This window comes from Zalophus californianus, chromosome 4 (genome assembly GCF_009762305.2).
Source record: "Zalophus californianus isolate mZalCal1 chromosome 4, mZalCal1.pri.v2, whole genome shotgun sequence".
Taxonomy (NCBI): domain Eukaryota; kingdom Metazoa; phylum Chordata; class Mammalia; order Carnivora; family Otariidae; genus Zalophus; species Zalophus californianus.
This window is the reverse complement of record NC_045598.1, coordinates 30,698,775-30,821,158: the sequence shown is the minus strand read 5'-3', so window position 1 is coordinate 30,821,158 and position 122,384 is coordinate 30,698,775. Positions and strand designations below refer to the sequence as shown.

The window sequence follows — 122,384 nt, the reverse complement described above, 5'->3', positions numbered from 1 at the left end:
CATGGGATCCAAGGACACATTGAACAACTGAGCCCCACTGAGGAGCAGGTAGGATGCAGGTGGGCATCGGGAAGAGCTGCCATCAGGGACTCCACACGACCAGCACTGTGTCTGCCCCTTTCTCTTCTCTGCCTGCTGACTTTGCTTTTTTCTCCACGCCAACAAGTTTTTCCTCACATGGTCACTGGAAGCTTCCACACCTCACATCTTAGAGCTTTGCTCCCCGGCAAAGGACACCTGACTCGCAAGCTTAACAATCCCAAGGAAGGAGGAAGGACTGCTAGTAGAGCTGAATTCTGTTCTTACCACGGGATTAAGAAGGAGAGTCGGTCACCTAAGAATATAGCTACTCCCCATTGAAATATATGACTAGTGGGGCTCCTGGCTAGCTCAGTCGGTAAAGTACACGACTCTTGATCTCAGGGTTGTAAGTTTGAGCCCCATGTCGGGAGTAGAGATTTCTTAAAAATCTTAAAAAACAGACAAACAAACAAAAAAACTATGATTAGAAAGAATGGGGCTGGGGGAAAAACAGTTTTTAAGAAAAGGGTGGGTGTGGGATTGATGCTGATAGACCAAACAATAGGTGTCCCCCAACTGAGACCCAGGGCAAGCAAGTGGCATATTAGGAGATGCCCAGGTCTGAATATAGTCTTGGCACACACTAACTACTGAGTACTTCCCACACAAAAGGAAGGCCCTATCTGTGCAAGGCCCCAGGACAATGCATTCTCAGGTGTGAGGCTGGATCAGCCTCTGAGTCACCAGACATGGGGTGAAGCGAGACTTACGGAAAACCATTTAGACCTATGCCTTCTGCCTGAGCTTCCTTGTTACTATCAGGGGATTGAGGGATAAAGACCTTTATGTAACTTATTTTTGTGAATTCAGAAATGCCTCTGTGTCCTCCTAGATGTGCATAATGAGGTAGTGTCGCATGAAAACAGTGGTTTCTTGACAGCAGACGGAAGGGCCAGCCTACCCTCTCCAGCCTTCCACAGAATCTTCACATGCTTTTAGAAACTACCTTCTTGATACTGACACTCATGGCTTTCAATTGTTTTAAATGTCAGCAGGTAAAGGGTGCACAGAATTCAGTAGTCATTTGGTTCAGTTGTTTTCAAACTAGCTTTGGCTATGGATCCTTTTTCTCCCCCCAAGTAAAACCTTACCAAAACTCCTAACACATAACATAGATTGAAGCAGAGTGGCTTGGGGTCTTGGTGGGTCACAGGGGCCTCTGGACCCTCTGATTCAAGTCTCTTCACACTTTGAAAATCACTGATCTAGATTAGCCATTTTATTTTGCAGATGGAGAAATTAAGGCCCAGAAAGGTTAAGTGGGTCACCCACAAGAGCACCAATGGTGGCAGAGCCGACTGGTGCCCTGGTCTCCTAGCTCAGGAGTCAGGCTCTTTCTACCATATCATGCTGCTTTTAGCTATTTTGAAAGAGCACTCCAACCAAGTAGTTGTGTTTTACTTCAGGTGCACGATACTTTGTTCAGGTGCAGGAACTGGACTAACACGAAGGCAAGTAGGGGACTTTGGGAGCCTAATCTAATAAACAGATAAGAGCTTTATAATTAGGAACTTCTGTTTGTTATTTTATTCAGCAGACTTAATGAGTGCTTACTATTCACCTTTCCAGGTGCTAGAGATGTATCAGTGAACAAGACAATTCCTGTCTTCAGAGAGATCGAGTCTTCCATGCTGTTTCAAGGGATGTGATAAATACTGTTATAGAGATGTTCAGGAAACATGAATGACCGTACCTGACCCAGTTCAGACGCATCTGGGAAGGCTTTCTGAGGAAATGGCATCTAAGAAAACACCAGAAAAAGTAACGGGAGTGAGCCAGGTAGGGGAGTGTAGGAAAAAAAAGCTGGAGGATTCTGCAGGAACCAGGTCATAGAAGAGCCTGCAAACCTTCAACCCGAAGATAACAACATCACATGTACTTACAGGAGAGATGATTCTGGTGCAATTCGGAGAATGAATTGGCTGGAGACAGCCAAGAGGCAGGGGGATGGTAAAGTAGAGCAGGTAGAACTCACAGGACTTGATGGTTGGTTAAATATGGGTGGTGAAGGAGAGGGAAGGGGTCAGGAGGAAGGCTTTCTCATCCGAGCAATTGATTGTTGGTGGTTCCTTTGGCCAAGATGGAGAGCACCGGAGGAAGAACAGGATTGGGCCCAGGGCAGAGGATGAGTTCACTTTGGGACTTGAGATAGAAGTGTCTGCGGAGAAGCCTAATGGAAAATTGTGAGGAACTGGATATTCAGGTTGAGCACAGTGAGCACTCTGGGCTGGAGATAGAGATCTCGAAGTCGTCAGGTTTGGTGGTATTTGAAGCTGTGGAAGATGAGGTCACTGGGTCTGTAGTGAGAAGAGAAAGGTCTAGAACAGAGCTTGCGGAATAGTGACAATTGGAAAAGGGGAGCTTGTATCAGAAATGGAGGTGTAGTGAGAGAGCAGGGGAGAAACCAGGAAGCTGGGGTCGCAGAGGCCGAGTGGAAAGAGCTTTGAGAGTGGAGCAGTCAGCAGGGAAGAATGTGTAGAGAAGCCATGTCTGATAAGGAATAAGACGCATTCAGTGGCTTTTAGTGATGAGGACATTGTGGTAACCTTGGTAAGAGAAGGCCCAGCCCATGGTTAGAACGTGGAAGCCACATCTCCGTGGTTTGAAGTGAATGGGAGGAGAGTGGCCGGCGATAGTGAGGGTTGTCGGCTCCTTAAGTAATGAATGAAAGGAGAGAGGGTGGCTGCTAGTGGTTTAGGGTTGAAGGAACTTGTTTTCCTTTTGCATGCTTAGGATCTCAGGATAGTGAGTTCGAACCCCATACTGGGTGTAGACATTACTTAAAAAAAAAAAAGGATCTTAAGTAAGTAAGTAAATAAATAAATAAAATAGATTTGGGGGAATGTCTATACCAATACAACAGAGCTCCTTCTTGATGCTCCTGCAGCTGGAGGTGACCCACTCGGCCAGTTCATCTGGGACTTTCCTGGTGTTATCATTGAAAGCCCCATGTCCTGGGAAACCCCCTCAGTCTGGGCAAACCAGGATGCTCCATAAGGATAAACCAGAAATATTCTGTAGTTGCCCAGAGCATGCTCTATCATTTCTCTGAAGATTTAGAGGAGCTACCTACCTTCAAAGAAGACCTATTGCAAGGAACAGAAGAAAAGGTAGGAAGGTAGGCAGTACCTGATTGATATTCCAGTCAACTTCAAAAAGTACACCATGAACTTAGAAACTGCAATCCTGCAAATGGAATAATCTGAGATAAAGAGGGAGGAGGAGATTACAACTGTGGCTCTTGAATTAAAAACTGAATGGAAGCATGCCAGCTTGAGCACAGTAGGTCTACTAAATACAGGAAATGGACTTCAGATGATCTCCTAGAGCACAGATGAAACCGATGAAGGTCGGAAAATAAAAGACGAGATCCGGAGGGCAGAACAATGAAAGGGATTTTAAGAATTCAAATGAATGTAAAAGTTAAAAAAAATTTTCAATTTAAAAATTTAAAAATAAATTAAAAATATTTCAAAAATAAATAAAAATTTAGGGTGCCTGGGTGGCTCAGTTGGTTAAGCGACTGCCTTCGGCTCAGGTCATGATCCTGGAGTCCCGGGATCGAGTCCCGCATCGGGCTTCCTGCTCAGCAGGGAGTCTGCTTCTCCCTCTGACCCTCTTCCCTCTCATGCTTTCTATCTCTCATTCTCTCTCTCTCTCTCAAATAAATAAATAAAATCTTTAAAAATAAATAAATAAATAAAAATTTAAAAAAGAATTCAAATGAATGGACTCATGATTAATAATGAATAAAATAAATGAAAAGGCATTGAGTGCTTATTCTGTGACAAGCACTTTGTAAGCCATTCACATGTGTGAACACTTATTGCTCAACACCATGGGTACTATTATCCTCCCCATTTTGCATATGGGGAGACCGGTGCACAAGTAGGTTCAACACTTGCGCAAGTTGGGACGCCTGGGTGGCTCAGTCGTTTAAGTGTCTGCCTTCAGCTCAGGTCATGATCCCAGGGTCCTGGGATCGAGCCCCACATCGGGCTCCCTGCTCAGCGGGAAGCCTGCTTCTCCCTCTCCCGCTCCCCCTGCTTGTGTTCCTGCTCTTGCTATCTCTCTCTGTCAAATAAATAAAATCTTTAAAAACAACAACAACAAAAAACACTTGTGCCAATTTACACGGGTAGGAAGTGAGGGAGCTGGTAAATCCAGGCAGTCCAGCTTCAAAGCCTTCACTCTATAAAGTGTTGAGCCGCCAGGCCTACAAGGCCAAACGAAGTGATTTAGGGGTTTTTTGGTGTTTCCTCTGAGTGCCAGCCGAGTTCTGCTGCTGGGAAAATATCAAAGACCAAGACAGTAGATCCCTGCTCAAATAGAGCTTGCATTCTACTACACTACACTAGTAAACAAACAATTAAGAGAATGTCAGTAAGTGTTAAGTCCTATGAAGAAAAAACTGAAAAACAAGGTAGAGAGTCACTAATTATGTGTGTGTTGAGTAGGTGTTACTACTTTAGGTGGGATGACCAGGAAGATCCTCGGAAGAGATGACATCACCTGAGTTGAGGATGATGTGGAGTCAGCCTTGGAGCAAGAGGTAACAGCAAGTGCAAAGGTCCTGAGTTGGGATTGCATTTAGCATATTCGAAGACCAGCAAGAAGGCCATTGTACCTGTAGCAGAGTGAATGAGAGGGACATGTGTAAAAGAGAAATAACCAGGGGCTAGATCAGGTAAGGCCTGATGGGCCACAGTAAAGATTTGAGATTTTATTCTAATTGCAACTGAAGGAATTGAAGAGGGTTTTCTGTTGTTATGTTTTAGGTTTTGGATTTTGTTTTGTTTTGTCTGTTTTTAGCAGGGGAAGAATATAGCCTGATGTGCGTGTTAAAAGATTAGTCTAGCTGCTATGCGAAGAATAGACTGTAAGGTGATAAAGATGTGGAATGAGGAAGCAGGAAAAAGTTTAACGGATGTTCTGGCTGGAAGCAGGGCCTAGAGCTCAGGAGTTTTTGGTACGTTAATGGTTAATGCTAGCTGTCTCTCTGCCCTGGGGCATCCCCTCCCCAGTTTATCTAATCACAGTCCCTTACTGAGAGATGAGGATCCTCCCGTGGAAAAAAAAGATCAGAGACCCAAATACCCTTAGCGGGCAGCAATAGCCCAGTGGAGGACCCAAGCCTGGGCCAATCAGACTCCTGAGAATTTCAAACTGCAACTCCGTCTTTGCTGGGTACCCTTAAACATGGACATGTAATTTTTTGGCACACGCACAAAATAAATATTTGTTGTATGAATAGGTGCATGGCCAAAAAGATCTGCAGAGGAGAAAGGATGCAGGTGTACGAGGGGAGAGAAGTTCCTGCTGACTCACTCCCTGGTTCCCAGTTTGGTTCCTGGTTTCTCATCCTCCTGAGGCCTAAGGTGCTTCCTTGGGTTCCTGGGGACCTTGTTTACTTAATAAAATGGAGGTTTTATTTTTGCCTTTGTGGATTTCTTTTATGTGCAACTCAAGGAACCCCAGTCCAGGGTGAGCACGTCGTTAAAGCTCCTGTCCTTCATGGCCACATCGGTCACATTTGTGGCTAGCACACACCCCTGTATCTCAGGGCCTCACCCACTCAGGGTTTGGTTGCCTATTTCTGTTTTTTCTAGTTTCATGGGCCTGTAATACTATCTTAAGTTAATTGAATTTGCTTTTATTTTATTCACTGGTAAGACTCAACATTTTCCTGAGATAACTTCATATTCATATTGTTTGCATATTAAGGTCTCTCTGACTGGACGCCAGTGTTACAGTTAATGTAGTTATTCAGTTATTCAGATGCTAAATGTGTATCTGGTTGGCCTACGTGGTTTCCCTTTCCTTTTTATAGTCTACGGAGGATAAGATACAAATTAATCCATTCACCAAGAAGCCTCTGAATTCCCACTATATAGGTATATACGCAAGATGAGTATGTCAGGGTCCCCCCCCCCCCGCCCTTCTTTTGCCCACCCCCTAGAAGTTGGTTTCCCTGGCCCTCCTCTCTCTCAGGCCACAAGCCCTCCCTGAATGATCTCATCTGCTCCCAGGCCTTAGCTCACACCCGTTCTGCAGGATGAGCAGGCTTTTTCTTTTTTTAACTGATAACGTGATTTCTACCCCATGCACTTTGTATTCAGTGTTTGAATGTTTAGTTTGACCCATGGAAAACTCCACTGAGATATTTGTCACTGTCGGAAACACGTTGGTGCTGTCCACAGGTGTACCTTGAGTTAAACTGGCTTATCCACTAAACTGCATCTTCAAGTGGACAATGGGACAGGGGGGCGCTCACCCAGAAGCAACTCAGCAGAGCGGACCTGCTTGGACCTTTGCCCCGTGGCTGCCCTGCAAGGCCCTGGCGGCCATGAGGACACACGGGGCACCTCTTTGGAAGAGTCTGTTTGACTTCTCCTATCTGGAGTCAGTTTGCCACGCAGTCCAAACTGGGGTGTGAGGAGGATGTGAGGACAGGTGTGTCAGTGGTCAACAACTGCATTTAGGAGAGACTTTCTTCTTCTTCTTCTTCTTCGTCGTCGTCGTCGTCTTCTTTTTTGTCAGAGAGAGAGAGCGAGAGAGCACAAGCAGGGGGAGCGGCAGGCAGGCTGTCAAGCAGGGAGCCTGACTCCGGACTTGATCCCAGGAGCCTGCGGAGCAAAAGGCAGATGCTTAATCGACTGAGCCACCCAGGCATCTCTAGGAGTGACTTTCAACCCCACAGCACAGGGTATGAGCTGGAAAAGGAAACCCACGTCTGTGGCTGCAAGGGTCTCCCTAAAAGTGTCAGACCAAAGCCTGTGCACACAGGTGGCTGTTAGCTCTGTCCGAGGCTCCAGACCTTTCTCCTGGACGTCTCCCCAGGCATCCCATGGCACTTTAAACATACATTCCAGACTGAACATGCCACCGTTCTTCCACTATTCCCCAAACTGCCCTTTCCTTGCTAGTCTCAATTCTGACTGTAACGCTCTCGCCACCAGCCCCATTACCCAAGCCAAGATCCTGGCTGTCATCCTCCACCCTTTCTGTGACCCTTCCCTTTCCTTCTTTTGGAACTGTGGAGCAATGCAGCAGGGCCCCCAGTGACCACTGAGCTTAATGCAAACAGGCTCCTAAAGTGACCCACCTCTAAATAGACATAGACCCTCACTGACCAGTTACGAGCAGGCATAGTTCCTAAGATCCCCCAAAAGGGAAAAATTCCGTATGTCCTCATACACCTTATAACTGCGGCCCCTCGCCACCGCCTCAGGGTGAACAGTCTCTCCTCTGCCGGCCTGTCCACTGCTTCCTTGTGTATTCAACACACTTCTCTTCTGTTCTGCGTTGGGTGAATTCTGTCACCATCTGTGAAGCTGGCCTCCACCGGATCAGGGCACCCCACATTTGGTGGCCCCCCATCCAACTGGGACACCCCACAGTAATTACCTGGTCACCAGGTTTTATCCTCTGTATTTATTTCCTACTGCTGATAAAATAAATAACTACAAACTTACTGGCTTAAAACAACACAAATTTATTATCTGACGGTTTGAAATGAGTTTTATGAGGCTAAAATCAAGGTGTCAGCCGGGCTGGTTCCTTCTGGAGCTTCTAAAGGAAAATCCGTTCCTTGTCTCAGCCTCTAGAGGCCACCCGCATTCCTGGGCTCACCACCTCAGTCTCTCCCTTCCTCTCACTTGCCTTCTTCCCACTCCTCTGATCTCTCCTTCTCTAACAGGGACCCTTGAGATCGACATAGGGCCCATCCAGATAACCAAGATAATCCCAATAAGGTGACATTCACAGGTTCCAGGCATTAGGATGTGGATGTCTTACACACCATCCTTACCCACCCAACATTCCTGGAACCCATGGGTTCCAACTGTCGCTCTTCAGAGCACATTGTCTCTCATCTAGGTTGTTAAAACCACCTCCTAGTCGATGGGCTCTTGATGCATGACCCAAATTGTGCAGTGGGTTCTTTGCTTCTGGTCCTGCCCCCCTCCAATCCATTATGCTTTTCTCTTTTTTCTTATTAAAGATTTTATTCATCCATTTGATAGAGAGACACAGCGAGAGAGGGAACACAAGCAGGGGGAGTGGAGGAGGGAGAAGCAGGCTTCCCGCGGAGCAGGGAGCCCAACGCGGGGCTCGATCCCAGGACCTTGGGATCATGACCTGAGCCGAAGGCAGACGCTTAATGACTGAGCCACCCAGACGCCCCTATGCTTTTTTTTTTTTTAAGACTGACTTTATTTGAGAGAGAGAGAGAAAGAGCACGTGAGCGGGGCAGGGGGGAGGAGCGTAGGGAGGGGGACAAGTAGACGCCACGCTGAGTGGGGAACCTGATGTGGGCCTCGATCTCACGATCCTGAGATCATGACCTGAGCCAAAATCAAGAATCAGATGCTCAACTGACTAAGCCACCCAGGCGTCCCTAATCCATTATGCTTCTAATTGCGTCTCGTTTGTCTCTCTCTTAGTTAAAAGTTTCTACGGACTCCCCTTTACTCTCAGGATAAAGTCACAGCTCCTGAGATGGCATACGAGGTCTTCTGTGGCCTTTCTTCGGCTCACTCTTTCAGCCAAATCTCCTACAAACCATTACAAAGCTACTTGGAACTTCTCAAGACAGAACAGTGTGGATTACAGAGCTTCTGAAGCCATCCTCCTCAGCTGTGAATCCCAGCTCTACCACTTGCCAAATATGAATTCTTCTGCCAGTAACATAATAGCTCTGGGCCTCAGTCTCATCTTTTTAAAACTTTGACCCTCAAAGATTATTGTGATGATTAAATTGATTACATTAATTAAATTTCTTAAAGTAATTCTTAGAAGGGCACCTGACTGGCTCTGTTGGAAGAGCATCCAACTCTTGATCTTGGGGTTGTGAGTTCGAGCCCCATGTTGGGTGTGGAGATTAATTTAAAATAAAATATATATATTTTGGGGGGGTGAGATTTTATTTATCTATTTAGAGAGCACACAAGCAGGGGGAGGGGCAGAGGGAGAGAGAATCCTCAAGCGGACTCCCTGCTGAGCACAGAGCCAGATGTGGGGATCTGACATGGAGCTTGATCCCACGACCCTAAGATCGTGACCTGAGTCAAAATCAAGAGTTGCACGCTCAACCAACTGAGCCACCCAGGTGTCCCTAAAATAAAATCTTAAAAAAAAATAATAAAGTACTTATTAGAACAGTGCTTGGCACAGTTTCCTCCATCATTCCATGTTCTCAGCCCTATTGACGCTGTCTGGAATGCTCTGCCCAGGACCCTCTTTCCCTGGAAGTTCTTACCCATCCCTTCAAGGCTCCCCTCAGTATCAGCTCCTGGGTGCAGGCCTTCCTGCTGTCTCCTCCCACCACATGTTGGCACTCTGGGAACTCTGTGACCTGAACCAGAGGCCCTATCACGTATTTACAATCATTTCATGACGTGTAAGAGGGAACATCCTGAAATACTAATATTTGTGTTTTTCTTTTCCACACTTCCTCGTATGTGACCCTCCCAGTCAGTCAGAGGCCGTCTTCAAGAATTAGTCCTTATAACAAGAAGGCAAGGAGAAAGGAAAAGATGATGTTTAGTTTTTCAACTTCCAAAGTACGGTTCGATGTGGACACCCACATGAGCAGTTTTGAAAGCCAAGCAGTGGGCTTTATGGAGAGGAGAGATTTTGAGAACCCAGAGGCGTGGTCCTGAAGGCAGCAGGGTGTCCTGGGTGCGCCTTTGTTGTGGACTAAACCAGCGAAGTGCCTGGCCCATCCTGCTCACGGGAAGGCTGGGGAGGGGTCACCTAGGTAGCGAATGGGGACAGGAGTTGAACTTGGAGATCAGAGAGGAGCAGAGTCCACACCAACTGACTGCCCAGCGGCAGAGCCAGGTGGCGTGGTGGCGGCCGAGCCCACATGGTACCCGACTGTGGCCCCATCCTTGGCCCCCTGGATCAGCACTGCCGTCACCTGTGCTGAGGGGCCACAGTCACTGTTCTGCTCCTCACTTGCTGGTGAAGTCCTTCTCTTGTCAGCCGCCTGCAGTTGCCCTTGAGTCACTCAGCAGAAATGGGGCCCACCCGTGCCATGCCCCACGTGTGAGCCATTTGTGGGCCCCACTTTTCATAACAGCTCAGGAACCTTGTAAGCCTCATAAAACAAAAAGCAAAATCTCCCTCCTTCTCTCTCTCTCTCTCTCTGTTTTTAGTAAGCTCTGTACCCAATGTTGGGCTCGAGCTCACGACTGCAAGATCTAGAGTTGCATACTCTACCGACCGGTCAGCTAGGTGCCCAGAAAGGTAGGATCTTGACACTGAGTATCAGTGGTGTGGGAAAGAGAGTCCCCAGCACCTGAACTTGGGAGGAGCTGGACAATGAGGCTGACCTGTTTCATGTGACTCTATGCCTCTGGGGCATAGACCAAGCCTCCCAGAAGGCAGCAAGCTTTGTTGGATTCCTCTCTCTGTCCCTAACACATGGCTGGTGCTTGGTAGATTTTTCTTTTTAAAGATTTTATTTGGGGCGTCTGGGTGGCTCAGTCGGTGAAGCGTCTGCCTTCCGCTCAGGTCATGCTTCTTCCTCTCCCTCTGTGATCTGTCTTGCTTTCCCTCTCTCTCAAATAAATAAAATAATAAATCTCTCTCAATAAATAAATACATAATAAATTTCTCTCAAATAAATACATAATACATAATATATAAATAAAATCCTTATAAAATAAGGATTTTATTTATTTGAGAGAGAGAGAGAACGTGCTCAAGAGAGCATGAGCAGGGGGAGAGGGAGAAGCAGGCTCCCCGCTGAGCAGGGAGCCTGACCGGGGGCTCGATCCCAGGACCCTGGGATCCCCGACCTAAGTGGAAGGCAGATGCTTAACCGACTGAGCCACCCAGGCACACCTTGGTAGATATTTATTACATTGAAAGAATGAATGAAAATCACTGTGTGGTGAGAAAGACAGATACATAAACAAATAATTATAATACAACCTAAGTTCTGCGACAAAGGACTGCAGAAAGCACTGAATGAACAGAAGAGGGAAAGGGTCCAGAGACATAGGGGATTTTCTGGGGCGACAGCAGGACTGGTGCACAGGTCTTGTGACCCTCACTCCAGAGCACCATTGGAGTGGAGAGATGCTCCTAGGAATCTCTGCCCATGGGACCCTTGGGTGGCTCAGTTGGTGAAGCAGCTGCCTTCGGCTCAGGTCATGATCGCAGGGTCCTGGGATGGAGCCCTGAGTCGGGCTCCCTGCTCAGCAGTGAGTCTGCTTCTCCCTCTCCCTCTGTGATCTCTCTCACTTCCCTGCTCTCTCAGATAAATAAATAAATAAATAAATAAATAAATAAATACATATTTGAGAGACAGAGAACGTGAGCAGGCAGTCCCCCTGGCCACAGTTGACGGACTCTTGATACATGACCCAAATAGGGCAATAGGTTCTCCCTCCCATGATTTTGCTATTGGGATTCTGAGATGCTGGTCCATTTCTGCTGGCCCTTGACCTGGAGACTGAGAGCTGGCCATGTTTGGCCATGTGTTCAGAGAAGTGGACAATGATGAGGCTCAGAGAGAGAGGGAGCCAGCTTCCTGGCTGCTCAGTGACTTTTTTTTTTTTTAAAGATCTATTTATTTATTTGAAAGACAGTGAGCAGAGGGAGAGGGAGACAAGGAGACTCCCCGCTGAGCGGGGAGCCTGACATGGGGCTTGATCCCAGGACCCTGAGATCATGACCTGAGCTGAAATCAAGAGTTGGATGCTTAACCGACTGAGCCACCAGGGTGCCCCTGCTCAATGACTTTTAAGATCCTGGTTCTTGTTGCTGCTGAGGCCTGGTTGCCCCCTACCCTTTGGCTCCATTTGATACCTCTGAAAATTTGTATTAAATTCTTCTCTTGCTTAAGCTTGCCTGAGTGGTTTCTGTTGTCTGCAGCCAAAGTGTCTTGACTAACATTATCCTCATTGATGTCACACCATGATCAGAGCAAATACCTGTACAGTGCTTACAGTGCCCCAGACTCTATTCTTAGAGCTTTACATGTCAGAACTTGTTAAATCCTCATAACATTCCTATGAGGTAGGTACAGCAATCACCCTTAGTTTTTAGATGAAGAAACTGAGGCACAGAGAGGTTCCGTAACTTGCCATGGTCATACAGCTGGTAAGTGGTGGGATTCAAATCCAGACTGAGCCTATATCCAACATTGCGGTTTTACCATATTTTGTCAAGCAAGTCTGTATTTTTATGTTTTTAACCTATTGTCCTAGAAGAATGTAGTTCTACATGCCAAACACATGAGAAGCCCTGGCTGAGTCCCTTTTCCTGAAATGAGGCTGGGTGGGCCAGGAGGCCGGCCCCCTCTGTCTGCCCCACCAGTCCTGCCTCTTGCTTGCCGGGCCTGGTGGGGGAAGCGCGGGAAGGAGCGGCCAGGCCAGGGCCAGGGCTTGGCAACAAAGCTGCTTGTGGGGCGGGAGGCCAGAGCCGCGCCCTGGCACCTGGCAGGTGGCCCAGCCTCACCGTTGAGAAAATACCTGGAACAAAGGAGTCCTCCCGCCACGACTGGCCGCCTCTCCTTGTGCCCGCAGCTCCTTGGCTGAGGAATCTGACCTCCAGGCCAGGCCAGGCCAGGTCCTTACATGGCTTCAGGAGGCTACAGTGAGGCTTCAGGGCCCCGCTGGGAACACCTTCCTGGCTGCCCCCTGGTTAGGGGGTGGGCGTTCCAGAGGCTTCCAGGCTGATTCCCACCCAGGGGCTCTGCTGGGCTGCCCGAACTTCCCCTTGGGGCCACCCTCCCCCATGGTGTCCAGGGCAGGTGGCTTCAGAGCGCTGGGCCTGGAATCCCCAACCAGGAGGACAGTCTCATAGCAATGGCTCGTCAGGTGCAGAGTGGACGGATGTGTGTCTCTGCTGAACCAGGGGCCCCGTAAGGGAATTTGGGCATTATCAACAGCAGGCATTTGGGGAGCAGATCTGGACTAGAGGCCTGGGAGAATGAAAAGCAAAGACTGAGACCCTGAGGGTAGTGGTATGGTTCTCCTTGGACAACTCTTTTTTTTTTTTAAGTAATCTCTACACCCACCGTGGGGCTCGAACTCATAGCCCCGAGATGGAGAGTTGCTTGCTCCACCGACTGAGCCAGCCAGGCGCCTCCTACTCCTTGGACTCTTGAGCGAAGCATAGCAGCTCCTCAGAGGTAAGGGCTGGCCTCCTGAAAGGGTGGCCAGCCTATGACCAGTTCCTTCTCCTTCCTTCCCCCCTTCTCATGAGCAAGACCAGAGGGGCATGGATCTGGACAAGAGACCGCCTCACTTCGGCTCTTTCGTTCAAAGAGGAATAGGCCCCGGAGCCCCAGGCCCAACTCCCAGCCCCAGGCCAGCCTTAAGCCTCCCCCCCAACCCTAGGCTGTAGTGACTGCTGTCGTCAGGGCCCCTTCCAGCCCATGTGGTGCCCTATGGTGATTCAGAAAAAGAGACTGTTTCCTGCAGGTGGGCACCACCCTCCACCAGGGCCCCCAGCCATGCTAAGTGGAGCTGGACTTCAGCCCACACTTGCTGTGCATCTCTGTGAGTTGGTGCAGACTCAACCTATGCTGCCATTTGCAGGGCGATCCCCAAACTGTGACCCTGGACCCCTGATTCCCAGGCTAAATCCTATCCTCCTGGCTGGGATCTTCCCTGGGCTGGGCAAAAGGAGGCCATTTCAGAGGTGACTTCTTTTCACTGGTACAAACCCACTTTAGACAATGGGGCAGGGACTCAGGAGGGGTTCCCTAGAAGCAACTCCCAATAACCACGGGCGGGAGGCTTCTTCCCAGGCAGAACCCTCTGGCCTTGGGGTAGCCCCTGGACGAGGAAGCTGTGGGTGTAACCTTGAGGCTAGTCTCAGGGCAGAATGCTGTCCAGTTCATGCTCTGCCCCGCAATGTGTGATTCTGTATGGAAGGTAAACAAGCCCTAGTCAGGCAGAGGTGGCATGGAGCTGCGCCCTCCAGCCTGGCTTTCTGTTCCCCCGGGGCCCACACTCAGTGCCCAGACCCAGGGAGCCTGAAGGCTCTGGGCCCAGGGCATGGCACCCTGCGCCCAGCACAGGACCAGGTTCACAGAGCATCCTACACACTCAGTCAGATGAATGAATGAGTAATAGTCCAAAGAAAGAGGCCTTCCTGAGGCAAGTGTGGGCACCAGGGCCTGGAGTCCCAGGCTCCCCAGCTCTGGACCCTCGCCCTCACTTCCTCTTCTGTAGAACAGGCCTCAGAGACACCTGCTTCCCTTGGTTGCCAGGCGACCTGCTATTCATAATGAAATAGGAACAACAACAGTCATAGAGCCACCTCACCTCTTGAGAACTTCCTCTGGGTGAAGTGCTTTGCATGAATCCTCACAACAGTCCTGTGAGGGAGGCGCTCTCCCCACGTTCCAAGGAACTCGGGAATGACTCCGTGATGATGAGCCTTGCTCAGGAAAAGGCAGCTGTATCCCTTCTGTGTGCCGCCATGGGTGTCTGTGGAGTTCCCAGCTGGGGTCAGAGCCCCGGCCACCGTCCGGAATCCAGGCCACCGTGTCTCCCCCCGGGTGCTGAGGGTCACCTGAGTCTAGGGCAGGGGTCCAAGCTGCTGGGAGGCTGGAGTCTTGGGCTCTGGTGCCACTTCTGCTCCTGATCGGCTCTGCCCCCCTCCCCCCTGGGTGCGTCCCTATCCTTCCCTGGCCTCAGTTTATCCCATTGTAAAGTGAGAAACAGAGGGCAGATCCCTTGATCACCAAGGTCTCTGACCACAAAGGAAGGCTAAGGGAAGTTCAGGAAAACATGGAGCCTGTGTCTGAATTCCTGGCTTCTCTCTGCCCCCTGGTGGACGCCAGCAGCCTAGCGCCCAGGGGAAAAACTTGCTCTGTGACCTCTTCCAAGGAGCCCAGCCCTGGGAGCCCCAGTCCCCATCTGTTAAATGGGGATAATAAGAGTACCTACCTCTTTGGACTGCTGAGAGGCTGCAAAGACATAATACATGAGAAGTGCTTGGGCAGAGGCGAGGGCTGCCAGGGCTGCGGAGGGAGCAGCGGACCAGGGTCCTGGAGCCTGTATGGAAAGTGGGGCCCGGGGCGGGGGTGGGGGTGGGGAGCCGATGAGGGGGAGGCCCTCAGCAGTCCTCCAGGCTACCCGTGGAAACTGAGATCAGTATCAGGGGAAATACATTTCTTAGGGTTATATTGAGCATTCAGTAATTCAACACATTTTTAAAAATATTTTATTTATTTGAGAGAGAGCATGAGCGAGAAAAAGAGCAGGAGAGAGAGAGCTGGAGCAATAAAGAGAGAGAGAGCACAAGCAGGGGGAGGCAGAGGGGCAGAGAGAAGCAGACACCCCCCTGAGCAGAGAGCCCATCGTGGGGCTTGATCCTGGGACCCCAGGATCATGACCTGAGCTGAAGGCAGATGCTTAAACGACTGAGCCACCCAGGCATCCCAACACATTTTTATTCTATTCAATGTTTTGGCTAGGTAATACGTTCACAACATCCAAGAAACCATATATGGAATGATAAGTATTTGATTTTATTAGTTTCTTATGTAGCCTTTTCATGTGAATAAATATAACCAAATGTAAATATGCATTCTTACTCGTTCACATCCCCTTTTTACTCAAAGGAGGGCATCCAGTGTTCTGCATCTTACCTGCTTTACTTAACAGTGTATTTCGCAGCTTAATCAATCCATAGAGAGCCTCCTTGTTCTTTTTTTCTTCAGCTGTCTAGTATTCCATAGTGGGCATCTACCATTGTTTGTTTATTTAGCCAGTTCCTTCCTTATTAAGGGGCACTTGGGTTTTTGCTATCACAAACAAAACTGTAATGAATAATCTTCCCTTTTCAGGGCTGATGATTAGGCAGGGGTATCAAGGGCATGGCTGTCTCAGTTGTTAAAATATTGAAATACTTTCCTAGTGCTTGGTAAATAGTACAATTGCAACTGTAACCATTGATAAACATAATTAAGGTTGTGAATTCTGTTATAAACTCTTAAATTCAAGCTATGGCTGTGGGACGTCAGGGCTCGTTCAGTGGACCACCTGCCATACATTCATCTAGACGGTTAGAAACATGAGGGCGGCGGGACTTCCACCTAAGCCAGAGGAGCCGTGGAACTGCCTGACTGCGGGACCACACTGAGCGTTTGTTACAGGACAGTCTGTATCTTAGAAGAGTCACCGGTTTATCATTGTCCTCTAGTTATGTACCTGCTGGTGCTGCTCTTAAATATTTGTTTCCACGGGGCTTTTCACTGGTTCGTTTTCATTCTTGTTAAGTAGGAGGAATGCAGTGCTTTGATATTTGAAAATTTAAGATTTATAATAAAATATTAGAAATAAACAGAGATGAGAAAATTTGGTGTTCTTAAGATTTCTTTTAACTATTGTAAACATGAATCTTGGGGCGCCTGGGTGGTTCAGTCTTTAAGCATCTGCCTTTGGCTCAGGTCATGGTCCCGGGGTCCTGGGATCAAGTCCTGCATCGGGCTCCCCGCTCCTCTGGGGGGAGCCTGCTTCTCCCTCTGCCTGCCACTCCCCCTGCTTGTGTGCTCCACCTGACAAATAAATAAATAAAATCTTTAAAAAAAAAAAGCTGCCTTCTCCTTTAAAAAAAAAAAAGAAAAAGAATCAGCACAAAATAAGGCAAATAATTTATATTTCTAGAATAAAAAACAAATTTACAGACTTGTACTTCAGGTTGTGATGAACTGGGTAATTTTAATCAATTGTATTCCCGAGAACAACTAGAAACGCTGAACAAAATCACTTAAAAGTCTTACTTTAACAGCTGTGATGGGTTTTCAATGTGTCCGTTTAGTCCTTAATACTCTTTTCAAGAGGTAGAGCCCAGTTCCCCTTCCCTTGCATGTGAATTGGACCTCATGACTCGTTTCTGATGAAGAGAATAAAGTGGACATGACAGTGAGCAGCTGGATCATTAAAGAGATTGTGGTTTCCTCCTTGCTCTCTCTCCTGGATCACTCAGTCTGGGATAAGCCAACTGCCATGTCATGAGGACACCTAGGCATCCGTATGGAGAGGTCTACAAGGTGAAGACACTGAGGCCTCCTGCCAACAAGCAGCACTATCTTGCCAGGTGTGAGTGCATCATCTTGGAAGTGGATCCCCCAGCCCATCAAGCTTTCAGATGAACACAGTCCTCCCAGCTGACAGCTTTACTGCAAACTTATGAAGCCAGAACCACCCAGTGAAGCCACTCCTGGATCCTGACTCTCAGAACCTGTGTAGGATAATAAACATTTATTACTTTCAGATGCTAAGTTTAGTAGTAATTTGTTATTCGGCAATAGATGAATCACATAAAGCCAGTGGAGTGCTCACAAGTTAGTGAGGAACTATCAACCGGGTCAAGACCCTTGGGACTTTATAGGCTCAGAGAGGTGAGCCTTATGTTTGGGGATGAGAGAGGGCAGCCGGGAGGCTCGATAGTACTTCCACAAACTACCAGGGCAGGTGGGACAGGATTTGGAATCGAGGACCATCAAGAAAAGTTCCTTAGTGAACTCTCCTGGCTTTGAGTTATGGCCCTGAGAGGCTAAACTCTAGGAGTAAGTGAGGATGAGTGGGGGGTAGGTAGATCTTCACAAAGAATGCACTGCAGCTCTGTACCATCACAATCCCTGAAATTGTATTAAGATGATCCCAGGTTGCAAGTCCCTCAGGTGCTGGACAGAAGCAAAGTAAGTCCTCTCTGGACTCAACGCTCAGCCTGAAGTGTTTCCACAAAGAACTTTGCAAATACAATGCCCAGCACATTCATGCAACTAGCATATGAACAGTTAACATGAACAAAACAAAGCAAATAGAATCAATAGACAAGAAAAATGAACCCTCAGAGGTTTTAGATATTGGAATTATAGACACAGACATTTAAATAACTTTCTACATTAAAAAATATAAAAGGCGGGGCGCCTGGGTGGCACAGTCGGTTAAGCAACAGACTCTTGGTTTCAGCTCAGGTCCCGATCTTGGGGTCCTGAGATGGAGCCTGTGTAGGGCTCCATGCTGAGTGCGGAGTCTGCTTGGGACTTTCTCTCCCTCTCCTTCTGCCCCTTCCCCTGCACGCTTTCTCTTTCTCTCTCAAACAAATAAATAAATCTTAAAAAAAAAAAAAAAAAGCAAGCTTGAATTTCAGCGGAGAACGGAAAACCATAAAAAGAACCGAAAGGGAGGCACCTGGGTGGCTCAGTCTGTTGAGCGACTTACTCTCGGTTTCAGCTCGGGTTGTGATCTTGGAGTTGGGGGGTTGAGCGTCCCCGTCAGGCTCTGTGCTCAGCGTGGAGTCTGCTTGAGATTCTTTCTCCCTCGCCCTCTGCCCCTCCCCCCCCATACACGTGCTCTCTCTCTCTCTCTCTCTCTCTCTGTAAGTAAATAAAATCTTAAAAAAAGAAAAAAGAACCAAAAGGAAAGTGGTATGGGTTAAGTTGTGTCCTCCAAAAGGATATGTTGAAGTCCTAACCCCTGAGCACCTCAGAATGGGAACTTATTTGGAAATAGGGTCATTGTAGACAGAATTAGTTAAGTTCAGATGAGGTCATACTGGAGTAGCGTGGGCCCCTAGTCCAGTACGACTGGCACTCTTAAACAAGAGGATGTGAAGACACCTGAAGAGAAGGCCATGTGAGGACCAAGGCAGAGATTGGAGTGATGCATGCTACAAGCCAAGACATACCAAGGATTGCCAGCAGTGACCAGAAGTCTCCAGAACTGTGAGCAAGTATATTTCTGTTGTTTTAAGCCACCCAGTTCGTGATACCCTGTTCCTGCAGCCCTACGAAATGAATCCAGAGAGCGTAGAGTTGAAAGATACAATAACTGGAAGCAAAAACTCAGTGGATGAGAATCAGTGAACCAGAAGACTGGTCAGAAACAAGTACCCAGAATGAAGCACAGAGAGACAAACGGATGGAGAACACACACAGGGAGTAAAAAACTCTCGGGGAAGAACTCTAACCTCATAGAGGGCGGCAGGTAGTCAACCTGCCACAAGTGCATAGATGCTGAACATAAACAAAAAGGCCCTGATAGGTGTGAGTGAGACAGGTTATTACTCACAGCACAGCCAAGGGCAGGACAATCAGCAGAGTGGTGTCTGTTCTCTTGCCTCCAAGTCACGGGGGTGACACGATGGAAACAGCACATGAAATGGGTTGTGCCCCAGCCACAGCTAAGGAACCCAGAGCCAAGGGCCTAGCACTTTATTTTTATTTATTTATTTATTATTTTTGTTTAAGTAGGCTCCATGCCTCGTGTGGAGCCCAGTGCAGGGCTTGAACTCATGATCCTGAGATCAAGACCTGAGCTGAGATCAAGAGTTGGCCGCTTAACTGACTGAGCCACCCAGGCGTCCCAAAGGCCTAGCACTTTTTGCAGCAAGCGGCAAACCAGCCCCCTCCTCTGGAGGGTGAAGAGGTGCAGGCAGTCACCTGTGGTCTCCTGGACCTGCCTAGTCACCTTTGTGATAAGCTACAGAGACCGCTCAGTATCAGGTAGTTTAGTTTAGCTCAAGAAGGATATAAGGGGCTCTCGGGGGCCTGTGGTGGCCTGCCTTTCCAACAATCCACCCTGCACCCTACATGTTCATAAGTGAATTCGAATCTTCTCATGACTCTGCCATCCTATCAGAAACTCAGATTAGACATACTGACTGGGCCCGGGGACAAGTCCATTCAGTTTGTCTCATATAAGTCTTGATTAGACTATTAGGGATAGAATCCCAATCAACAGCAGGAGGCAGTATTGACCTCATTCCTACACCTCAGGATCTCTGACTCAGCCAAATGGATGAGTCCCAGGGGGACACCAGTAGGAATTATTTCAGATGACCTTCTAGCTTCCTTTCTTGTGGTGTGGATGGACTGCTATGCTTGAACTGTACTCTTAGTCCAAGTAGAATAGGAGGTGTTGACAACCATCCATGCTCCTCTCTGTTCGTTGAGGATGTAGTATAAAGCCAGATCCTTATCTATTACAGCCAGCAAGAGAGTTTAAACCGGTCTGCTAATCTGGGACTTGTGCCATCTCTTTGGCCATGGTAGCTAAAGTGAAGGGAAGGTTTCTTATCATTGTGTCTGGAGCATGGTCTCTGTGGGGAGACACCAAGACTCATACAGCTATATGGAACCAGGAGTCAGTGTCTGCTCCAGGCAGGACTACCTCTTTACCTGGGAACCGGACAAGGGAAACATGACCCAAGGGGCAGTGTAGTTGTTAATAATTACAGAAGATGATAGGTAAGCCAGAAAGCAACCCCCATCTCTAATGGAAATTCCATGGCCCAGGCTTCCCCCCTCCAAACATATGTCCCTTGGGGTGACATAGTGGGCCAATTTGGAAGCTATACAGGCAATGGGTTGCACCATAGCTGATCCTCTATGACTAGCTATAGTAACTGCTCAATGTCAGGGAATAATGAACCTTGAAGTTTGACATCCTTGGCAAGGACATGCAGATGCTGAGGGCCCATGGCAGACTGCCTTTCCAACAGAGAGAGATTCTGTGAGGTTTAGCCCACACATGCTTGTATTCCACGGGTGGAGAGCAGGAATGGGACAGAAGCAATACTTTGGAGAGAATGGTTAATAGTTTTCCAAAACGGATAAAAATCATCAAGACACAGTTAAACATCAAGCCACATTCAAGAAGCCTTATAAATTCTTTTTTTTTTTAAAGATTTTATTTATTCATGAGAGAGAGAGGCAGAGGGAGAAGCAGGCTCCCAAGGAGCAGGGAGCCCGATGCGGGACCCGATCCCAGGACTCTGGGATCATGACAGGAGCTGAAGGCAGACACTAAACCATCTGAGTCACCCAGGCACTCAAGAAGCCTTATAAATTCTGTACTACTTTGCTGCCATAACAGTAGTACCACAGACTGGGGGGGCTTAAACAACAAGAACTTATTTTCTCACGGCTTTGGAGACTGGAAGTCCAAGCCCAAGGTGTCGGCAGGTTTGGTTTCCCCCGAGGCCTCTCCCCATGGCTCCAAGATGCTATCTTCTGGCTGTGTCCTCACATGGCCTTTTCTGCCCACATGTGAGCATCCTGGGTAGCCCTCTTCTAATAGGCTCATCAGTCATATTGGATGAGAGCCCCAGCCTTATCACCTCATTTGATTTTAATCGCCTCCTTAAAGGCCCTGTCTTCAAATAAGAGTCACACTAGGGGTTAGGACTTTAACATAAGAATTTGTTGGAGCGACACATTCATTGCATAACAACTCCAAACACTATAAAAAGAAATCACTAGGCATCTGGGTGGCTCAATTGGTTAATTGGACTACTCCTGATTTCCACCCGTGATCTCCACTCGGGTCGTGATCTCAGGATCTTGGAGTCAAGCCCCCGTGGGGCTCCAGGCTCAGTTGGGGGTCAGCTTGGGATTCTCTCTCTCCCTCTCCCTCTGCCCCTCCCCTGCGCATGCTCTCTCTCTCCAAAATAAATAAATAAATCTTTGAAAAAAAGAAAAAAGAAAAGAAAACAAAGCATGTGGGGCACTTGGCTGGCTCAGTTGGAAGACCATGCAACTCTTGATCTCGGGGTTGTGAGTTCGAACCCCACATTGGGTGTAGAGATTACCTAAAAATAAAATCTTAAAAAAATAATAAATACAGGGCGCCTGGGTGGCTCAGTCGTTGGGTGTCTGCCTTCGGCTTGGGTCATGATCCCAGGGTCCTGGGATCGAGTCCCACATCGGGCTCCTTGCTCGGCGGGAGGCCTGCTTCTCCCTCTCCCACTCCCCCTGCTTGTGTTCCTGCTCTCACTGTCTCTCTCTGTCAAATAAATAAATAAAAAAATAATAATAAATACAAAGAAAAGCACATTTATGCTCATCAGGGTATAAAGCAGCTGAAAACCAAAACCAAAATCTTTTTTTTTTAAGATTTTATTTATTTGACAGAGAGACTCACAGCGAGAGAAGGGATATATATATATATCTCAAAAGACAAACCAAAAAACAAAACATATATATCTTCCAGAGAGAGAGAGAGAGGGAGACTGGGAATGATAGGCAAATGGATAATCTGAGTGAAGGGTATATAGGTGGTTTCTACAATTTTCACGACTTTTGTGCAAGTTTGAAGTTATTTCAGACTAAAACGTTTATAAAAAAACAAAATGAAAGGATGAGAAAAGATCTATCATGCCAATATCAACCAAAGAAATCTGTTATGGCTAATCAATATCAGAAAAAGAATTTAAGGCAAAAAATAGTAGTGATAAAGAGGAACACTTCATAGTAAAAAATTCAATTCACCAGAAAGATAAATAATTATAAATTTATATTCTCTGATAACATAACCTCAAAATATTTATAGGAAAAATCAGCAGAATGTGAACAAGAAATAGACAAAACTAAAATTAAATTAAAATTACAGTGGAAAATTTTGACATACATCTCAGTAATGGATAGAATAAAGCAGACAAATATAAGAAAAAATTTCCTTTCAAGAGTACAAGTCACACTAGGATGATCAATTTAATGGACATGGCATTGGAAGAGTTTAATGTCAAATCATGGCTCAGACCAGGTTATCATTTAGCTAGTGATGACTGCATTACAAACGATATACCAACAGTTTCTAAAAACCAACATAACGTAGGATTTGGAAATCATTAGAATAATTTGGTGAGTAGATTAGCACCCACAATTTGCATCACTTGTTAGATGCAACTTATATGTTGCATCATGTAAGTAAAATTTAGATAATTTAGATAAATTAGAGAATAAAAAGAAATATTTAAAAATTTAAAATTTATTACATAATTATAAAATTATTGATGTGCATACACATACCTATACATTTTAATGATCATATCTTACGTATTTTTTTTTAAGATTTTGTTTGTTTATTTGACAGAGAGAGAGACAGCGAGAGAGAGGACGCAAGCAGCGGGAGTGGGAGAGGGAGAAGCAGGCTTCCCGTGGAGCAGGGACCCCGATGTGGGACTCGATCCCAGGACCCTGAGATCATGACCTGAGCTGAAGGCAGACGCCCAACCACTGAGCCACCCAGGTGCCCCCCCACTTATGTGTATTTTGAATATCACCTTTATACATATGTCATTTCTTAGTACAGAGATATATCTATACAATAAGTTCTCAGAAGACAGATTGCTGGGTCAGAGTGTAAATGCATTTGAAATTTTGGTTGATGTTGTTAAATTGCCCTCCATAGGGACTGTACTATATTTGCACTCCCATCAGGAAGTTATGAGTGCCTGTTTCCTCACAGCCTCACCATCAGTCTGTGTTGTCAAACTTTTAAATTTTGGGGTGCCTGGGTGGGGAGCCTGCTTCTCTCTCTCCTCCTGCTGCTCCTCCCTACTCGTGTTCTCTCCCTCTCTGTAAAATAAATAAATAAATCTTTAAAAAAACCTTTTTAGCTGTTTGCTGTTTTGATACGTGAGAAATTTTAGCTCTGTATAATTTAAATTTGTACTTTTATTATAATGAGTGAAATTGGCATATTTCAAAATATGTAGTGGTTGTTTTCATTTCTGTTTTGTGAACTGTATGTCGATGAGGACCATGTGAAGCAATTTTTTGTTTGTTTTTACTCTTCAGAGCCATGGGCAGGTGTCAAAGGGTTACTTATTGGGAACAAATATATGTAGATTTGCATTTAATTTAATTTAATTTACTTATTTTTATTTTTTTATTATGTTAATCACCATACATTACACCATTAGTTTTTGATGTAGTGTTCCATGATTCATTGTTTGTGCATAACACCCAGTGCTCCACGCAGAACGTGCCCTCTTTAATACCCATCACCAGGCTAACCCATCCCCCCAACCCCCTCCCCTCTGGAACCCTCAGTTTGTTTTTCAGAGTCCATCGTCTCTCATGGTTCGTCTCCCCCTCTGACTTACTCCCCTTCATTCTTCCCCTCCTGCTATCTTCTTCTTTTTCTTTTTTCTTAACATATGTTGCATTATTTGTTTCAGAAGTACAGATCTGTGATTCAACAATCTTGCACAATTCACAGCGCTCACCATAGCACATACCCTACCCAATGTCTATCACCCAGCCACCCCATCCCTCCCATCCCCCACCACTCCAGCAACACTGTTTGTTTCCTGAGATTAAGAATTCCTCATATCAGTGAGGTCATATGATACATGTCTTTCTCTGATTGACTTATTTCACTCAGCATAACACCCTCCAGTTCCACCCACGTTGTTGCAAATGGCAAGATCTCATTCCTTTTGATGGCTGCATAATATTCCATTGTGTATATATACCACATCTTTTTTATCCATTCATCTGTCGATGGACATCTTGGCTCTTTCCATAGTTTGGCTATTGTGGACATTGCTGCTATAAACATTGGGGTGCACATACCCCTTCAGATCCCTACATTTGTATCTTTGTGGTAAATACCCAGTAGTGCCATTGCTGGATCATATGGTAGCTCTATTTTCAACTGTTTGAGGAACCTCCATAGTGTTTTCCAGAGTGGCCGCACCAGCTTGCATTCCCACCAACAGTGTAGGAGGGAGGGTTCCCCTTTCTCCTCGTCCCCGCCAACATCTGTCGTTTCCTGACTTCTTAATTTTAGCCATTCTGACTGGTGTGAGGTGGTATCTCATTGAGGTTTTGATTTGGATTTCCCTGATAACGAGCGATGTTGAGCACTTTTTCATGTGTCTGTTGGCCATTTGGATGTCTTCTTTGGAAAAATGTCTGTTCATGTCTTCTGCCCATTTCTTGATTGGATTATTTGTTCTTTGGGTGTTGAGTTTGATAAGTTCTTTATAGATTTTGGATACTAGCCCTTTATCTGATATGTCATTTGCAAATATTTTCTCCCATTTTGTCGGTTGTCTTTTGGTTTTCTGGACTGTTTCTTTTGCTGTGCAAAAGCTTTTTATCTTGATGAAATCCCAATAGTTCATTTTTGCCCTTGCTTCCCTTGCCTTTGGCGATGTTTCTAGGAAGAAGTTGCTGTGGCTGAGGTCGAAGAGGTTGCTGCCTGTGTTCTCCTTTAGGATTTTGATGGACTCCTGTCTCACGTTTAGGTCTTTCAACCATTTGGAGTCTATTTTTGTGTGTGGTGTAAGGAAATGGTCCAGTTTCATTCTTCTGCATGTGGCTGCCCATTTTCCCAACACCATTTGTTGAAGAGACTGTCTTTTTTCCATTGGACATTCTTTCCTGCTTTGTCAAAGATTAGTTGACCATAGAGTTGAGGGTCCATTTCTGGGCTCTCTATTCTGTTCCATTGATCTATGGGTCTGTTTTTGTGCCAGTACCATACTGTCTTGATGATGACAGCTTTGTAATAGAGCTGGAAGTCCGGAATTGTGATGCCGCCAGCTTTGCTTTTCTTTTTCAACATTCCTCTGGCTATTCGGGGTCTCTTCTGGTTCCATACAAATTTTAGGATTATTTGTTCCATTTCTTTGAAAAAAGTGGATGGTATTTTGATGGGGATTGCATTGAGTGTGTAGATTGCTCTAGGTAGCATTGACATCTTCACAATGTTTGTTCTTCCGATCCATGAGCATGGAACATTTTTCCATTTCTTTGTGTCTTCTTCAATTTCTTTCCTGAGTATTTTATAGTTTTCTGAGTACAGATCCTTTGCCTCTTTGGTTAAATTTATTCCTAGGTATCTTATGGTTTTGGGTGCAATTGTGAATGCGATCGACTCCTTGATTTGTCTCTCTTCTGTCGTGTTGTTGGTGTATAGGAATGCCACTGATTTCTGTGCATTGATTTTATAGCCTGCTACTTGACTGAATTCCTGTATGAGTTGTAGCAGTTTTGGGGTGGAGTATTTGGGTTTTCCACATAAAGTATCACATCATCTGCAAAGAGTGAGAGTTTGACTTCCTCTTTGCCGATTTGGATGCCTTTGATTTCTTTTTGTTGTCTGATTGCTGTGGCTAGGACTTCTAATACTATGTTGAATAGCAGTGGTGAGAGTGGACATCCCTGCCGCGTTCCTGACCTTAGGGGAAAAGCTCTCAGCTTTTCCCCATTGAGAATGATATTCGCTGTAGGTTTTTCATAGATGGCTTTTATGATATTGAGGTATGTATCCTCTATCCCTATACTCTGAAGAGTTTTGATCAAGAAAGGATGCTGTACTTTGTCAAATGCTTTTTCTGCATCTATTGGGAGGATCATATGATTCTTGTTCTTTCTTTTGTTAATGTATTGTATCACGTTGATTGATTTGCGGATGTTGAACCAACCTTGCAGCCCAGGGATATAATTTATTTTATTTTTAAGTAATCTCTACACCCAACATGGGGCTTGAGCTTACAACCCCAAGATCAAGAGTCACACGCTCCACTGCTCCACTGACTGAGCAAATCCCACAGATTTGCATTTTAAAACAAGCACCTCTGCAACTACCTGCTGATTTTTCTCCCTCCACACTGTCTCACTTCCCTCCAGTGAATAGTGTGAAGTTCCTGAGAGGCCAGCAGGGGTGGACTTCTGAGCACAGAAGGAATGTCCTTGGACAGGAGGGGAGGGAGGGAGGGTCAGGGAGCTGTGTGATAACTTCTGTTTTCTCTCTCGGGGAGAACATTAGGTCATCTGCTGAGAGGGAGGGAGTAGAAGGGAAGATAGAAGACTGAGAACAGTGTATCTAAACAACTGAACCCAGAAGGATTTAGCAACATTGAAGTTGGTGACTGTGAATTTATGGTGTCCCCTATGCCCCGTGGTTTATGCTCTTTAGCGATGCTTGCCACCTGGATGCAGACATGAAGGAGATGGATAGTTGGGCTCATCTAGAGTTTGGGGTTTTGATAGGAGTAGTGGAAGGCAGTGGAGTTCAGGATGTTTGCAAGGAAATGATCGAAATGATGGAACATGACACTGACGTTGGTTGAAGTACAAAAGGAAGGCAGATCAGAGTTGGTGGGTAGGGAGAAGTTGGAGCGTTCTGTGGATCGGAGGCCTTGAAGAGGTCCAAGAAGAGGAGGGGCTTGACTGGTGGAGCAAGCAAGTTGGAAAGACATGAGTCTGGGCTACAGTGATTCTGGGCTTTGCAGGGTGCACAGGGTTGTCCCGGACATCAGGGGTGCTGTGAAGTGCAGAAGGAGGTCACTGGGGTGGAGGAGATAAGGAACGAGAAGCCAGGGGGAGTGGAGTCATGGATGATGGTCCTGTGCCTTTCTCTGTAGGCGGGCACTTCTCAGAGGATCTTGGTGGCACTTGTGTGGGGAGTTCATAGAAGAACAAGATTTCACATTGGGTTTACATTAGAATCTTTTACAGAAACTATTCATTTCAAGCCGTTAGCAGGGAACACAGATGGAGCATTTACAAAAATAGAGCATGTATTTTAAGGTCATAAAGGAAGTCTCCACAAATTCTAAAGGATTAATGTCATATAGTCTATGTTTCTCATGATGCAGTGAAATTACAAATTATAATAGGTTTATATCTTTGAGAACTATTGTATTGACAACTTTTGGTAGAAAAGGAAAGCATAAAGAAATCTGAGAAGTATTTAGCTCTGAGTAATAATGACAAAAACCACATGGCAAAGTTTGTGAGACCCAGCTAAAGCAGTAGTTAGAGGCAAATTTTTATCTTTAAATATGTTTATTGGGAAACAGTACAGGTATAAAACTAAGCCCCCCCAAAAAAATAAAAATAAAAAATAAAACTAAGCCCCCAAGAGACATGAAAACATACATCCACACAAACACTTTTAAGCAAATGTTCATAGCAACAACTGTTTAAAATAGCTCCCAAATAGAAGCAATACAAATGCTCATCAACTGGTGAATGGATAAACAAAATATGGTATGTCCATACAAGGGAATATTATTTGGCAGTAAAAAAAAAGAACAAAGCACTGCTCATGCTACAACATAGATGAATCTCAAAAACATTATGTTAAGTGAGTGAAAGAAAGCAGACACAAAATACTTTGCATTTATGATTGCATTTTTGTGAAGTGTCCAGAAAAAGCAAATCTATAAAAAAAGAAAGTAGATTATTGGTTGCCTAGGGCCGGGAGTGGAATTAGGGATAAACTGCAAATGGGTATGACATTTCTTACTTTTGGCAGTGATGGAAATATTCTAAAATTATATTGTGGTGATGGTTGCACAACTCTATAACTACTAAAGATCATTCAATTGTACACTTAAAACAGGTGAATTTTATGGTGTGGAAATTACACCTCAATCAAGTATTAAAAATAAACAAGGCAAGCATTCAATTTAAGATGGTAAAAAATGAGCAATGAAGCAAACCTCTAAAAACAGGCAGGAAGGGGGCCCCTGGCCAGCTCCTTTGGAGGAGCATGCAACTCTTAATCTCTGGGTTGTGAGTTCGAGCCCCATGTTGGGTGTAGAGATTACTTAAATAAACATTTAAAAAATAAATAAAAACAAAAACAGGAAGGAAGAAAACAATTAAAAAAATCAGAAACCAAGGAAATAAAACAAACAAAAGAAGGAAAAATAAATTTGGTGTTTTGAAAAAAATTTGATAAAATATAAAAGTAAAAAGTATAAAAAATATATAAATGTATATAATAAAATATATGTAAAATAATATCCAGAGGTGGGTTAATTATCACAGTGAGTTCACCTACAGCTTAAGTAAACAACTTCAGTTTCCAATAACAAACAAGTCATAAGCTTGTAGGCATTCTGTTCTTCATCGATGACAGGACTTGCCATCTCAATTGTAGGATCTGGCTTCTGTTGATTGACTAGGCTGTACGCGCCTCTGCCCAAGCACTTCTCATGTATTATGTCTTTGCAGCCTCTCAGCAGTCCAAAGAGGTAGGTGCTCTTATTATCCCCATTTAACAGATGGGGACTGGGGCTCCCAGGGCTGGGCTCCTTGGAAGAGGTCACAGAGCAAGTTTTTCCCCTGGGCGCTAGGCTGCTGGCGTCCACCAGGGGGCAGAGAGAAGCCAGGAATTCAGACACAGGCTCCATGTTTTCCTGAACTTCCCTTAGCCTTCCTTTGTGGTCAGAGACCTTGGTGATCAAGGGATCTGCCCTCTGTTTCTCACTTTACAATGGGATAAACTGAGGCCAGGGAAGGATAGGGACGCACCCAGGGGGGAGGGGGGCAGAGCCGATCAGGAGCAGAAGTGGCACCAGAGCCCAAGACTCCAGCCTCCCAGCAGCTTGGACCCCTGCCCTAGACTCAGGTGACCCTCAGCACCCGGGGGGAGACACGGTGGCCTGGATTCCGGACGGTGGCCGGGGCTCTGACCCCAGCTGGGAACTCCACAGACACCCATGGCGGCACACAGAAGGGATACAGCTGCCTTTTCCTGAGCAAGGCTCATCATCACGGAGTCATTCCCGAGTTCCTTGGAACGTGGGGAGAGCGCCTCCCTCACAGGACTGTTGTGAGGATTCATGCAAAGCACTTCACCCAGAGGAAGTTCTCAAGAGGTGAGGTGGCTCTATGACTGTTGTTGTTCCTATTTCATTATGAATAGCAGGTCGCCTGGCAACCAAGGGAAGCAGGTGTCTCTGAGGCCTGTTCTACAGAAGAGGAAGTGAGGGCGAGGGTCCAGAGCTGGGGATCTGGGGTGAATGAGGGGCAGCTGTCAGGTCATGACCACAGCGCTCTCGGTGGGTACATTCATGATCCCATCCTGCCCACAAGAAGTCAGAGGTTGAGAGGTTAAGTGTCACACGGCTGGTGTGGAACTTTGATAGGATCGCCTGTCGGATTCCAGAGCCTGTGTTCTAAACTGCTTCCTTGGCCTCAACCACTACCCTCTACTGTGGGAGAGTATGATCAGGACAGGCGTTCTGTCATTAGCGTGTGTCTGTGGACCTAGTCCTTGGACTGTAAGATGCCAGAGGTACTCTGTCCCTGCCCCTTGCACTCTGCTTGCAGAGTGTGGTTTGGGTAAAAATGTCTAGATATTACTTTCGGTCACTTTTTAAATTGTGGTAAATATATATATAACATTGGGACCCCTGGGTGGCTCAGTTGGTTAAGTGGCTGCCTTCGGCTCAGGTCACGATCCCAGGGTCCTGGGATTGAGTCCCGCATCAGGCTCCCTGCTCTGCGGGGAGCCTGCTTCTCCCCCTGCTTGTGCTCTCAATCTCTCTCTAAAAAAAAAAAAGTATATATATATATTTAATGTTATATATATACAAATATATATATAAATATATATATATTTAATGTTATATATATATAACATTAAAATTACCATTTTAATGATTTTTAGGCATATAGTTCAGTGGCATTAAGTATGTTCACACTGTTGTGCAATCATCACTACCATCCATCTCCCGAACTTTCTCACCATCCCAAAATGAAACTCTGTGCCTATTAAAAAAATAACTCTTCATCCCTCCCTCTGCCCCCAGGCCCCTCAGAACCACCCTTCTACTTTCTGTCTCTGAATTTAACTACACCAGGTATCTCATTTAAGTGGAATCATACAATCTTTGTCCTTCTTTGTCTGGCTTCTTTCAGGTAGCATAAATATTCTCCAGGTTCATCCATGTTGTAGCATGTGTCAGAGTTTCCTTCCTTTTTAAACTGAATAATATTCCATTGTATGTATATTCCACATTTTGTTTATCCATTCATCTGTTGATGGATATTTGGATTGTTTCCATCTCTAGGCTATTGTGAATAATACTGCTGTGGACATCGGCATACAAATATCTATTCACCTCCCTGCCTTCAATTCTTTGGCGTATATGACCAATAGTGGAACAGCTGGATGTTACGGAAATTGTGTTTAGCTCTTTGAGGAACCACCATACTGTGCCACAGCAGCTGCCCACTTATATTCCCACTGGCAGCACACCTGGGCTCCAATTTCTCCACATCCTCACCAACACTGGTGATTTTCCGTTTTGTTTTGTTTGTTTTATAATGGTTATCTTTGGGTTTTGCTTTTGTTTTGTTTTTTTTTAATAATAAACATCCTAATGGATGTAAAGTATCTCATTGTGGCTTTGATTTGCATTTTCCCAACGATTAGGAATATTGAAATTTTTTTAAGACCCATTTTATTTTATTTATTTTTTAAAGTAAGCACTGCACCCAACATGGGGCTTGAACTGACGACCCTGTGATCAAGAGTTGCACACTCCACCAGCTGAGCCAGCCAGGCACCCCTGAACATCTTTTCATGTGCTTATTGGTCATCTCTATATCTTCTTCGGGTAAATATTTAAGTCCTTTGCCCGTTTCTAAATGGGTTGTCTGTTTTATTGTTGTTGAGATGTAAAAGTTCTTTATATATTCTGGATATTGTTGGATATATGATTTGCAAATATTTTCTCCCATTCTATACGTGGTCTTTTTTTTTAAGATTTTATTTATTTATTTGACAGACAGAGACACAACGAGAGAGGGAACACAAGCAGGGGGAGTGGGAGAGGGGGGAGTGGGAGAGGGAGAAGCAGGCTTCCCGTGGAGCGGGGAGCCCAAAGTGGGACTCCAACCCAGGACCCTGGGATCATGACCCGAGCCAAAGGCAGACACCCAACGACTGAGCCACTCAGGAGCCCCTATCCATGGTCTTCTTGCTCTATCGATAGTGTCCTTTGATGCACAAAAGTTTTAAATTTTGATGAAGTCCAAAAGTGCAATTGATCTATTTTTTCTTTTGTTGCCTGTGCTTTGGGTGTCATCTTGATGACTTTTTACTCTATTTCTTTTCTTTTCTTTTTTTTTAAGATTTTATTTATTTATTTGACAGAGAGAGCACAAGCGGGGGCAGAAAGGCAGGCAGAGGGAGAGGGAGAAGCAGGCTCCCCGCTGAGCAGGGAAAAGCCCCACGTGGGACTCCATCCCAGGACCCCGAGATCATGACCTGAGCGGAAGGCAGCTGCTTAACCCACTGAGCCACCCAGGCGCCCAACTTTTTACTCTATTTCAAACCAGCCCAGCATGGAGGGCCCTCTCTCTCTAGAGTTCAAGCAGTATTCATTCAGCAGTCAGGACTGAGCCAGCCAAAGAAAAGGGATCTCTAAAAACGGTGAGGTTTGTGTGCTTTTCTCAGGCAGCACAAGTTGGAGGAGGCCCTGCTGTTTTCGGGCCAGTTCATGGATGCTTTGCAGGCCTTGGTCGACTGGCTGTACAAGGTGGAGCCGCAGCTGGCCGAGGACCAGCCCGTGGTCCTCGACCTCGTCATGAACCTCATGGACGCCCATAAGGTGAGGGGCGGGAGCTGCGCCGCAGGGAGGCAGAGCCACTGGGTTCTCTGCCTCTGCAGGCCTCCTGCGCATGCTCCTCATCCAGGGGAGAAGGGAAGTCTACGTGAGCCCGTGTCTCTGTTCGTCGGAGAGACCTTGCCTCGCTCTGTGTGTATTGCTGAGATTCTGCATCAGTCACGATGAATGTACCCAAATTGCTTTGATTCAGATTTGGCAATGTGTAAATTTCACCTTGAGAGGTTTCCCCCACCCCACCCCCACCCAATCCCAGTCCTTTCCTCCATTGGGTCACATCCTTCATTTGGGTCACAGATGGGTTTAATTTCAGGGGGAAAGTTCAAACATACCCATTTTCACTGACTCCCCAAATAAATGTGAGAACTTTTTAAGCACTTTGAACCATCCACAGCAGTATTTAGGGTAGCCTGAGCCTGTCATTGTGAGCTGCATAATGTCCTCCTGTTTCAGCAGGATGGATTCTGATGTGGGGGCACTATCTCTGCTAATATTATTTATCTTTTTTTTTTTAAGATTTTATTCACCTATTTGGCAGAGAGAGAGAGAGAAAAAACAGGGGGAGCGACAGGCAGAGGGAGAAGCAGGCTCCCCGCAGAGCGGGGTGCCCAATGCGGGACTCAATCCCAGGGCCCCAGGATCATGACCTGAGCCAAAGGCAGACCCTTAACCGACTGAGCCACCCAGGCGCCCTCTTTATCTTTTTTTCTAAGATTTTATTTTTCTTTAATCGCTACACTGAACATGGGGCTTGAACTCACAACACTGAGATCAAGAGTCGCCAGCCAGGGGGCACCTGGGTGGCTCAGTCATTAAGTGTCTGCCTTGGGCTCAGGTCCTGATCCCAGGGTCCTGGGATCAAGCCTCACATCGGGCTCCCTGCTCCGCGGGAAGCCTGCTTCTCCCTCTCCAACTCCCCCTGCTTGTGTTCCCTCTCTCGCTATGTCTCTGTCAAATAAATAAATAAAATCTTAAAAAAAAAAAGAGTCGCCAGCCAGGCACCCCAATATTCTTTATCTTGAGACTAGTTTTCCTGATATTAATAAGCTACTCGAGCCTTCTCTTTTATTTGCATAATATGTTGTTTTTCCATCCATTTACTTTCAACCTGTATGTTATATTTACAGTGCATCTCCTAGAGACAGCTTGTCCTTTGCTCTTTTGCTTTTTTTTTTCTTCTCCCTTAAGTCATCTGACAATCTTTGACTTATAATTGGAGCATTTAGTCCATTAATAGGAGGTGAGCTGACCCACTGGCTGGAGATTCCCCACAAAGACAGGAACTGTGTCATTATGTTTGTTTGTTCTTGGCATGTAAGCATACCTTGGGAACATGATGAGCTGGCTTTTCCCAGCCTCCTAGATGCAGCCAGCCAGAAAGGTGAGGGAGGCACACTCTGGGCCCCTTAGCAGTCATTTAATGAGGCAGGATAGTGCACTTAGCCCTTGGCAGCCTCTGTGTCTGACACAGCCACGACATAGGAGCTCAGGAGAGGATCTTGTGATAGGATTAAACAGGTCCTCAGATCACAAAATGCAGAGGTTAAATGTGTTGGCAGAACATTGAATAATCTCCATTCCTGTAGTATCTTTCTTATGGAAAACTGTTCTGCTTTTTTTTTTTTTAAGATTTTATTTATTTATTTGACGGCACAGGAGCAGGTGAGCAGAAATGTCTGCAACAGGACAGGTGAAGGGACCACAGGTAGTCCCACATGACTGCAGCAAATGTACGCCACTGGTGACTAGATAAGACTATAAAAAGGAAACACCACCAGGGACCCAGTGATGGAGGCCAGACCACTGAGTGCTGGGCACTTGATCACATGATCACATTGTGCCCTCCCGGTCCCCAAGATGTGGCCTTCAACCCCCCAGCCCCCAAATGTGGCCAAGTGCATTTGGAAGACAATGAATTAAAGCTAAGTAGTTTCTTCACTGCAGGACTTCCCAGAGCTTACTGCCCGTTACAGGAAGCCTACCCAGGGGAAGGGAGAAATGTAGTGTGCAGCCTTTACCAAAGTCCTTTTTGTAGGAACCCCCTCACCAACCTCAGTTTGGATAATCCTGCTGTAAGAAACGAAAGGCCATGGGAGGATTTTGAGCCATTTACAGATATCCCATTTTCATTTAGAAATTCATCCTGGGGAATGAGGAGTGTGGGAGGGATAGGGAATGAGAAACAGGAGACCAGTTGAAAGGAAGCCTGTTAGAGCCCTGCAGGGTGCGGAAGACCCTCCAGAACCGCATAGGAGAAGGGCATGGAAAGGCTCAGGGGATTCAGGAAGCATCAGAAGGTAGAATCAACAGCCTGAACTGCCTTTGGAGGGAGGAACACACATTGGCTCCCAGGTTTCGGGCTTCATCCATGTCTAATCCCTTTTGGATATAACTCCTGGTTTTAGGAGAGGGTCTGTGCAGGGGATACATTTGGAGTTAGGCATGACCGTGTAACAGCAATGGAGTCTCAGGTGGGTGAGCTCATCATCACCAGGTTCAAAGTCCAAGAGGGAGAACTGGACTGTGGACAGAAGCAGGGGAACATCAGTGTTTAAGAATGGGCAGGAAGGAGTAATTGAGGAAGGAAAGAAACAGGAGAGCAGGTGTCCTGGAAGCCAAGGGAGGAGAGTGTTTCAAGAACAGAGCAGTTAGTAATCCCCCGATGTGCAAATTACAACAGCAGAGAGGTGTATTTACTTGTCAGATCAGCAGAGATATATTGATTCATGTGTTTAACAATAATACCTGGTTTTGGCAAGGGTGGAAGAAGATGGGCACCCTCATACGATTTGGGTAACAGACAATATGTAGCAAAAACCTTATAAACCAAGTATGCCCTTTGATCCAAATATTCTATCTCTACAAACTTATCCTAAGGAAATCATCATGGAGGGTGATGAACAAGATTGTTCATAACAGCATTGCATGTAATATTAAAAAAGAAATGTATTATTCAATAACATAGGACTGGTTAAATACATTAGGATAGTCATAAAAAATCATGAAACCAATAAAATACTATATGTGAAATAAATAATAGCATGGTGAAATATTGCAATAAATTATGAAATCAATAAAGCAAGCATGATTATGGTTTTTTTTGTACTAAAAATATACAGATGTATATGAGAAAAAGACATACCACATATTAACCAGTATTTCTCTCGGGAATATGGGTTTGGATGATTTTTGTTCTCCTTTTTACCTCTCTATATTTTCAAAAGTTTCTACAATAAGCAAGTTATTTTTTTAGTACTTTGAATAGTGTAACAATAATATTTTAATAATAACAACAGCTAACATTTACTGACTACTTGCCATAGGCCAGTCACTGTGCTAAGTACTCAATCTACAACCCCACCGTCGTGACCCCATTCACAGGTGAGCAACAGCCTGAGAGGTTCAGAAACTGCCCAAGGTCACAGCGCACCAGGTGGCTGGGGAAAGCCCTTGTTTGACACTACTTTCTCCAAGAGACCTTCCCCACCTCAGTTCCCTTCCAGTTCCTGAGTTCTAGGACTCCACTCACATCCCCACCCCCACGTCCCAGCTCCTTGTCCTCTGCCCTTCCAGAAGGGAAGGCGCTTTGCCAGCCCTCGGTTTCGGAGCCCAGCTTCGGTTCTGCCTTCTGTACAGACTGTTCGCTTGACTATCACCCCTGTTGGGGGTCCAGGCCACGAGGGGGCAGGGACTGGTCGGCTTCATTCCTGGCTCAGGGCAGAGGATGGAGCGGCCCATGGTGGTTGCTGTTGAACTGAGTTGTGGGCTGACACCCTTTGGAATGGCTAAAACCTGATGTTTAGGTTTATGGGAATGTGAGGCCCCTTGTTTAAAGAACACAGCTATCTCTGCTCACCCTAAATGGAGATCAATGATTTCTGCTCTAAGAATCAGCCCGCACTGGGCTGCTTACAGTCTAGCTGGAAGCCCAGTGTTGTACAATACACAACCTGAGGATTACAGGCAGGACCTGAGGCTCCAGATGATGTTGATGTGGACTCCAAGGGGAGTACAGAGGGATGCCCAGAGAAGGACAGTGAAGAGGACAGGAGACTGAGGCCCTGAACAAGCCTGACACGGGGATGCCCCCTTGACTCTGCCCCTGCCTCTCTATGCAGTCACCAAGCCTGGGGGATGCAGCCTCCTCGACTGCTTTCTCGTCCACCCTCCACCCTGTCACCAAAAAGGATCATGGTCATTGTCCACCCGCCCTCATTACTGTACCTGCCTCCCAACTGTGGGCCCTGACTCTAATCTTCGTCCCTCCAGTCTGTATTCGCCCCTGCAGCAGACTCTGTCTCAGGCATTTTCAGTGGCTAAGCTGCAACATCTTTAAGGGGCTTATAAACAGTGTAGAAATTCACCCGTTGGGTAAAAGGCAGACTAAGCATGGGCCTAAGACACCAACAAATGATTGTTTCTTTGTTTATTATTTTATGTACAGTAGGCTCCACACCCAATATGGGGCTTGGACTCAGGACCCTAAGATTAAGAGTCGCATGCTCTACCGACTGAGCCAGCCAGGTGCCCCAACAAGTGACTGTTTAGATTTAAAATTTGATATAAAAGTTCTGATATTTTTTGTTTGTTTTAAGGATTTATTTACTTGAGAGCGAGCGAGAGAGCGAGCATGAATGGGGGTAGAGGCAGAGGGAAGGGGAGAAGCCGACTCTCCCACTGAGCAAGGAGCCTGACTCCTGGATAGATCCCAGGACCCTGGGATCACGACCTGAGCCAAAGGCAGACACTTAACCAACTGAGCCACCCAGGCACCCCAAAGTTCTGATTATTTTTAAAAGATTTTTTTTAAAGATTTTATTTATTTGACAGAGAGAGACACAGCGAGAGAGGGGACACAAGCAGGGGGAGTGGGAGAGGGAGAAGCAGGCTTCCCACGGAGCAGGGAGCCCGATGCGGGGCTCGATCCCAGGACCCTGGGATCAGGAACTGAGCCAAAGGCAGACACTTAACAACTGACCAACCCAGGTGCCCCTAAAAGACTTTTTTTGAAACTCACGAGCTGAGATCAAGAGTCCTACACTCTACCAACTGAGCCAGCTAAGCACTCCAATTTTGATACTTTTTAAAAAGTTTGAAGTGATCATGGAGAATTCTTAATTTTGGTGGACTTCTTAATTTATTTTGAAGTTTAATAGTGAATCCACACTGGGGCCCCATAACGTTATCATCTGTTGTCCAGGGCCCTCATCTAGTCTTCCTGCAAGGTCCTTTGGGTCCATCTTTTGCCAGGCCCTCAGCCTCACCTTCACCCGGGCCATTGCCCCCCAAGCTCTCCAGGTTCCACTGAACAGCTCACCTGCCCGAGCCTAGCTCCACTGTTGTGCGACAGGGGAAGTCCCTTAACCTCTGCGTGCCTCAGTTTCCTCGTCTGTTAAAAGAAGGGGTTGAAATGGCGTCTGCCCTATATGTGCGAGCATTAAAGCGGTGATGCAGGGCACACATGGCACACGCTAAGTGCGGAGTGGTACCTGCACTACGCTCCCTGGAGTCGCACGACACCAGCAGTTTCCTCTGCCTGGCACGCTCTTCTCCCACTGACCTTTCCTGTCATCCCAGGCCCATTCCTTCCAGCCTTCCGAGCTCAGTCTAGGTGTCACTTCCTCCCAGCGCAGCGCCTGAGCCATAAATGAATAAATGCAGCGAGAGGGCGCCCAGGAAGAGCAGAGTGTGCGGAAGGGGGCTGAGTCAATGGAGGGGTTTCCGTGCAGAGCCTTCTCTTGCAAGCCCTTGGGGTTCCTGACAATTAAGATGCACAAAGGGAGCTTCCCGGGCGCTCCGGAAGGGCCGCAGAGCTCCTTGGCCCGGCTGGAGGCGGGTGCGCGTCTCCCGTGCGCGGCGGGATCAGCACCGGGGGCCGCAGGGCTCACAGCGAGAGCTTGCGGTGACGATGCGGTCACGGGAACATCGCGGAGTGTGGGGAGCCCGCCTGGGGCGCGGGCCGGGAGCACACGGGAGCCAGGTGTGTGGGCGCCCGGGAGCAAAGACTGAGCAGGTGTCGGGGAAGGAGAAGACCCCAACAGCGCGTGCAAGGAGACAGCGGGGAAGGCGCCGGGTGGCCAGGGAGGAACTGAGGAGGCGGCGGCTGGCAGGGGAACGCGTCCCACTCCCCGGGCGCGACTGGCACCTGCGGTGCCCCCCTACCTCTAGACCCTACTGAGGCTTTTCAGGTTCCGGAGCGACACAATGCGCACCAGGCGGGACTGCCGCCGGGTCGCTCCGCAGGCGGGACGGAGACTCCAGATCCCCGCCCGGGCGAGAGGGTTCGAGGACGCGCCCCGCGGGAGTGCAGCTCCCCGATTTCCCCGGACAGCGCCGCTACCCTGGGGTCCCCAGGCCGAGGCCCCTCGCTCGCCCGACGACGCCCCCAGTGGCTTGGAGAGGAGCCCAGCACGGCCCCGAAGTTCCGACGGCTGGACGGGGGACCCCTCACCCGACCCGTCCAGCTCCCAAAAGCGGCTCACATCTCCGGGTCGCCAGCACCCGCGACATCAACCGAGATCCCCAGCCCCTTCCCGCGGCGTGGGTTCCGCGGCCTTGGCCCCGCCCCGCGCCCCCATTGGTCGAAGCCGGAGGGGGCGGGGCCCGACGGCGGCGCGCGGGCCCCACGGGCGGCGGAGGCGGGGCGCGCGGCGCAGACGGCTGGTCCCACTGAGGAGACGCCGACGGGAGCTTGCCCGCCGCCCCTGCCTCTGAGCCGGCCTCGGCAGCAGCGGCCTGACGGCACGGCGGCCACAGACAGATTGGCTTCCTGTCCCCGCTCCCCGAAGGAGCTCCTACCGTGAGGCGGCGGAGGCCTTGTCGACGCCGCCGGGAGCCCAGCAGGTGCGGCGCGGGAGGCGCGCCGAGACAGCGCCGCGGCCCCGGCGAGCCCGCCCGAGCCGCCGACCCCGAGCCTCGCCCGCCGCTCGCCGTCGGGGCGGCCCCGGCCCCGGCCCCGGCTCGGCCGCGGAGCAGATGCGCGCCCGCTGAGCGCCCGCCCGGCCCGCCATGGCCGCGCGTCCCGGACCGCTGTGGCTCGTGGGCCTGGCCCTGTGCGCGCTGAGCGGCGGCGGCCCCGGCCCGCGCCCCCCGGCCGGCTGCCCGGCCCGCCGCCTGGGCCCGCGCGAGCGCCGCGACATGCAGCGCGAGATCCTGGCGGTGCTGGGGCTGCCCGGGCGGCCCCGGCCCCGCCCCCGCGCGCCGCCCGCCGCCGCCCGGCTGCCCGCGTCGGCGCCGCTCTTCATGCTGGACCTGTACCACGCCATGGCCGACGACGACGACGAGGACGGCGGCCCCCCGGAGCGGCCCCCGGGCCGCGCCGACCTGGTCATGAGCTTCGTCAACATGGGTGAGTGCGGCCGCCGGGTGGGCGTCCGGGGCCCCGGTGACCGTGCGGCCTCCGCGTGGACGCGCGGGTGCGGACGGGGCCCCGGGACCCAGCACGGGCGACAGGGGCCGGTGCACCAACTTGGCCTGTGTGCGCCGCTGCCGCGAACAGGTGCCCCCTGGTCGTGGCCACGCCCCCACAGAGGGTGGGAAGTGTGGGGCTCAGGGCCACCAAGTCCAAGGACTGTGGGCCTCGTGGGTTGGGGGACCGGCAGGGGCAGAGGCGCGAATGTGAGTCGCAGGGATGTGCGCATTCGTCCCGCTCCCGAACACACCCAAGGGTAGGAATCATCATCTCATGTCGGGTGGACCGGGCAGTGCCAGGAAGACCGTCTGGTCCTGGGGAGACAGATGAGTAAACAGGCCGGGATGCTGTCACAGTGATAAGGGCGGTACTGGAGAGAAGGACAAAGTTCAGTGTGGAAAGCCCCGGTCACATCATCAAAGTGACCGGAGCTGAGAACCCAGGTGTCGTGAGTGCACAGCTGCCTGTTCCCTGGCCAGAGCCCCAGCTCCTGTAGGTGAGGGTGTGGCTGTCAGGGCAGCGGGCGGGGCAGGAGTACACTCTGAGCTCAGTGGGGCAGTCCCTGATCTTGTCACCCTGGGCCTAGCACCTGGGACGTGGCTGGCATGCAGTGAGCGTCCAGACCGGTGGAAGGACCCAGTAGGCCCCTTGGACCCTCGTCGTTCTTCCACACAAAGCCCAGCCTTTCCTTTCTGCGGAATTTTTTTCTCCAAGTCGTGGAGCCATTTGTGGTTAGAGTACTCAAAGATGTCTTTCCCATTACTAAATGCTCTTTAATCTACAGTCGTGAACGTCCCCTATCTGCTTTGCTTTCTGTCTGTGGCCAGTGAGGGCCAGGGGTCTGGGCTGGAGCAGACACCAGACTGGATCTGGGGATTCAAGGACTGCAGCTCAGGCTGAGGTGGAGACAGGACCTTTGCCAAGGCCACCAGCATCCCTTCACCTACAGTCTTACCCCTCCGCACAACCCTGGGAACAGAAATGATACTCATCCCCATCTCCCAGATGAGGACGGTGAAGCTCAGAGAGGCAATGTCATGCCCAGGATAGCACAGCCTCTCCCTAGCCCAACAGGACAGGCTCAGGTTGTTTGGCCCTACATCCAGTCCTCAAGGAGGCGGTATTGCTACTGTCAGGAGGGCAGGCTTTCAGGGTGGAGAGAGCTTCCAGAGGGGTTTAGGCAGAGAAACCCAGGGGATGGAGCAGCAGCAGGTTTTGTGGGGTTTTCAGCCATTTGCTTCCTCTACTAGGGCAGGCAGAGTGGACAGCCAAGGAGACCTCTGTCCCCCACACCCCAGAGCTGGTGGGTGGCTGAGGTGGGGTGTGAGCAGCAGGAAGTGGCTGTTAACCTCTGCTGAGAGCCAGGTCCCAGGCACAGGACTTGGTCAGTGGGTTCTGAATGCCACCTTCCAGGTTAAGGGCAGGGTGGAGACTCAGGACAAAAGAGACCACGTGTGGAACTGAGGCTAGAGCCCTGTCCTCAGGACAAGCTGACCTGGGGCTCAGAACCAAGGGGGGTTGTGGACACAGTCATCCTGAGAATGTCCCTAAGGGCAACATCCATTAGAGTGAGTCACTGCCCAGCCAATGTCCTGCTTCCCCAGTATCACCTTGGTCAAGGCATGCACAGCCTTGGTAGGAGCTATTGTGAATCCAGCAGCACCCTTAGCTCAGACAAGTCTGATTTCTCTCCTGCCTCTGCTGTGTGACCTTAGACAAGTCCCTTGCCGTCTTGGAGTCACAGATCCTTCCTTGTAAAATGGGGCTCGTAGAGATCAATACATCGTCAAGGTTATTGTGTCATTGGTTGATAGATGGGAGGAGCAGAAAGTCAGCCTTCTTGTAGGTGCACCTGGCCTGGTCCCTGCTGACCCCAGTCCCTCCCAGCTGCTGCCCAGCCTTGGCTGGGTGTGTTGGGAATGTCCCACACTTCTTATGTACAACCCAGAAACAGATTTTAAAAGCAAACCAAAAGGTGTCTATATCAATTTCTATTATTTATTTATTTTTAATTTTTTAAAAAGATTTTATTTATTTGTCAGAGAGAGAGAGTGAGCACAAGCGGGGCAAACAGCAGGCAGAGGGAGAAGCAGGCTCCCCGCTGAGCAGGGAGCCCGATGTGGGACTCGATCCTAGGACCCGGGGATCATGACCTGAGCCGAAGGCAGCCGCTTAACCAACTGAGCCACCCAGGCGTCCCTATATCTGTTTTTAGAATAAAAACTAGCACTTGAAGTTCTATAGCCTAGAGAGTCTTTGTTTCATCCATCTAGTAACGAACGTGTGAGCTCTTTTACCAGCCCCCCTTTACATGGGCTCAGAGAGGTTAAATGGCCAGCCCAGGGCCACACAGCACATCCATGACGTCATCCAGGGCCTGTGGATTCCAGATGCCAGCTTCTTCCCACGCTGTCTGTGCGTGTTTCATTAAGATCTAAGGCCTCGGACGCTGTGGGCTTAACAAGCAGATCTTTGTTCAGCGGAAGCCCTGTCTGTGGGCGGGCCCAGCCAGCTGTCAGAAGGGCCTTCTTTATTCTGATGTGCTAATTGCACTAGTAGAACTCTTTCAGTTTGAGTGGTTTTAACTGGTAATTACCTAGGCTGTGGGGGCGGGTCGAACCCCTTCGGGTTAGGCACCTAGCAGGATTCTTTGCTTGTTTGGAGGCCCAGGCCCTTGAACCACCACGAGTCTAATGGTAGAGTTGCTGCGCTATCCGCGCCCACGCCCCAGCTCCGGTACCTGTGTCTCCAGCTCCACCTCTCCTACTGGCCCCATCTGGCTCCCGAGAAGCCAGACCTGGTACCTGCTAGGTCCCTGACCACCCACGGCAGCCTGTGGGACCCAGAGCCCACGGGCCTGTCACAGGTCTCCGGCCTGTGGGTCAGGCCTCTGTGCCCAAGCAGATGCTTAAGGAAGCCCGTGTCATGGCTGACGGTGTCTCTGTACGGAGGCCAGGGCTGTGGTCAGAGCTGGGACCCCTGCCTGGCCTGTCAGTCTCAGACTGTACACTCTTGGCTCCCCTTGGTCAGGACACGAGAATGGGGGCCGGTACCCATGTGGAGCAGACGCGGTCCGTCCTGGGTGTTCCTGTGCTCAGGGAGAGGAGAGCCCTGAGCTGGGAGGCAACACTCACGTTCTTATACCGCCTGGACCCGCCACGGATTCCTTCCTGTCCCGAGTCACCTCCCTTCCCTCCCTGGGCCTCTGTTTTCTCGTCCAGTTCACAGTGACGTATCAGAAAATGAGGGGCCTCCCAGCCCTGACCCCGTGGCCCTGTGTTGGGGACAGCTCCTCACAGCACCACCCCCTGCCCTGGGCTGGAGCGTGGGTCTGACTGGCTGTACCTCGGGCACCTCGGGCCGGTCCAGCCGGTGGTGAGGGAGGAATGAGGCAGGAATGGCCAGCTCTGCATGTTCCTCCTGGTCCTTCTCCACCTTGAGTCAGAGGGACAGCAGGTGCTGTGTTCCCGGTTGAGAAACGGAGGCACAAACAGCCCTGCAGGCAGAGGTCTAGCCAGAAATGCACAGAGCCGTCTTCACTGTTGTCCCGACCCTTCTCTGACCAGACTTACTCCCGAGCCTCGGGCAGCCGAGGACGGGGCTGTTGAGCTGAGGTGTTGGACTGGGGAGCGGCAGGGCTTAGTGGAAATGAGGGACCTGGTGCACGTCCTCCTCAGCCCTGTGACCTTGAAGGGGCAATGCTTGGTCTCCATGACCCCAGGGTCCCTTTCTTTCATTCTTTTTTTTTTCTCTATTTAAAAAAAATTTGTTTTTAAAGAATTTATTTGTCAGAGAGAGTGAGCGAGCACAAGCAGGGAGAGCAGCCGGCAGAGCCGGCAGAGGGAGAAGCAGCCTCCCCGCTGAGCAAGGAGCTGAAGGGCTCCATCCCAGGACCCTGGGATCATGACCTGAGCCGAAGGCAGACGCTCAACGGACTGAGCCACCCAGGTTTCCCTCTTTGGTTCTCTACTCAGGAATTCTTTCATTTTTCATGAATTCGCTCAACAAATAGTCGTGTGGTAGCCGCTCCGTGCCAGGCACAGTTCTAGTCACTGGGATGTGCCAGTGAGCCTAACCAAGTCCCTCCTCGTGGAACCAGCCTTCTGGGGGGAGCAAATAGTAAATGGATAAGCCACAGAGATGGTTGTCGAGTGGTCTAGACGGTGACACCCCCTATCTGGAAGCCAGGAGTGGAAGGACAAGGGGAGGGCAGAGCGGACCTGGGTGGGGGGTTCTGACCTGGGACTCAGACAGAATCTGCATCTTGATGCTGCCGCCTGCTGTGAGTGTGATCTGGGCCTTCCAGGCCACCTCCAGGAGCCACAGTTTCTTCCTCTGTAAAGTGGAGGCACTCAGGGTACCCACCCAGCGGGACTGTTCAGGGACCATGTGAGATGGTTCCAGGTGAGGATCACGTGCCCAGAACCTCCAGGTCTGTGCCTTCATCTGCATCACAGTTATGGTCACATCTATGTTTTGAAAAGAGGAGAGTGAAGCTCAGAGTAGTTCGGTGATTTTCCCAAGGCCACCCAGCAGGTCTGCTCCCTGTCTCCTCTGGTCTTCTATATAGAAGCTGCCTCTCCACCCAGGTGGGGGCCTGGCCCATCATTAGGTGCATTAAGTGTTGCTGAATTGGACTGTCTTGACTGTATGTTGTAAACTGAGAATCTCATTTTAAAAATATCTTTATTTGGGGATTTTATAGAACTCATGAATGTTCATTGTAAAAGATTCATACCATATAGATTCATTGTAGAATTTCATTATAGAAAATCAGACCATATGTTCAGAAACATAATATGGAAGCCCCTTGTAATCCTCTCTCCATTTCAGAAAAAACCAGCATTTTAATCCTTTGGTGTAGTTTCCCCAGCCAGCCCTGACATTTTATCAATACAGATACTAATATTTTATTATTATTGTTATTTTTTAAAAATATTTTATTTATTTATTTGACATAGAGAGACACAGCAAGAGAGGGAACACAAGCAGGGAGAGTGGGAGAAGGAGAAGCAGAGCAGGGAGCCCGATGCAGGGCTCGATCCCAGGACCCTGGGATCACGACCTGAACCGAAGGTTAACAACTGAGCCACCCAGGCGACCTTATAATATTTTTTTTGCAAAATGGGACATAAATGCCCACTGTCTTGCTACTTCATTTTTCATTTAACAGTAAATCCTTTGTCCATCTTAAAATCTATTAATGTGACCATATGCCCAAAGGTGGCATCTCTTACTAAAAATTAATTTAGCTTTATTGATGTATAATTGACATATAAAATTATTAGATATCTACAGTGTACTATGTGGTGACCTGATACATATAGGCATTGTTACAGGATTCTCCCCAGCTAGTTAATTACCACATCCATCACCTCAGATTTCAATTATGCACTACTGTGTTATCAACTCTAGTCCTTATATTTTACATTAGGTCCTCAGACCTTATTCTTCTTATAGCTGAAAGTTTGTACCCTTTTACCAATCTCTTGCTATATCCCCCACCCCCCAGCCCCTGGCACCTATGGCACCTACTTTTCTACTCTCTATCTCTATGATTCTGACTTTTTTTTTTTTTTTTTAAGATTTCACTTAGCATAGCGTGATTTCACCATGCAGTATTTGTCGTTCTCTGTCTGGCTTATTTCACTTTGCATAATGCCCTCAAAGTCCAGCCTGTGTTGTCACAAATGACACAGTTGCCTTCTTTTTCATGACTGAATAATACTCCATCATATGTACATACCGCATCTTTTTTGTCCATGTATCTGTTGATGGACACTTAGGTTGTTTCCATATTGTGGCTGTTGTGAATAATGTGCAGTGAACATGGGAGTGCAGAGATCTCTTCGGGATCCTATTTTTATCTCCTTTGGATCTATTCTCAGAAGTATGCTTGCTGGATCATAGTTTCCAGTTTTTCAAGGAACCTCTATAATGATTTCCACAGTGGCAGTACCAATTTACATTCTTACCAACAGTGGATAAGTGTTCCCTTTTCTCCGCATCCTCACCAACACTTGTTATCTCTTGTCTTCTTGATGATAGCCATTCTAACAGGTGTGAGGTATAGCTTATTGTGGATTTGATTTGCATGTCTCTGATGATGAGTGATGTTGAGCACCTTTTCATCTGTCTGTTGGCCATTTGTATGTCTTCTTTGGAAGAATGTCTGTTAAGTTCCTCTGCCTATTTTTAAAAAATTTATTTATTTGACAGAGAGCGAGAGAGAGAGAGAGCACAAGCAGGGGGAGTGGCAGGCAGAGGGCAAGGGAGAAGCAGGCTCCCCACCAAGTAGGGAGCCGTACGTGGGGCTCCATCCCCTGACTCTGGGATCATGACCTGAGCCAAAGGCAGTTGCTTAACTGACTGAGCCACCCAGGCGCCCCTCTCTGCCCATTTTTAAATTGGATTTTTTTTTTTTTTTTTTTTGCTATTGAGTTGTATGAGTTCCTTATCTATTTTGGATATTAGCTCCTTATCAGATACGTGGTTTGCAAGTATTGTCTTTCATTTCACAGGTCACTTTTGCATTTTGTTGGTTTTCAAAGGTTTCTCTTTCCAAGAGTTGAAGGTGGTTCCCCTTTCTCTAAAACCCTGTCGGTCCACCAGGATGGTGTCCCCTGTGAATCCCTGATAACTGCCTCCTTCCCCACATCCATCTCCTCAGTGTTTTCTTACCCTTCAGGGGCAAATGACTACTACCACCCCCAGCCAGCAGGGGAGGAAATGGAGTCTCAGGGAGTATAAGTGACCAGCCCCGTTCCTGGGTCCCCAGATTCACAGGGGCAGATGTGAAAAGTGGATCACAGCAGTGAGGAGGCTCGGCCCTGCAGCTGGGAGGCCAGAGTGGTGGGTCACTTTGGAGGAGGACACACCGGGTTTCAATCCTGGGCTGCCACTCGAGAGCTGTGAGATGTCGAACAGGTTACTAAGAGTCCCCACAGCTCAGTTTCCTCACCTTTAACATCGGGATAATGTACCTGTGTCGTAGTGCAACACTTAAATAGGTTAAGGCATTTAAACACTTAGCAGATGCCTGGCAGTGCTCAGTAAGAGCGGCCAGCCTTACGTGGGAAGGGCCTGCCATGTTGATCCGCACCCTCCCGGCCCAGCCTGACCACCGACTTCGGGCCCTGCGGCTGAGTGGGAAGGAGTACCGTTTCAGGATCAGGCTGCCTGGGTTCAGATCTCCATTCTGCCGCTTGCTGTTTGTAGTGGCTGCTATGGTGTTCCCCACGTCTTCTCTTCAGGAGTGAGCCGCCTGGAGGGTGGGCTGCTGACCGCCGAGCCCTTCTCTGGGTGCCCATCAGCTAGTGCACAGGAGCTGCTTCTGCCAGGTTAGCCACACTCCTTGGCAGCACCCCACATTTAACAACTGGTTTATGGGGGTATAAACGTCCAGCCCTCTCGTCTCAAGGAGGGACAGCTCTGAACGGCCCCCGGCCCCAGAGCTCCCCCTGCAGGCGGAGTGGGCTGAGGCCTTTGTGGGGTGCAGCACTGTTCAGCTGCACTCGGCCCCGCTCCCTCCATTCCCTACAGAGAGAAGTCCCCACCAAACCTCCGGACTCAGAGACTTGCTCAGGAAACCTGACCTCAGATACTGTTTATATGATTTTTGTGTAAATTATGTAATGCTCTGTGCCTTGGTTTCCTCATCTGTAAAATGGGAGAGATAATAGTTCCTGTCTCATAGGATTGCTGTACTAAATGACTGCTAAAGCAGTGCCTGGTAAATACTCCATAAATGTTAGTTTTGTCTGTTTTTAGCCCAAGGCCAGCTAGTTAGTAACAAGGCCAGCTAGTTAGTAACAAGACCAGAAGTAAAACCTGGTAATTTCCTTCAGCTGCTGGCTCTGTGCCCTGAGCGGCGGCCTTTTATTCTAAGCAGCCAAGGGCTCTGGATACAGTAGGGGTTCTGGGGAAGCCGAAGACCACAAGACCTGGGTATGGAGAAAGGTGGATTGCTGGGTCTGTGGCCATTCCTTAACAAACACTACTAGGAACCCACTGTGTGCTGTTCCCCTTCCTGGTTATCTCGGGGCCTATTCCAAAGTACAGCCCCAGCCCAAGTTCTGCTCGTTATAGTGGGAAAGATAGGCCCAACTCTGAGAACTCAGTGTAAATTATAGCAAAACAGGAGGAATGGCCACTCACCCACTTGACAAACAGGAGGAGGGTGGTTCACTATAGCAGAAGACAGACGGGGTCTTCCTCTCATTTTGTGGGAGACAGACAAGGCCAGAAGAAGAGGAGGAAGGGGCTCCTGGATGGAGGACTGAGAAGCCTTGGCAGGAGGTAGTATTCATGCTGGACCTTGAAGAAGGGTAGAATTTGGTCAGAAGGAGGTGAGAGGAGATGTTTAGGCGGAGGGGAGGCACGAAGGTGATAAAGCTCTCGGCGTGCGTTGGAACTCCGGTGCCTCAAGTGAAAGTCCACTCAAGACACTTTCCCTGCTCTGATTCCTTCTGTGTGTCCCTTCATGCCGGCATTCAAGTTCCTCGAGTCTCGTACTCCATGTCCAGTGTTCGAGTCCAGCTGAACCACACGGTGTTCCCTTGACATGTCCCCAGCGTGGTGAGGCTGTGAATGAGGGGAAAATACACACTTTGGAGTCAGACATACCTAGACTCTCATCCCACCTTGGGTGCTCCTGTGAACTCATGGAAATCAGTTACCTTCCCTGATCATCCGTGTTTTCATCTATAGAATGGGGTGAATAAGGCCTCCTCCACTGAGTTGTTGTGTCCTCCGGCCTGGTTCTCAGTGACCCTGCCTCCTGGTATTCATGCCCTTGTGTAGGTCCCTTCCACACTGTGCCAGTGCTGTTCTGTGTGACCAATAGAACATGACAGTAGTGATGGTATGTCACTTCTGAGATTAGGTTATAAAAGACTACAGCTTCCATCTTGGGTCCTACACCCCGCCACTCTCCACACTCCTGCCAGACTGCTGATTCTGGGGGAAGTCATGCTGTGAATGCCATGAGCTATCCCAGGGAGGGGCCGACATAGTGAGGAACAGAAGCCTGCCACCAACAGCCACATAATTGAGCTTAGAAGTAGATTTGTTCATCCCAGCCAGCAACTTGACTCTCACCTCATGAGGGACCCTGAGCCATACCCACCCCGCTGAGTGCCTAGATTTGTGAGCCTCAGAAATATGTGAAATAATAAATGTTTCTTGTTCTAAGCTGCTACATTGGGGTTACTGTGTTACAAATAGCAATAGATGACTAATAGAGTTAGGTAAGCATTAATAAATGGCATATGTAACATGCCTAGTATGATGCCTGACACAGTTCGGTGCTTAAAAAATGGGAGCTGGCCCATTATTTCCCACCCCTGTACCTTTGCCTCAAATACTCTCTTCCATTTCTGCTTGTCAAAATTCTCCCACCACTCTCAAATATATTTTCTAGAAAAGTGTTCTCTGACCCCTTCTCCCCATGGCACCCTCCATGATTAGAGCCCTCATCCCCCATCCTATGTATTTCTCTTAGGATTTGAGTCACCTTCTGCCTGCCTCATTCAGAGCCATGGCTTGCCCCTCTTTCTCCTGCTCCCCGAGAAACCGTGAACAACCTGCGAACAGGGGCCCCATCTGACTCTTCATGGCATCCCACCTCCCACTGAGCACCCCAGGCCCTGTGTGGCAGGTGCACAGGGCAGACCAGCAAAGTGAAGGGAGGAGGAACACAGCGGGGAGGCAGGGGCTGAGAGCAGGGGCGGAGGCCTGGGCCTGGTCAGCCGGGCCAGAGCAGGGCCTGCCCTCCCTGTCTTTGTGGAGGCCCACCATGGGTAGGCATCTCCCTGGAGGCTTCCCTGGGACCTCCAGTCCTCCCAGGGCCCTGCCTGGAGGAAGGTGGCTTCAGCAGGCATTCTGAAGGGGGGGGGCATTGATAGGAGAACCTCATTAACAGGTGACCCCCCCATCCCAATATCACCACCTAGAGGGAATCTAGGGCCACTCATGTCACATCATCAAGTCTGAAGGTCCACTGAAAGGGCCCTAACCTGACACGTGACCCCTGATAAGTCTTTGCCCCTCTGAGCCTCAGTTTCCCCATCTATTCAGGTTTGCCCTGAAGGCCTTTGTGCTCTGACCAAAGAATGTGCCCACCCCTGCCCACTGATGGGGGCTCCTCCAGTGCTGAGGCCCAGGACAGGGAGGTACACCCAATCCACCTCCTCATGGGAACCCATTCCCCGTGGGAGAGAGGGATGTGTCACTGTGACCACATCTTTCTGGAAAACTCCCACCGTTCAGTTCTTTCCCCGGATTTGCACTGGGGAATCATATCCTTGCTCAATCTCCTTGGATCTATTTTTGGCCTTGACCGACTTGATGTGGTGGAGTGTGCGGGTGTTCCCTTTTAATTTGGGGTCTAAAGCCATCTGAGGCCTGGGCCGGCAATCATGAGTGCAGAGCCATTTATGGAAGCAGCTCTTGAAAAAAGTCAGTAATGAAAACTGACTAAAAATACCTTAGAAATGAAGCCTTGGCCTCCTCTGGGCAGCACTGAGATTTCTGGGTGGGAGGAAGAAGCCCTTCAGATGCAGAATTGGTAGGTGATTGTTTTTGCAGTTCCTCCCTGGGCACGCACCAGCCACGGAGACCTGGGTCTTGCTTTAGGTCTGAAGGGGGCCCCTCATCCTTGTCACTAGCAGGACTAGCGAGATGGGACCAGTGCCTCTGCCTCTGGGATGCTGGGGAGCCTGCCCTCCACCTCAGCAGCCTGGCCGTGAAAGGGGGCCAGTCCCACAGCAAAGTGAAAATGTGAGGGCTTCTAGTGGAGACCCGCTGTGCTGTGGAAGCCATTCCCAGACCAGCAGGCTGCCCCACTGTCCTGGGGAGCTTGGGAAGAACGTGCAGACACATCCCCTCTCTGGGCGCCCAGAACAAAAAGGAGCTCAACGACAGTCCACTGAGAGCCTCCTGCTTCCACCCCTCATGGTGCGGTCCTGCCCTCAGTTGCTCACCATCCAGAAGGGCACACGAACCAGAGATGGGGACCCCCTGGGACAGGAGAAGGGAGAGGCCAGCAGGTAAGAGCTGGACTAAGAGGAAAGTAGCCTTTAGATATGGTGGCATGGGGGCAACTCAGGAGAGGGAGGGCCTCCGGGGGAGGGGAGAGGCGTTTGCAGCCAAAAGGCCCAGGAGGCCATGAGGTTGGGCCTGGCCAGCTCGGGGGGAACTGGAACCAGAGCTTGGGCTCCTCCTGGGGGCCCTATGGGTCTGGGAAAGAGTTTGAGGGCAGACAGAAGATTCTATTCTCTTAACAGCCACTCTGGGTGGCTTACTTTTGGTCAGAAACAAGACAGATTTAGGTCTTCTGAGTGATTCTAAATTTTGTCCAGGGCACAAAAATAGCCAAAGCTTTTGTTGGTGTAGGACTGGTGGACTCAGGGTGTGGCATCTGGAGATTTAGCCTGTGAGTGGTGCAGGGCCTCAGAGACAGAAAGGTAGAATGTGGATGGTGGTCACGGAGGGTGGAGGCCACCACCTCCCCACAGCGGGCCTTTCCCAAACATGGGATCTGGAGGTTGGTTTATCGGACTGGAGGAGAAGGCTGAGAGTCCCATTAGCACACGTTGGTGATTCATGATTGTTTATTTAGTACCGTCTCACTTTAGCCCCTGACACTGGGGCTGGGCCTCGAGGGGTGAGAGTGTTCTTCTTGTTCCGGAAGCCACATTATGGTGATTCAGAAAGTAAATTTGTTTGCTTCTTCCCCAGACAGAAGGTGGTTCAGTGTTTGATCGTTTTTGGCAGCTTTTATAATTATGTAGAAAATAAACATTTAGAAGTGCCTATTAAGCCAGGTGTAGCCTTGTCTGTTACCTATGCCCAGTGAATACTTTGTGTGGGGCCCTTCATATTTTGCCAGTGTATCTTTGGGGTTGTTGTGTTGAAGACTAAATTCATATGTAATTTTGCCAGGGTACTGCAAAAGGATATTGCCAAATTCCTCTCCAACACATTCCTACCAGCGATTTGGGAGAATGTTCTTGTCTGCTCCCACCTATTTCTCAAAGGCCATACTGAGCACCCTATAAAGTACCCTCTCCCCTATTACTTTTCAGCCCCTAACCCTCCATATTCCACTCTCAGTGTAAATGGCATCCCCTGTCTTTCTTGTTTTGTTGGTGGTGGTGTTCATATTGTGTCTCCTCCATTAGACCATAAACTCCATCAGAACAGTCTCATATATAGTAAGAACTTAATATATTTGTTTATAAATTGAACTTGATAAACTAATGAAAATTAAATGAGCAAAGTAATACATTTATTTAGAAAAAGATCATTCCAAATCTCCCCATGGCTTTGAAATTTCTGACATGGTCTTCTGAGGGTATCACATCTTGGCACAATGTAGGGAGATTGCAAGTCAGGCTCCTCCAGAACTCATGTTGAATGGCTACTCCTCCCAGTCCATTGCCTGGCTGTTTACAAAGCCCTTCCATGGCCCTGTGAGGAAGGCTGGACCGCACCCTTACTCCCCAGAAGGAGATGAGGCCGAGGGTAAGTACATACCTGGTTGGTGCAGAGTCTGGCCTGACCACTGCCACAGCTCCCTGTGCTGCCCTGAACTGCCTCTTTGACTGAAGTAGGCTTGGCCTTCACTTGGTTAACAAGGAGGACATAGAGGTGCCAGAAAATACTTTCCCAGAACATCAACTTTTAGAACGTCTTTCTCCTAACTCAGAGCAACAACCACTGAAAAGAGGGCAAATCTTTAGGTTACCTCTTCCCATCCTCCCGAAACTGACTCTCAGATGAAGGAGCTTTCTTTACTCAGTTCCACACTGTAGGAAATATCACTAATTTCTGATGAAAAGCATCACTTTCCTAACAGTGTCTCACTTTCTAGTGCTTGCCTGGAACAGCAGGATGGGTAGTTTCCTGTGCTGAGCTCTACTGGGTGGCTCATCGAGTTCACAAACCCACAGGGGCTAAGCTTGGACCCGGGGTCAGTTCAGGTGCACAGGGCTCTCCTGACCCCACGCACGTGGGCCCCCCAGGTCAGCAAGGGAGGGAGGCCGCAGAGCGTGGTCCTCCCGTGGAGATGGCGGGTTCGTGGGTTGTTCCCTCGGCCCCCAGATCCGACAGGAAATCAGCGGCAGACCTGCAGACAGAGATTGCCCGCGGCCCCACTACCGGCCCGTCAGCCCCACAGCCTTGGGAGCAGATCCGTGTGTGCGGATCCGTGTTCTGTGCTCTGAGCCACTCTTCTTCATGCTCTGGGCCAAACCCTGTCACAGCCACCAGCCTAGACCTATGGCGTCCTGCACATCCGGGATTCTTACACGGCCACGGAACAGAGGTGGTCTGTGCGGCCCCTGAATCCACAGAAATTGTCACCAAAGCTGTGCGTGTGGGAGTGGGAGTGTGTCTGTGGGGAGGAGGGGGACGTGCGTGTCAGTATTCATGGCACGTATCCCTGGGTGCGGGTCCAGAGCCCCCCCCCCCATGCTCTCTGCGCGTGCGCGGGAGGACACGGCTCCCACCCGCGACACTGCCTCCCAAGCAGCCTGGCTCCCGGCTGCGCATGCGCTGCGTGTCCAGCACCTGGTCAGCGCATGGACGTTCTATTTCTCCTCGGCGGTCTGGGGAGGAAAAGCCCACCTCCTCCTGTCAGCGCGTGTGTCCACCGGCCCCGCCCAGCCCAGCTGTTTGCCTGTTCCTCGCTGGACCCGGTCCCCACTGCGAGGACAGGAAGCGCTCCCCACATCCGCCTCCGCCACCAGCCTGGTGACTTGTGGTCACTGAGCCCAGTAGCCAGAGAGAGTTTTTAAAAAGACTCACAAACATGTAATTAAAATCTCAGTGTTGGGTTTTGGGGAAGGTGCTGGGCGGCTCCCGCCCCTGCTTTCCGGAAACACAGATTTGCGGCGTTTGAAAGTGACAGGAGGCTAAAGTGAGACGGTACTAAATATACTGTCCTGGGCGTTTCCGGGCAGCGGGGGAAATGTGGGATTGATTCGCCACCCCAGCCTCCTGCCCAGACAGACCGGCCCGGCCACCGGCCTGCCTCAGCTCCCCCTCCAGCCTGTGCATCATCTTCCCCTCCGCGCCTATCCTCCACCCCCCCAAAACCACATCGCGCCCCTGCTGCCCAGAACCCTGAACCCCACTGGCCAGAGGCACAGCCCGCGCTCCTAGGCCAGAATTCCGCTCTCCAGAGTCAGACCACAGCCAGACTCCCCCCCAGTCCCCCACAGCGGTGATCTGTGGATGCCCCTGCACTGCACACCTGTGCCTCCGAGGTCCCCTCTGCCTAGAATGGCTTCCCTGCCACCTTCTCCCCCCCACCCCCCAGAGGACAGTTTCCCATCCTTCAAGGCCAGTTCAGGTGGCACCTCCCCTGGGAAGCCTGCTCAGATCGCACCCCATCATGGGATCGTCCAGCTTCCCTGGGACCTGACCAGGTGTGACCAGGTGCTGTCACTGCTACCTTGCTCCCTCTTATTCCTTTCCAAGTCTCCCTCTGACCTCCTTCCTCCTCCACTTTGTCCCCAAACAGGACCTGCCATCCTTTCACCTTTTGCTGTCTTTATGGCTGTTGTTTCCCCTGCCTGTGCCATCTGTCCCTCAACCCTAGACCTTTGTTCACGCTGGCCCTTCTTCTGCAGTGTCCTCCCTTGATATGGGGGCACATCCACTCTCACCCCTCGAGGCCCAGCCCCAGTGTCAGCTGCAAACGCTTCCTCTCCCCCAGGATCCTGAGCAGACACATTGGCAGACTCTGGACAGCCCTGGCCTCAGACTGTACTCGGTTCTGTCCCTGCCCACCCCCGTGGCCCGTTTCTGCCTTGGGTCTGATGTCAATCTTCCCAGAGGAGGGACCTGCCCTCTGCCTCATCCTTGGGTCCCAGAGCCAGCAGGGGATGGGTGGGGCAGGCTGGGTTTGGGGCTTGGGGGCCAGAAGCGGAGGCTGCTCTTGCTGACACCACAGTGTGCCGGGCCCTGTGCCGGACACCTCAGCACACGGCCCTGCCGCACCCTCTCAGCACCCAGGAGGCAGAGCCTGGGAGCAAGCCCCTTTGCAGAGGATGGAGCCGTCCCCACCCAGGCTGCCTTGGCCCCCAGCTCCCCCCTGGTTCTGCCCAGAGCATTAGTGACCGGCGGCCCCACTCTGTCTTGTAGTGGAGCGTGACCGCACCCTGGGCCACCAGGAGCCCCACTGGAAGGAGTTCAGCTTCGACCTGGCCCAGATCCCGGAGGGCGAGGCGGTCACGGCCGCTGAGTTCCGGATTTACAAGCTGGCCAGCGCCCATCTGCTCAACAGGACCCTGCACGTCAGCATGTTCCAGGTGGTCAGGGAGCAGTCCAACAGGTGCCTACCCTGCACCCCGCCCCCCCGAGGAAGCCTGGCCGGGGAGGGGACACTTCCCAGAGGACAGAAGGGGAGCTCCCTGGGGAGCACACCCTCAGAGGCAGAAGGATACTTGACCGAGGCCTTGTGTCACTGCGGGGAGAGGCCCAGCATCGGTTCTGCCTCCCTGCCCTGCTGTCCTGGCTGTGGGACCTTGGGCGGGTCACTGAGTTCCCAGGACTCAGTTTCCACATCTGTACTGGGCACAGTAACACCTTTGTACAGTAGATACAGTGAGAGAAGGCACACGGGGCGCCCAGGCCGAGCCAGGCGGGGTAGGTGCCCCACACGTGCTCCCCCAGGCGGGCACTGGAAACAAAGGCAGCTGTGCCGGCCCTCAGTTAATTGTTTTTTCGTGTCCACAGGGAGTCTGACTTGTTCTTTTTGGATCTTCAGACGCTCCGAGCTGGGGACGAGGGCTGGCTGGTGCTGGACGTGACAACGGCCAGTGACCGCTGGTTGTTGAGCCGGAACAAGGACCTGGGGCTCCGCCTCTATGTAGAGACTGAAGACGGTAAGGCTCAGGGTTGCGCAGCAGGCCTTCTCCTGGGGGCTCCTCCACGCTGCTGGCACAGAGCCAGCGACAGTCCCCTCATTTGGCCCTGGAGGCCTGGCCTCTGTCAGCCCAGGGGCTGGAGCAATAACCCCCTACCCACTTTGGGGGCTCAGTGGGGTGCAGAGGGCGAGGTTCCCATAGCGGGAGGCCCCCTACCATGGTGGTCTCCCTCCTCTCCTTTTGCAGAACCAACATTTCAGTCACTAAGAGGGAGTCCGCGTTGTCCCTCCCCAAGAGCAGCTGTGTATGTGGGGTGTTTCCATACTGGGCAGGGCTGAGGGGAGATGGTTACACCCTCAGACTCAGATCAGAGAGGGAGGCCTGGGTTTGAATCCCAGCTCGGCAGCACTCTAACCCAGTGACCTTGGCAGGATATTTACCTTCTAACCCTCAGTGTCCTCCTCTGTAGGAAGAGGATTCACACCTTCGTTCATTCCCCAGGTAGCTGGGGGAGAGCCTCCTTCATGGTAGGCAGTGGGGAGGGAGAGGCCGAAGGTGGGCACAGGATGGGTGGATCTGAGCTACAGCAAGGGGCCGCTGTGGCTGGAGCTGGGCAGGCCAAGGCGAGGTGGCAGAGGAGACTGAGAGCTGCAGGGCACACTCTTGAGTGTGGGTGAACCCGGGCCCGGTGTCGGAGTGTTGAGGGTAGCTCCCTGTAGTGCATAGCAATGGAGGATGTCAGGATCCGAGTCAGGTTTCTAGAAAAGAGCCCTCTGAGCCACCCCTCAAGGAGGGCAACACTCACCCCCGGTGTGACTACACGTAGTGACTTATGCTCCCCAAAATTACAGTGGGGACGGGGTGGGGGAGGTAAGTTCACGGAGGAGAGAGCTGACCGCATGACCTCAGGTGATCAAGGCTCATATGAATGCCCTGTACATGCTGTGGTGGGAAGGACCCTTCATCTCGTCATCTTCCCCCCAAAACCCAGAACCCCATCTAACCATGAGGAAAACATCAGACAAACCCAAATTGAAGGACATGCTACAGAATGCCTGACAAGACTTCTCAAAACTGTCCAGGTCATCAAATACAAAGAAAGTCTGAGATACTGTAACAGCCCAGAGGAGCCTAAGCAGTTGTAGCAACGGGATGTGGGATCCCGGATGGGACCCTGGAGGAGAAAAAGGACATTGGGGAAGACCCGTGCGATCCGAATACATCTGTTTAGTTTATCATCAGACACCAGTGTTGGTTCATTGGTTGTGACAAGTGTCCGGCGCTCACTTCAATGTTAACATTTCCCAGGAAAACTGGCCCTCGGTGTCTGGGAACTCTGTACTGTCCTTGCAGTTTTTCTGTTGTAAATGTCAACTATTGTAAAATAAAAACTTAGCATATGTATCCAACAAAGGCCGTGCCCCTGACATCAGCAGGGACAGTAGTCTGGGGTGGGGGCGAGAGCGAAGTCAGAGAGGCCCGGGAGCCACACAGCCTGCAGGGGAGAGTGGGGAGGTGCTTGTTGATAGCAGCAGAAATGGAGAAAAGTGGGTAGTGGAGGAATCATGGAAAACGTAGATTGAGCCAGTGGCCATTTTTAATAGAATCTTTTTTTTTCCTGCCCAAGTAAAAGTAGAGGAGGGGAGGACTTGAGAGAGCAAGCCAAGAGTCCCTTTTTTGGCCACGATGTTATTGAGAGCCCTGGTTGACGTCCAGATGGAATGTCAGCTTGGACGTGACTGCTGGGGCGCAGGCGTGGGAAGAGCTGACATCTAAGTGGCTTGAGAGCCATGGGACCTGAGCAGGTCACCCGGGCAGGAGGTGTCAGTGGAGAAGGAAGGGGACGACCGAGAACCCCGGGGCCTCCCATATGGAAAAGGCTGCACAGAAGGGTTATGCGGAGGATCTATCCTTCCCACCCACGGGGTTTGGGGCTGGAGACAGTGGCCTTCCCGCCAACCCCTGCACCCAGGGTCGGTCTTCCCCTCAGATGCCACCATGGGGCCTCTGTGGGCACTGCTCCTTCCCCATCCAGTCACAGGGTTTGGGTCCCCTGGGCCGGGTGATGTGGTGCTTTTGGAGCCCCTTGGAGCGTGGAGAGGCCAGGCTGTGGGGGGCCACCTGGTCCCCGCATCACAGACCCGCATGCCCTCCCTGTTCTGGACACGGTGGCTACAGCGGTCTGTCCCCACCGGGTCCGGAACCTGGAGGCAGAACGCACAATGGCAGCCCTCCAGTGGCTGGTGATGGTGCTTGGGCACTGCATCCCTGCCGGCCATTCGGGGCCTGTGCTGGCCGAGGCCCAGGGCAGTGTGCGCAGCCTGGCCACCAACACTCGTGCCTGCGCCAAATTCTACATGGATTCCATGGAGGCTGTGAAAGATATCTCTGACAGGGCCAAGATCATGGTCGGCAGCTTTGGGCTCTGTGGGATTCCAGAGAACCTGATAAAGGCGCTGCTGGAGACACATGTCAAGGACTTGACCGTGGTCAGCAACAACGTGGGGGTGGACAACTTCGGGCTGGACCTTTTACTGGAGACCAAGCAGATCCCCTACATCATTGGCTCCCATGTGGGGGGGAACGTGCTGTGCGGGCACCACTATCTGTCGGGCGAGCTGGAGCCGGAGCTGCCACCCCAGTCCACCCTGGCCGATCACATCCGTGCGGGGGCGCTGGGGTGCCCTCATTCTCCATGCCCACGGCCTGTGGGATCCTGGCGCAGGAGGGAGGCGCCGGCGGCTGATGGCCACGCGCTCATCATGAGCCAGCCCCGAGAAGTGAGGGAGTTTCACGGGGACCACTATCTTCTGGAGCAGGCCAGCTCGGCCCGCTTTGCTTTGGTGAAAGGGTGGAAGGCCAACCGCGCAGGAAACGTCATCTTCAGAAGAAGCACCAGGAATTTCAACGTGCCCATGTGCAAAGCAGCAGAAACCTCAGTGGTGGAGGCGAAGACATTGTGGATGTGGGGACGTTTGCCCCCGAGGACGTCCACATTCCTAACATTGATGTGGACCCCATAATCCAGGGGGAAAAATATGAGAAAAGAATTGAGTGTCTAACCGTGCGGACAGAGGAAGGTGAAAAAGCCAAGTCTGTGGGTGACCTCAAGGCCCGGATCATCACGCGGGCAGCTCTTGAATTTGACGATGGCATGTACACCGATTTGGGCATAGGATCCCCTCTCCTGGCCAGCAACTACGTCAGCGCTGATATAACTGTTCATCTTCACAGTGAAATGGGATCCTGGGCTTGGGTCTGTTTCCATTAAAAGAGGAGGTGGATGCGGATCTCATCAATGCAGACGAGCAGACAGTCACCGTTTTCCCCGGGAGCTGTTTTTTCTCCTGCTATGACTCGTCTGCCATAATTCGAGGGGGACACCCGCACCTCACCATGATGGGAGTCATGCAGGTTTCCCAGTACGGTACCTGGCTAACTGGATGATCCCAGAAAGAAGGTGAAAGGCACGGGGGGAGCCATGGATTTGGGGTCCAGCGTCAAGACCAGAGTGGTGGTCACCATGCAACACTGCACCAAGGACAAGGATCCCAAAATCGTGGAGAAATGCACCATGCCACTGACTGGGAAGCGCTGTGTGGACCGAATCATCCCCAAGAAGGCCGGGTTCGATGACATGCACAAGAGAGGCCTGACACGGATGGAGCTCTGGGACAGCCTGACGGAGGACAACGTCAAAAAGAGCACAGGCAGCCCCCCTTCGCCGTGTCACCGACCCTCAGACCCACGCAGCCCCTGGCAGCCTGAGCGGGGAAGGAAGCCCTGGTCCCAGAGGGTGGGTTTCATTGGAACCCACAGGAGGTGTGATCACCTCTGTCCGAGGTGCTGGCCGCCTGACCAGCTTTCCTACCGCCAGACAGACTATTCTCTCAAGAGGGATATGGCTTTAATTAAAAACCAAAGGAGAATGTAGCCATTTATCTTCTGTGTTCTGTGCGTCCTGAGACCGGTCTGGTACCATCGTCGGGCACACGGACACCCTCCTCACTGTGCTGTTTACATGAAATTCTCTGCAGCTCGGATGAACCCACAGGACAGCTTTCACGGAAGGGCCTTCCCTCGTGAATGAGCCAAGAAATGTGGGAGGAAGACGTGACCACCTCCGTACACCCAAGGCTCCACTTTGCCAGCACCGTGAAAAATATACAAGCCAAACATGCACCGTGACCGGAGGAATGCTGTCTGCATGTGCTTGTCTTCCTGCGGCCCCTCTGACTTTTCCTCTGGGGCCTTCCATCTTGGGGCTAAATTCTGTAGCCTCCCCTCTTCCTCCCTGCACGGCCTCCTTCTCATGGCTAAATAGATGTGTCTGGAAGGACAGCAAGGCTGTCTAGCTGGGCCAGAGCACTGGTAACACAGTGACAGGCAGGGAGATAGGTTCCTCTGTAGATAAACAGTCTCCCGTGTGCTGTCAAAGGTGGCGGCTTGTGGTAGGAAGGGTTCTAGAAACCAAGACGGACTTAATGGGTTTTCTCATCTTCAGACATGGGTTCCTGTGTCTCCCAGGACACTCAGACCCTTTCTGCCTGTCGTGGAGCCCTAGACTGGCCTGTTGTCACTACTCTGTTATAATACAGGAGAGGCTGTGAGGTGTTTCATCCTGAACCCACAGTCTCACAGCCTTAAAAGAACAAAATGAGTTATGTGTGCGTGTCCAAATGTGTGCGTATGTGTGATGGTAAAAACAAAGCCTGACACGGAGCACGACGCACGCTCTCAGTGTAGTGCTCGAGGGGCACACAACCATCAGGAGCACGTGGGCAGGAACTGGAGATTCTAGCTGTGAAGGAAGGCCTTTCAGAGAGGCCTCCTTGGGGCTTCACCCTGAAGGAAGGGCCAGGTCCTGGAACGGAGAGATGGAGACACCACTCCCTGAGGGGGCAGCCTGGGGTTTGGGGGTAAGTGGCCAGGGACCATGACCAGGTTGGGGGTAGAATGGAAGTCATCAAGTGGATGGATAGCGGGGCACCTTCTGGGGCTTCTGGGGAGCGGCCCTGATCGGCCCTGGGTGTCAGTTCCCAGCATGAGGCAGGCAGAGCTTCCAGGAGCAGAGAGTGAGAGGTGCATAAGACCTAGGAAGCAGGAGGAAGGGTGAGTCCCTCCTTCTCACGGGCTGAAGTAACCTAGCCACAGGGACAAAGGCAGACCGGGTCCACAGCTGGACTCTCCGAGGGTTCAGCCAGGCACCCTGATGGTCCTTCAGCGTGGCACCAGGGTCACACCCATGGCCGCAGGCTGAGGTGGGGCTGGGTCTGTGGGGAAGAGTCAGGTGGTGCCCAGAGCAAGAGGAGGCCTGGGGGAGAGGCGGGAGTGATCTTGGCCTGGCCCAGTTGGGTGGGGGTGTGAGTTGGGCCTTGACCACCTGCCCTGGCACAGGATGTGGCAGGTGAGCTGCCAAGACCTCTGGGCACTGATGGAGCAGACTGAGAAGTGGGGTGAGGCTGGAGGTTTCATGGGTCCCCCCTGGCCCAGAGAAGCAGCATGTTCCATCCAGGGCAAAGGGGAGAGGCCACAGTGTGGCCCACATTCTCAAGGCATGGCTGCACGTACCCCATCAGGTGCAAAGGGGACGGCATGCCTGCCAGCACCCCACAGGGTCAGGTATAGAGCCAGGGACCCTGGGCCCCAGAGACGCCCACCTCTGCCTTTCTAGAAAGCAGCCTTCCAGAGCCGGGCAGCCTCGGGCCCCACCCCCTAGACCGCTCGGGCCTTCCCTGCAGCCCCTTCTCTCTGCCCCCGGGAGACCCCAGCAAGATCCTTGATCAGACGGGTGCACAAGGAGAGCGAACAGTGAACACTGCCTCAGGTGACAGATGGCTCTCCCTGGCTCCTCGGTGGACGGTTCTCTCCGGGGAACAGGGGTGGGGCAGCGGCACCCGCAGGGGTGGAGGGCTGCCCAGCCCAGGGTCATGGTGTTGCACTCCAGCGCCCTGTGGACGACAGTCACCCTCCTGCTCCCATCCACTCTGTCCTCCTCGTGGCCTCACTGGCCTTGTCGCTCTGCTCACAGGGCTTGTATGTGGCTCGTGGCTCGGGGTCCTCATGGGTCTGCTGCTTCCTCATGACTGACTTGCTATGACCCAAACTCTCCCGAGTGGCTTCTCTCTGGGCTCCTCCCAGGGTCCGCTCCTACAGCTGACGACCTCCTGTCCCAGCCGGATCGTTCCCCAGTGGAGCCTCCGATGGGTCCAGTGCATTTGTGTGTGGCAGGTGACGTCATAGGTCAGAGTTTAGTCTCTGGATTGACTTGTCTTCAGTCAACTTGGCCCAAGGACACGGGCCTACAGCACAGCTGTTTAAGGGCTGACCTTTACCAGCCAAGCAGGACTGTGGGTGGGACGGGCAGTGCCCTTGACCTGTGGTGTGTCCCAGTGAGTCATAGTAGACCCGCTAACGGAGCAAACATAGGTATTTGTACATGTGGGCGTCTGTATACCGTAAGATAAATGCATGTGTTTCTATACACACGTGTGCGTGCATGCGTCAGGGTGGCCACACTGAGGGGACATGGACACTGAAGGGGAACGGTGGCTCTGTGTGTTACGAAACATAAAATTGAGTTACCAATCCTCTCCGTCGTTTAAGAAAATTCCACAGGAAGAGAACATGAAGGGGTCTGCGGCGTTCTCGTCTTTACAGAGAAAGCTGGGAAATAACCGACGTGTTTAAAGTGAAGCTAATATCTAAGTACCATGCGGTGTTCTCTCAAAGGAATTTTATACATTTGAAATGCTCATAGTGGAGACATTTTAACAGCAGTGAACATGTTTGTATGAAAAAGTTGGAAAAGATACAGACACTTATGGTCACCATTGTGTAAAACTTCAACTGACGTGAAAATATTCCAGAAAAATGAAAATGCTGTGTTGGAGCGTGGAGAGATTTCTGAGTGATGTTTTTTTTCCTCAAATGTCATAGTTGCTATTGTATTACTTTGACAATTAAAAAATCAGGAGGCAGGGAGCCTGGGTGGCTCAGTCAGTTGAACGGCCCACTCTTGGTTTCGGCCCAGGTCATGATCTCAGGCTCATGGGATCGAGCCCTGCGTCGGTCTCTGAGCTCAACGTGGAGTCTGCTTGAGATTCTCTCTCCGTCACCCTCTGCCCTTCACTCCCCTCAAATAAATAAATCTTTAAAAAATCAGGAGGTCATTTGGAAATACAAAGAAGTACAGGAAGTTAGTTTTACTGGTGGACTCGACATTTCCAGGGATCATGAGCGTGTTTCCCAAGACATCCTCATCTTTAAGCAGCTTCGGGGTCAAATCCCATTTTCACGGGCGCTCCTCTTCCTAGCCAGAGGCCCCCATGGGTCCCTGGCCATGGCCTTTTCTCTCTTTTTTGACCCACAAACCTGGAGTTAATGCCTTAAGTAAGAACTTGGGGTCTGGAATTAGACGTGGGCTGAACCCTAGCTCTGGGACTTTGTCCGGATGTCTCTGCCCCACTGCCCCCGGTGTCCTGTTTGTGGGCATCGGGGGACACTTAGGGCCCTACTCTTGGCAGTGGTGGGCAGAACAAGCCCTCGCTACGTCCTGGCGGCTGCTCCCATCCACTGGGGAACGATCCATCAAGTTCCCCAAAAGTTTGGGGGGGGGGTGGGAGAACTCGGGCCTCAGAGCCCTCAGACGGGGGTGGGAACCACCATTCTGTGCGACCCTGACTGTGTGGCTCCGAAGTTTCTCCGTGAAGCGTGTGGTCCAGGTTACTGTGGAGACACACGAGGTCACGAGTGGGAGTCGCTCGAACCTGTAAGGGGCTTCAAGGATGGCAGTGTTCACCATTGTCACGAATGATGACCCTGTGTTGGCAAGGCTCCCTCCCCGTCTCCCTCAGACCATCTCCCTCGGGTCTCCAGATGAGGAGACTGAGGCCCTCCGCCTCCGTGCACCGGGGCCCGCGCAGGCTCTGTCAGAAGGGTCCCCGCTGTCCCCCGTGCCCCAGTGACCGCCCTCTCTCCTCTCTCCGTCCCAGGGCACAGCGTGGATCCTGGCCTGGCCGGTCTGCTGGGGCGACGGGCGCCGCGCTCCAAGCAGCCTTTCCTGGTCACTTTTTTCAGGGCGAGCCCCAGTCCCGTCCGAGCCCCTCGGGCAGCCAGGCCCCTGAAGAGGAGGCCGCCGAAGAAAACCAATGAGCTGCCGCACACGAACAGACTCCCAGGGATCTTTGGTGAGGTCCGGGGCGGGCCTGGGGCTGGGCCCGAGAACAGCTCCGGGGGACAGAACCATCCGGGGCATCTTCAAGCCTGTGCTCACCCTCCAGCACTTTCCTGACACCCTCCTTTGTCTCGTGTGCCCTGAGGACCAGCCACTGCCCTCTCCGTCCCTGCCACCCAGAAGCGCCTTCGCGGCCCTCCCCTGGCTCACCAGGGCTTTTTCCAGAAGCCTCTGTCAACATCAGGTGCCCCTTCCTCGAGGCACTGGTGCCTCTCAGGTCTCCCCTGGGGACTGAGGATCCACAGTTGTTTATGTGAGGGTCTCCCCACCAGACTGAGCCCCTCAGGATCAGGGGTGGGCCTGCCCTGCCCGCCTGCCCTCCATTCCTCCACGGGGAGTCAGCCCTTTGGCCTCCGTGGAGCCACTCAATCCGGTGGAATGGGTGCAGCAGGAGAGGTGGGGTGAGATCAGGAGGTGTCTCTGCAGAAAGGGAGGAGCCACCTGATGGCCCAGGGTCCCATGGCTGTGTACTGGAGCATCGGGGGCCACAGGCTGGAAGTCAGGGGAGGCTGGGCTGAGTGCAGGGTTACTCTGTAGCTATCGGGAGCCACCTGGAGCCATTGACATTTCTCGAGCTGGGTCATGGCACCAGCAGAGCTGTAGGATGGGCTTTATGACACCAGATGCGTTAGTTTCACTTCATTCATTTGTTCAACACATGTGCCCAGTGGGGTGTCCCTGCCCTGGGAGCTCCCTGGGGTAGCTGCCTGAGCAGGAACCCCAGAAAAGACCTGCTTCTGTCCATGCAGATGTTCACGGTGCCAACGGCCGGCACGTTTGCCGGCGGCATGAGCTCTACGTCAGCTTCCAGGACCTCGGCTGGCTGGTAATTTCTGACTCTCCCCCTTCTTCTTAAATAACAGTCCCATCCAGAGGTTCTAAGTGTAGTTCCAGGAGGAGGTAGATTTATGGGTGACTTTCATTTTCTCATGCATCAGGTTCTTCTCTGTTTTTTGAAGGGAGAATGTCTTACTTTTCCTGTGAGAAGGTGCTTTTTGGTAACAACCATGAAAATAGGATAGTCTGAATCCTCAGCCCTAACACATCAGATCTGCAACAGGGAAAGGGAGGCTGGGCGGGCAGTACTCATGCTCATCTGCTGGGCCTGCGACTCTAGGAGACGTGGGCAGTGGGGGCAGGTGGGGAGGACACTGCCCAGTGCCAACTGCCCGTGAGGGGGATAGAGCTGTGCCCGGCCCCCCCTGCTGAGGGTCTCCCGGCGGTGCCCAGCCTCTTGGGGGAGTCTGCCTGGAGGGACCCTGGGGGTGCTGACTGGCCTGGGGTTGGGGGAGGGGGAGGGGCCGCCCTGTGCCATCCTGTGCCATCCTGTGCCGGGTGCTAGATTCAGGGGCTCAGGAGGGGGTGTCTGGATGGGACTCACCTTCTCCCATTACCCCCCCAGGACTGGGTCATTGCCCCCCAAGGCTACTCGGCCTATTACTGTGAGGGAGAGTGTTCCTTCCCGCTGGACTCGTGCATGAACGCCACCAACCACGCCATCCTGCAGTCCCTGGTCAGTACTGCGTCCGTCGGTCCGGGCCCATGGGGATAGGGGCTTGGCACAGCCAGGGGGATGGAAGCCCCTGCTGGGGATCAGGGAGCTCTCTCTGCCCAGAACCTTCCCTGCACGCACGAGCAGTGACGGCCGGCGCTAGTACAGAAACTGGTGCCTGTATGGCTCGCTGGATGTGTAGACTCCTCTGCGCCTGTACCCACATGTACCCGACTTACCCTGACTGCTGGTGCACGCCCCCCTCTGTGCACTGCACAAGCATGTGCAAGGTCTTCACGGACGGTATGTGGGTCCCCAGACTGACAAGACATGCTCGCGGTCAGACACACGGCACACACGTAGCAGACGTGTGTCCCTCCTGGGACCCGTGCGCTCTGAACACACACATACCGTGTGCGCGGGCACGCTTGGCTCCCGGGACACAGATGACTGTGGGGTGAGTGACACGCATGTGCATTCAGCCGCCCGCTGCGTGTGTGCACGGGGCGGGGCGCAGGTGTGCCCAGCTGAGCTGCTGGGCTTCGGTCTCCCCTTCTGTTCACCTCCCTGTTGGCGCTCTTTCCTGGCTCTTTAGCCCTTTGTGCTTTCCCCAGATGGTATCGCTCCCAGTGCTGTGGCTGGGGTACCTTCAAATGCTGAAAAATCGCTTAGTGTTTTAAATGTTTATTGATTCTAGGGTTGAGATTTTTTTCTAGAACATTTAGGTAGAATCTGCCCTTATGTTAATCTAGTAATAGGTTAAGTGATGCCTCTGAACAAGAGTAAACATATCACCAACAGCAGCTTTGACCCTGTGGTAACACTGCCTTTCTCAGATCAAGTGGGATTTGCTGCCCCTAGGAGCCCCTTTCTTGGGAGAAGCTCAGGAGCAATGAGATGCGTGTGCTTCCTCTGGCCCAGGAGGGCATGTGGACTGATGGTCACAGCTGCAGCTCCCACGTCAGGATGGCTGGATGGGCTTGGGCTGCAGGGCAGTACAGGGAGGCCGGGAAGGTGATGCTGGGGTTGGGGCAGGGGCCGGCTTGCAGGGCCTTAGGGTCCCACCTAAGGTGCCAGGTGGGTGGATTGATTTCTAAGGAAACTGAGAAGCTGGTGTAGAGTTTTATCAATAGTAGGTCAATGATCTACTCTAGAAGTATCTGCCTGGCTGCATTGCGCAGATGGACGGGGCCAAGTGAGAGGCTGCTGAGGTCCCCTGACAAGGGGTCGGGGCACCTGGTGGAGGGCGGTGGCCGGCGGCCGGGTTCCTTGTGGGTGTGGTTGCGGGGTGGTAGGAACCCAGGAAGCTGCAGGTGAGGGCCACGTGAGGACAGGGATGGGGAGCCTTGTCTAGGGGCAGAGTTGTTGCCGGGGGATGTGGTGGAACGGGGGAAACAGCAGTTCTGCACCAGCTGCACCGTAAGTTTGAGGCCCAGTTAGACTTCAAGCGGGGCCACCGGTGGTAAACCGAACCGACAGGTCTGAGGTCAGAGGATTGGTCAGGCCGAAGCTCTGTGAGAGAGTGGCATGTGGCCGAGCTTCGAGTCCTGAGAACAGATGAGCTTCTCTGGGGAGACCGCAGACACCGGAGAGGTGGCTACACCTGGGAGGCCAGGGCAGTGATGGGGGTCTTGCGGTGTCCTGGGGGCCAAGAGAAGGAAACGTTTCCCTCTGGGCTCACTCCCCCCAGCCCTTCTCCATGCAGCAGCCAGGGGTCCCACTAAAGCACAACTGAGCACCTTGTTCTCAGCTGAGAAACTTGCCTTGCCTCCCTTCGTTCCTCAGATGAAGGCTGAGACCTTGGCCTGGGACACAGGACCCCTCATGAGCCACCCTGCCGACCTCGCCAGCGTCCCCACTCACCCCAGTGCCCTTATTTCCCTGCGCAGGCTCAGTGCCAGGATGGGCTGACCTTCCCACCTTTCTGCCTTTGCACTTGCTGTTCCCTCCACCTGGAGGGCCTACTCTTTTGCTTCGGGCCCAGCCACCACTGCTCACCTGCACGCCTCATGCCTGTGTCCCTTCCCTGCCAGGGGCAGTCACCATGCTTATGCTCCCAGTGCTGAGGGCCTGTTTGCTGTGCCACCGCCCGTGGGTCCTGTTTGTCTACTGCAATGTCCCCCGTCTCCCCTTCCCTCCCCACTGAGTCTGTGAGAGCAGCGAGCGTGTCTGGGACATTTCTGTGCCCTGTCCTGCCAGGGCTGGCACAAGGCACGTGCCCTAGATAATGTTTATGTTGGAAATGAGAAAAGAACCATCATACCCATTTGGCAGAGGAGAAAATGAGGCCCACAGATGCGTGATTTGATGCACAGCCAGTAAGTGACCCTCCAATTTGGTCTCCCAGGAGCTCAAAGACAAGCTGAATGGAATGGCACATTAACCTCCACAGGTCATTCTGTTTGGTGCCAGATAGGGTAAAAGGCCTTCTTTCTGTCACTCAGCTGACAAAGCTCTCCTGTGGGGGTTGTCTCAGGCTGCACCCCTGTGGTGCCCAACTTCTCCCCAGCATCCCAATGTAGGAAAGGCCCTCCCCGGTTTCCAGCCACATAGAGTCCCATGGCCCGGTACAGGTTAGTGGTGGCCCCGGTTTCTTTTACGTGGGCCCACAAACACCAAGCCCTGCCCCCACACGTGGAGCTGGGGAAGCTGGGGGCAGCGGCACCCACGTCCCCGCCTGGCTGGACATCTGCATGGAGGCCTCAGCCTCCCCCTGGGCCTCTGAGAGGCTGTAGGGCCCCAGCCACCCATTGTCCTTCCAGCAGGCTAGCTCAGAGCTGGGGCAGCAGGGACAAGGCAGGCCCTGGAGGGCAGGGGCCAGGCTGCCAGACAGGTTCCCCCACCAGCCAGCTTCGTCTGGTCCCACTCGGCAGCCTCCAAGAGGGCCAGGAGTCCTGGGCTGCGGGGCGACCTCCACCCCCAGGTACCCAGGTACGGTAGGCTTCCTCTTCTCTCCTGCCTCCCCCCACCTTGGCCTCCTCCATGTTGGGGGCCCAGACCCGGAGTCACGGGTAGTGCAGCCCCTCCTGCCACAGCTCGGGAGAACTATTTTTAGGAGGCTGAGAACAGGCCGCTCCCTCAGGCAGGCTCTTTGCTGGCAGTCAGCGGTTAGGAGGGTCGCAGGTCCCCGCACCTATTCCCTGGCCCGCCGTGGACAGCCCCGTGACTCGGCACCACGCGTGGCCTCTGTGCCCTTGTTCTCGGTCTGCCCAGAACAGGAACTGCCTTAGAGCTTGTTACCAGGGGTGGGAAGTGCTTTGAGGAATAACAGCATCGGACACCCCAAGGGTGGGCCTAGAGTTCTAGGCTTTGTCCGGTTCTGTGAACATTCACCGGCCCACATTTGGGAGGGGAGACAGACCGCAAACGGCCAACGGGGACAAGAGATGAGCAGGGACATCACAGAAGCACAGAGAGGAGCAGAGGGGACCCTGGAGGGCTCCTGGGCACACCGTGTGCTGGGGCGTCCCGTCTGAGCGCAGCGGGTGTGCCCTGAGGGCAGTGGGGTGGGGCAGGGGTGCAGGGGGACGGGGTGGGGTGGGTCTCCGTGGGAGCACCTGCCTGGGCTGCAGGGGGAGGATAGAGCAGGCAGGGGTTCCAGGGGAAGGCCACGTGTTCACGCCTCTGCCCCCCGCCAGGTGCACCTGATGAAGCCAGATGTGGTCCCCAAGGCGTGCTGCGCCCCCACCAAGCTGAGTGCCACCTCCGTGCTCTACTATGACAGCAGCAACAACGTCATCCTGCGGAAGCACCGCAACATGGTGGTCAGGGCCTGCGGCTGCCACTGAGGCCCTGCCCCCGCCGCTGCCAGAGGCAGGAAACCCTCCAACCCAGCCTGACCTCAGCCGGGTTGGCTCTCAGAGATCAATGTATCTATGCTCCTCTCTCCTTCCTGCCAGGGCTGGGTCTTCTCCAGGCCCCTCCGCCCCCTTCCCTGCCTGAGGTTTGTGACAGTCTTTCCTCCAGCCCTCGTGTCTGAGTCATCAAGCAGGTTCTCTCCCAGCCTCCTCCTCCAGAAGCATGTGCTGACCAACATTTTGGGTTTGGAACGAAAGTCCTGTCTGAGGATCTATCCGTGACCATTGCTGGCCCAGGCCTGGGGTAATATGGGGTGAACTGAGAGGCACCTAGGGCCCAAAATGGCTCCCTCGGGCTCTTTGCTGTGCATTCCAGGGCGTGGATATGTGTACACAGGGTCTGGTCTACTTTCAGTTGCCTGCCCCTCCCAGGCATTTTCTGGGCACTTTTGTTAGAATGTGAACTCACACTCGTTGTGTCGTTGTGGATCTGAATTATCAACCTGCTGGTAGGCATGTGGGTCAACTCAAGAACGAGCTGAATGAACAACATGATGTAGGGCCAAGGGCAATGCATCCGTCTCCTTCCATCTTCCCCCCATCTTCCTGCCTTGATCTGCCTCTGCTGTCTGGAGGAGAGGTGCAGGGCATGGACATTTGGCCTTTGTAGAAACAAAAAATTTGGAAGGTTTCACTTGCCTATCTATCTGTCACCATATTGAACCATGAGGAGCTCAGCTCCATGGAAAAGTTATCTTTTTCTTGAGCCTAGCATGGTGGATACATTGGGTGGCCCAGGATGACAGTGCTCAGCAGAGATGACATCTTTTCCCTTTCCCTTTGGCATGGCAAAAATTAATCATCCATCTTGATATTTTTTCCTTCCAAATCTGTATAGAATTTCAAAATAATCCATATTAGAACTCCACGCCGCCACAGCCAAGAGATCAGAGTTGACACGTGAAGTGAAAACTGTTTGCCATCTTCTGCCGTGCTAAGGAGCAACCCACTTCACCCACAGCAGTGCCTCTGTGACCCTGGGCAGCCTGTGGCCGGGGCTAGGGCCTCCCAGCACCCGCTCATGTCCAGAAGTTGTCAGAAACAGGCTGTCATAATCTGCATTGCCCTGTGTGCCCGGGAGCGAGACCTGTGAGCCCGAGACAAGGTCACCTGTCCCTGGGGAGTGACAGGCAGTAATCAGGCTGGCCCCGGGTGAGGAGGGTCCTGGAAACCGCCACAGGCCGCTGGAGCATTTGATTTCTGACTCGCTAAGCCTGTAAGTTACCTGCTGGGGCAGAGTCCTGCTGCCTGAACCCTGAAATACTGTGTCATTCAAAGCACCTTGGGGGCCCGCTCCCCCCATGTGCCCCAGGATGCGCCTCTCAGCAGTCACTCGGCACCCCGAGGAGGGGCCCCGGGACAGCAGGTGGGACAGCGAGTGTGGATGCTGGGGCCCTGGTGCAGGACAGCGGCCCCTCTGCAGGGACCGGGAAGGGACTCTGGAGCGAGCGCAGAGGGAGAGACCCCCCCCGGGTACACAGAGGGTGGGCCCAGACTGTCTGCAAGGTGGAGAGTTCCCCATCAGTGCAGGGATCTGAACTCTGGCGTAGATGTTAGGAGACCGGATTTGTAGGTGGCTTCCCCGTCTGGGCCTCATTTTCCTTCCGAACCTGAAGGCAATGAGCTTTTCGGGTCTCCAGAGAGCCTCCTGCCAGGAATCTGTCTGTCAGCACTTTTTCACACTGTGCCCAGCCAGATCCAGCCTCGGCACCCCGAACTCGGTTCAGGTGGCAGTCACAGGTAAGAGTTGGTATGTAATAGGGAACCTCTTTGCCATTCTAATCCTTTGACACTACTGTCTTCCTAACATCGAGGACTGTCTTTTGGGCAAGTATAAATTTAACATTAGCCAGTTATTTGAACAATTTTTAAATTCACCTGGTACCTTTGGTACCCAGCCAACAGCCTGGCACAATTAGGGGTGCACCAGGAATGTCTGTCAAATCACTCCCAAGGTTTATAGACTGGGAGCGCACCTCACCTGTCAGGCTGAGCATGGCACGGATGCCGGGAGGTCATAACCTTCCTTTTGCATGCCCAACAGCTGAAAAATAAGCCTTTGCCTTCCTACCTGGGTCAGACTTCCAGCAGCCTTTGCCATCCACGCAGTCACTGAATGAGATCGCATAGAAAAAGCCCTGAGCAGTGAAACAATTGTGAATGGGTATGAGGCCCATGCATTTTATCCCATTTATGCATGATATTGCACGCACTTGCTTCATGTGTTGTATTCCCAGTTATGTTTGCTGAGCCAAGCACGGCAGCTGCAGGGAGCGGCCCAGATGGCACCGTTTCCCTTTCTCTCACTCAGGGCATGGCTTGTTTATCTGGTTGCACGGGACTGGAAGGATAAATACGGGCAGTTGGTCAGACCCGAGAGCGACGAGGAGTCAGTGACTTGCCAGGAAGGGAGGGCATGTGGGAAAGGGCTGAGGGCAGACGCATGACAGTCAGCCTTGGTTTGGGCAGTGCAAGGCTGGCCTCGAGGCCAAGCAGCACGTTAGTGTTCACGGTTTTCTAAGGTGGTAAAGTGACCCCTTCTGGAAAAATCCCTAAGAAATAGGAAAGCAGCATAGCAAGAGGAATTTTGAAGTCAAATGGGTTTGAATCTTGGTTTTTCTTCTCTGGAGCAGGATATTGCTTCTTTCCTTCCAAGCTATTACAAAGATCAGTAGGGACATTCACATGTAGGACAACGTCTGCCATATAAACACTTTGCAGCAGGTACCTGTTGGCATTATTACAAAAGAATTTGCTGATCTGCTTAGTCCTTTCCACGCTTGTCCACTAAACCTCCTCCTAGGAAGTGTTCTGTAGGTGATGGGAGTGTTTATTTCAGAGCTGAGGTTTTTCCTGAAAAACCTACACCCTGCAATCCGTGGAGGGAGAACGTTGTATTCTCACCTGCTTTCAAGGCCTAAGGAAAGTGCCTGGTTATGGCCAGGGCTATGAAGCTTTCCCTGTGTTCCCAGAGGCGAGGGGATCCCACCAGCCTGCTGAAGGTACAAAGCTTCACCCACCCTTTTAAAAAATGGGTTTTTCATTTATTACAAAAAGAATGCAGTTTTGGAGGAAAAACTGGAAAAATACAACTGAAATCACCATAGTTGTATGACTCATAAACACAATATTTTGGTGAATTTATTTCTAGGCCTTTATCTTAGGATATACACATACAGATGTTTACATATCAGATATTTTTACAAAATTAGGATCATACTGTCATATAAATTGCTTTGAAATATGCTTTTCCCACTTTATTATGCAGTAGAAATTTTCCTGTTAATAAATATTTTTTGAAAACATGGCCTTCTAGGTTTTTAACCCCCGAAGCCTATGAGACTCAGTGTTCACAACTAAAAAGTAGGTCCCTAATGCCTTCCTGGGAGGGTTGCTGCAGGCTGTTGTGACAGGGGCCTAGAGCTCGCAGCGCCTGAATCCGACAGGGAGCTCCAGCAGCCGCAGGACTGACCTCAGGGCCACAGCCTAAAGGAGTCTGCGCACCGGCAAAACCCAGCCCTGTTTGCTGCAACGGAGCAACACGCACACAGACCAGGAGGCCACCTTGGATGGGAGCCAGGCAACTGAGGCAGGCACTCTGTCCTTGGGCCACAGCAAAGGCCGCATGGCACCCTCCGGTCCACTTCCAACGGTGCAGTCCTCGTATGCAACAGAGGTTTGGTGCTGTGACAGCTGAACCAGGCAGCCAGGCCACTGCTCCCCGGGCTCTGGGCCCCTCCTGCCTGGCAGAGAAGAGCCTGGCTTCCTTGGGTCTCCCCAAAGGGTCCAGGCTAATTATAGGGACCATGACCGTGTCTTCCCCCAGGGCCTTGGGCCCCCTGCCATAGACTGAGGCTAGAGCCCAGTAAACCTCCCAGGACCCCACTAAACTAGGGGCAGGCAGGCCGAGCTTCCTGTCCCAGCTCTGCCATATTCTGGGTGACTTTGTGGCATGTCACTCGGGCCATGGTTTCCTTCTGTATAGGGTTCTGCTGTGGATACAGTGATAACACCTGTGAGCACCGGGAGGGGCAGTGGTGCCCAGTGGGTGCTACCAGGGAAGAACAGAAAGTAACAAGGTCATTGTCACAGAAGTCAGGCCCCTCTTGGGAGGTGGCCATGCTACACCCTTTCTACACCTCCTTTCCTGGTGACTGACCCGTGATGGCCAGAGTCTGCCCTCAGAGTGGGGGCCTGTGCTTTGAGGGAAGGTCTCTTTTGGGAGCTCCACAGGGTCAAGGGTAACCATGTGGTACATCCTAGCCACAAGGAGACAGGAACCCTGAGCAGGAGCTCAGCCAAGGGCTGGGAGTCCATTGGGTACAGAAGCCAGAGGTAGGGGCAGAATGCTATCATCCCTCACAGGAGTGCTCCTGGGGTCACCAGGGCCAGGAGGCATCAGGCCTCTCCTACGTCTGGCTTGTCCAGATCTCAAGATGAAAAAGCCCATCCCGATGGATTCTGAATGGTCCTGGTAACCCAACCACAGAGAGGTGTCTAGTGACCATGGGGCTCAGCCCCTGCTCAGGGCCTTCAGCAGGTGAGGGATTCTTGAAAACCACCTGGCTGAGCAGTATGTGGAGAGGGAATGGAGAAGAGGAGCCAGCTTGACTTGAGCAGTGGCTGCATTAGAAGGACCAAGCTCAGCACAGGGTGGGACCATGTGTTTCAGCCATCAGCAAACTCGTCCTGCAAAGGTTCAAGTAGTATTTTAGGCTTTGAGGCTGTATTGGTTCATTTTATGTGTCAACTTAGCTAGGCCATGATAGCCGGTTTTTGGTCAAACACCAGTCTAGATGTTGCTGAGAAGGTACTTTTCAGATGTGATTAATGTGTAAAGCAGCAGACTGGAAGTAGCGCAGATTACCCTCCACAATGTGCGTGGGCCTCATCCAATCAGTGGAAGGCTGTTAAGAGAGAGAAGACTGAGACTGCACGAGGGAGGAGGAATTCTGCCTCCAGACAGCCTTCGGACCCGAACTGCAATATCAACTCTTCCCTGGGTCTCCAGCCTGCCGGCCCTACAGAATTCCAACTTGCTAGCCCCCACAATCACGGAGCCAACTCCTTAAAATAAATCTCCCTCTATATACATATCTACACCCATCCTACTGGTTCTGTTTCTCTGGACAGCTCTAACATAGGGACCATACAGTATCTGTCCCTGCGGTATGGAAGCAGCCATAGATGATATGTAAACGGATGGATGTGGCTGTATTCCAATAACTTTTTACTCACAAAAAAAGCAGCAGGTTGGATTAGGCCCACAGAGCTGGGTGACCTCCTGCCTCCGGACAAATAAGCACAGTACCTGGCACAGAGAAGGCACTCTGAGTTATAAAACAGCATTTACAAATTCTGTAGAATGGGGGCGCCTGGCTGGCTCAGTAGAGCATGCGACTCTTGATCTCAGGGTCAGGAGTTCAAGCCCCACAGTGGGCACAGAGCTTACTTAAAAAAAATTCGGTAGAACGAATATGAAGAAACAAATGAATCGTTGTGAGTGATAAAGTACACTTGCTGCCTCAAAGACTGACCAGCAGGAGTTCAGGAGTAGAAGGCAGCAGGAGACAGACTTCTTTGATATTTTTGATTTCCATTGTCCTGACCATGGTCTGACAAGCATACCTGGCTTGAAGATATACCACCTGGCATCTCAGGGAATCCACCCAAGGGAGGAAAGAAAAGCTATGCCCTATCCCTCTGCCAGCCTAATTCAGCAGAGATGCAATCTCGCACAACTCCTAGGAACTAGCTGGACTCACAGTACAAGAACTAGGATTTATTTTGCCAGAAGCGATGTCCAGGAGCCCTGCTGGTGGGCCCAGGAGAAGCCGTGGCAGCAAAGGCCTGGAAAAGGTCACGCACAGCCCGTCCACAGTGGGGACCTCTGCGAGCTCCTGGGCCCACAGCCACACCTGGGAGAGAGCCAGGGGGAGCCCGGGCCGTGTCTGCAGAAGAGCTGCTCCAAGCTGACCCCCAAGAAGGGCCACGACACACACCGCTGCTTGCCACAAAGGGGACAGACACCCTCACGTGCTGGTTCCCAGGCTGACGGCTCCTGGATAGGCAGGGGCAGTGCAGAGACGGCGTGTGCAGACTCACACGTACTCCCCGCAGTCGGCGATGATCACCTTCTGCTTTGGCTTCCCGTCCTTGCTGCCCTGGGCCTTTGCGGGGACAGAAGAGGAAGAGGGTGGGAAGGAAGGAGCGGCTCAGGGACACCCTCCCCAGGTGCCCGCCCCCACCTGAGCAGAAGCAGCCCTGCCCAGGAGCAGCTGCGGCCCCCCTCCAGCTCTCCCGCAGGGCTGCGCACCCAGGGCCTGGGCAGCCACCCACCTCAATCTGCTGCAGGACATCCAGGCCTTCTGTGACCTCCCCAAACACCACGTGCTTGCCATCCAGCCAATCCGTCTTGTCACACGTCAGGAAGAACTGAGAGCCGTTGGTATTTGGGCCGGAGTTGGCCATGGAGAGCAGGCCTGAGGGAGAGAAGGAGCACGTCAGCCCCTCCTGCCGGCTCCCGGCCCCCAGGGGGACATCTGCGCCGGAGATGGAGCCAGGGAGATGCTGCCGGAAGCCAGCCCAGGATGCGGGCCGAGAACTGGCCACTGGAAGATAGATGCTGTTGGCACATCAGCATCCATCTTGCCATGAATGATAGGACTGGCTTCAGCGCCAGGCTGGGGCTCGAAGTCTGGCTGAAGGGGGACAGACCGAACAGAAGGCAGGGGAGTCTACACAACTTTTCCTTACCAGGGGTTAGAGGCATGGATGATAGCTCACACAGTCAAAGGATGATTTTTTTTTTTTAAAGATCGATACCGCACACTTTTACTCCACTGGGCTGATCTAGCAGAGGATGCGGCCACAAGGCAGCAGGGGGACAGCTACAGAAGCCACACTCCTAGGTGGGAGAGACGGGATGGGGTCCAGGCCACGAGCAGAAGGGCCGGCCGCAGGGAGACAGCTCATGCCCTGTCCTTGGAGGGAAGGCAGAGCGGGCACGTGGCGGGGGACGCAGGGGGCCATGCATCAGCTTGGAGGGCGACGTGGAGGCTTCGGGAGGGAGGGAGCGAGCAACCGTCGTCTGACGGGGACGGAGCATGATTAACTGAGGGGCTCTAGTAACACTGCCAGGCCCCAGAAGAAATGCATCCTAAACTTCAAGATGACCACTCAGCACAGAGCTTTCTCTAGTCGTGGGGGGAACCGACCACTCACAAAGGGGTATGTCTGACAGGACGAGGCAGCAGGGCTGAGGGACCCAGCTCACCATGGCAGGCCCCAGAACTAGAGCTAGACCCCAGGGGGTGTGCAGGGGGTGAGGAGTGGACAGATGGAAGCTGCTTCCCCGACTCCGGCCACGCCGCACGCTGCCGCTGGCTCACCGGCTGGCTCGCCTGCAGACCCGAGCCACCGTCTCCCCGCCCCCCCCCCCCCCCGCCACCGCACCCCATCGGCTCCCACCTGGTCCCGTGTGTTTGAGGATAAAGTTCTCATCGTCGAACTTCTTCCCGTAGATGGACTTGCCCCCCGTGCCGTTGTGGTTCGTGAAATCACCGCCCTGGCACATGAACTGAGGGATGATGCGGTGGAAGCTACTTCCCTTAAAGCCGAAGCCCTTCTCGTGGGTGCACAGGCATCGGAAATTCTCTGGCATGGAGAAAGGAAAAGGTGCGGAGGTCAGAAAGCAAAACAGCCGTTCCTCGGGCCGTGGGTACGCTCTGCCTCGTGTGCCACGGGAGACATGGAAGGGAGCCACTGAAGCCATGAGCGAGATGCCAGGGGCCGTGGATCCCCACGGACAGTCCCGACCGAGCTGTTTCGACCATGTGAAGACGGGCTCTGGGATGGGCCGCACAGTGGGCATGTGGGCCGGGATCGGGATGCAGGGCTGGGAGCTGGTGGGCCGCGGCGGGAAAACCGTGAGGCCGTGCAGTGTGGCGGCACCTCTGGCACATTGGTGGCCATCGGGATGGGCATCTGATACTGGTCAGGACAGTGGCTGCCCACGAGCTACCCCTTCCCGTCACTCCTAGCCCATGTACTCTAATAACACAAAAGTCTTTGAGCAAACAACAAAACAAAAACAACCCCTCCCCCCCAAAAAAACAAAAAAACCCAAAACCTCTGTAGCTAGATTCTGATAAACTATATTTGTTTAGTGTTTGTATCTTCAATGAAAAGTATGCTGGGTATTCCAAACCTTTGTGATCCTTACACTGTGAAGGACCAGAGGGACTCTGATTAAGAAGGAAAACTGAATACCTGCATTCCAGCTCTGCTCCACTCTAAATGGAGGGCAACTGATTTTTTTTTTTAAAGAAAAACCAAACAGGATCTTAGAAGATCCCTTAGAAGAACACAGGGGCAAATCTTCACGACTCTGGATTTGGTAACAGTTTCTTAAATATGACACCCAAAGCACAGATAACAAAAGAGAAAAAATAAATGACCTCATCAAAACTAAAAACCTTTGGGCATCAGAGGACACTCAACAGACAGGCAACCCACAGAACAGGAGAAAGTATTTGCAAATCTTATCTGGTGAGAGTTCAATATCCAGAATAAACAATGAACTCCTATAACTCGGTAAGAGAAAGACGAACAACCCAGTTGATAAATAGGTAAAGACTTGAACAGACATTTCTCCAAAGAGCTACAAATGACCCATAAGCACACGAAACAATGTTCAACACCACTGGTCATTAGGGAAATGCAATTTCCCTAATTAGATACCGCTTCATACCCATTAGGATGGCCATCACCAACAGACAATAATGAGTGTTGGCAGGAATATGAAGAAACTGAGACCCTCATACATTGGAGGTGGGAATGTAATGTGCAGCCACGTTAGAAAAGAGTTCGGCAATTTCTCAAAAAGGTAAACACAGAACTGCCAGGTGAGTACATTTCCACCCCTAGGTATGTACGCAAAAGAGCTGACAAAAGGCATTCAAACACATACTTGTACACGAATGTCCACAGCAGCATTATTCATGATAGCCAGAAAGTGGAAACAATGCTCGTATCCATCAACAAATGAACGAACAACATGTCACATATCCAGACGATGGGATATTATTCAGCCATAAAAAAGGGGTGGAACCCCAACACACACTATAACACGGATGAACCTTGAAACACACTAAGTAAAAAAAGCCAGTTACAAAGGAAAGGCCACATATTGTATGATTCTATTTCTAGGACATGTCTAGAACAGGCAAATCCAGAGGTGGGGAGTAGATTAGAGGCCACCAGGGCGGGAGGGAGACAATGAGGAGAGGGTTAATGGGCTCCACAGCTCGGTATGGGGTGGGCACATTCTGAAGACAGCAGTGATGGTTGTACAGTGTTGTGAATGCAATCAACACCGCTGGACTATACACTTAAAACTGGTTAAAAAGTGGGGCGCCTGGGTGGCTCAGTCGTTAAGCATCTGCCTTCGGCTCAGGTCACGGTCCCAGAGTCCTGGGATCGAGCCCCACATCGGGCTCCCTGCTCCATGGGGAGCCTGCTTCTCCCTCTCCCTCTGCCTGCCGCTCTGCCTGCTTGTGCTGTCAAATAAATAAGATCTTTTTTTTTTTATTTCAAAATCCAAGCTTTATTGGGAAAAAAGGGTTTTGCAAATTTCCAAATTCCCATTTTCATGTGGAAAACCAGATCTCATAGTCTTAAACTTAAAACTTTTACCATTATCAGCAGAGTTATATGATTTATCAGAACTGTCAACCAGCAGGAAGGGCTCTTCTCTTTCCAACAAGGCAGCTGAAAATCAGGATGTGAGGCAGAGAGGGGGTAGAGGAAAGTACAACAGGAAGTAGATTTGAACATTCTGACTTGCTATTTGATATTAAAACATTCAAAGGGTAGATCAAGGCCCAATAAACACTCCTAAAACAGAGATCTTTACTCCTCATTTCAATGACCTCGCTGAAAAAAAATTGAAAGAACTTAAGAAGCGTATGATGCTGCTCAGGAAGAATATGCAGAAATTGTTGCATATTGGGAATAAACTCATTCTTTAAAAAAATTAGAAAGTAGAGGGAAAGAGTGATGCATTCATCCTGTATTTCCTATATAAGCTATACTGAGTAATAAAATAGTAGATCAGGGGAAGTTTCCTTTATAGAAATATTTCACCATTCGTTCTGTGCTCTGTTCTCGTGGCTCTGCCCTCTGCACCGCCTTTTTCATGAAGGGTAACAATCACATGTTGACATCTGAGTAGTTTTCTATTTGCTTCCCGCTGATAAAGTTTTAGCATTGGAATAAACCCTTCACTTTGTATTCCTTGTCCGTTTCAATCCAAAATGACAGTACTTCCAATATAACTCTAAAAACATTTTGGGTGTCCTCTAGATCATTTTAGGTGTTAGTTCCCTTGACAAAGGGTAAAACCATATATCTCTTCAAGATTAAGCCCTTCTGTTCCTTGGGCTACTGCTGAGACTGTTATGATAGAACACCCTTAAGCTACTTAGAAACACTATTATTTGATTGAGAGGATCTATGCGGTGTATACTTAATTTCCTTACAAGGGCTTTTGTTTTATGTAAAGGTACCCTAAGATATTACCTTTAATTTTTTGAGGGCTTAATAAAAAATTTTGTAATCATACTCTCAGCTTCATCTTTAGACCCTATTTGTCTTGCTAAACCTAGATTTAATCTTTGCTCCATAATAATTTCTTAATTTTAGTATCATTTGCCTGCTGAAGAGGCTGAGAAACTTCAAAATCGTGATGTTTTGACCCCTTTCTGTTTAACAGTTTTCCTTTGTTCATTCTTAACAGTTTGTCACTGTCCTCTTGCATTTCACTCTAAAGAGCAAGAAAAAAAAAGACTACAATAGGTGGCACTTCTTTGGTTGTAAATCTTCTTACCCAGATCACCCAGTTTATTAATTTTCTACTTTCCATATAGCATATATATTTTCTACTTTCCAATTCTGTACGCAACAGAATTGCTAAACTTTCTGCCACTACATAACAAAGATATCCTTTTCTCCAGTTTCCAATAAAATATTCTTCACCTTCTGGAGAGTTCTTATCTACAGCACGCTCCAAGTCCAAACCTCTACAGGTGGTAAGTTAAAGGTACTCTAAGTTTTCACTAAACTCTCCTCAAAGCCCACGGTCCATTCCAAGAGCATTCCCTCATTTTAGGTTGTAGTTGTGACAGCACTCTACTTCCAGATACTAACATTGATACTAGTCAACTAGTGCTGCATTAAAATCTATCCCATACTTTTTCAGATTGAAAAAACAAACGTTTATTTACTCAAGTTCTAAGGGTCAAGATTCTGGGAGTGGATGCTTAGTTGGATGGTTCTGTTCCAGGGTCTTTTATGAAGTTTCAATCAAGCTGTCAGTCCAGACAACAGTCTTTGCATTTAAGGATTGATGGATCTGCTTCCAAGTTCCTTAACGTGGTTTATGACCAGAGGTTTCATTCTCTCAATTTGCAGGCTTCTCAGTAGAGCTACTAATGCTGTTGAGTCTCCATACACTGGATTTCCTTTATTTTATTCTCCACTTCCTGGGCCAGATATATGTAAAATTCAGCAGGAAAGCACACTAGCTTCCTCTGTTGTTCATCTAATGTCATCAAGATTGTAGGCAGTGAGACCCTGGTATATGTCCAGTTAATCCTCACTCTCTCCTGCTTCACACCAAGCTTTTCTTCTTTTTTTTTCCTTTGGGCCTCGATCAGAAGGACTTGGGCGCCCCACGAGCGGCGCCAGGGAGTGGGTCTTCCCACTTAACTGTTGGTCCTGGGTCCCCTCTTCAGGGAGAAGCAGGGCCAGCTGGAGGATTCCCTCTGAATGATTAAAAACTCCGCAATTCTGTTCTGCCACAGGCTGAGTAGGACTCAAGGAACTGCTCTATTTGAACTGTGCTGACGGGCAGGAGGATGGGAGACAGGAATTGACTCAAATAAATAAAATCTTAAAAAAAAAAAAAAAAAAGGTTAAAAAGGCCAGAAAAAAAGAGAGCAAGAGAGAGGGGATACAACAGCAACACAAGTTTGGAAAGCTAGAAAACAAACAGATGAATCATACGCGATGTAGCAGACTTGAGAAAGCTGAATCTCGGCAGCTACACCCCGATGCTTACAGCAGCATTATCAACAATAGCCAAGGGCGCCTGGGTGGCTCAGTTGGTTAAGCGACTGCCTTCGGCTCAGGTCATGATCCTGGAGTCCCGGGATCGAGTCCCGCATCGGGCTCCCTGCTCAGCAGGGAGTCTGCTTCTCCCTCTGACCCTCTTCCCTCTCGTGCTTGCTATCTCTCATTCTCTCTCTCTAATAAATAAAATCTTAAAAAAAAAAAAAAAAAAAAACAATAGCCAAATTATGGAAGGAGCCCAGATGTCCACCGACTGATGCATGGATAAAGAAGATGTGGTGTATATATACAATGGAATATCACTCATTCATAGAAAGGAATGAAATCTTGCATCTGCAATGACGTGGATGGAACTAGAGGGTATTACGCTAAGCGGAATAAGTCAGTCAGAGAAAGACAAATACCACATGATTTCACTCATATGTGGAATTTAAAAAACAAAACAGATGAGCAAAGGGGAAAGAAAAAAAAAAGAGAGGGAAGCAAACCGTAAGTGATGAATCACTAAATTCTACTCCCGAAACCACTATTATACTGTATGTTAACTAACTAGAATTTAAATAAAAACTTGAAACATTTAAGACAAAAGAAAAGAAAGCTAAATCTTAAGCTGGTAGAGCTGAGAAGCAACTCACTTTATGTTGCAGAAATGCCAAAAGCTCAGGTACAAGGGTGAAAGTAGTTCTAAAAACAGTAAAGTTGGTTGAAAGCCTATTTAAGAAAATAGCCAACCCCCAGATCCTCCCCTGACCCCCGCGGGCAGCCGGCTGGAGGTCTGCTCTCTGGTAGGTTAAAGCAGAGGTCTCTGGACTGGGATATACTAGACATAGCCGGGGGCTGAGGTACCATAATGACAAACAGAGATTAAGTGAAAGTTTATATACTGCCCCCAACTCCCACCGCCGCCACGATGGCTAATAACTGGATGCAGAGCCTCCAGCAGGAGGCTAGACTCTTCTCGGAGGACTCCAAGCTGTCCAAGAGAAGGGAAGTCAGGGAAACGGACATCTGGGGTCTGACAGAGAAAGACCCCAACGAATCACCCCACCGCGGAAGCCACAGCCAGCAAGCCTTACCATTGCTTAGGTGAGGAAAGCATCTAATGTGAAAAGCAAAGACCAAAACAAACAGACCAAACACAAAGCAAAACATAACTAACTCAGGAAAAAGTGATTTGAGACATAAACTATAGGAAGAAAAAACTTTACTAATGTCCCTGGAAAGATAAAATGATATTACCTCTGGGAAATAAGCACAGAGTGTTATAGAAAAAGAACACTTAGGAAGGTTCCAGAAAGAAGAGAGAAATCAAGAGGGGACAAAAGTGAAGAAATAATTGGAAGAAATTTTCCCAACCAGAGGATAAAACACTGTCCTGTGAGTGTGGTACACAGAGTAACGGCCCCCTAAAGACGTCCTTGCTGTTGCAGACGTGATTAGGGGTATGGATGGACCTCAAGATGGGGAAAGCAGCCCCAATTATCCAGATGGGTCTAATATAATCATGAGCCTGTGACAGAATTTTTCCCAGCTAGGGTTAGAAAGAGAGATTCAAAATGTGGGAGAGACTGGATCCACCACTGTTGGCTCTGAAGGTGGAGGAAAAGGGGGGCTGCGAGCCTCCAGAAGCTGGGAATAGCCCTCAGCTGACAGCAGCAGGGAAATGGGGTACCTCAGTCCTACAGATACAGGGAACTGAATTCTGCCAACAACATGAATATCCCCGGAAACATCCTCCCTTAGAGCTTCCAGTAGGGAAGGCAGTGACCCGGCCACCATCTTCATTGTAGCCTACAGGACTTCTGGCCTGCAGATTGGGAGATAATAAATTTGTGTTGTCATAAGCCACTAAGTTCGTGGTAATCTGTGACAACAGCAAGAGAAAACGAATACAGTGAGGCCCACTGAATATCCAGATCCATGTAAGGTCTATCCAAAGGCATACAGTTTCAGGACACAGGACAGATACCCTGCAAGCCTCTATCTAGGCAGGGCTGGGAATAGCTCCTAAGCACCTGGCTAGTGTAACTGAGTAAATGAATTTTAATTTTATTTAATTTAAATTTCAATAGTCACATATGGTGAGTGGCTACTATACTAGACACCTCAGGACTAGACAGAAAAGTTTTATATAAAGGATCAAGAATCAGAATGACATTCGACTTCTCTAGAATTCTATACCCCAACTATCCATCAAGTGGGAAGGTACATATATTTAGTCTTCACTCTCAAAAAACTTACTTCCCAAGTTCTTTGCTGCAGAAGCTACAGAAGGATGTCTTCTACTAAAATGAGGGAATGCACCAAAAAAGAAGATAACAGAGTCCAACCTAAGAGGTGAACACAAGAGACCCTACGACACTCGCTGTGCAGTGGGCCTGGAAAGCCGTGGTCCAGGCAGAAGAGTCAGAGGCTCCAAAGAGGAACTTCTACAGGAGAGGGAAACTGACAGAATATCTGGGGTGTGTGAACATGATGAGATATTTACACAGGCAGCAGAATTAGGGGGAGCATCAGGAATAAATGCACCGAAGACTAAGCTTGTGTGAAAACAAGACAATTACGAATCCCAGGAAGGCAAAATGCTGTGCGTGAAAGGAGGTTACCCTAGTATGATGCTTACATAGTCAGAATAACCTCTGGACTAAGCAAACTTATGGTAACTCTATGAGGAAGATGAAGGGGCAGCTAAAGGGATTTAAACAGCTGATTCCTTATCTCCTGAAGTCAGAAGCCAACAGATGTCTAAAACAAAAAAAACCAGGAAATAGCAACATAAATCTCTTATCTACCAAAACGGAGATAAAAACCGAAAGAACCAGCTGAGAGTTCAAACTGGCTGCCTCTGAGGAGCCGCAGATGGCGTCGGGGCGCCAAGGCCAGGGGCCAGTACCGGGGGCCAGGGGACTGCTGTTTTTCAAAACAAGCTTTGTGAAATTGACTTTGTAAACTGTATGTCTACATAATAAAATTTAGATTAAAAAAAAGAAAAGAATGAGTAGAAGTCAATATTTACACTAGAGAGACTCAAGAAACTGTTAGTTAACAGCAGTTACTTCTGGAGAGTAAAACTGGACGTGGAAGGGGGGAACATGGATGTTTTCTACTTTACTGCCTTCAGTATCGTTCGAATATGTACAGTTTTTTTGGGGTTTTGTTTGCTTTTTTAACCACGAATACATGTTTACTTACATTAAAAAAAAAAAAACCCTCTTATTATTAAAAAATAGCAAAGCAGCACCTATAAAGCTTCAAAAGTGCCTGGTCAGACTCAATCTGTTACTAGATCCCAGGATCTGAGATGCCTCAAATCCACTCAGGTCAGCTGTTGTCAAGAGCACAGGAGCGGAGGCAGTGAGAACCTGGGGAAGGGCCCCCGCTCAGCCCCCGGCACCCCGCCCGCAGGCCCCCGCAGCCCCCCGGCACCCTGCCTGCAGCCACCGGCATCCGGCCCACAGCCGGCTCACCTGCTGTCATGGGAACAATATCGGAACGCAGCAACATCCGGATGCGGCCGGCTGGCTTGTTCCCAATCTTGATGTCCATGTACACCTGGGGATTCGACCGGGCCTTTTTTGCCGTGGGCTCTCCCTGGGCACAGAAGAAATGTCAGGTTGGGGAGCACTCCGACTCCACAAGTTGGAGAGTGGGTATTCTGCATACACACCAAGAACCCAAGTGCAGCGAGCGGGCTGCAGCAAGGTGCCGCCAGCCAGACCCCCAGGGCCGGGACTCCCGAGCACCAGCTAACTCAGTCCCCCCGCCCCCCGCAGGCTCGGGACCACGTCCCACTCATCCTCAGACGCCAGCTCACTGCACCCTGGCCTGCGGTCCCAGAACCCCAGCTCCCTGGCCCGCAATGCATGCCTCTCCGCACCCACAAAGCCTCCTCACAACATCCTCCTCTACGCTCGGCCCCGCAGACCCGCAGGCTGGCTACAAGGGAAGCCAGGAGGGCAGCCCTCTGGCATGCTCAGAGGACAGTGGGGGAAGGAGGGGCCCTGTTTTCTACCCCGAGGAGACGTTTGCGGGCATCACATGTGTTCCAAAGAGAAAAGTCAAATGTTCACGACTGGTTTGGGGTTCAGTTTAGCCGTCGTGTGCTGAGGTCCAGTGCTGGAGGACACGGTTGCTGTCATCTGCCGCCACCAACAGCAACCACGCACAGAGCACTTGCCACGGGCAGGGGGCTGTTCTCCCCGTTTACATACGTTAGCTCATCAACTCTTTACAACCATCCTGAGCAACAAACCGTACCACTATTTATCTGCATTTTATAGGTGGGGCAATGGAGGTACAGTGAAGTGCAGTCACTTGTCCAAACCCAGAGGGTGGTAAGGGGTGAAGCTGGAATTCAAACCTAAATCATCCCACCCCACCCCCAAGCCCATGCTCTGAACCACATTCCTCCACCTCACTTTTTAGTTATACGATGTTGAATACAAGGCCCCTAACCTCAGAGAATCCCTGCCTAGAAAGGGACAGGCAATAAACACTTGAGCAGCCTGCACAAAAGCAAGGATGTACAGGGAAACAGACTGGGTTTCCAGAGGGTGGAAGTGAGACGGCCAGGTGGGGGCACAGGAGCTGGGGAGCAACCCCCCCAACTTTATCCCTTGGGATGGGTGATGCGAGCCACTGAAAAGTTCTCAGCAGGAGTCAGGGCATCAGTCTGTGCCTTCAGCAGATCATTCTAGCTGTCCTGATGAAGGACTAGAGAGCAGCGCACCAGAGACTAGTTAGGAAGCTTCGGCAAGTACGTGCAGGAGAAGAGGCTACTGGGGGCAGCGGGACAAACAGGGGAGGGGGGCTCAGGAAGGTTTGAGAGGAAAACTCAGCAGCATGTGATGATGTGCTGGCTGTTTGACAGAAGGCATCTCTGACTGTGAAGGCCATGTGTGTGCTCTGCTTTGCAACCAAATTTTTGGCTTGGGTCAGTGTGTGTGTGGATGGATGGTGGCAAATCAAAAAGACGAAGAACAAGATTAGAGAGAGGAGGGCACCCATTCTGGGCAACTCGAAACTGCCTGTGACACTTGCGGCCGAAATGTGTGCAGCTTGACCCTAGGAACAGAGGCCAGGAGAGGCTGCAAAAGACCCGTGACTGCTACTGTTTCAGCCAAGAGGAGAAGGGGAGAGGGAGAGGGATGCCCTGAGCCAAGAAAGAAATCCAGAGAACAACACTCACAGGGAGGGGTGGGAAAGCCCAAGGGGCCAGCCGGAGAGGGATGCCCAGAGTCAGAAGAGAGTTGCCAGCAGGCTGCTCCTGGTGAGGGAGAGCCTCGAACCTGCGTGCAGACTGAGGGAAGGTGCCACCACCCCGGCCTGCGCCCCCTGCATCGGGGCAGGGACAGGGAGACCGTGAGCCTGTGCAAAGTGCTTCAGTGAAGGAGGGACTGGGCAGGAGGGGTGAAGAGGAGCACCCACTCGCCTTCCTCACCTCAGGCAATCCCAACCCAGGTCTGGGCAGGGCTGGGCAGAGTGGAACAGCTCATTACACAGAGCACAAAGGTGAGAGACCCAGAGCTTCTCTTTCACTCACTCAATACCACCTTTCCCACAATACTAAGACTTCGTTTTTCATTCTCTCTGCTTCTGTATATGTACTTGCAAATTTCCACAAAAACTTTAAAGAAAAAAAAAAAGGCTCCTGTGGAAAGTGCCAGCCCCTCGCGGGGAAGCACATGCCTTCAATCTCACCTCCTGGGTTTCTACTTTGGGAGGCTCTGACCCTTCTTCCTCTTTATTCTCTTCGAGAGTCTTCCCAGAAAACTTCTTCAGCCAGTCATCATCTGACCACACTGAAAGGAAAAGAATCGAACAAATGCTAAGAAATGCAAGCTTCTCGGCCAATTGCTCGCTAGCTGCTTTGGTCAGCAAAGTGGAAGACACTCAGTGGCCCTCTCAGCTGGAGGCTTCACTGAGGGAACTCCCAAGTATAACGTTTCCACTGGGAATGTCAGCCCTGAAGTCCAGCTCTTACAAGGCTAAGTAAAAAAACTATGCCAAGACGGAACGTGTAGCCTTGCCAGTTCCAGCCCTGGACGGGAGCATCTCAGGAACCAACGCTGAGGAAACTGGGCAAGAGAAGCGAGCAGGCAGGGTTTCTCTCAATGCAAACAATTTCTCTGAGAAGCTCAAACTCTTTTTCATTCCCTACAAAGGTGGCTCATGCCCTCTGCCAACATGAATCATTCTCTACTCCTCTGCATCCAGAGTGGCAATCAGCACCTATTTCCAAGTAAATGGGGATAAAAATGCAACTAAGGCCACACTGGAAGACGTGACAGGGAACCTGTGGTTGCCCCCACTCACCTGGCCTGGACGAGCCCTCCTTAATCCTCATTGGTTTTGCCAAATTGACACGAATTGTCCGTCCAAAGAGCTCAGATTCATTCTGTAAAGATTGAACACCCAGCTGTTTCAACTCTGTCAGGTTAAGAGAGTCAGACAGCTTTGCATTTGGTTTTGATACATCCGAGACATGCTCATGATTTGTTCTCCCTTAATCCGTGAGCCCCTAACAGCAAGCTCTGTGCCCGCCGCACAGCGGCCCACAGCTTGCAGGCAATTTCCCTCCACCACACACCCCCTTTCTCTCATACTAGCAAAAACCTGTGCTCCTGAAAGTGACTCCAGGTCCAGAGTGCCCTAGGATTACAAGGATACAAGCAGTTTCCAAGTACTTGAGTTCACCTTCAAAAGTCAAGATCTGCTTTGAAATGGTGAGAAATGATCTCTGGGGGCTGAGGAAGATGTTCAGGTAACAGAACAGGAATAAAGAACTTTATCCTCCAAAGATAATTGGTACCAGGAACGGTCACTTCACATAAATCCATTTAGAGCAGTGAAGAAAATGTCACAGTAAAAAGTGAAGAAAAAAAAAAAAGGAATGGGACTTTATTGTGATGAAACTGAAAATAAGGGAAATAAATTTATTATAAATTTCAGTTTTATGTACTAATTTGTAGAGCAAAGATGTAACAGGTGCTGGTTAATGTGCAGTGTTTTTTCCAACAAAATTCTATCAACAGTATGATATGACATCATTGCACTTCTGATCTGATGTAAAAATCACAAAGACCTTAAAGAGGACACAAATACTCCAGCGTTTCATCATTACTCCCGAAGACCTCTCCAGGATATTTAAATCACTGGCATCAGTAGCATACCCTGCCATTATCCTTACTGGAAATTTCTCCTCACTTGTAATTGCTCTGAGGCTTTAGGAAATCCTGCCTCTTCTGCAAAATATGCTATTTCACTGTGCAATCAATTTACATAGTGTTTGCAATTTATTATCCTAGACATGGGGCAGCCAGTGAGAGACTGGCCTATAACAAGGATTTGTATTTATATCACTGTTAAACGGGGAAGGACGTTCGAGTAAGGACGAGTCTTAAAAATGATCGATTCACAGTGAATCTTTTCACACGATGACAGCTTTTGCTTCCCCATGCAACCTTGTAACTTGGCAGTTCGGCAAACCAACAGATGCACAAGGACCCTCCGTACCACCCAAAAGCAACTTCGGTAAGAATGAAGATTCTCAGCCATACCATGTTGTCAATAGCTGCTGCAGCATCCTGCCAAGAAAAGACAAGGTCAAGTTTAGCTTCTTGTGGTGTCTAAACATATACTCAGCAACAGAAAAACAAAGTAAAACCAAAGAGGAAGAAGTCACATCTGTACCTCTTGCTGAGATTGTATGTGTCTCTAACAAAGAGCACTTCCTGGCTGAGTTCAGAGCTGGTGGTGCAGCAATCTGCCATGTCCAGAAAGGCTTAAGAAATATTCACCAGCGCTGCCAGGCAAGAAGCCTCAGTGAGCAGAGCTACAGGAGCTCGGCAGAGCAAGAGGGGCACGTCTATGCTGTTAACAGTCTAGAATTTGACTGAGGGAAGCTTTCCATCAAGCAGCACATCCTGTCTCTATGGAAGCATCAGCAAGAGGCCTAGAAACCTAACCAAACGGAATCCAGCTGCCTTTGTAACCACTAACAACACTCAAATAAGCCAAAGACTAAACATAGGTCACACAGAATTTTCTCACCTCTGCCAACTCAAATTCAACAAAAGCAAATCCTCGGTGCTTTTCTGAAAAAAAAAAAAAAAAAAAAAAAGGGGAAAACAAAAACAAGTAATTACCATGGGGGGCAATGGGAAGAAACATGGTCACAAGGAAAGTGAAGTCAATCACATGCCATATCCTGACACTAGAAATTCTACCCAATCACTATTTTGTAAGAAGCAATCTCCTTCTTCAATTCTTCCCAGTTTTTAAACAACATTTCAAGCAATATTGAACTTTGTCTTTTAGAAAACATAGCTAAATAATGAACTATACTTTTGAAATTTCAGGCAGTCAGTTCTTCTATCAAAGCCAAATTAAAACCTTAACCTCTGCATACAAGGCAAGTAAAAACATGAAGTTATTTAACTTCTCAATTACTGATCCCACATTTTGAGCATCAACTATGCATAAAGCACGAATCCTAAAACATGAATTAGGATGCTCACTCTTTATCCTCAGAAAAATGCTGATCTAACTTGAAAGGCCAAGCACAACAGTGTTCATTTAATGAAACTAACTAACTTTAGAGAGCGAACATAACTTTACAGGCATACCTCATTTTACTGCACTTTGCTTTCCTGCACCTCATTGATCTCAGTTTTTTACAAACCGAAGGGACCCCTGCATCAAGCAACTCTAATGGCACCAGTTTTCCAACAGCATTTGCTCACTTTATGTTTTGTGTCACATTTTGGTAATTCTCACAGTATTTCAAAGTTTTTCATTACTATTATATTTGTTATGGTGATCCGTGATCAGTGTTTACAACTCGCTGAAAGCTCATAGAATGGTTAGTATTTTTTAGTAATAAAGCATTTTTTAAAAGATTTTATTTGAGAGAGTGTACGTACAAGCGGGGATGGGGCAGAGGGAGAGGGAGAAGCAGATTCCCCACTGAGCCAGAAGCCCAACTCGGGGCTCAATTCCAGGACCCTGAGATCATGACCTGGACCAAAGGCAGATGCTTAACCAACTGAGCCACCCAGGTGCCCCAGCAATATAGTATTTTTTTTTAAGATTTTATTTATTTATTTGACAGAGCAAGAAAGCACAAGCAGGGGAGCAGCAGAGGGAGAGGGAGAAGCAGACTCCCCGCTGAGCAGGGATCATGACCTGAGCTGAAGGGACAGACACGTAACCAACTGAGCCACCCAGGCGCCCCTAAAGTATTTTATTTTTTATTTATTTGTTTTAAGATTTTATTTATTTATTTGACAGAGAGAGAGACACAGCGAGAGAGGGAACACAAGCAGGGGGAGTGGGAGAGGGAGAAGCAGGCTTCCCGCCGAGCAGGGAGCCCAATGTGGGGCTCGATCCCAGGACTCTGGGATCATGACCTGAGCTGAAGGCAGGTGCTTAACGACTGAGCCACCCAGGTGCCCCGCCCCTAAAGTATTTTTAAATTTAGGTGGTACATTATTTTTTTTAGACATAATGCTATTACACACCTAATAGATTGCAATATAGTTACCTAACTTCTATTTGCACTAGGAAACCAAAAATTTCATTTGACTTGTTTTATTGCGATATTGCTTTGGTTGTGGTGGTCTGGAGCCAAACCTGTAATATCTCCAAAGTATGCCCATATTGTTTTTTACAGATAAAGATCCCAGGCCCAGAGAGTTTAAAGACCTTGCTAATAATCAGGCAGGGTCAATGACAGATTTAGGCCTAAAACTCCAGTCTTAAAAATGACAACTAACTGGGGCACCTGCATGGCTCAGTCGGTTAATCGCCCAACTTGTGATTTTGGCTCAGGTCATGATCTCATGGGTAGTGAGATCAGGCCCTGAGTTGGGGGGGGGGGGGGGTCCTCGCTCAGCAGGGGGTCTGCTTGAGATTCTCTCCCTCTGACCCTCCCCCCACTCCTGTGCTCGGCCCTCTCTCTAAAATAAATAAATAAATCTTTTTAAAAAAATGACAACAAAGGCAAAATAGAAAAACTGCACTGTACCTGCGATACCAATTGAAGGAAATCTCCCCCAGGAGAGCAGAGGCCAAAGCCCCTTGGTTGGGGCTGAGCTTCCCTGCTGCCCTGATTAACATTACAGCTGCCAAGAAAGGAGCAGGGGTGGTGGGGTACCCAGCAGGTAGTTTGAAACAACAGTCAGATCTCCATGTAGCTCAAAACCTATCTTCCTATTGGGCTATTGAAAATTTGGTATCTCACACTCAACAGATGGGATCCTCTGCAAAGTTATGTTGCACATAACCACAAGCCTCAGAACATTCCTTCTGCATCAAGATCACTGTCCTGCTGCCCTAATGAGGCACCCTCTTGAACTTTCCTACATAACAACCATATTTACAATGTATATTTAGAATTTTTTTCAAATTCTTTTCCTCTTAGGATTCTGAACATGACATGAAAAAGACTCACCTGTTTCATAATCCAGAGGAATCTGAATATCTGTGATGTCTCCAAAAGGGATAAAGGCGGCATGAAGAACTTTGTCGTCCACCTCCTCTGCCAACCCACCTGCAAAGATGCCAAGCGCCTTCTGAGCCACTGTCCTCCATTCTCTTGAGAAGTCCCTGCAGCCCAGTTAGCATGTGATAGCCAAGGAGAGGGGCTGTTCCATCCAGTCCTTTGGGTACATAAGCACGTTCTCATTTGCTCCCTCCCCCATAATTATGAAACACACCTCTTCACCCTTCTTGCAGACGCTCATCTTAGAGCCAGGATTACTGCAATAGCTTCTTAAACTGGCCTCCCTCTCCTCCACACAGCCAACTAGAGCGATCCTGGGAACATGCAGATTTTAACCCATCAGTTTAAAGGAGTTTAAACTTGCTTAAACTCCTTCAAAGACTTCCCACTGTCCTCAGGAGAAAGTACAAACTCCTTGGCAGCGTACACAAGGCTCTTTATAACCTGGGCCCTGCCAATCATTTCACCCTCTTTCCTTTGCTTCCTCAATTCTCTGGGTTTCCCGCACGATGACCCCTTCGCTCCATGTGTAAGGCTGTTTCACACCTTCGGGTTTTTGCTCTTGCTACTCCCTTTCAGTAAACACAACTGCCCCCACTTTGCCTACAACGCGCTCATCAAACTTCGCTATGGGGGTTATTCTCACTTCTACCGGGTTAGTCTGGGAACTCCCTCCTTTAAAGGGGCAGGGGCCAGGGCAGAGCCATCGCTGCAGTGAAGGTCTGTAAAATGAAAGAGTGCGAAGATCTGGAGCTTCATAATATTCCTCTACCAATCCTCCCTGCCCAGCAGGTGAAGGGGTTCCTGTTAAAGCTCAGCCGGCTTGGAAGGGAGCCGGAAAGACCGCTACGTCTGCAGCTAGCTCCCAGAAGCAAAGCAACACCGCCATCGATCCGGCCTAGACAAAGGCTCGCCACCCTCCGCGACCGTAGACGCGTTCCTGCCCCACGCCAAGACCCACTCCGGGTCGGTCAGCCCCGATTCCGCCTAGTTCCGCGCTTGCTTACCCACGTACAGCACACGCTTGGTAGTGGCCATCTTGCTCCCGCGCTCACCCGCCGGAAGCCGGCGTTCAGCCCGCCCCCTTCCCTCGGCCCCGCCCCCCGGCCCCGCCCCTGCGTCTAGGCGCTCGCAGACCCCGCCCCCGGCTGTCAGTCAGCGTCGGCGGCGGTGGAAGGTGCGGCGCGGTGAGTGAGCTGCGGAGCGGGGACCTGGTCTGTGCCCGCTGCTGTAGAAACCGGCCTGGGGCGAATCCGCCGGCTCCGCGAGTAATAAACCGTCTGTAAACTACGGGCCGCCCCGCCCCCACCCGCGTGCCCTTGGACAACCTGGCAGCTACAGATGGTTTTTACATTTTTAAATAGATGGGGAGAATTTTTTTTTAACAAGAATATCTTGTCACAGTGAAAATTTATGAAATCCAATTTTCAGTGTTTATAAAGTTTTATTGGAACACAGTCATGCTCATCTCTTTCGGTATTGTCTGTGGCTGCTTTCACACTACATGATCAGGAGACTTACCTGAAATATCTACCACCTGACTCTTTAGGAAAAAAGTTTGCGACTCTTGGAATAAACCAATACATAAATCACAGATGGCCATTTGTGGTAGAAGATAATGGGGGCCACCTATTTTTCATAGAGCTGTGGGTTAAGACCTCTTTGAGGTCACATTTAAGCTGAAGCCTGGGGGCACCCGGGTGGCTCAGTCGGTTAAGTGGGGGACTCTTGATTTAGGCTCAGGTCATGATCAGTGTGGGCAGATCAAGCTCTGCTCTCCACCTCCTGCTCTTAGCTGGTCGCATCCTCCTTAAGATTCTCTCTCTCCCTCTGCCCTCCCCCCCGACCCCCCCCCCCAGTGCGTACACTCACACACTCTCTCAAAATAAAAATAAAAATAAAATAAAATAAAATAAAATAAAGTAAGTCTTCTCTAAGCTGAGCCTAAAGGAAGAAGAAGCAGGGAGAGGAGGAAGCAGGGAGAAGATTTGAGGGAGAGACACTTGTGCACACTCAAGGAATGAAAGGGTCAGATCGTACAAGGGAGAACCGTGAGATCAGGCAGGAAAGGTGGGCAGAGGCCACACCAAGCAGGGCCCCATAAGCCATGTGAGCAATTTGGCAGTTTGGAGAAGCTACTGAAGGTTATATCAGGGAGTTCATGGTCACATTTTATATTCTAAGATAGTGCTTTGACCACTATAGCCTGAAAGATTTGGGTGGAATCCTGGAGACCAGGTTAATGCAGTTGACTAGGAAAGAGTTGGTGGCTTTTTCCCTTCAATCCACCCTCCAGCTTTTTCCTAGGGTGATCTTTCTTCAAAATAAACCTAAATTCCCCAGAGCTTCCTGCTTAAACACTGATGAATGCTGATAACAAGGCTCCTAGAGCCCTTGACAAGGGACCATGGCTGTGTCAAGTCAACCCCAACCTCCATATTAACTCTGGCCCTTACCACATGCCCTTTTCTCTCACCTCTGCCTTTGCTCATCTGGTTCTCTCCTTCCTCCATCAGGAGTTACCCACCAGTCCTTGTCAGAGGTCCTAGTTAAGCTTCACTCACCCCCACCTCTGCAGACAGAGGCCACAACCCCCAAACCCAGAAGCCAACAGGAAAACACACCCTGTAACTGTAGTCAGGTGTATCTGTCTGTCCCACTTTGACACCAAGGCCTGTGCCTATTGTGTTCCCAGAGCCAAGCAGTAGCTGACCTCACCAACCTCAGGCCAAACTAAGGAGATGCTCATAGAAATAAGGCTCTGAGATCTGATTATGGTATCTCCTTGGGTCCCTGGCACGATTCCAGACCAACAAGGTCACTCTCAAGGAGAATCTGACCAGGTATCCTTTAAGTGGGTGTGGCATAGTGAAAAATATATATATTTGATTTTGTCTCTAGTACCTGGCACAGTTGCTCCTGAGCCCCTGCGCCTCAGCTACATAACAAACTGAGAAGTGTTTATTCCTGAAAACCGGGTGAACTTCAGGTAAGAACAGTGAGACTCTGCGGTGTTTTGCCTGGGGTTGCTCTCATGTCTTCCTTCTTCCCCTCCAGTTCAAGGAGCCTTAAGGCCATTGCAGCTCAAGTGGAGTGAGCTGTTGGGAGAGCAGTGAGAGGTGAGGCCAGAAAGACCACTGGGAGATCCGATCATGTAAGGCTTTGCAGGTGATTGTAAGAACTTTGACTTTTATTCTGAATTCAATTTGGTTGAATTCCTCTGGTTTGCCCAGAGGAGTGACAACACCTGATGTGCTTTAGTGGGACCATTCTGGCTTCTGTGGGGGAGAGAATGAGGTCAGTTAGCAAGCTATTATAAAAATTCATTTGAGATACGGTGATGTGGACGGGGGGGAATAGCAGTGGAGGTGGTGAAAAGTGGTGGGTGGGATTCTGGATATATTTTGAAAGTAGAGAGCAAAGAATGGGAGAGAGAGGAGTCATACTATATGTTTGTTTTATACACTGCTGTGTTTTACTTTAGGAGTCTTGCAAATATTTTAACAAGTTTGGGCTAAATTTTCTTTTCTCATACTAGCATCCCAGATTTGTTTGGCATCCATTAATAGGCTCACAATCTTTATCTGCAATTCTAAAGTTCAAAAAGCCCTGAGAACTAACAACAGGTGTTTTTTGTTTTTTTTTTTTTTAAGGAGAGTACTTTTTCAGCGAGCTCATTTGACAGTGAAATCTGATTTGAGGTGAGCCTATTTATAGTTTTTATTTATCCCACTTAGTATGCTATGCTGCAAAGATATTAACATATTTGATTGTCGGAACTGGTCCAGACTTTGCCGGAGGTGTTATACACAACTTATATACCGCATTATCTTCGTGAACTCCCAAACCCCAAAGAATTTAGGTTAAAAGATTGCAGACTTAGTTTAGCCTTATAAAGTGAATTGGCCAACTTTCTTCTCTCTGTCTCTCTCTCTCTCTCTCTTTCTTTCTGTTGTTATTTGAAGTTGTTTGTATAAGAGAGGGGACAATTTCTTTCTTTGATGTGGGGGACCCTCATTTGTAAAGCTCTCTGGGTTTCATGTGCTGTTGTTATTGTTGATAGCAGGTAACTTACTTTTCATGCGAATCCCTTCTCTGGTGCCATGGTGCCCTGCAGTACCCAGCTGAGCCGGGCCTTGCTGATTCCGTTTGAAAAAGCCTGAACTTGCAATTCAAAGATATCAGAGACACTACAGGTCAGTGGTTATTGGGCCATTTGATCTGCAGAAACTACTGGCTTTTTTGCTGAACAGTTTGGGAAGAAAGGGGTTCTTTGGAATTGTATTTTGCATAATTATAGAGTGCAAATTTTAATCTTACCTCTAGGGGACAGTCATGGACCACAAAATGGCATGCTTTAAAAAAATGATATAAAATAGATTAAACAGTGCCCTTTTCGGTATGTATATATTGTTTTTCCCACTTTACAGATGAGGAAACCGAGCCTTAGGATAGCTAAGTAATTTAATTAGTTCATGGAAGTTGTAGGTGGCATAAGGTAAATCTGGGATTTTAGCCTAGATCTACTGAGCACTAGAGTCCATGCTCTTAACAATACTAAATTCTTGGTCTCTCTCTCTCTCTCTCCCCCCTTTCCCTTAGAAACAGTGTAACAAAGTGGTTAAATATACCAACTCTGAGTCAACCTGCCTGACCAGGAAGGCTTGGCCCATATGAGTACCTGTAGGGAAACATGGCCTCAGGAAACCGATTCCCATGAAAAGTAAGCCACCTACCGTACCTGCCAATGTCTGGCTCTATCACTGACCCACTGTGGGACCAAGGCGGGGCTACTTAACTGCTCTGTGGCTCAGGTTCCTCATGGTAAAAATGAGATGATAAGGAAATGTATGCTGAATCTTGAGTATCTACAGATAAGCTTACCTACTGCCTGACTCTGAGCCTATATTGCTGATAAAATGCAAGAAAGCATTGGTTGGGGCTCAAAGCAACTGCTTCTTGGAGAACGAATCAGAATCAGCAAAAAGAGCCTGGTGATGAACTTGTCATACTTGTGATCTGTGCCTCAACTGTACTATTTGGACTCAACCTAATGACTTTTGGGGTCAATAAAGTTCCAAAAAGTCACAAATGGAATTGGGGCTCAGATCCATTACAAACCAAACAATCCTGTGCTGACAAGCTAAAGACTTGTTTAAACTAAGCCCCCTCCTGCTGAAACCGGGGCTATTGCCCTTAGAAGCTCACCCTTGCCATTGGATGGAGTCAGTTTTCACAGGGCCTGTTCAGCCCTTGTACATTACCTACCCCAAAGGAAACCTTTCCTGCATCCCGAGTTGTTTGCTAACACTTAATCTGAAGATGCAATCTCACATGGCCTAACTTCTCTACTGGATCAAGTTTCCCTGCTTTACCTGGCAATGCATTCAATTTAATACTCACTACATATCAGTATTTATTTTTCCTTTTATTAGGGATAACAGTTCCTATCTGATCAGATTACTTTGACGATGAAATGAGGAAAGGCCTGTAGGGCACTTAGAACAAAGCCTGAGGTGGTAAGACTCAGTGTTATTGCCATTAGTTCAACAAATATTTTTTTCAGTGCTACGATGTCACACACTATATATGTATCAGGAAGGGTCTGATCAGGAGATAGAAACCACACTATTTATTTGAGCAGAGAGAATTTAATCTCAACGATTGTCACCTAGGTATAAAGTTATTGACTGGTTAGCCAACAAGTCAAGAACGGAATAGTAAGATACCTTGGAGGCGGCAATTACTGGAAGCAATACCACCATCTGGGCTGGGAGAACAAAGGGAAGGTATTTAAATTTTTAAAACTCAAGCTTAGTGGAGAGGCCGTGCAGAGCTGAAACTGAGATCTCTGAGGAGGGGTATTGTTCAGCTGTGGTTGGAGTTTCTGAGCGAAGCACAATAAGGCTGGTGTCCCAATGTCAGGAAAACCCAAAACTGGATTCAGCAAGCCCCACCGGAAGGATCTGCTGTGACCGTGGTGAAGAAGTGTTGCTGGATGATACTAGTTTGGGAAGTCCAAGGGAAGAAGCCAGTTCCTACTTCCCACAATCTTGTGCGTCCCTTGTACCACGTGTTGACAGAGCCTATAGGGAGCAGAGATGTGATTGGCAGGCACGCTGCCCCAGCATCACAAGGCAAAGTATGGAAGGGTGGGTTGGAGCTAACAGACAACAGCTTAACGAATGGCACCCTCCCTCCCTTTGGCTATTCAGCATCCCTACGCACACGTCTTCACGTATTTGAACTTCCACAAGACAACAAAAACAACTCTATCTTTCTCTGTAACAAAATAAAACTGTCCTTCATACGAATGGAGATATCTCATCTTCTCCCCCAAATGAGAAGATGCAAAGTTGCAGTAATGCTTGTATCCATTTTTGAGACATTCACACATCCCCTTCTAAGATATGTTAATTACTCCTAAAATTCGGTCATAATCCCAACTGAATATTCATGTGAGCTCATCATCTTCTCTCCATAAGCACTCTGGGGCACTCACAAGAATTCATGCCACACCATGGTGCTTTAGTCATCATCACCACCATAATGACCAGGGGAAACAGCCACTTTGTCTCCTGGCACTTTCAATAGGCATTTCATCACGGTCGACCACGGGTGATAGTTTGATTAATTGTGAAGTCTTTGCCTGCCACCATTGCTATCATCCCACTGTCCACAGGCAAGGAGGTCAGCACTGAGTTCAACTCCAAGGACACAACCAAAGCAATGCCAAAAAAATCCCTTCCTGGCACACTGTCTCAGTCAGCCAGAGTCCAATCAGGAGACAGAAGCCCACCAATGATTTGAACAGAGAGAACTGAGTATAAGGAATTGTTAACTAGGTATAAAAGTGTTAATGGGGTCACAAAAAAGGGCGATTAAAAAACCAAGTACCATAGAGGTAGCAATTGCGGGAAGCAGCTACCACCCCCAGGGCTGAAGGAGCTCAGAGATGAGGGAGGGATCCAAACACGTGTGCGTTTGGGGGAGGACACAGCAGAGCTGAACACAAGCCTCCAAGGATGGGCGCTGCTTGGAGGATGCTGGTGTCTCTGAATCTGGAAGAAGCTTCCATGGGGCTGAGACCCAGAACTTTTGGGGACAGGGCACTGGCTGGCTGGTGCTGGTATCTCTGAAATGGGCACAATGGGGCTGGCTTTGCAAGGGGTAGGAAATTGGACGCTGGACTCAGCTGCTATTGCAGAAAGGCGCTGCTGTTACTAGGGAGAGAATTGCTGGAGTGACACAGAAAGTGTCAGGCATCTCGAGAGCCCACGGGAAGTTCACAGGGCACAGCGCAAGGGAGTTCCTTCTTCCATTCCCGTCCTTGTGTGCTCCCTGCCTCTCCAGGCACACCTCAGATACCGCAGATGCCCTTCCAGAGCACTGCAATAAAGCAAATATCGTAATAAAGCAAGTCCGATGAAGTTTTTGGTTTCCCAGTGCATCTAAAAGTTAGTTTACACTGTACTGTGGTCTAAAAAAAATGTACATACCTTCATTAAAAAATGCTTCATTGCTAAAAAAAAAAAATGCTAACCATCATTTAGCTTTCAGCGAGTCGTAATCACTGATCACAGATCACCATAAATATAGTCATAATGAAAAAGTTTGAAATATTGGGAGAGTTAGAAAAATGTGGCACAGAAACACAAAGTGAGCAAATGCTGTTGGAAAAATGGTGTCAATAGATTTGGGGTTGATGCAGAGTTGCCACATTTGTAAAAAAAAACAACAACACATCTGTGAAGCACAATAAAGCGAAGTGCAATAAAACAAGGTATGCCTATATTAATCATGCCTTTTTGTGTCCTTTTATTTGATGCTTTGGCACCTTGGGGTGCCACCTTACTGACTCTGGAGGGGCTGCTTACATCATCGCCTTTAGAGATGGGGGCTCCTGGCTGGCTCAGTTGGTTGAGTGTCCAGACTCTTGATTTTGGCTCAGGTCATGATCTCAGGGTCATAAGATTGAGTCCCACATCAGGCTCTGTATTCAGGGGGAGTCTGCTTGAGATTCTCTGCTTCTCCCTCCACCCCTTCCCCTGCTCTCTCTCTCTCAAATAAATATATAAAACCTTAAAAAAAAAATAGAGGTAGCACACAATTTGCGCTAGAGCATGCCTTCCATATGCAAACCAACCACCTCCTCTAGGGGGCTCTCACACTCAGGGTCACTATTCACCTGCTCCACTCACCCCAGGGCCAGGTACCAGACAACTAAGGATAGCCCTTATACCCCAGAGCCCACTGAAATGATCCAAACTAGCCAATTCTGGACCTCCTTATCCCGCCTTGCCTGTTCCTTCCAGTGGAAGCTGCAATCAGTCAATACTCTTCCCACATTTTCCCCCTACTCCCTCTCCCTCCTGACCCACCCTGGTGCTTCCCCACACAGCCCTGCACGGTGAGCTCTGCCTTCCTATTTCTAGGGACTGTGAGTAAGCATCCTCCTTCGTGACAGTCATTTCTGCGTGTGCATGTCCCACCATATCTGATTAAACAAACCCCCCAGGTTCCCTTAGGGCATTCTGTGGCCGCCCCTGTGGCAGAGCCCGACAGGGGTTCAGCAAGCAAAGGAGAACGTGGGCTTCAGAGTCCCAGGTCCAGCTTCACAAAGCCCGTATAGAAGGGGGGGTGGGGTTTGCAACTGAGAGATTACAGCCAAAGCACTGGCCACTGGCCAAGTTAGACAAAGTCCTTAGATTAAGGAGTTTCTAGTCCCCAGCACAACTGTTCACAATGAGACTGCACTAGCAGAAAACTGTGCCTTTGAGACATGCCTCACCTGAGACCCACCTCACAGGGAAGCCCAGCCGAGGGGGACGTCACGAAGAAGACATCACAAAGTGACATCCAGCAAAACCCACAGGAAGCGAGTGCGGGGAACTTCGGATACCCAGGTGTCACGTGGAGCAGAACATTCGGGCAGAGAGAAGAGTGAGGGTGAGGGCCTGAGACAGGACGACGTCTGCCTTCAAGGAACAGCGAAAGAGACCGCGGGATGTTAATTTTATGTGTCTACGTGGCCAGGCCTTGGCACCCAGTGCTTTGGTCAAACTAGCTGTTGCTATGAAGGCACTTTTTGGATGGAATGGATGTTTCCATCAGGGGACTTTGAGTGAGGCGAGTTACCCTCTTGTCATGTGGGTGGGCCTCACGCACCCAGCTGAAGGCCTTAAGAGCAAAGACTGACATCCTCCCGAGGAAGAAGGGAATGCGGCCCCCACGCAGCAGCACAGAACTCCTGCTGGAGTTTTCAGCCTTCAGACCCAAGACGCCATCCACTCTTGCCTGAATTTCCAGCCTGCTGGCCTGCCCTGTGGAGTTCAGACTTGCCTGCCCCGACAGGATGCAAATACATCTCTCTCGGCGGAGACGGTGTGCACCGTCTTGGTCCCGTTTCTCTGAAATAGTCTGCCCAACGCAGGCCAGGGTCGCAGAAGAGAGTGGGCGCCGTGGGCCGAGCGGAGGCGCGGGGCAGGGAGCCGATGGCATGGGGCCTTGCGGCCAGGGGACGGCTGTGGCCTTTCCGTGGGCTGGGGCGTCAGCAGAGGGTGCTGAGCGAAAGGGTGGCTTCCTCTGACTTGCGTGCTCAAGGCCTCTCTGGCCGCCTGCAGGAGACGGGACAGCAGGGCGAGGGCGGAGCCGCCCCCCACCCCCAGGCCGTCCCTGCAGGGGTGCGGGGGACAGACGGACACACGCTGCTGGCCCAGACCGGAGGACAGAGGCGCCGCGCTGAGAAGTGGGTGAAGGCAGGGCTGCGCTGACAGGATTTGCTCACGCACCGGGTGCGGGCTGTGAGGCAAAGAGGGGTCAAGGGCAACCTCAGGGCTTTGAGACAGAGCAACTAGAAGGACAGAGCTGTCATTTCCTGAGACCAGGAGGAGCTAGGGAGGAGCGCGTCAGGGAGGGGCTGGGAATCAGGAGTTTGGTTTTAGACATGCTAGTTCGGGACGCCTCCTAGAGATTTGGCCGCGGGGTGTCCACATCTGGACTTCGGGGGGGCTTGGCTGGCGATGTGCATTTGGCAGCTTGGAGCCCCCTGGCCCGAGACCACACAGGGAGGTGGGCGGCTCTTCCCCTGGGAATCGGGCCTGTGTGCTCCCCTGGGCACCTCCCCACGGGCTGCGCGCTGGAGCCCCCTGCGGCCTCTGCGGCCCCCTGTGCCGCCCCCCTGCGCCCCCCGCCCCCGCCCCGCGCCGCCCCTCCTGCGCCGCCCCCCGCAGGTCTCCCAACAGAATCCCGGAGCTCCCGGCCAAGGCCGGGGCGGGTGACACCCACACCTCCTCCCCGCTGTTCTCTGCATGGGGTCATCACACTGCGGGTCATGGTTCTCACAGAAAACAGGAACAAACCCCAAATCCGGTTACTCATTAACCCAGCCCTGAGTGGGCCAAGTGCCTCGTTTTTGTGTGTGTGTGTGTGTGTGTGTGTGTGTGTTTTAAGATTGTATTTATTTATTATTTGAGAGAGAGAGAAAGTGCGCAAGAGCAGGAGCGCAAGTGGGGGCGGGCTGAGGAGCAGAGGAGGAGGGAGAGGAAGCGGAAAGAATCTCAGGTAGACTCTGCACTGCTCGGTGGAGCCTGATGCAGGGCTCCCCATCTCATGACCCTGAGATCATGACCTGAGCCAAAACCAAGAGTCTGAAGCTTAGTGGACTGAGCCACCCAGGCGCCCTGTCAGGCCTCATTTTCTCACCAGAGCTGGTTACACTCAGTCCAGGGAAAGCAAACAGGTTTCATCTCACGTGCCAATCTTAATTAAGTTCTGGATAAAGTGTCTTAACAAGTGGGAAGGGGTGCAGTCATCTATGGTAATGTTTCCAGTAATCAGGAAAGGGGCAGGAGAAAGGAAAAGCTGCTCTTTAAATTCCTGTGACACGGGCCTCACGTTTAGGGAAGTTGAGGACTGGCACGGGGGTGGCACATACAGCTGAAGCGGTAGTACAAGTAGCTTGTGTGGAGCCCATTCATTTATTCAGCAAATAATTTTTGCATGCCTACTATGTGCCGATCACCGTGCTAAGTGCAAAGGATAGAAAAGTGGAGACAAGCCGACTCTGCAGAGCTGCTGTCTTAGCTTGGGCGGCCGTAACAAAATACCGCAGACTGGCGCGCTTAAACAGAAACGTATTTTCTCACAGTTCTAGAGGCTGGGAAATGTAAGATTAAGGTGCCAGCCAGTCCAGTTGGGCAGTGAGGGCACTCTTCCTGGCTTGTAGACAGCCACCTTCTCACTATGTTCTTCCATGGCCTTTCCCCCGTGTGTGTACTTGGGGTGGAGGAAGGGGGGAGAAAGATTAAGAGAGGGAGGGAGGGAAGGAGAGCTCTTCCTCTTCTAAGGCCATCAGTCTTATTAGATTTGCACCCCATCCTTATGACTTCATTTAATCTTTTTTTTTTTTTCTTAGAGAAAGAGAGTGTGTGCACTTGAACATGTGGTGTGGGGAGGGGCAGAGGGAGAGGGAATTAGAGAATCCGAAGCAGGCTCCACACCCAGCACGGAGCTGGGAGCCGACACAGGGGTCGATCTCACGACCCTGAGATCATGACCTGAACTGAAACCAAGAGTCGGACACTTAACCGATTGAGCCACCCAGGCGCCCTGTGATTTCATTTAATCTTAATTACCGCCTAAAGACCATATCTCCAAATACACTGGGGGTTAGAGCAACTTATGAATTTCGGTGTGGGGGGTGGGGTGGGGACACAATTCTGTCCGTAGCGCACACCCTTGTGGAGATTATCATCTCATGAAGATCAACATTTCAGTGGGATGACAAGTGCTCTCTGAGGATATGACTTGTGGGTTTGGATCTGAAGCATAAGAAATAGCCATTCAATGAGAAGGATGTTCCAGGAAAAGAGACCCACAAGTGCAAAGGCCCTGAGGTAGGAAAGAGTTTGGTATGTTTGGGGAACTGAAAGGACAGTTTTTACTTTTATTTTTTTTTAAGATTTTATTTATTTAGTTGACAGAGAGAGAGAGAGAGAGCACAAACGGGGAGTGGCAGGCAGAGGGAGAGGGAGAAGTAGGCTCCCTGCAAAGCCTGATGCGGGGCTCGATCCCAGGACCCTGGGATCATGAACCGAGCCGAAGGCAGATGCTTAACTGACTGAGCCACCCAGGCACCTCCAGTTTTTACTTTTAAAAGATCACTCTGGCTTCTTTGTGGAGAATAAACAACGTAGGAATAAGTGTGGAGGGCGAAAGACCAATTCCAAGGCTCTTCCATCCTCCAGGCACAAGATGATGGTGGTTGGAACTAGAACAGTAAAAGCAGAGATGGCAAGAAGTGGATTGATCTTGGCATATATCATTTGAAGCTCGATTTGGTAGGATTTGTTGATCAGTTAGAGTTTGGCAGTGTGAGAAGGAGGCAAAAAGCATGATTTTTGGATAACTGGCCTGAGCCACTAGGTGAAGAGTGGTGCCTTGGGTTGATGTGTGGATGTGTGCAGGTGGCTTCGGTCTGGAGGGGTTGATCAAGAGTTTCTAATCTGAATTTGTTTGATTTGAGATGTCTATTAGGTATCCAACTGAAGAGCCTGCAGAAATGGCCATGGTGAAGCCAGCAAGTTATAGGAAATTTGTGTTACAGGAGTCAAATGAAGAAAGTGTCTCAAGGAGGAGTTTGTTCAACTGCATTGTTGAGGGGATTAAGAGGGGCAATAACATAGAATTGCTATTGGATTCAGTAAGGGGGAAGACATTTGTACCCTGGACTGCCTTTGGGTAGGAGATGAACACTCCTCCAAGTTCATGGGGACAGAAGGGGTAGATCCAGATATGAGCTCTTTCATAAACTTAGTGATAGAAAGACAATGGAGTTTGCCCTCTACCTTAACAAAATGCCAACAAAACTCATGAGTTGTGACCATTAGTCAGAAAGAGGTATATGAGATCATCAAAATTCCATCAAACACATGTCAGCTGATAGGAGCTGCAAGACCAACCTTTGACACAGTGACTATACAAAGGGCTCTTGTCACAGTGGGATGCTGAGCACAACCACCAGGGATGTTTGCAGCTCACCAGATCTCACCAGATGAAATCCTCTGGTCACCTGTAACTTCAGTAAATGAGCAGTGAGCAGAGATGGTTATTAGTCAAGGTAACGAGCATTAACAGCTGTAACACACAGCTCCTAACCGTAGATGGCTTTGTAGCAAGTTATTTCTCATTCGTGTCACAGTCCAGGGCAGGGCAGTGAGGGCTTTGCTCTACGTGGTCCCTCAGAAACCCAGACTTCTTCCACCTTTGGGCTTTCCCTTCTTCTAGGTCTTTGAAGTCCTGTTCATTCAGCTGATAGATGGAAAAGAGAAAAGATCACACAAGAAGTTTGTATGGGCCAGGCCTGGAAGAGATAGTATCATTTCCACTCATATTCCATTGGCCAGAGCTTTGCCCCATGTCTACACAACGGCCCTGGCTGAGGGCCTCACTGACATCAGCATCAAGCACCTGATGTGTGTGTGAAGTCGGCTCCAGATGGCATTAGCCCTCAGTCTCCAATTTTCCCAGTTGAGGCCCCAGACGTTGAGAAACAGAGAGAAGCCACCCCCACCAACTATGCCCTTAAGGAAATCCTACAATTGCATAAACTCTAATCCCTTAATAAATTCCTATTTCTATATTGTTCATACTGTTTCTGCTTATCTGTTCTAACCCTGACTCATGCAAACCATGAACTTCGGCCAAGCAGACTTGCCATTCCGAATGGTACAAGTGCTACAGAGCTTGAGCATCTTTACCTTTTAATGAAATTGGGGTACATTTTGATCCAACATTTCTATTATTAGCAATTATTAATATCTTTTTGAATATTTCTCCCTCAGATCCAGAAGATTTTTCTTTGTGATATTTAAAAGAAACCTTTACCCAAACACCACTGTCTTTCTCCTGGATGTTCACCTTTAACTTGTTTCTGTAAGTTCTGGATCTTCCAAGGAAACATTAAAACCCTGCCCACCTACTACTTTTACAAGTACAATGCACCACCAGTAAAGCCGATGGAAATGGTGAACTATTTAGAGCTCCTAACACGTGAGTAATTCAAGGATAAAGATAAACTATGATTCCCCTAGAGCGCAGAGCACTTTATAAAGAATGAGCAAGACGGCATGTACTGTAGGCAGAGACATGGGAGGAGTAACAGAGAGAGCCCTGGGTGTTTCTCAGAGGTGGTTATTTTAGGAGGACATTTATCAATGTTCATGAGGGTATCCAATGAACTAATGAATCTATGACATATTTATATATAATTAACTTTATTACTTAGTGAGGTTCCTGTGTACCTTTTGCCAACTAGTATGTTACTTGGCAATATTTCCTCAACCGTCCCAGTTGTAACGGTGTGCACCTGCTTAGCGGCCCTGTTTAGCACGGTGCCTGCCACCATGCAGGGTGTAGGTGGGGCAGAACTGGGTTATTTACTTAGAAATCTCTCCCCACTTGCAAATTCTCCTTTCAGAATTCACATCACAGAAGTGTTTTGTTTGTTCTTTCTAAACAGGAAGAACATTTCCCTGAAGCAGTCAAACCCTGTGCGCTCACCCTTTGCACATCTAATTTATTCCAGGGGCTTTTCTTTCCCATCCAGCGCTCTTCACCCAAGCACACCCACTACTCTGCTTTTACTTCTCCTCCTTTGGCTTCGAGTCTTCCTGAACCCAAAATAAATAAGATGGACAAGTCAGTAGTTCTCAAACATCAGTGTACAGAGAATATAGATTCCCAGGAGTCACCCCAGAGTTTCCAATTTTGAGACGGTATGCTATTCTCCGGGTCACTTCAAGCTCTGCCCTTTCTTGCCTCTGGCTACCTCCCCACCTTCCAGATCCGGAGACAGGTTCTCCAGTGCCATGTAACCAGGCTCCGTCTGCCAATAGGGGGTAAGTGAGGCTGCAGAGCCAGCCCAGATCATATGACCTGGCCCCAGATGGCCCTCTAGTCTCAGCCAGAAACCAAACTAGAGCTTTCTCTAGGCATGGGGAAGCAGCTTCCATTTGTGAACTCCCTGCTCTGTGCCTGACACTGTGCTATGTGTATCAATTTCATGCATTGCCTCAGTTAATGCTGATCACAAATCCTGTGAGCCCAGGACCATTATTAATCCTGCTTACACCAAGTAATCAGCGAAGGGGAAGTCCCAGCAGAGAGTACAGGGCAGAGCTGGGATGGAATCAGACTTGTCCTGAGCCCTGCTCTTCCCCTTCCTACATGCTCATCCCAGAGCAGGAGCTAGAACCAGGATCTGGAATTGACCCCTGAATTCAGTCTAGACAGCCACTGTCTCCTGGGAAGAGGGAATACGTTTAGTGCTTCCTTCTCCGTGGGTTGGCTACTGTTGGGGTTCCCCGTCCCCAGCACCCCAAAGCACAGGAACCTACCCACCGAGCACCCAGATGCCCCCAATATCCAGAACAGGGAGTTAGGCTCCCAGTCACCTTCCATGGTATTGGTGTGGGGGGCCATGGGAACAGGTGTAGAGACCCTTGTCCCCAGTTTTATCTGTCACCCCTCTCCATCTGTCTGCTGGTGCTCTAGACCAGGACCCAGCCTTCAACCACTCCGGCTCGGCCACCTCCACTTATAGCCCCCTCCAACCCAGTCTCTCCCTAGAAGCCTGAGTAACCCCGAACAATGTGATGCAGGTGGCTCACATAACCCACCACCAGCTACAAAACAGTCTGATGGCACTTGGGATAAAATACCAACTCCTGGCTATAGTCTGCACTCTCGGCGAACTCCCTTCTCTTTCAGCTACAGAGGTCTTCTCTGAGCTCATGCGACGAGCCACCTTTCCTCACCAGAACATTCTTCCTCTTCTTTCCCCTGGCTGGCCACTGCTAATCCTTATGTCATCCTCTTGGAGATGCTCCCCTAAACCTCCAATGCATTCAGTTCGGCGCCCCCTCATTTGATCACAGACCCTGTTCATTTCTCTCACAGTATAGTGTGACAATGTGGGATTACATAGTTGTTGTTTTACTTTTTGTGTCTGTTGTTCTTGTTGGACCATAAACTGCAGGAGAAGAGTTGCCATGTTGGTCTTTGTAATGGTTAATTTCACACGTCAACTTGACTGGGCCATGGGGTGCCCAGGCATTACTCTGGGGTTTGCCCATGAAGGTGTTTCTGGATGAGATTAGCATTTGGATCAGTGGACTCAATAAAGCAGACTGCCCTCCCCAGTGTGGGTGGGCAGCATCCAACTCATTCAGGCCCTAATAGAACAAAAGGTGAGGGAGAATTTTCTCTCTCTGCCTGACCATCTCTGAGTTAGGACACTGGTCTCCTGCATTCCGGTGGGTGAACACTAGAACTTACAGCATCAGCTCTCCTGAGTCCCCAGTTGGCTGACAGCAGATCTTGGGATTTCTTAGCCTTCACAAGTGCATAAGCCATTCCTTATTATCTATCTATCTCTCTCTCTCTCTCTCTCTCTCTCTCTCTCTCTCTCTCTCTATCTATCCATCTATCATCTCCTTTTGGTTCTGTTTCTCTTGAGAACCCAGACCAATATAGACTCTTATATTTATATCCCCAGAGCTTAATACTTAATAGGCATCCAATAAATATGTATTCAGCAGATGAATGGTGAAAACTAAAAGACAGACATAGGACTCACATGATAAAGAAGGTCTAGGGTGGTGAAGGTGGAGAGAGCTGAGCCTCCCCAGCCACACCCACCACCCCTCCTAAGCACCAGGGCGTGCTTCACAAAGACTAGAAGTCTGTGTAAGAGGAGGAAACCTCTTGGCTACCACATCTGTCCCTATTCTTTCCAATGTTTGCCTGATTTCCTTTCCTTTCACCCCAAAGGAGAAAGTGCCCCCATTTCCCTTTTCCAGATCATTCCACCAACCTTTGCCCTCAAAATCTTCCTTCCATTCCTTCTCCTCTTCCTCCTCGGCACCAAGGGCCTCCTGATCACATTCCTGTTCTTTGGAAACATCTGAAGTCTGTGACCACTGTTCAATGGCCTTTTTTTTTTTTTGGTCCCTTGTCATTTTCTGGCTCTATCTGGCCCTTCGATTATGTTTTCAGTGAAATGAGAGCAATAATAACAAAATGCATTAATAGTGTATTTGCCAGACAACGTTTTGTTTTGTTTTGTTTTGTTTGAGAGAGAGAGAGAGCGCGCGCGCGCGCGCGCACAAGCGGGGGCAGGGGGAGGGGCAGAGGGAGAGGGAGAGAGAAAATCTTAAGCAGGCTCTATGCTCAGAGTGGAACCCAACACGGGGCTCGATCTCACAACCCTGAGATCATGACCTGAGCTGAAACCAAGAGTCTGATGCTTAACTGGCTGAGCCACCCAGGTGCCCCTGATCAGACAATGTTCTAAACACTTAAGAGGCATTGTCGTATTTAATCCTCACAACAGCCTCATAAAGTAGGTTCTAGTCTTATCCCAGTTTTACAAATGAGGAAACCAAAGAAGTGACATGACTTGCCAAAGGTCACACAGCGAGTGAAATGATATAGATACAATTGCCGCAAAGTCCCGACTTTCCATCTCACTGTCTCCTTGTGTGCCCTCCCTACGCTTGCTAGGATAAAATACTGCAAGGAAAAGCCTTCTCCCCACTGCCTGGCTCCTCCACCCATCTTCCCTTAGAAGGCCTCTAGAACATTTGGCGCCACTCAAAAGCGGCCCCGCAAAAGCCCCTTCAGAATGAGCCCACAGTGCCCTCTGCTGGCCTCCGCCTCTCACTGCACCTCCTGTCTCTGACCTTAAATGGCTTTTACTAGTTCTATCATTTGATTGAAAGTCATAAAAACCAGCTCTGGCTAACTTAAGGGGAAAAAGGTGTGGGGGGTGAGTGAGGAGAGCAGAGGATGAACATTAGAAGAGGCATGGAGTAGCTCATGGATTCCAATACAGAGTTGAACAACCAAGACAATTCACAGAAGGGCAGGCCTAGAACCACCCCCACCATAGGAGACCATAGGAATTTCTCCCTAGAGCATCAATGTGCTTCTGCTCTAAAGACACTGGGGTTTCTGTGCCTCTCCGTCCAAAATTCCAAATTGCCAGGAAACAACCTCTGACTGGCCCAAATTGAGCCAGGCGTTTTCCACGAGAGCAGACTGAGGTTACGGGGCCTCCACGGTGGTTCTTTCTCCTCAAACGGCCAGGCTGGCCCCTGAGTGCCTTGGTCTGCTCCTGTATCCCCAAAGGCCCTCGGAAGTCTTAAGATCTGGACAGGCATGCTGGGATGTGTGTGCATGTAGGTGACCAGGCAGGCATCCCCTGGGCTCAGTGGCTGAGCCTCCCAGGGCCAGGGTAAGGGAGGAGCTGTGCCAGGGTTTGGTGATGGAGAAGGAGGTCACCTGGATCAAGGGCGTTGATTCCTTTCACTGGACCACTCATCCCTGCCCCAACCCTGAACCCATCATCTCAATCACTTTTGATTCTTGAATTTCAGTTAAAGTTTCCGTTTTATGTTTGACTCAAAGCTCTTCCTCAGCTCCGCCTTATGAAGGGCAGACTTAAGGCTCCAGCAGCTGGGGGTGGGGGGGTGGGGGAGTGTAGGAGGGTGCAGCTCTTAAGACACTCACTCCCTTCCTTGCGATTGCTTCTCTGGTGTGGGTTTTAGGGTGGAGGGAGAAAGGAAAAAGCAGGTTCTCATGTGACTGCCCAGAGTGAGTTGGGGCAGGCCTCTTCCTGTGGGTCATAAGTGCTCCTCCCCTGCAGGAGGAACCACACATCGGTCGCCCGTACTTTCAGCATCCAAAACAGCATCAAGGGACTTCAGACTTCCAGACTAGCATCAGCAAGAGTGTGAGCTCCTGGCTTCCAGCGGGCAGCAGCGGTGGTGGTTCTGGTGGTGGTAGCAGCAGGCCCTCCACTCGACTTAGCCATGCAGTGAGCAGGGGCTCTGGCTGGTATCATTTTCCCCTTTGCCCCTCCAGCCTAAGGGTGGTAGTGGCTTCCGCCAATTCAAAATCTCTGGGCCACCTAACTGTCTGTCTTCTCCACTCTCTCGTTCCCTTTCCCCTGGCTGGAGACCCCAGGGAATGGTGGAACCACACAGGAGATGGAAGCTTGGTCCCAAATCCCTGTAAGAGAGAAAGCCACCCTTCCACCTGACTTTGACCCTAAACTGTATATAAACAAGAAATAAACTTCTCTTGCATTTGACTTACTGTAGGTTGGGGTTTATCTGTTATAGCCACTTCGCCTTGCCTCAACTAAATATGGCATGTTCACAGCCAGAGTTGACACATTTATGTGAATGTCAGGCACTTCGCTAAGCGCTCTATCCTCATGGGATCCTCACACAACAAGTACTTCTTTTTGTTATTCCCACTTGCAGACTAGGAAACTGAATTGCTGAGAGGTTAAGAACCTTGTCCAAGGGCTGTCCTACTTGGAAGCCTGTGCACTTGGATACATATATAGATAGATATTTTACATACAAATCCATAACCTGTATATACACACATTCTCTCTTCCCATTAGGTTTCTTTTCTGCTCATCTCCACTCTCTCCCCTCTGTGTGCTGCTGTACGATGTTGCCGTGGGGCCTGCATCAGTTGGGGTTTCTTTGCCCTCTGGCTTCCAGTTGGGTTTGGCCAATGGGAGACATAAGTAGGAGACCGATGGGACATGGGAGTAGAAGGAGGTCAAGGTATTTAATCCACCCACCCTCAATCTCTCCATACCAGGCCGTGTGTTGGCAGGGCTGTGTTCCCTTACCGAAGGCCACAACTCCCTCTAGAAGACTCTCTCCTAGAACAACAGCTCTGCTCCCTCCCCTTGCCCCTTGAGGCCTGGATGTGGTAATGGCTCTCCACTGGCGATGGCCCGAGGGCTTCATAATACCTTGTGGATTTCTCTCAACCCCTGCCCATAACTGTGCAAATAGTTCCCTCACTGACCCATCTTCAGTCACCTCTCTGAGCGCCATCTGTTTCCTGCTGACACCCTGATAGTATAGTTTGTATGTGTTTTTATAATTTAGGAACTTCTGCTGTTCTTGGTAAGAACACCTACCTTCCCTACTCCGGGGACACAAGCTTTGGAAGGCGTTGACCTTATTTAGGGATAGGTAAGTGACTCAGCCCTGGCCAATCTGAGCACTGTATCCCCCGCTTTCAGTGACTGGTTCTGAGCTCAGCATGGATCCCAAACCGGGCCAGTGAGAACCAGCCCAGGATACTGGCTGCCTGCACTGGGGAAGAGAAGCTCTCTTCTTTTCTCTGGCACTCCAGCCTGAGAGTGTGTGGGCCTAGAGATGCTGGCCGATACCTTGCCTTTATGAGGATCTCAGGATGAAGTCAACACAGAAGAGCAAAGCCAAGCCCTGGAAAGAGGTCCGATATTAATCACACTGTTCAAGCCCCTGAATCATGAAGCCATCCCCAAAGTCCAATCTACTCCTGGGTTTTCTCTTCCTGCATTCTCTTTTTGCTTAACCCATTGTGGGCTGACTTCTCTGTCACGTGCAACCGAGAGTCATAACTGACAGAGAAATATGCCAAACTCGTATGTTTTCTGTAAGCAAGCAGAAATCACCTCTAGATAACTTAAGTTTAAAAAGAAAGAAAGGAAGGAAGGGAGGGAGGAAGGAAGAAAGAAAGAATGAAAAGAAAAGAAATTTTGGGGAGGGGCATAGAGCGGCTCACAGAACCAAAGGAAAAGCAGAAAAATTGGGTCTTGGAAAGGATGTGTACCACAGTCCCCTCTGGGGATTCAGATAGGAGGAATGAGTGGACAGTCACCAGAGCACCACCTTGGAATAAACCAGTGGCAACCATCTAGAATGCTTGGGTCACTTTACTCCAGATTCAGATGAGCTTGGGCAGGGGGTAGGGTGTCCATTTAGCCCTACTTGAGACTAATGCCCAATCCTTGTCCAAAGGAAAGCAGGACCCTGGACTGATAATTCCACCACGACTGTATACAGTTGGGGCTGTGTAATGCCCCAAAGCATAATCTAAGCCCTTGTTCTAAGCACTTGGTGCATACTAACTCATTTTAATCCTCAGAGTAGCCCTTTGAGGTAGGTACTCTTATTATTATCCTTATTTTACAGATGAGAAATTGACACACAGAGAGGTTAACTAACTTGCCCGTGGTCACACAGTTGGTAAGTGATAGAGTGGGGATGAAAACCTGGGTGGCCTGGCTCCAGAGTCTGTACGCGTAACCCACTACACTATAGGGCTTCTCCAGAAGAAAGTGAATGAAGGGCGGACAAAAACACAAGGTCCCCTGCGGGTAATGCTCAAGGGAGGAATTACCGGGGAACTTCCACTCTCTCAGTATCATTTTTTTTAGCCACCATATATTAACAGGAAGAGAAAAAAGATAACAGATTTCTATTTTGGAAATTAAAAAAAAAAACAAAAAACCACCTCCTGCTTAGCCAATAAGGGAGAGGGAAGGAATCCAAAGCTGGTGATCTCACTCTCTCCCAACCACAAAGACTGTGAAATATCTAGGACCCAGGGGAATTCTAGCTGTCACCAGGCTGCACTGGCCAAGACTGAGGAAACCCAGGGAGTTAGGGAGGTGTTATCCATCATAAAGGCCTTGTCCCTACCCAACAGTGAATGCTAGCACTTTGGTGAAGCAAATTGAAGGGGCCATTGCCAGCAGACCTCTGCCCTCATCAAAATCCTAGTGGGGTTTACCTCTGTGCCCCCTCTTGGGTCCTCCCACACAGGCACACTGTTCCAGGCAGCCTGCTCTGCCCTCCTCACTCTGCAGGGGCAGGGCCCACTCCTTCAACAACATGGGACAGGTGTTGTCAAGGCTCCAAGCCTGAGAATAGCAAGACCACAGCAAAAGTCCCAGAATTTAAATCTCATTCTTCTGGATCAGCCTTTAGCTGCAGAAAGCGAAAACCCCAACTACTTCTTCCTAGGAACACAGGTCAGTCGGTGGGTGGTCAGTGTGGGTTCTGGAATCAGATCTGGGTGGGAATCCCAACTCTGTTGCTAATGAGCTATATGACAATGGGCAAGTTGTCTGATCTCTCTGAGCCTCCATCCACTGCCATGAAATAAAGTAATGCTACCAGGGCTGAAATTCAGTCCCCAGACCTGGTACAGCTGAACTGGTTGTGAAAACATCAAAATACTTCCAGATTGATTGTAAATAGAGAACCATAGGACTTGGGCCCTCCCACCCCATCCCTAGCTTCTCTCCTGCCTAGTCCCTTTGATCCAGTAGCTGAAGTGTTAACTCTTGACAGAACAGAGACCTACTAAGTCTTTGGTCTAGCACTAAGGCCAGCATCCATTTTGATTGGTAATGTTCATGTCTGAATGGATTGTTAGATATTTTTAATGGCCGTGGTCATCTGTGGGATTAAGTGAGATGATGCAAATAAAGGACTTGGCAGAGAGTTTAGTGCATAGTGAAGCAATTCAGTCAATGTCAGCTGTTGTTGCTTTAAACATTAGACCTAAAGGCAGAAGCAGGATCAAGATCAGGGTCTCAAGTCTTATGAGCAGGTGAGGATGGGTTATGACTGGCAGCTCGGGAACAGTCACAAGGCCCAAGATGACTCATGGGTGAGGCTGTATGGGTGGTCCTGCCTGGTTTAAAGAGCCAGAGCAGGACCAATATGTCCTGCCTCACCAACTGCCCCTTGCCTTCCTTGCTGGATCCCATGCTGGTTACTGGGTGGGGAATGGGGAAGTCAGGAGCAGCCACACTCTGGCCCTCTTGCAGTTCACAGGAGCTTCTTTTTGTTTCCATGATCACCAGCTCTACTATTACAGCCACTGTTGAAATCCCATGTCTTGACCACCTCAGAGTCAGAGAAGCTGCTCCCAAGAGGCTGAGCTTTGCCTTTCTCATGGCCTGGAAGATCAGAAAAGAATATTCTAATCCAGAGTCTCTGCTCTTAAGGACTTGAAAGATCTTAAAGAGAGGCGGTATTGTTTTCTGGCTAGGAGTGTGGGTTCTGGAGCCAGACTGCTTGGGTTCAAATCCCAGCCCTGCAGCTTTACTAGCTTTGTGAGCTTGGGCTAGTCACTTAAGTGCTCTAAGCCTCAGTTTCTTCATCTGTTAAATGGGAGTCATAATAGCACCTGCTTCACCGTGAACAGGGGGGAGTTCTTGCCTATCTCTAGGTCCCCAGGGCCCATAGCAGAGAAGGTGCTCAGGAAGTGACAGTGTCAGGGCTTTCAAACCCCTGTCCCTGTGAGTCACCAACCAAGGGGCCAGGGATGTGCCAGCTAACTGGAGGCCCAGGTAGTGCTGTCATCCCGTTAGGGCCCCAGAGAAAAGACAGCCTGAAGACCGGAGAATGCGACAGCAAAACGGGTTCCAGAGGGAATGAGACGGTTCCTTAAAAAAAAAAAAGATGTCCCCTGGTTCCTCCCCACGGAGCCTGGCCCAGGAATTTTGAGGGCAAGCCCGAGAAGCCTCGCCTCCACTCGTGGCTGGCCTGTCCTCATTCCCCATCCCCGGGCTCACCTCAACTTTTGCTCTTTCGGCAGAAGCCGGGCCTCTTCCCCTTTCCCCGGCCCCCCCGCCATCAGCATCCCAGCTCCCATTCGACCAATCTCCAGACGCCCCGCCCCACTTTTGACAGATGCCTAGAAGTCCCTCCCCCGCACGTGGCCCAGTCAGAGAGATACCTGCTCCGGTCGCCCTCCCCCCACCACTCCCTCCCCCCCCCCCGGTTTGGAATAAAAGAGTTCCTTCCCGCCGCCTTGGGTCGGGAGCTCTCAGCTGCCAGAGCGGCCAGGGCAGCCGGGCCGGGCTTTGGGGAGACCCCCCAAGTGCAGGGAAGAGGTGTTCCCGGGGCCCTGAAACCTTCCAGACCCACTCAGTGTAAACCGCCACGGGTTTGTGTCAACATCCTCGGCCGGAGACTGGCGGCGACTGGGGACCGGCTCTGTCTGCGGGACGGGAAGATGGAGGGGGGCGGGGAAAGGAGGTTCCATGGGGTAGGCAGAGGGACCTTCTGGAGGAGATCCCGAGAGGCCTCTTGGGGGTCCGTGAGCACTAAGCAAGGCCTGTCTGGAGAGGATCAGAATTAGGGGCTGCAGGGCGCGCACGACGAGCGTGGGGCCAGGTAGAGGTGGGGCGCTTCGCCATCCGTGCTGCGCTCTCGACGCCCACCCGGCCCCCTCTCAGGCCCACGGCGGCAGCGCAGTGGGTGTGTTGCGGGGACAACGCGAAGGCGTGGGCGGCCGACCACGCCAGCCCTTCCCTCCCGCACTCAGCTACTCCGCCGCTCCTCGTCGCCCTCCTCCAATTTCGGGTGGGACATGGAGGGGGTCACATCTTGTGACTCATCCCCTCTTCCATCCCCCCCCCCGCGCTGGGGCCCTGGAAGGGAAGGCTTAGAGACTCGGCTGTGGCTCTCCCGTTTCCACAGCAACCGTGCGGTTGTTTTTGCGAATCCACTTCAGTCATCACTTTTTGCCCCAGACTGCGGCCCGGGGTCTGAACCCTAGGGTGGGGTACCGCTGGGGGCACAGCCCTCCCCTTTCCTCGCGACTCCGAGAAGGTCAGCGCGGGCGGGCGGGGCGCGCTCCGGCAGCCGGGCCTCACTGGCCATCCCGTCCCCACCTGAAACCCCGCCTGCCACTCCGCCCCAGCGGAGCCAATCAACGCCCGACCTGCTCGGGATGAGGCGGGGCTTATGCAAATCGTGTCCCCTCCGAGAGACAGAGTGATACAAGAGCTGGGAGGCGGCTCCGGTGCGGACCTCGGAGAGCCTGGCCGCCAGCCCGCGAGCCAGTCTCGGTCCCCGCGGCCCGCCGAGGCTCAGAGCCATCCAGCGACCCGGCGAGCGGCCTCAGGTAACGCGGGCGGGGCCGGGCAGAGGCCCTTGTCCTCTCCCCCTCCATTCTCCTCTCCTGCCCCCCTCATTCATCCTTGACCCCTGGCTCCCCCCATAGGCGGCAGCATCTGGAGGGCCGCCCCTGGGCAGGGGACTCCCACCCTAGTCCAGGCCCCATGGGTTCCAGGAAAGGGCGCACAGCTGTCTCCTTACCCCCAGCTCAGGTAAGAGCACCCACTACTCTAGCCCCCCAACACACACACACACACACACACACACACACACACACACACACACGGGGGTGTGGTGTTGCTGGTGCTTGAGGAGGCTCCAATCACCCTTCCCCTTTGGAGATGGGTAGTTTGCCCAGCATCCATGGCAACCTCCCCCTTCCACAGATAGCCCCCACCAACCACCCTCCCAGCAGCTCGCCGTGCACTTCACATCAAGGCCCCTGCCCCCAGAAACAGCTTCCACCTCCACAGAGAGCCTACTCCCACTTCACGTTTTCCCCTCAGACTGTCCCCACCTCCCACCCCTCAAGCTGTCAGAGCTCACAGCATATCTGGAAGAGGAAAGAAGCGCTCCCCTCCCCCCAGTTCTCCTCCCTACACTCTCTCAACAGCAATACCACCCCCCATGGTCCCAGGGCTAGGCAGAGGCCCCACCTTTGGCCTCTTTCATCCTGGCTGGAGGATGAACCAGGGGCACCACCGCCCAGCAGACCTGTCCGTCACTGCAGCCAAGGTCCCAGGCTTCCCCATTCCCCTCACCCCTCACAGGCACCAAGTCCTCTCATTCTACCTCTCAAACATCTCTAATTTGGATCCTCTCTGGCCTTCTTGCGCCCAGTTGCTCCCCCTCTCCTATCTTCCCGCTGTTCCACAAGGACCTGCCAAAGCTCCATGTGGACTGTGTCACTCCTGCCCCCAGGGTAGCCTGAATCTGGAAGGCAGAAGAGATGGGTTAAATCTTGCCTTTGCCTCAGCTGCTGTTTGCCTTTGGCCAAGTCACTTCCCTCTCTGATCCTTCATGAAATGAGGAAGGGGCAGGACAGAGGGGGGACTAGATGAGATGGTCTTGAACAGCCTTCCAACCCTGACACGCTCTGGTTCTGTGGCTGATTATGAGCAAATGGGACCATTCACTCTTGCCCTGAACCATTAGGACATTTCAGAGAAGAGGCCTGAGGGGCGTTAGTCCTCACCAAGGGGACATGGCTTGTTACTCAGGCCTCCCCTTCCCACACACTCTCCAGGCCCAGGCCCAGGCCCCTTCTCAGCTGTTAGGAGTCCCTCCCAGACCACCGGCCCATGTGGCATGGACAGTTCCAAGGTGGAGGTGGTCGCTAGGGCCCGCCTTTTATTTATCATGCCCTGCCCCTCGTTAAGGAGAGGGAGAAGACCTGGCTGCTGCCGCTATGGTTGCTGCTCAGAGAAGAGCAAAGGGAGCGGAGGGAAGAGGAAATCTCCTGACCAGGGAGCTGTTGTCACCATGGCAACCGTCTCAGCACCAGCTCCTCTGAAGCTGGGTGAGGGTGTGGGATTATTGCCTCCCTCAATCCCTCCCACCCTCACTGCCACTTCCTCATGTGAAGCCCAGGACCCCGAGCTTTGCCCTCTGGAAGAAGCCTCTGAGCACAGAGGGGCAGTGCCATCTCCTTCACAGCTGGAGGGCAGCCCTCAAGAGCTGGGCAGAGAAGCCTGCCCAGGTTGAGCAGGGCCTCAGCTCCAACAGAACATGCCATGCCCCCAAGGCCTTTGCCTTGCTACTGATGGGCTGTGGTTGGCCTTGGGCACACCCTTCCTTTCCCAGGTCTGGGTTCCATGGTCTCTGAAATGGGTGCAATGGCAAGAGAACACAGGTAAACAAAAAAGCCTGACGCCATTCCAAGGAGGAAGAAGGGGGTTCTGCCCCTCTCATGGCATTCACCAAGGGATGTTCATTGAACATCTCTGTGTTCCAGACATGGCGTTTGGGTCGCTGCAGGTGGTTCTGTGCAGCCACAGAGGGGGGAGCAGGACCACTGTGGGGCAGCTCCAAGAGGGCAAACCTCAGAACAATGGGAAAAGTGCTTTTCTCACTCTCTGAGCTGCCCCAAGGCGGACTTGGTTATATGGAGAGGGGATAAGCTCTTTGCCATTGAGGAAAAGGCTTGAAGGACATTTTTGGGCTTGGGCCAAGGTTAAATACAAGATCTCTTCCAAATCAGGTTCCATTCTGAAATTCTAGAGCACCGGGTGAGGGTCAGAGAGTTCGAGTCCAAAAACACTTGCGGGGCTCAGTTCCACGGCCCTCAAATGCTGAATCCATGCTGTTGACTGTCCAGTGTCCAGGCCAGGAGAGGCTGATCATAAGAAGTGGGCTTCAGGGCGCCTGGGTGGCTCAGTTGGTTAAGCAACTGCCTTCAGCTCAGGTCATGATCCTGGAGTCCTGGGATCGAGTCCCACATCGGGCTCCCTGCTCAGCAGGGAGTCTGCTTCTCCCTCTGACCCTCTTCCCTCTCGTGCTCTCTCTCTCTCTCTCTCTCTATCTCATTCTCTCTCTCAAATAAATAAATAAAATCTTTAAAAAAAAAAAAAAAGAAGTGGGCTTCAGTCAGGCCTGAAGGCTGAGGAGAGCTGCATCTGCCCAGATGGGAAGAAAGGATATTAAGGGAAAGCAACTATGCAATAGGGACATAGGTCCTGGCTCTGTGCAGACTAACTGGAGAGCATGTAGTTGTGACGGGAGCAGTGGGAGGTAGGGCTAGACAGGTGGGCACCTTGATGCCAGCTTCTAGAGGATTCTAGAGTGTGAGGGGCCTCATGGGCATGTCCCCTTCTAGCCTATGTCGTACTTCTGGGCAAAACCAGGAATGGCATTGCCTCAGAACAGAGAAGTCAGAAGAAAGGCACTCCCTCTGAGGCAGCTGAGCCCATGGGCATGGCTTAGCATGCAGCACAGGATCTCAGCCCCTCAGCTGTGCCCCTGGCCCTGACTATGGGGAGAGGGAGGCCATGGTAAAAGTTCCGGGAGAACAACAGGACTTGGTGCCAGTTGGACCTAGGGAAAAGGAAGAGGGGAAACTAAAAGTAACTAAGATTGCATTTTGCCCCTGGGACGAGGGGGGGAAGGAAGGAAGGGCTGATGGAGAGGGAAGAGGGCCACAGGTTGAGGGTGTCTGGTCGTAGATGAGCAGAGTCAGAAGAGCTGGGCCATCTCAAGGGATGGATATTTCCTAGATGTCAGATATGGTGGCCTGGAGCTCAGTGAGATGGTCCCACTGAGGGCAAGAGGGAGATCAGAACTAGGGTTTTCCCAGAACGCAGGCAGGAGCGGGGAAGGTCTGTACTGGACAAGAGTAGCCATGATTTGGAGAGGGTGGTCCAGGCATGTGGCATGGATTCAGCCTGGGTGCCATCTGGACTCTTCCACTGACCTGCTGTGTAACTCTGAGCCAGATTTCTCCATCCTCGGGGTTCCAGTTTCCACTAAAATAAGGGGATATCTTAAAGGGCCTGCCGGCTTTGACTGGCCATCTAAGAACAATAGAGGAAATGAAGAGAAATGAAGAAGGAGGCATAGTGTTCAGTGAAGCTGGGACCAAATTTGGGCTGGGAACAGGTATGGCCCCAGGAGATAGAGAGTTGTGGGAAGGGAGCAGAGGACAGGGAGGAGGAAAAGGGTGAAGGCAAGAGCCACACAGAGCCATGATACACACACACACACATGCGCGCGTGCACATGTGTGCTCTGACAGATCTGCAGTCTCATAAATTGACATGCTCCCACCCACACCCAGCCCCTTACACAGACACTCAGGCACATCCCCCAGGAGAATGCTGGAGAGGCTTCACCTCCCCTACTGGACACCTCTCTCTCTGGGTTCTCTAGCCTCCTTGACTATACCCCGAGCCTTCAGTGTGCTTTGGACTTGGGGAGGGATCAGCAGGGGATGTAGCCTGCCTTCTTCTGCCCATAGGTGTCCCAGAGTCATCCTTGTGCCCAGGGTAGCTATTTTGGACCCCACATTCCAGGTTCCTGAAGATGGCCTGCCTCTCCCCACCCCGGCTTCTCCTGGGAGCATGGAGGATTCCTCATGCTCCAGGGGTGGTAGGTGGGGGAGGATGTTGCTCTCCCAGCTGATGCTTGATCTTCCTCATGGCCCAGTGGAGGAGGCCCAGAGATATCCTGTAACTAACTTGAAGCCACGTAGCAAGGGAAGGGGCTTGGAGGAGACCAATATCAGACCTGGTTTTTCTGGATGCTACTAGGAGTAAGTATTAGAAGCCACACTGACATGCAGTGGGCTATGGATGTGAAATTCCTTCTGCTAGACTGACTTCCTTTTCCAGAGTATCTTCATGACAGGCTACCCTGGGGCCGGGGTCTGGTGCCCTTCCAAAAAGACTCCAGACAGGTCAAAGTTACCTCCTGGGCCATGTCCTAGGAAACTCAGGCCCTGGAGGGATATTCCTCCCATGGAGGTCAGATAAAGAGTGTCCACCTTCAGGGCCTGGCAAGACCTCACTCCTGATGCATCCTGGGGAGGTCCTATACCTCCCTGTGCAAAAACTGCCTCTGTCACAGGCTACATGAGGGGCTTCTATTCCAGTGGGGGACCGACTCTTCATCCTCCCCAAACGTGCTTTTCCACACCACCACCTCCATCCATTCAGCCCCAAATCTAAGCATCTGTCTCCATTTCTTTGTCCCTCTCACCCCCACATTCAGTCACCAAGCCCTGCTAGTGCCCCTCCTAACATGTCTCAATCCATCCATGTCATTCCACAGCCTCTGCCCTAGCGTCACCATCTCTCACCTGAACTATGCCGCACACCCCTCTCTGCTCTCTGCTTTCCCCCACCCAGGCCATCTTGCGCACTGTAGCCAAAGGAAAAATTCTAAAACACATTCCTTCTCTCTCATCCCAGCATCTAGTTCAGGACCTGCCACTGTAAGCATTCTGTGTTTGTGGACTGAATGCTATCTTCCTAGCCCGTGCTTTAAAATCCCCATGGGTATAGGCCAAGCTCCTTGGCATGGATTGAAGGCCCTTGACAATCAGCCAGATACCTCTTTGACCCAGTTATGAGTTATTGAAGTTTGGCCTGTATCAACTTTATCCCCGTCACTGGCACGGGGCCTGGCACACACAGTCAGCCTCAGTAAATGCTCAGGGAATGAATGACTAATGAAAAGCAGGATGAGTCAGGGTCATCAATGCTATCAGCTAGGACTTCTATTTGTACAGAGGAAGGAGAGAGAGAAGCTTCCTGCTGGGATGGCCTGGAATGCCTTGAGGAAGAACTTGGGAGATGGTGCCAGGGGGACACACGAGGAGCCTTCCGCAGGTCCCTGGGCATTGAAGAGCCTGCAAAGGCGGGTAGGGCCTTGGGAGGAAAGCTCTAAATAGCAAGGAGAGGATGAAGACTCTATCCTAGGGGTGTGAGAAGCTCTGCCAGGTGTACACGGGAGAGGGGAGGATGAAGACTGACATTAGCCCTGGTCAGCGAGAAGGTGGGGAGCTGAGACCTGGGGGTGGAGATCCTAGGTGCCAGGAAGGGAAACCTGCTATGAGGAGAGGGGAGGGGCTGCTGTGGAGAGAAGAGGCCCTGCCATGGGGGAGTGTGATGGGGGAAGGGACCCCCTCCCGTGTGTGGGGAGGGAGACAGGACCTCCTTTGGGAAGAGGTGTGAAGAATAGGGCCTAGCTGTAGGAAGGTGGGCTTGTGGAGGATGGTGGTGACAGGTGGGGACCCACCCTGCTGTGGAAGGAGGGGATCCTGGTTGTGGGAATGTGGGGTTTGTTATGGGAGGGGTTGTTGTGGAGAAAGGGAACCCTGTCCTATGGGGACTTGGGGGACCGCTGCTGAGGTGAGGGCCTTGCCATGGACCAAACTG

General features: G+C 50.4%; 4 protein-coding genes and 1 pseudogene across 5 annotated transcripts in view; 4 read left to right on the top strand and 1 right to left on the bottom strand.

Annotated features, from left to right (window-relative positions):
- The first annotated feature begins 39,234 nt into the window (after window positions 1-39,234).
- Window positions 39,235-69,071, top strand: BMP8B (bone morphogenetic protein 8b). Its single transcript, XM_027607586.1, has 7 exons — window positions 39,235-39,574; window positions 54,788-54,977; window positions 55,382-55,530; window positions 63,507-63,701; window positions 64,498-64,574; window positions 65,151-65,261; window positions 68,879-69,071. The coding sequence occupies exons 1-7, from the start codon at window positions 39,235-39,237 to the stop codon at window positions 69,026-69,028; spliced, it is 1,212 nt and encodes a 403-aa protein (XP_027463387.1). The 3' UTR covers window positions 69,029-69,071.
- OXCT2 (3-oxoacid CoA-transferase 2) lies at window positions 57,735-59,280 on the top strand. The gene is given in 8 exon segments (XM_027581695.1): window positions 57,735-58,176; window positions 58,179-58,248; window positions 58,250-58,458; window positions 58,461-58,745; window positions 58,748-58,939; window positions 58,942-58,962; window positions 58,965-59,227; window positions 59,230-59,280. Coding segments are annotated over 8 exon segments (1,533 nt in total).
- Window positions 69,072-69,349: 278 nt separating the features above from the next.
- PPIE (peptidylprolyl isomerase E) lies at window positions 69,350-92,798 on the bottom strand. The gene is made up of 10 exons (XM_027607592.2): window positions 92,741-92,798; window positions 91,683-91,781; window positions 89,282-89,325; window positions 88,789-88,815; window positions 87,545-87,626; window positions 86,930-87,030; window positions 84,697-84,820; window positions 76,568-76,753; window positions 75,437-75,579; window positions 69,350-75,267 (listed from the first exon to the last, which is right to left on the bottom strand). Exons 1-10 carry the CDS (start codon window positions 92,769-92,771, stop codon window positions 75,199-75,201), a joined length of 906 nt encoding a protein of 301 aa, XP_027463393.1. The 5' UTR covers window positions 92,772-92,798; the 3' UTR covers window positions 69,350-75,198.
- LOC113930395 lies at window positions 76,879-77,087 on the top strand (annotated as a pseudogene).
- Window positions 92,799-116,366: 23,568 nt separating the features above from the next.
- HPCAL4 (hippocalcin like 4) overlaps window positions 116,367-122,384 on the top strand; it is an 11,944-nt gene continuing 5,926 nt past the window's right edge. The window contains exon 1 of one of the 2 annotated variants that reach the window (XM_027579080.2): window positions 116,367-116,519. The gene's annotated coding sequence lies outside the window, so the exon portion shown is untranslated. Of the gene's footprint in view, window positions 116,520-121,753; window positions 121,868-122,384 lie in introns of those variants that run through there. The other variant, XM_027579090.2, reaches the window with a different exon arrangement.

What these genes read in the sequence shown, in the direction of transcription:
- PPIE (XM_027607592.2), bottom strand. Translation starts at nt 92,771, where the DNA reads ATGGCCACTACCAAGCGTGTGCTGTACGTGG. An exon ending in TTGAATTTGAGTTGGCAGAG is followed by an intron (nt 88,816 to 89,281) that starts GTGAGAAAATTC and finishes TTTTCTTGGCAG; the next exon opens with GATGCTGCAGCAGCTATTGA. An exon ending in CCTCAAACACACGGGACCAG is followed by an intron (nt 75,580 to 76,567) that starts GTGGGAGCCGAT and finishes TCTCTCCCTCAG; the next exon opens with GCCTGCTCTCCATGGCCAAC.
- BMP8B (XM_027607586.1), top strand. Translation starts at nt 39,235, where the DNA reads ATGGCCGCGCGTCCCGGACCGCTGTGGCTCGTGGGCCTGGCCCTGTGC. An exon ending in CATGAGCTTCGTCAACATGG is followed by an intron (nt 39,575 to 54,787) that starts GTGAGTGCGGCC and finishes TCTGTCTTGTAG; the next exon opens with TGGAGCGTGACCGCACCCTG. An exon ending in CAGACTCCCAGGGATCTTTG is followed by an intron (nt 63,702 to 64,497) that starts GTGAGGTCCGGG and finishes CTGTCCATGCAG; the next exon opens with ATGTTCACGGTGCCAACGGC.